Raw genomic sequence first — 129081 nt, forward strand, 5'->3', positions numbered from 1 at the left:
TGGTCCCAGACGTGCCACATGCTTTTCAGCAGCCAAGCCTTGACAAGCGCAGCGCTGCTTCTTTTATCTAAAATGTTCTTGCCCACTCCTCTCTATTTTTTCCTGAGCGCAAAGTCCTAGTCACCCTTCAAGTCCTCATTCCCAAACTGCCCCTTTTGAGAGGTCCCCTCTTTGATCTTTCCTTCTTCTGTCCTTCCACAGCTTGTTGTTGCCCACATGGCACTACCGACTGCACAGACTTCTGTCGCAGTTGATTGTACATCTGCTTTCCCGAGACTGTATTTCAAGGGCAGAGACCTATCTGCTCTCTGGGCCTTAGTTTCTTAATTTGTAAACCAAAGTACTTTGTACCTACCGCATAGGGTTCTTGTGAAGCGTAATGAGTTAATGCATGCAATTGGAACAAGGACTGGAACATAGTAAACACCATATAAATAAACACCATATAAATATAATATAAATATAAATATAAATATTACTTTCTGCACTCTTAGTACTGGCCTAAAGCAGACGTCAACGTGTATTGCTAAATTTGGTTGGAGTAGGGCAGGAAACTTTCAAAAGACTGAGCTTTAGAACTTAGAACCAGGTTGGGAATATTGGTTTTTTTTTTTTTTTTTCCCAGTGTCTTTTCAAGTTATCTGTTGTACTAGTCTGTTCTCACACTGCTAAAAAGACATACCAGAGAATGGGTAATTCATAAAGAAGTTTAAATGACTCACAGTTCCGTATGGCTGAGGAGGTCTCAGGAAACTTACAATCATGGTGGAAGGTGAAAAAGAAGCAGGCATCTTCTTTACAAGGCAGCCGAAAGGAGAATGAAGGCAGGAGGAACTACCCAACACTTACAAAACCATCAGATCTCGCGAGAACTCACGATCACGAGAACAGCATGGGCTGGCACGATTCAATTACCTCCACCTGGTCTCTCCCTTGAAACGATTCAATTACCTTCACCTGGTCTCTCCCTTGAAACGATTCAATTACCTTCACCTGGTCTCTCCCTTGAAACGTGGAGATTCCCCGGGGGCGGTGGCTCAAGCCTGTAATCCCAGCACTTTGGGAGGCTGAGGCGGGCAGATCACGAGGTCAGGAGATCGAGACCATCCTGGCTAACACGGTGACACCCCATCTCTACAAAAAAATACAAAAAACTAGCCGGGCGAGGTGGCGGGCGCCTATAGTCCCAGCTACTTGGGAGGCTGAGGCAGGAGAATGGCGTAAACCCGGGAGGCGGAGCTTGCAGTGAGCTGAGATCAGGCCACTGTACTCCAGCCTGGGCGACCGAGCGAGACTTCCGTCTCAAAAAAAAAAAAAAAGTAAAGATTATGGGGATTACAATTCAAGATGAGATTCTGGGTAGGGACACAGCCAAACTGTATCGTTTATGTAACCTCCAGCCCTACCTCCATCCCAAGCATTGGAGACAGGAGTCAGGGATTAAGAGAAATTAGTCCTAAGCCTTTACCTTACCTGCGGAAGAAGGGTTGATCTGACATGAAGACACCTGCTTCAGAATGTTATTTATTTTATTTTATCTACTTATTTTTGAGATCGAGTCTTGCTGTGTCGCCCAGGCTGGAGTGCAGTGGCACGATCTTGGCTCACTGCAGCCTCCATCTCCCAGGTTCAAGCAATTCTCCTGCCTCAGCTTCCTGAGTAGCTGGGCTTACAGGTGCGCACCACCACGCCCGGCTAATTTTTGTATTTTTAGTAGAGACAGGGTTTCACCATGTTGGTCAGGCTAGTCTCAAACTCCTGACCTCGTGATCCACCCACTTTGGCCTCCCAAAGTGCTGGGATTATAGCTGTGAGCCACCGTGCCCAGCCCAGAATATTATTTTTAAAAAGCTCCCGTGAGTGCCTTGTTCAAATAACTCTTACCCTCAAAGGAGTAACAGATTTAGCCATTACCTCAGAATGCATTCCTCAGAATGGGCCACATCTTTCTCCCATCATATCAGGGGAGGGATGAAATATAACACCCTCAAATTATAGTAGAGGGGGCAGCTGGAGTGGCGAAAGAAGTCTGGATCATGAGGTGCTGTTCCTAGAGCTCCTAAAGGATTATTAGAGGTGGGGGAGCTAGAGGGCGCTGCATACAAGAGAGCAAGAAAGACTTAGCAGACGTTTCCTAAAATGAGGTTGGTTTGATGGAGAAGCAGGAAAGCGCAGTGGGGCATCAATGGACTATAGGTCTCATTCTGCCACTTTCTAGCTGGGATGCCAGGGCAAATTGCTGAACCTCTTTGGCTTCTTCTTGCTGTGTTTAATGAAGAGATTGAACTAAATGAAGTTTGAGCTCCTTCTGGTATTAACAGGAGGGTGTAGGCATATATACCGTGGGATGATTCTAAGTCTAAATGCATGCTTTAACGTATCCTGGGCAGCTCCTTAGTCTGCATGTTTCCTTGGCTCCCTCTGGAGCCTACCAGGCTTCTCCAGGACTTGTCTGACCCCACCTACTGTGAAAGCTGCCTCCTGGGTGAACAGCCGGGGTTGTAACTCTCCAGGGAGGTGGATGATTCCTGGAGGCTGAGTGAGACTGGGTCGACCTCCAGTGGCCAAAGGCCAAAAGGCACAATAGGGTGAAGTCGAGGCTGTGGCCAGATCATTCCTGGTAAGCAGGTGGTGTTCTCTGAGATACTTACAGAGCTTGCTCCTCAATCCACTCTGTGAATCCAAGCTACCTGACACATTAAATATACTTGGTGATGTCTGTATGTCAGTTACAAGTAATTTCAGATACTCAATTTGTCTATAACAACTGTGAAGTTACTTAGCTATTTTTCATCATTTTCATTTCATAAATGAGGAAGCTCAGAAAAAAAGAGTGATTTGTCTCAAAGTTTAGAAATTTATATAGACTTTGTTACAGAACAAAATTCGGTGCAAGCCTGTATTGGCTTTAACCAAGGAGAGAGGATTAGAGACAGAGAATGGATTTCAGAATAAGAGAATTTCTATTACTAGATGTCCTATGGCACAAGGTGTAGTGAAGTCAGCTTTAGAGTCAGAATTAAGACTCAACAGTGCTGTCAGATGCTAGAGGAGGAAATTTGGGCAAGTTAATTCTCATTCTCATTTTCCTCATCTAAGAGATAATACGTCAGAGGATTAAATAATATAAAATAGTGCAGAGCTGCCTGACATGTTACATTATTCCCTTTCATACAATCCTAAATATGTAGATAGAAATACAGAATCTCTCAGTAACTGGTTCATATTTCCCTCTATGTGATTTTCAACAATTTGGTTTCTACCTCCAACCTGACTAAAAATGGGCTAGTCAGGGTTCTTCTCTTGAAGTCAAAAGCTTAATTGTGGGAGGTGGGGGGGGGGGGGGGGTCAATTAAGCCATGTAAAAGGAAATCTTTCTTATCTGCAGTCTAGCTGTTAGGACTACATATTCAGAGGGCAAAGGCCGGGCGCAGTGGCTCAAGCCTGTAATCCCAGCACTTTGGGAGGCCGAGTCGTGCGGATCACGAGGTCAGGAGATCGAGACCATCCTGGCTAACACGGTGAAACCCCATCTCTATTAAAAATACAAAAAACTAGCCGGGCGAGGTGGCTGGCGCCTGTAGTCCCAGCTACTCGGGAGGCTGAGGCAGGAGAATGGCGTAAACCCAGGAGGCGGAGCTTGCAGTGAGCTGAGATCCAGCCACTGCACTCCAGTCTGAGCAACAGAGCAAGACTTTGCCTAAAAAAAAAAAAAAAAGAAAAAGAAAAAAAAAAAAAAAAGGGCAAAGCATTGGCCTGGTGATATAGGGGCAATCTACATTTTCTAGGCTGAAAGGCCCTGGGAGTTTTGCCCAGTGTGAGTGGCCTGGTATCATGGAGATGTACTCAGCACACTTGACTGAGCCTGGCCCTGCTGGGAGGATTATGTTTCATCCAATGCTGAAGTCACTTGAAATTCCCCTCATTCATCCAAAGATACAGAAAAGAAGTAACTCATGGTATTGCTGAGAAAAGAACTTTATTGTTAGCTATTCTTGCATCTTTTGTTTTCTATGTGTTCAAACCAGATTCATCCAAACCATCTTTTATGTTAAGAATCATAAGCACATAGATTTTATCACACCCCGACATTTCATCAAACTATCAAATTATCTTACTCTGCCTTTATCTGTAGTTCTCAGAGTGCTATAGAAGCCAAGAAATGAAGTTTTTATCATTTTTCGCTTTTTGAATGTACCCACATTCAGAGAGCTCATTTTTGGATGGGTCTGATGCTTGCAGTGGAGGTGGGATGAGGCAGGAGGCCAAACCATTCTTTTTAAGAAATGTCCTGACCTAAACACTACATTAGTCACACACACACATACACACACACACACACACACACACAGAGAGAGAGAGAATCAACTGAAGTGAAATCCAAATTCTACTCCCTCCCCATCCCCTTCCTCTTTACCAATCCCCTTTCCATCCCGGAGAAGGTCTCTCTGCTTTTTGTGTCTCTATTTCACCCCTTAACAGAGATGCTCAGGTACCACATGAGGAGCTGAGGATTCACAAACAAAATTCAATCTAAATAACTTTTCAGATATGTCTTCCTGAAATATTTACTAGTCCTCACCCTGTCTGACAAGTGATCACAACAATGAGTCATCCTTTGGGCATTAATCCATAGCAGCCTAAAATAACAGCAATACCAGAGCTATGACTTTACATTTTCCATTTTTATTAAAACTCTCACTTCACTTAAACCTGATTATCTTAAGGCTAATTTTATTCCATGCTTGGCCTTCAAATTTGTGCTAATTTGCAAGCCTTTTCCAAATCACCTCTTACACGAATGCAAGAAAAATTCTCATCCATGAAATTCCTTGACTCAGGAAAACGTATCTCTTTACCCACAGAGAGGACTTTTCAGAAGGTATTCTCTGAAAAGGAGGCAGAAGAAATTGTTTTTACAAAATGAGTTAGGGCTAGAAACTAAATCTATGTACCTTAAACTATAATTCAATCTATATAGTTACACCATGTATGATTTCCCAGAGATCTTGTCCGTATCAGATCAAGATAATAAAACCTAGTGAACAAAATCTTTTTGGGGTTCTATATCCCTAAAAAAACATAATTTCATAGTGTCACTATTATCCTCTTCTTTACTACAAGACACATACCTAGAACACTAATCCATTGTCAGTCCCTTTTTCTATTTATTCATTTCAAATAAACATGATGCAATGTCTACACATTCAGATCTCATACATGTTGCTTTTTGTGGCATGGTCTACTGATCATTTCCCCTGTACCGTTTTCTAAGATTAGCTTTCCCCACACTTCTTTTGGGTGTGTATTTTATGCTTCTTTAAAGACAATTACACAGCGTTTTGCAAAGTGCTGAGAATGCACTTGGTAAAGACTTGGTGATTCTGTGCCTTAATTGTGACTTACACATTTTTCTATCTCCTCCCATTCAATGGTTAGTACTTGTACCTTTTGTGGACCCTCTGCCACTTCAAGTCCACCTCTTATACATGCATATTCCTTTATACGCAACTCATGAGAGCTTAAGCCAAGCTCCACTGAGTTCTGAAACTTCTACAGATGTCTGCTGCTATACCTGTTGAACATAAAAACACTTGGAGAGGGGACATTCATTTTTTAAAAACTTTTTTTTGGTGGAGGGAGTATGGGGACAACATCTTATATTAATAAGCAGAAACTTCATTATTTGAGAATGCTGCTGTTGAGCAGAAGAAATGATTAAGACAAAGTTTGAATGGAATAAGACTACACATTCAGTGCCAAAATTACAAATGACCACCTCTTCCCTTCTCTCATGACTTCTATTTTGCACTCAATCAGTACAGAGTATTTTGTAGTTTTGTATTGAGACACAACTCCTACCTCCTCCAGGAAACTACTTTGGGGCCCTGTTGATCTCCTTCCTTTAGCTTCCTAACAAACCTAGGACTTGTAATTTCGACTGTGTATGTGTGTGTGTGTGTTTACAGAATCTCTGGTATCTCCAGTGAGAACAGAGTGAGCCTCACCCTTTCCTCATGACTAAGTCCAGAGAATGTCAGGTGAAGGAGTTCTGTGACTTTTTAACTTGAGTAGTATTCCACTCACTGTCCACAGAGGCTTGGGTTACACAGTCTGCGTCACTGATACAGTGTATACACACACACAACCATATTGCCACAAATGCATACTAGAAAGCAGGCCTTACTTTCCCTGAACTGTTACAATGCCTAGCCCAGATTACTCTGGTAAGAGTGACTTCATGGAGTTGTGTACACATACCCATGTGAGACAGGATACAAGCTAAGCTACTCACCCACACTTCATGAAACCTATGGGAGCTAGCCCTGACTCATGGTTCATTTATGAATACAGAAGCCCCAATTAATTAAATTAACTTGGTCTCCCAATCCATGATCTTGAGTTTTAATTGATAAGTATAAAACAGACACACTTGAAAATTTTTGGATTCACATCACACCACCAGTACATGGCCTTTTCCATTAATGTCCACATTGACCAACCTTTCATACTATGTGTGCTTCTTACAACAAATTAAAAGCAGAGCCTGCCCCTTTGTTGCGCAGCACAGAAGCTTTACTGTATAGTTCCAGAGTCTCTAGTATCTCCAATAGGAACAGAGTGGGCCTCAGCCTCTCCTCATGACTAAGTCCAGATAATGAGGTGAAAGTTTGATGACTTTTTAACTTTAGTATTCCACTCATTGTTCACAAATGCTTGGGTTACACTCCCTGCCTTACTAATTAAAAGTGAGGTAACCTGGTATAAGCTGTGCCCAACCCAATATTCGAGAACATTTAGTGAGCACTTTAAAACCAGGCTATATTACTAAACATCCCCAGCTTCCAAAGCTCCGAAGTGTGGTGGGCCTAATTATTTTCCAAAATGGACTCTTAAGATCTCCAGCTGCCCTCTTCACTGCCAAGTATGAAAAACAAATCCCAACTTTAACGCTAAAATTCGCAACTGACTTCTGAGGACATCTAATGGCAGCTGTTTTCCAGCGATGGGTACAGATTACATGGATGCATCTTCCAACACCCTGTGACAAAGAGGTGCAGTGATTCATCATCAAGCCTCTAAAGTGCAAGGCACACAGGCTTTACAAGAACGATCTGTGTTCAAACTCAGTGTGCCACTTGTTAGCTGTATGAGCTTAACCAAATCTCTGTGAGCCTGTTTTCTCATCTGCCGAATGGGAGCAACACCACCTTGTTCACAAGGTTGTAAAAGCTGTACATAATATACATAAAGACCTTTGGCATATTGCCTCAATATAGTAGATAATAAAAGTTAGCCATTATTATTTTTATTCTCTTAAGAGTTTAAATCGGCTAAAGAGTCTGATTTTAAATTGAATCTTCTCAGACCGAGTCATCCAGAACTAGAATTAACATATGTATAATCTGTCTGTAAGGCTGTTAAATGCCTATAGAGGTTACTTAGTGGGTTAGAAAGATTAGAACCCTGAAGTGGAAGGACGTTGTCCCTGCTCCCACTCTTAGACCTGCAGCACATGCACGCGCGCACTCAATCACACCCCCCAGGCTAAACTTGTATGCCCATTTGTGTATGTCTCCAATGTTACTTGATGAAAATGCCTGTAGTCCTTCAACAGGCTGCAGGTGGTCAGAGAAAAAAGAAAGAAAATGCCTGTAGTCTTAATCGTTTTCAGAAATTTAAGATGCGAAAGCGAGGCCCCAGGTAACTAGATTCCATTAGAAGAGAAAGCAAGGGAGAAGGGACTAAAACTGCTACATTTTCTTGTTGTTAGCAATATAATGGCTCCCACGTGCTGGGATCCCAGTCTGATGAGAAGAAATGACACGAAGGTCATGGATGGACCTCACTGTCCACTGTGAAAGTTCCTGCAGCACCTTTAGGCCCCACAGCTTCTTCTCAAAGAGACCACCATCTCCAAAACTAAGAGGCATCCGATCAGCCTCACTGTGGGGAATCTTGTATTCCAGGAGTATCATTAACTCCTCTATCTGGTATGCAAAGGCAGCAACCTGGAGAAGAAGGGTATGTATAGCTTGATGGAAGTCACCTTTGGTTGGGGTGAAATGCACCTGCTGGTCTTCTAAAAGCCTGGCCAACAAAACATGGAAGGTACGATAAGCTTGAAGGTTCTCTTGGAGTCCCTCTGCCTCAGTCAGCTCACTCCACTGATCAGTGCTTGCCACTGGCACCCCATCCACAGAATCCAGGTTGATGTTCTTGTTCAGGCCCTGATGCTTCACCTGGCCGAGGATACAGGAAAACACCACATCTTCTGTAATCACCCCAATGTCCTTAAATCACTCCTAAATTTCATACAAAATCTCACCCACCTCTCTGGCCAAGGATCCAAGTTGTAAAGTAAATAATAGGTCTACAGTGGGAACTCTTAATTTGAGCTCCATGACTGGGCTTTAGAAAGACCCAGTACTCCCTGAAATTGAGTACCTATGGATTTTTCTTAGAAGAATGTTCAGATTTCATTGAGTTCTAAAGTTTGAAAACTGATTTAGAAGAATTTTCCCTTCTCACTTCAAACTCTCTAACTGGAATATTTTAATCATATTAAAGTTTAAGTATTTTTAAACATACTTGTAGACACTGGTCACAAGTAGGAAGCCCTGGAATATAGCCATTGTAGGATTTCTCTAACTTCCCTCTCCCCATTGAGCACCCCCAAAGAGTGTGAATTCTGTCTGGTGAGGCTGTACAAAGATAAATCAGTTCTCAGAGAGCCTAAATTCAAAACTCTCCACAGGGGTTGGAGTATTTCCACAGCATATCTTAGGTGGAAATTGATGGGGATCCCCCTACTATTAGAAGACAAATCTGGAACTCCACAGTTAGCTCAAGAATTCAACACTTCCACAAGTCTCCAATGAATCTTCTAGGAGATCCTTTTGATAGCTTACCTTTCTCTTTAGACGCACTCTACTTTTGATGCAGAATACTAAAAGGTGGGTGGCCAATGCTATATAGGAGAAATTGGTAGGATTTACAAATTCCTCCCATGTTCATAGTACTCTATCCCATAAACCTTTCATTTACATAGCTGAAAAATTCACAACAATGGCTATGAAGAACCCAGAGGGCCCATGGCTAATCTATTGTAGTAGTATTCAGGATATATGCAAACCAATTTGGTGTAGCCTCCAAGACACATAAGCCAATCCTATCTAGAACCCTGTATGTATTTTCTCATTCAAGTAACGTATCTCCTAAACAGCCTGGAGGAAGAAAATAAGGTCACATGGGTTTCTTCAAGGGAAGGGTCCATGTCAAATAACCTATATGAATGACTAGATGATTAGAGCTTTCACAATTGGTAATGGAGCTGATGCATGATGGTAAGTTGCTGGATCAGAAAAGATGAAGGGAAAACAGGGAACAGCAAAACAGGCAACTTACATACGATTCCATAAGAGCAGTCAGGTCTGAACGAATCTTCCTTGCTAGCCAGATAGAGCGGCTACAGAGGTCCCGACGGTGAGGGGTCAGCGGTGAATGCTCTGCGAAAGCCATCCCTTAACTGTCCCAGGAAACAAGTGAACTGGGCTTACTCCTGTCTACACTGGTCCAAATAAGAAATGTGACTCTCACAGACTAAACCCACTGCACATTCTCTACTAATGGGATTGTGCACCCCACCCCCACCCCCTGCCTGACTCAGAGGTGGTAGCAAATTCCTGGCTGTGGATTTTTGTGCCTGTGGAATGAAAGGGCCCTTTTTAATCACTTTTTTTTTCCCTTGCAGCGTCTGCCTCCATCTCTCTCCTCCACTCAGTACTTAGCACACTTGTTTCTATGTCATTGTTTTGCTTTTGCACTTAGCAACAAGGTCACTATCATACTAATCCTCATGGCACCCCTGCCTAATGTAATCTATCTCATAAATACTTAGAATCAGTTCATTTTATTATCATTCTCCCTTATGCTTCCCATGTCTTTTTTCTCGTAGGCTGGCGAAATGTTCATTCAATGAAATTGTTATTATTGATACAGCTGCCATTTATTAAGCAACTACCATGGGTCAGAGAGTGAGCTAAATACTTTAAAGCAATTCCATTTGATCTTCAGAATAATTCTGAGGTAAATGTTATTTCTCCCATATAATAAACTGAAACCTCAAGACATAACATTCACAAAATCAAGTAATGAGGCTTGAATTTAAATAGAAGTCTGATTCTACAGTTGTTTCTCCCACTGACTTTCCAATTTCATTTTCTGTTTATGTAGTTCACATTTTGTTCAAGAAACAAAGGTTGCGTCAAGTAAGTCCTTTAAAAACATAGCATTTTTTCACTCCCATCCTTAAGTACTTTTAAAGACAATTTAATTTAAACGTAAAAATCAAGCAAGGGAGCATCTCTTATTTCAATCATGGTGCCTTCCTGGTAGCTACAGAGGAGGAGGAAGGTACTGTTTAGGCCTGTTCTCTTCCAAAGAACAGGAAACACCCAATGCTAACCTGGTAACATTTCTAAAGCAGTCTCACTCAAGTGACAACATGCTTTCCTTTTTTTCTCCCCTACCCAGTCATACCACATGCTTCTTAAAATAAGAGAATGAGCTGGACTTTGAAATGACGGTATAAGAGTTAAAAGGTACTTTGAGAGTTGTCATTCTATTGCATTTAACTTAAGAGAATGATGCTTATTGGGTAAGGGCTAAAGGTTTCATCCCTAAATGAAAGAACTAGCTTTCATTATTTATGTCACAGATACTGCCAATAAGCTGAAACACATACTATCTTAGAAGCAAATGTCATCCCTAAATGAAAGAACTAGCTTTCATTATTTATGTCACAGATACTGCCAATAAGCTGAAACACATACTATCTTAGAAGCAAATTTATAAAAGTAAACAATAAATGGGAGATGTAAGAGAGCAGCCCGGGGCAGCTATGACAGTATAGCTTTTAAGAAGGCAGAAGGATTGTAGTTTTCTCTTTTTCAAAACAAAAACCAGTACTTGATACAAATACTCAATTTTGAGAAGAAGTATTGATATTAAATGCTATCAAGGTTTTGTCATTATCAGGGTAAAATTAACCTCACATAATCCTTAATGTTCCATCTACTAGGTTAATAAGGCCAGTTTTCCTAGGAAGAAGTTGTCAAAACATCAAGATTTCCAAGTTTGCTGAATAACAGAATCATGTCATTTCAGCATTAGAAATTAAGAACTAAAGAGTCAAAAATCAACCACCTGATTCTCAACAAAAGCAAACAACAGTACACCCCACACAACACCTGTTCTGAGGGCATCTGATTTGCTTAGCAGCATCACATGTTTCACCCCTAGGATAACTGTAACTTAGTACAATCAAGGAAGACAAGTTGCTTCCATGAAGACAACTTTTATTTTTCTTCTTTACATATTTATTTTTAATATGCCTTACCTAGATTAAGAGAAAACAAAGATTTGAAAAGCAAAGTATCCCTTTTATTATAATTTCTTTTTACATAACCTTTTCAACCTATATTCAGGTAACTACCTGTCTCTCCCATGAAAGGAGAAGGGTCCTGCACATTACAACAGGCAAAAAAGGCTTTTAGGAAATAAAATATTTTTAAATTGATCCATTACATTTGTTCAATTTTCGAGTACACTGGAAAGTGGGAAAAACACAAAAGGAGAAAAAAATGGCATTTCAAACAACCAGACTATAATAATCTTAATTAGATTGGTAGTACACTCTTTATACTTTTTCCCCAAACAGGTACAAAGGAGGTTCAAGTGCTCTATGTGGATGCTAGTCTATACCTTAATATTTTTATTTTACTCCCAGTACTCCCACGGCCATGGCCAGTGTTTGCCTAAACTCTTTGAAGCATATCAAGGAGTCTCAATAATGCAAAATAACCTTGGGCAACCACAAAGAAGAGGGATGCACATCTCCCAGAAATATTAAATAGTTGTATCTCAACTACAGTTTCAGAATTTAGAACCACCAATTCAAGATGGAAATATGCAGTGGGAAGAGTTATTAAAAAGGTAACAGAATTTGACTAAGAGTATGAAGTGTAGAACTTTAAGATTAAAAGAGCTCCCTGGAAGGACGATGAGGCATATGGAGCAGAAAGGAAAGCAGGGAAGGGGCTGAGATAGTTTAATTACACCAACTCTTTACTATGCAGCATCCCTTTATCAAAAGGAAAAATATAAAGTCCATAAAAAATATTTTAGTATTGCAAACTGCTGCAATAATTTATTGTAGGCAAATGGTAGCTATGAAGAGGGCCATTGACCCCTAAAAGAAAAAGTACAGCAAGTTTCTAATTAGTAAAACTAACTGGTTGTTTTTTTGTGGGTAGAGTGGTATCAGGAGAATACACTCTCTCCCATCTCAGAAAGATTTTTAAAAATGCAGTTTGCTCTTGTGTAGGTGGCTAAAATATCTGATGACTAATCACTGCAAATGAATTTATGGAGACAAAGGATAAGTGTGAGAAAAAAGCTAAGTGTGGAATATAGATGATAGCTAGTCAGAAAGTATAAAAGGGACCTGAGAGTAGGACAACTTTTCTGTAGACTCATCCAATCAATCTTGTATTTTTAAATCTACTCAATACACCAAAGTCAACTCCAAACTATGTTGGCAGGAAAGCATATTCTACATCCCTTCTATATTTATTCCATTTTCTATCCCCATATTATGGAGAAATGGCAAATCTGCAACACTCTGAAAAGAAACAATAGCACATTTGAGACTGGTGACTGTAGGTGTCTCACTCCCTATTTTCTGGCATCTCAAATGCTAACACTAGTGGGTATAAAGTAAGCCTCTTTCAGAAATGACATTTTGTTACTCCTCTTTTTGGGAAAAAAGAATTTTTTAAAAAAATTGATAAACCATGTTTGCGAAAAACAAACTTTTTTCCCCCCCAGCAAAACGTCATTCGTTGCAATAGCCACCATGCATTTCTGACAATAAACAATGAATAGCGTAAGCTTTCGATTCTAGCTTTTGAGGCACACAGGATAGGAATTACTCTTTACCTGAAGATGAGCCAAAACAGGATTTGGGGCTTTTGGCGATATGACCTTTTACAAAAACACTACCTTTTTCTCTCCAGTGAACAGCAATAAGCAGTCCATGCCCCAACACAATCTCTATCCCTAGGAAACTGTGATTCCCAGAATTTTAGGTGAAAGTCAAAGCAATTATTATATAGGATTATTAACTTTGGCTATTGAAGTTTTTCCTCTTCTGAAGTGTTACTAAAGGGGAAAGAGTTTGACTTAAAATTTTAGGACTCATAGATTTTGTTCCTTCACCAACAGCAGTGTCCTTCACTAACAGGGAGCTGGAATGAACTGATGATAAAAAGCAAAGCAAAAAACAAAAAGCGAGGAGCCAGAGATGGGCCCCAAGGGAAATGTAAGGAAATGGTAGGGACAAGAAAGAGAAAAGAAATAAATTCACAAGAAACAATCTTCTATCTGTAATTTAGATTCTGAACAACCCTCCTCATCCTCTCAAAATTCCTAAGTCTCGACGCTCTAAAAGTCTCAAAGAGCATACTAGTTACCACGAACCTAACATTCTTCCCTAAAAAGGCTTCCAAAAAAGCACTGGGCTATTGTAGTGATTTTGTTAGTGCTGAGGACCAGCTTTCTTTAAAGGCCACTGGAGAGCTATGATTTCAGAGGCTGGCTGTGCTTCTTCAACCCTATGTCTTGCCTTCAAAGTACCTGTTATGGAAGGGATCCCATGTCAAAATAATCTAATCTCTCTCTCCCAGCCCCACAAAATATAGCAACAAAGACTCCAAAAAGAAAAAAAAAAAAAAAAAATCAGACTTTGTTAATAAATAAGGAATCTCAGGTTCCACAACACAAAAACACACATGTTCAAAGTGCAAATTTCTGCCATTAGCCTGGGACTTTTCTCGTCGTCTCACTGATACAGAGCCCTGTCTTACAGTCAAAGAAACTGTGTAGAGGGCAGCCCCCTCCCTATTGGGAGCCTGCTTCCAAGCAAGTGAGCACCATTGAGAGCCATATGGAGGTTGGGGAGGGGGACTGAGATGCTGGGATCAAAGAGGAGGGAGGTGGTCCCCATATATCCTTCCTTTCTGAAACCCAGTGGGGAATAAAGGAAGAGGGGATGAGAGATGTGTGCTGTTTTAACAGCTCACCCTGCTAAGGGGCCCTAAAGTGCCAAGTCAAGCTGCCAGCCTCCAGGGATTAGAATTTTACGGTATTTGAAGATAAGTGTGCCGCAGGGGGTAGGAGCCAGAACCACAGGGCAGCAGTAGAGGAGGAGAAGGGATTTAGAAGACAGTAATATACTATTAAAAGTTAAAAGCTGATCCAGAGCACATCAGAGTTACAGGTTGGAAAGGGGGATCTGCCGATGAGCAGGAAGTCTGCTGATGGCTGGAACCGAGTATGAGAATAACCCTCACTTTAAGAGCTGCTGCTGCTTCTTTTTTGTCTACCTTTCTGGTAAAGACAACATCAATTTTATAAGGGGAGCAACAGAGGGAGAACAGGGGATGGGGATTGGAAGGGGGTGTGTGTATGTATGTGTGTGCTGTGATCCACAATGGAAAGAGCAGGCCCTTCAGTTATTTCACTAGATTTTAAATGCTTTAGATTTTTTTTTTGTCCTTTTCAACTTTTAAATACAAAGTCTGAGCTGTCCCATGCCCCAAGTCTTCCTGTCCACTAAGGTCCGGTAGAGTCTGAATCTTCAATCAGAACCTCTGTGGTAGCACCGAGTATATCTGAGTTCATAACCAGCCCTTCAGTGCCTCCACTGCTGCCGCTTCCCACAAAGATCTTCCCATCAGCCATCAGGCTCACCCGTTCTGTCCCACTGCAGTATGACTTTGACATCCCTTCAGCTTCTAGCAGTAGGCACTCTCCAGAGGTTGAGTTTCCCAAAGGCTCAGGAAGAAGAGGAAGACCCTGACCATCTGAAGGCTGCGTCAGGGACTCTGGGTTAGTGCCCAAGATATCTGTGCTGGTGATGAGGGCGCCTGCATTAGCAGCCAGAGCTTCTGCAATCAGCACCTCAGGGTGGCTTTTTGCCTTGTGTGCCACTACGCTGTCCTTCTTCTCAAATTTTTTGCCACAGATATTGCAAGAAAACTGGTAGAAGGAGTCTGCATCATGTTTCTTCATGTGCCAATTAAGAGATGCCTTTTGTCGACAAGTAAATCCACAGATCTCACATCTAAGGAGAGGAGAAAAGGAAATGGCTGATCCAACAGAGAAATAAAGAGTGCTCTTATTCAGGGTCAGGGTTAGAATTCAGAGCTCATATATATACATACATACACAATCATCAGTAACACATTTCTTTTGAAGGATTGGGAAATGTTACTAGATGGAAAACTTATCTGATTTTCTTCTGTTTGCTTGAAAAACAGAGGGAAACTAAGAAAAAGGCCACTAACTGATGCTCCCAAACAATATCCACTCATTTAAGCGGCAAACCTTCAAATAGGGCATATATCCTTCTCACCCAGATGTTCACCAGTAAATAATACTCACTGTAATGGCTTCTCGCCAGTGTGAATCATCCGGTGTACTGCCAGATTGTGGGAACTCTTGAAGGCCCGAGCGCAATATTCACAGATATAATCCCTTTGATCTATGAAGAAAAATACTGTGGTTAGTGTTCTATTTAGACACCCTGTAAGTATTTTCCCTCCCTTACAGTAAGTAAGCAGATGATGGGGCAGGTAATTTAGAGTAAAAGCAATGCTATTTTCAATATATAAACATTTTCAGTAAACAAAATTTAAAAAGGAAAAATGTCGCTTTAAAAAAAAATCCAAACACACAGTAGCATAAGGACCTGTTTAAAAAACAACAACAACAACAAAAAAAAAACACAAACAAACAGAAAAACTACATAAAAATATAAGAACTGGAATCCTCATCTCAATTTTACCACTAATCCAGGTCTTGGATACCAAGTGTTTAGCAAGTAAACAACTATATTTTCCATATATTTTATTCCTTAAAACAATTTTTTTTCACAGATAATGAAAACTGAATGCTTACACAGAAAGAATTGGCATTCAAACAAAACAAAAACAAAAAACAAGAACTTGGCACTGTATAAAAGAAAACGGATCCAGAGGTAATCATATCCTGTTTCAGGTTTAAAAAATGTTACCCAAGATAAACAAACTTTTCTCAAGACTGGAGTTGCTGCTATGAAATATATGTAAACGATACCTGTACTACTTTACCTTATTCTCCTACCCATCTTTTGCACCTTTCAACTACCTCCCTTTGTCACTCACAACACCCTCCACCCCATTACGCAGGATTTCTGATGAATGTAGTAACATGGTGTTCAATCTATGAGGTAAAGGAACATTGTACTTATTCATTTCTTTATGACGTGTTCGGGAAGACTGCGCCCAAAGAGGTGCTCAATATATATATTTGTTGAATTAATGACCACTACATTTTCTACTCCTTTTGCTTCAAATTACCAGAATTAATCAGAATGAAAACATGAATTTAAGTTAAAAGGTGAACAACATTCGGCCGGGCGCGGTGGCTCACGCCTATAATCCCAGCACTTTGGGAGGCCGAGGCGGGTGGATCACGAGGTCGGGAGATCGAGACCATCCTGGCTAACATGGTGAAACCCCGTCTCTACTAAAATGCAAAAAATCAGCCGGGCATGGTGGCGGGTGCCTGTAGTCCCAGCTACTCAGGAGGCTGAGGCAGGAGAACAGCGTGAACCTGGGAGGCGAAGCTTGCAGTGAGCCGAGATCGCGCCACTGTACTCCAGCCTGGGTGACAAAGCGAGACTCCGTCTCAAAAAAAAAAGAAAAGAAAGAAAAAAAAAGGTGAACAACATTCAATGTAATCCTATACTCCTTTCCAAACAGCTTACAGATCACCTGGATAGCTTATTAAATGTATATGCTGATTCAGCAGGTCTGAAGCAGGGCCTGAGATTCTGTATCTCTAATAAGAACCCAAGTGATATCAATGCTGGTTGGTCTGTGTTCCATACTTTATATAGCAAGGTCTAAAAAATGCACAGTTCTAACATATGAAACTCTTAGCATCTCCCAGGTCATGTCCACATTTCCAGTTCCATAGCAGGACAAACCTGTGTGGGGCATCTATTTATTAAATAAATCACATTTGCAAAAAAATGTCTGTATACACTAATTTGCAAAGGAAAACTAACACCATAAATTGTATTAACCAAATACAAATATTTGAAATGGACTGAATTTATAAAAGTTCTTCATAGGCTTGTGATATTTAACTAAAACAATCTAAAGTGCTTGTCAGAAATAACTTTTCTATGGCAAAAAACAGTATTAACAGGGAGCAGAAGAAGACAGAAATTGCAGTACCTATCAAGAAACAGAAATAACTGTTACTTGTGGAAATAACCCTGAAGAAACATGGTAAAAGAAAACTGTAGACTTTGGAGTGGTCAAGTTCAATCCTGGTATTGTGAAAAAGTCTACCATGTGCCAGGCTCTGTGTAGTCAATACCATTTTATGTTATCTCATTTCATCCTTACAATAACTGATATTGGTATCCTTAATACACAGAGAAGGAAAAGTGAAAAGAAAAGTTAAGTAACTTGCCTACAGTAAATGAAGGAAATAATACATCTATCAGTATGACCTTGGGCAGGAGACATAATTCTACAACTAGAATTCCTAGACTTACTCTCCAAGATTGTTGAGAAGGTAATGTGTAATTATCAAGTGTCTGGCACATACTCAGTGGTATGCACCTAATTTGTTCCTATTAGGTACACTGCACTGAGATGGTCAGTGGTTACTAATAAATTGAATTTGAGTCTATTCTATAATACATATTGCAGACCCTCAGCATCTCTTTTTGACAGTTCCTATGGGAGATTACATGCAAATTCAACAGCTAGCCTTCACAGTTTCAATAGCAGCAGAGTATTATGCTTCTAAAAGCTAGCTATGTGACCATGGGCAGGTTACTTAATCCTGCAAAGCTTCTAGTTCCTTAGCTGTAAAATAAGATCAATAGAAACAAATTTAGTGGTGTTGAACAGACTGATTAGCAATAATATACATAAAGTATTTAGTCCACAGTTGAAACAGAATGCTCAATAAAAGATCATTATCCTGGTCATAGAAGTTCAAGAAGTCAGAGGATAAAAATTCAAAAGTCCTAGTTTGTCCACCCGTTGGAAAATTTATCTTACTACATTTTATTTTCACACCTTTTCCCCACACACTTGACTATAGAATTTTTTAAGATTTATGTTAGAAAAACGTTATCATTACCAACATGCAAAAAAAAAAACCACAGTGCAATTACCTACTTGATAGACACATTTTAAAAGTACCTGTATGATGTTTGGCATGTCGCAGAAGTTGCTTCTGGAGCCTGAAGAGTCGTCCACAAGAGGGATGGGGACATACGTATTTCTTTTTCAGCAAATGCTGGTATTTAATGTGGTGCTAAAACAGGACAAAGTGAAAGGGGCGAAAAAAAAAAAAAAAAATCAAGGTTTCTTGAAAGTATTTGTCTTTGCTAAGTCAAAAGTACTGAAAGAAAACCAAATACTTAGATTTTGCACATGGATAGTGAGGGAATATAATAAAATGGCTAAGAACGCAGGCTATGGAAATACACAGACCTGGTTTCCAATCTGGGTCTGTCATTCACCAGCCTTTGTAATCTTAGGAGATAAATATTTCAAGCTCCAGTTCCCATTTATAAAATGGAGGTAACAACAACCATCTCAAAGTGTTGTTATGGGGTAAGAGATTTATATATTATACTGTGCTTTAGAGCAGCAAAAGGCACACAGCAGAGGAGGAGCAGCTATTGTTATAACTGAACCACAATCCGTAAGTAAGGCCTTAGTGTCAAGTTATACTTGTTGCTAAATATCAAACAGGTATTTCCTAAGCAGTATTTCACTTTCATGTTTCCTGCCGGACTCAAATGTTAAGTGGTAACTTTACTCATCAAAAATAATAATAATCTACTCAAAAAAAAATAAAAACAAAACCTGAATTAAAAGTATTTTATTCATTCTACACAGTATCCAAGAAATCATAGGTTTGAGTTCTAATTTTACTTTTTTTCTAAATCGCTGTAAAATAAAATCTGTTACTCTGTGTCTTGGAATGTTGTTACAATCATCTCATATCAGAAGTATTTACACCACATTGGGAATTACTGTAATATTGAAAGATTCCAAGGAAAGTCCTCTATTTGGGTTCAGATTCTTAGTCACCATTTTTTTTTTTTTTTTTTTAACAGAAGATGCTATGAGTTTGGATGTGTTCTCCACAGTTCATGTGTTGGAAACTTAATCCCCAATGTGATAGTGTTGGAAGGCAGGACCTAATGGGAGGTGCTTAGGTCTTAAGGACTCTACCCTTATATAAATGGGTTGATACTATCATTGGAGTGGATTTGTTATAAAAGCAAGTTCAACCCATTCTTGCCCTTCCACCATGGGCTGACACAGTTAAAAGGCCCTTGTGAGATGTGGGAACCATGCTCTTGGACTTTCCAGTCTCCAGAACCACGAGATAATAAATAAATGTATGTTCTCTGTAGATTACCTAGTCTCAGGTATTCTATTATAGCAGCACAAATGGACTAATAATGATTAACCCATTTATCAAGAGGCTGCAAATGTTTTTTGTGAAAAATCAGACCTTGGTGATGACCTTGAGCAGTAGGATTTAAATAACTTGGCCAAGCTTAGCATTCTAATAATGGAACACTATGCATAAATGGGTTAAAGTCATTTAATGTTTAAAGAAAGACTTTTCTTGACATTATATGTCAATGAGAAATCCTACACAAGCCAATAAAGTCTCGTGGTGCAAGAACAACTAATGGAACACAACCTGAAAGGCTCTTATATAACAACTTCACTGACCTGCAAATAGCGAGGGTGGGCAAGGACAGTTCCACATCCTTCCATCTCACAACGGACATACTGGATTGGAGGCTTTTTTCTATTATCAAAATGCAGAAGAAAAGTTAGCAAAAGAAAAGTGGCACTCTGCACAGTAACCTTTGACTCAAACTGTGCTATAGGGAATAGCTATTTTATAGTAGGAAGAAGTAAAATCTCTTTACTGCTATATAGATTACACAGAATTTGTATTAGAAGTAACCGAGAATTAGCAAATATTTGACAGAATTAAAAAGTAACACAAATAAACTAATAACACCCCAAAAGGTAAAGCATTAAGACTGTTGGAAATTTCAAGATCTTACAATGAAAATAAGATAATACCTGTGCATCTAGGATATTAGTGAAGTTGCTTTTGTGAAATTTTTTAATGGTCATTCCTGCAGGATTATCATGAAGTCTAAATATGTAAGGAAAGTGCCTGGTACTGGAATAAGGTGCAAAATAGTAGGAGTAAAAATTCCTCACCTCCTTTTGGGTAAACGTGGACTTTTGTCATCTTTTCGTCTTCTTCCTCTCCTATAATTGAAGACAGGGTAACAGTAGACATATTCTGAATCAAAACTTAGAGTGAAGGCTGGCTGAAGACACACACACACACACACACACACACACACACACGGTCAAAGAACAAGTGGCAAAGGATAACCAAGAATACATAAAGTCAAAGACATATCTGGCAAATCAAGCAAGATTTTACTCTGATGTAATTTCACTTTCAAATCAGTCTGTAAGACAGATTAAATATATACCTTCATAAACTATGCAATACTATGAAAGACTTAGATAAATCTCAATGCGTTACTTTTAGAGTTGCTACCATGTATCATCTAAAAGCCCTAAGAATAAAACATACTTTCTCCTTGCAATAGAACTAAAAAATCTAAACATTTTTTACTAAGAGGCTCTCCAGTGAAATTCAGCTGCTTGAGGCCAAATTTTTTTAAGTTAAAAAATACATATTTTGAAGCATGTGTATGTCAACATCCTTCCTCACACTCCCACTCTATTTTCCACTAGTGGTTTCAAAATCTGTTAGATTTCCATTTTTAATAATAATTGTCTACTCACTTCCTCGGAGGTTCCTCATCCTCTCTAATTTCATTCTCCTCTTCTTTCACCTCCACCTCTACTTCCACTTTAATTTCCTTTTTCTCCTTCTCTTCTTTTACCTTCCCTGATTTTCTCCGTGGCTTTGGGGTTTCCCTGAAAACACAAATGCATTTCAACACTAGGCAAAAGATCTTTTCAAGGAAGACTATGACAACAAATTAAAGCTTAGAGTTATCACTGATTTGTTATAAAACTACTCTCCTCAGTTTATGAAATGTGATTTCTTACCAATCATCCTCACATGCGTAGTAATGATCTAAATATATGTATACGATGTTCATGGAATGAACCCTTCCCAGACTAAAGATGACTATAAATCAAATCTCACTATAATTGTAAAGAGAAACGAGACAATAAGTTAAAAAAAATTCTAAGTATTCAGGCTATTCATGATACCTTGTTGAGATAAAACATGCAGACTCATAAAAACTTATATATAATCAAAATAAAGTTCTACAAATGGGAGAGAGGATTATATCAGCGTATGGTAAGATGCTAGACTTACAACAGAAATGCATAATTACTCATTTAAAATTAATTCTACACTCATTAGTTTGGCAATAGACAAAATAAAAGCATTCAACAATGCTTTCCTACTTATATTTCATTGACATGTCTGGAGTAAAATCTGAGACATGCCTTTCTAAGTGGGGTTTGTAGGTCTCATCTCTTGGGTCATCTTTGAATGGTATCTCCTCTTCACTGATTAACATCTCTTCTTCCTCCTCCTCTTCCTCTTCACTACTAAAAATAAGTAAATAGAAATGAGACATTCTGGTTGTAAGGATCATGTCTGAGGAGATTTTATTTGGTAATTTATTAAGAGGTAGCCCAAAATTGATAAAGTTATCTAGCATTTTCATCCTAATGACCTAATTGGACTGAAATCTAGCGGCTTTATCACAAAGAATAATAATTGAAACTAAAAAGACATAAATCGTAGATAAAGACAGGGTGATGACAACTCAATGGCATTAAAAGTTAAGAAACAACTGACTTTGTAATACTGTCTGGTGATCCGCTGTATCGAAAGACCTATTAACAGATAAATCACAACACAAAAGATTCCACTGAAATATCAAATCCTTGGCCAAAACACCCATATTTCACATTAGTTCCTACCATGGAATAAGTCCAAACACATAAGGTACTCAAGACATGATTTCTAAGCTATGTAAGCAGATTACATGGTTTAAGTTCTAATTAAGCTCAACTTGGAATCTAAATGCAGTATCAAAACTGACGTTAATTTCTCTTACAGTTCAAAATTGTTTCAAATGGAAGCAACTTCTGAATCATTTAATGTGACTATGTTATTTCCCCAAAGGTTTAAAAATGAAATATTAATATTTTTTTTACCTAATGCCACCTGGAGACTGATGCTCTTCTCCAACATCTAGAAAAACAAAGACAAAACAAAATTTTATTAGTGTAGATACGATATTTTCTCTCTGCAGTCAAGAAATGAAAATCAAATTACTGCATGGCATAATTACACAAAAGCAGAATATCTGCAAATTGTTCAAAGAAATACTACCTAAACCATCACACCTGCCCCTGACAGTTAAGCTGTTAAGGCAAATGTTCAACATTACATTTAAAATATAACAGCAACTAGTTAGTAAACACCATATTCTAGTTGCAATGTACCATAATCAAGTTGGTCTGTATTTGGTTCTGACTTGCAAATGAGTTGCAATGAACCAGTCTTGGAACGAGAGCTTCGGGTGTTCTCTGTATCACGATGGCGAGAAACAGATGTCCTACTACTACGCCAGCCCCGGCTAGGTCTAGATGTAGCAATGGAAACTTCCTGAGGGAGGGCAGAATCGTCTTCTTCCTCTTTTTCTTCCTTGGGATCTAAATTAAAAGACATACCATTCTCTTTAAGTTTACGGTTAACCAATAAGTATCCCTGTATGTCTACTAATTGTAAATACTGTTACTTGAGGATAAATTAAGTATTTTCAAAGGAAAAAGAACCTAAGACTTTTACTGAAACAATAAAAAAGAAGAAAATTAGGTAACTTATCCTTAATGTCATTATGCTAAATAAATTACTTCATGTTGCAAAGTAATAATTTTATACTGCCTTATCTTCTAAAAAATGCAATGTTAACTATGCAAAATACACTTAAGTAACTGGATTCATGAAATTCTACCTTTTAGATCTAAGTTAAAAGAAATAAACTAATTAGTCCCAAAAAGATGACCAGAACTACAGAGGCACCAGAAAGAACAAACCATAGATCTAGATGTTATTTACAATCAAACAAGTCTATAACAAATTACTGAAGAGGAATTCCTAACAAGAGTACTTTTCACTCTAATCAAGAGTTTTTCTTAAAATCACACTGTAAATTTGAACTAATCTATAGAGCAATTGAATGGTAAAGTCCAGCTCTGGTGCTATTCTGTTTCAGTTGTCCCATAAGACACTGTGTACAGGAGAACACACAAAATCTGTTATTGTTATCCTATATTTTGTCATGCTTTAAGGGTGAATGACGTATGGTAGGTCATCCTCTCTTGAGCCGTAAGTAATAAAAAGTTAACCTCAGAAACTGGCTTTCATACCTGGAGTAGCTAATTACTTAGACCTATATAAAAAAAAGTACATTAGAAGTGAGCCCATTTTAACAATACAAGATTCTTTAATAAACTTAGAATGGGAAAGGCCCAATAATAAAACATAATTTCAAGTCATAAGATACACATAAAAACAATTTTCCACATGGCAAAATACACCACACACAAAGTCTAACAACCCAATAGAAAAATAGGAACTAACAGGCTGGGCACAGTGGCTCATGCCTGTAATCCCCGCACTTTGGGTGGCCGAGGTGGGCAGATCACAAGGTTAGGAGTTCATGACCAGCCTGGCCAACATGGTGAAACCCCGTCTCTACTAAAGATAGAAAAATTAGCCAGGCGTGGTGGTGCACACCTGTAATCCCAGCTTCTGGGGAGGCTGAGGCAGGAGAATTGCTTGAACCCGGGAGGCACAGGTTGCAGTGAGCTGAGATTACGCCACTGCACTCCAGCCTCGGCAAAACAGCAAGACTCAGTCAAAAAAAAAAAAAAAAAAAAAAAAAGAAAAGAAAAATAGGAATGAAAAACAAAAACAAAAGCTCAATCCACTCAGAACAAGAGAAACTCAAATGAAAACAATAGCAAGACACCATTTTTCATGTATTATACTGGGGATGATCATATATGACAATATACTGTATTTGACAACATACTCTAACACACAGATTATAATGTATTAGTAAAACCTCCATGCAGTACAATTTGACAATATACATCAAAATTATAAATGTATACACCTTTCCACATGACGTTCAACTATTAGAAATTTATCCTACAAAATTACAATCATACTTATAAATGACTAATGTATAGCACTGTTTTAAAGTAGTAGAAGAGTAGAAAACTAAACGTTCAAAGAGGGATTGATTTCACAAATAATTGTGTACATATGTAAGATATATATATATATGTAAGATATATACAAATATATAACTTATGAAACCAATCCCCCTTTGAACGTTTAGTTTTCTACTCTTCTACTACTTAAAAACAGTGCTATACATTAGTTATTACAGTATGTGTGAGTGTGTGTGTGTGTGTGTATATATATATATATCTTACATACTATAACATTTCTGGAAAGAGATACAAGAAATTCATAAGTACTGGTTACTTCCAGAGAAGGTCCAAAAATATGTGTAGCAATTTCACCTTTAAGTATAAGTCCTAGAAATATAAACTACCACATGGAAGTTAACTGTAGCATGTTTATAATAGCAAAGAACAGAAACAACCTAACCCTCTGTCAAAGATAAAGTGCTTAAATAAACCATGATACCTTACTATGATGGAATACTAAATAGAGGTAGGTTTCTGTTAAAAATGACATGGAATTATCAGCAAATATATTGTTAAATGTATAAAAAAGACACAAAACTACATATACAGTATGGCAACATTTTTGCTTAACATTAAAAAAGTTTACTATGGAGCAATGTGGTGACTATAGGCTATTTTAGCTTTAACTACACTGAAAGTTTTATGAGAATATACTGAAGTAATGAAATTAGTTTGAAACACAGAGATAAACAGCAGTGTGCACAGTTCTAAACAACCATCAAAATCAGTTGTGCACTTCCTTTCAGCTGCCTTTTCCATTCATTATTGTATCACCCTCCTATCTGAGCTATTTTAATAGAAAAAATAAAAAAATAAAACATTAATAGAGGTGAAAATACCTCAAACGCCGTTCAGTCTAAGCACAATCCATTAAGTTTTACCCATAAAGTATCTAGAAGACCAAAGAAGAAGCTTATTCAAAATCACAAGTTTAGCTAAGGACACCTAGATTTAGAAATCATATTTTGAGATTAATAATGAAGGACTTTTACATGTAGGTCATGACTACTTTTAAAATAATTTCATCAAAGAGAACAATTCAACACCATCTATGAAGTATTACAACATTTAATAATAGTAACATCTTTTTTTTCCTTAACCCAACTGTACCAAGTTGGACTTTGAACCCACTCCATAACCTCCTGTCCTCAACAAAGCTCTTTTCTTCTTCATGATGAAAGGATGGTATGCCCACAACTTCCTATACTGTGGATTTTATACTCATTGGACAAACGATGCCAATTTGATAACAATAGCTTACCATTATAAATAAAGCATAATAGCCTATCTTATTCTTATTGAATACTACCGCCCCCATCACCTAAAAATCTAGTCTTAAAAAGAAAAAAAAAATCACTCTGTCAGAGATGACAGCAAAAATGTCCCTCCACAGAAATAAACACATACCATGAACAAAAACTGTCAGAATCAACTTTGTGGAAACTATGGACAATAGTTAAAGGTTATAAAAGTCCAAGGAGCACTGAATCAAGAAAAATGTGAGTAAAGACGTTTAAGGAAATCTGTCAAATCGCTCGATGAATATAAGCTAAAGGACCAGAGCCTTCAAAGACCACAGAGACCGAAGTAGGAGCTAAACTTTAGGTACTCATGGACATAAAGATGGCAACAATAGAAACTGGAGATTACTGAGGGGGAGGTTGAAAAACTATTGGGTACCATGCTCAGTACCTGTGTGATGGGATCATTTGTACCCTAAATCTCGTATCATACAATATGCCCCAGTAACAAACCTGCACATGTACCCCCGAATCTAAAATAAAAGTTGTAAAAAAAAAAAAAAAAAAAAAAACAAACGAGTTTAAAGAACTAAAGAAAATCAGAGCTAAAGAAAAGCATTAACAGTACTAAAGGAAATCAAAAGAATTATGTCTCAATGAAAACAGAATATCAATAAAAAGATAACTATAAAAAGAAACCAAGAGAGGCCAGGTACAGTGGCTCACACCTGTAATTTCAGCACTCTGGGAGGCCAAGACACGCACATCACCTAAGGTCAGGGGTTCGAGATCAACCTGGACAACATGGTGAAACCCTGCCTCTACTAAAAATACAAAAATTAGCTGGGTATAGCAGCGTGTCCGTGCAATCCCAGCTACTTGGGAGGCTGAGGTAGGAGAATCACTTGAACCCAGGAGGTGGAGGTTGCAGTGAGCTAAGATAACACCATTGTAATCCAGCATCGACAACAAGAGCGAAACTCCATCTCAAAAAAAAAAAAGGAAAGGAACTGAGGGAAAAAAATTCTGGAGCTGAGAAGTGTAATAACTGAAATCAAAAATTCACTGCAGACTTGAAAAAGAAGAATCAGTGAACTTTAAGCTAGGCCAGAGATGATCCAGTATGAATATAAAGAAAAAAAGAATCAAGAAAAATACAGCCCAGCAGATCATTTAGACAACCATTAAGCATGTCAAGAGATGCATAATAAGATCTGCAGAAGGAGAGGAGAAAATGAACAGAAAGAATATTTGAAAAACTACTGGGGAAAAAAAGCCTATACAAACAAGGACTTTACCTAACTCCTAGGAGGAGAAATGAAAGAGATCCATCCCCAGAGACATTATTATCAATTGGTAGAAAGACAAACACAAAGAACCATAAAAACAGCAAGAAGTGACTCATCAGCAACAAGGAATGCTCAACAAGATTAACAGCCTATTTCTCATCAGAAACCATGGAAGTCAGAGGGCAGTGTGATAACAAAGTGACGAAAGGAAAAAAGAAATCGTCAGGCAAGAATTCTATAGCTGCCGGAACTATTCTTTAAAAATGAAGTTCATGAAATTAAGACATTACCAGAAAATCAAAAACAGCTTATCACTAGTAGATCTGCCCTATAAAAAATGCCACCAGGGGCCGGGCGCGGTGGCTCAAGCCTGTAATCCCAGCACTTTGGGAGGCCGAGACGGGCGGATCACGAGGTCAGGAGATCGAGACCATCCTGGCTAACACGGTGAAACCCCGTCTCTACTAAAAAATACAAAAAAAAAAAAAAACTAGCCAGGCGAGGTGGCGGGCGCCTGTAGTCCCAGCTACTCGGGAGGCTGAGGCAGGAGGAGGCTGAGGCAGGAGAATGGCGTAAGCCCGGGAGGCGGAGCTTGCAGTGAGCTGAGATCTGGCCACTGCACTCCAGGCTGGTCGACAGAGCGAGACTCCGTCTCAAAAAAAAAAAAAAAAAAATGCCACCAGGAATCCTCTAAGATGAAATTAAAGGACACTAGAGAACACTGAAAGCCATAAATTAAAACACTGGCAAAGATAATTACGGAGGCAAAAATACGATATTATACTTTCGATTTGTAACTCCTTTTTCTCCCTACATGATTTGAAAGACAAATGTATAAAATAACAATTATAAATTTATGTTAATGGGCATTTGACATCAAAACATACACTTTGCAACAATAACATAAATGGTGAGGCACAGAATGGTACAGAGCAGAGATATGTTCACTACTGAAGCTAAATTGGCATTAAACTAGATAAAGTTTGAAGTACTAAATGCAATCCCCAGGTAACCACTAAGAAAATAAAAATACACAGAAAATGAAAAGAGACAATGGAACACTGCTATGTATCCGCAACACAAAGAAGGAAATACAAAGAAAATAAAGATCAAAATAAAAGATATTAAGACAGGTAGAAAACACAAAGCAAAATGGTAGGCCATTCTTATCAGTAATTTAAATATATATAAACTGTAGAATTAAAAGGTACATATTAGCAGAATGGATAAAGAAAAAATACAACCAATCTACAGTCTGTCTACAAGAAACTCCGGTTAGACCTGGGTGTCCAATCTTTTGGCTTCTCTGGGCCACATTGGAAGAAGATGACATGTCGTGGGCCACACATAAAATACACTAATGATAGCTGATAAGACAAAAAAATTTTAAAAAGATCTCATACTGTGTAAGAAAGTTTACGATTTTGTGTTGGGACACATTCAAAGTCCTCCTGAGCCACATTCAGACTGCGGGATACAGATTAGATAAATTTGCTTTAGATCCAAAGACACAAACAGGTTCAAAGTAAAAGAACGGATTAAGATATTACATGCGAAAAGAAAGAAAGAGAGAGCTGAAATAATGTATTAGTCTACCAGGGCTGCTCTACCAAATCACAACTGGGATGTCTTAACAGAAATCTATTCTCCCATACCTCTGGAGGATAAAAGTCCAAAATCCACACAGTAACAGACCACATTCCCTCTGAGACTCTGGGAAGAATCATTCCTTGCCTCTTCCTAGCTTTTGGTGGTGGTCAAAAACTTGGCTTATAGCTGCTAACTTCAATTCTATCTCCATCATCACATGGTGCTTCCTCCTGTCCCATGTGTCTTGCTTATTCTTATAAGGACATCAGTCATAGTGGATTAGGGCCCATCCTAATACAGAATAACTCCATCATAACTTGATTACATCTGCATAGATTCTATTTCCAAATAAGTTCATATTCACAGGTACTAAGGGCTAGGACCTCAACACATTTTTGGGGGGATAAAATTCAACCCATAGTGGTCTGCACCTTCTGGTTCCCTAAAATTTATGTCCTTCCAATGTGCAAAAGACATTCACCTAATCCCAACCTCCCAGAGTCTTAATCCATTCCAGTATCAACTCTAAATCCAAAACAATCCCTAAAAATCATCAACTCAAAAGGGATCAAATATCATCATCCAGATCAGCTATAAATGAGACTCGGGGTATGGTCCACTCTAGAGCAAAATTCTTCTCCATCTATGGAGCTGATTCCAAAAAACACTGGTGGGACAGTTATAGATTAGGTATCTCCATATCAAAAGGAAGAAAAGAGAAGGGGGGAAAAAAGGGTCAGGGGTCCCAGGTTAGTCCAAAACCTAGCAAACAGCATTAGACTTTTAGGCCTAAGAATAAGCCTTTGTGGATAATGATTTGTACTCTGAGCCCACTGGGGAAATAGCCCCACCATCGTGGCTCCAGGAAGTCTAATACATCCAGGACCCAGCATTTGCGGCTCTACCCTCAGCATCATTCTTCTTTAATTCCGTTTTGTCTCTGTCCCATTCAGTCCAGCCTGGTAGTGTTTCTGCTGTTACAACATTCTCAAAAACTTTGTCAGTCTTTCAAGAAATTCAGGGGGTCAAAGCCATCAAATGAGGGTCCTCCACAGATCTTTCCTGAAAAATTGCATGTCTATTTTGGGAACTGCTGAGATGGCTGATTCGATCCACAAGTTATATACCAAGTCTCTTTAGAGAATAGCTGTCCAGTCACAGCCTTGGTCCTGTACCACAATACATTATCTGGACGACTAAAAAGTTTCCAAATGATCAAGTGCTGACTCCTTTTTGCTAAACAATTCATTCCTCAATTTGTATCTTTCCTCTCACATACTAGTATACAAACAAGAAAAAACAAAGTTTTATCTTCTACATATTGCCTGTAAATCTACTCAGCTAAATATCCAAGTTCATTGCTTAACCAATGATAGAACACAATTCAGTCAAGTTCTCTGCAACTTTATAACAAGGATCACCTTTTCTCCACTGTACAACATGTTAATCATTTCCTTCTAAGGCCTCATCAGACTGTCTTTAATGCTCATATTTCTGTTGACCATCTCTTCAAGGCAATCTAGACTCTCCTCTTTTCTTTTCTTTTCTTTTTGAGATAGAGTTTCACTCTCGCTGCCCAGGTTGGAGTGCAACAGCGCAATCTTGGCTCACGGCAACCATTGCCTCCCAGGTTCAAGCAATTCTCCCGCCTCAGCCTTCCCAGTATAGCTGGGATTAGAGGCATGCGCCACACCTCAAAATACTCCAAGACAATATCCATTACCCAATCCCAAAGCTATGCCAACATTTTTAGGTACTTTTTAATAGCCCACTTCCAATACCAAAATGTGTTAGTTTCCTAGGACTGCCATAACAAATTACCACAAAAGCCTATTTACTACAGAGACCCTATTACTCAATGTTCCATTCACAGGTACCTGAGTTAAGACTTCAACATTTTTTGAGGAAAGCAATTTAACTCATAAGGGTGGCCCTACTAATATCAGGCAAAATGCACTTCAACAACTGTTACAAAACACAAAGAACATTATACATTAATGAGAGGGTCAATCAATCTAGAAAATAAATATAAGCCTATACATAGCTAACATAGGCCCCCTCTCCCTCTCAAGATATATCAACACATAACATATGTAGCAAAGATGTACAGAATTGAAGAGAAACAGGTAATACCACAATCACAAAAATGGAGACATCAGTACCCCACTTTCAATAACAGAACCAAACACCAGTCAGAAGTTTGATAAGGAAATACAGAACTCAAGCAATATTAAAAAATCAGACATATTAGAACTAGACATAATATTAAAAAACAAACATTGGACTAGGCGCAGTGGCTCACACCTGTAATCCCAACACTTTGGGAGGCTGAGGCAGGCAGATCACCTGAGGTTGGGAGTTCGAGACCAGCCTGGCCAACATGGCGAAACCCTGTCTCTACTAAGAATACAAAAATTAGCCGGGCATGGTGGCGTGTGGCTGTAGTCCCGGCTACTCGAGGAGGCTGAGGCAGGAGAATTGCTTGAACCCAGGAGGTGGAGGTTGCAGTGAGCCAAGATCACATGGCTGCACTCCAGCCTGGGTGATAAGAGTGAGACTTCATCTTGGGGGCGGGGCAGGGGGAATCAGACATATTGAAAAGTCTCAATAAATTTCAAAAATGGCTGCAGTCATATAAAGTACGTTCTCTGACCACAATGCAATGAAACTAGAAATCAATATCAGAAGGAAAACTAGAAAACTCATACTTAGAGATGACTGAAAATGAAAACAAAATATCCCAACCTAGGGGATGCAGTGAAAGCAGTTCTCAGAGGAAAATTTCTAGATATAAATGCCTACATTAAAATAGAAAAAGAAAATCGCATGCCTGAGTCAATAACCTAACATCATCCCCATAAGAGCTAGGAAAAAAGGAGCAGAGTAAACCCAAAGCTAGCAGAATAAAGTAAATAAGTTCGTTATTTGACAAGATAACAAAATCAACAAACTTTTGGGTAATAAGAGAAGACCCAAATTACTAAAACCAGAAATGAAAATGGGACACTACCACTGAAATAAACAAGAAAACACAATGAACAATTGTATGCCAACAAATGACACAGATAAAAGCAACAACTTCTTAGGCACACACAAGTTACCAATAACAATTCAACAAGAAATGGAAAAGACGAACATATCTTTAACAAGTAGACAACTGAGTCAGTAAACAAAAAGCTCCCAAGAAAAAGGCCAGAAGCCTCTAGATGGTTTCACTGTTGGATTCTACCACACATTTAAAGAATTAACTCCAGTCTTTCTCAAACTCTTTTAAAAAATAGAAGACGGAACACTTCCCAACTCATCCTATAAACACAGCCATTATTCTGACACCAAAGCCAGACAAAGACACCACAAAAAACCGTAAGCCAATATCCCCTGCAAACCAAATATAGCATCATATTAAGAAGATTAAACACTATGATCAATTGAGACAGGTCCCAGGATTATGACGGTGGCTCGACATACAAAAATATATGTAATGTGCCACATTAATAGAATAAAGGGAGGAAAAAACACACCATCATCTCAATTGATGAAGAAAAAAAATCCGACAAAATTAAACTTTCCTGATAAGAACACAAAAAAAACTAGGAATAGAATTGAACTTCCTCAACTGGACAAAGAACACCTACAAAAACTCCAGAGCTCACATCATTCGCAGTGGCAAGAGACAAAGCTCTCCTGCTAAGGTCAGGAACAAGACAAAGATGCCCTCATTCTTCACTTCCATTCAACATTGTACTGGAAGTTTCAGCCAAGCAATTAGTCAAGGGGGGGGGAAAAAAAAAAGCAACAAAAGTGAAAAGGAAGAAGTAAAACTGTATCTCTATTTGCAGATGAAAAGACCTTACATATAGAAAATTCTAAAGAATTTTCACAAAAGAAAACTGTTAAAGGTAATACACAAATTCAAAGTGCCAGAATATAAGACCAATACATAACATTCATTGTTTTAAGTATATGAGCAAGGAACAAAAAGGAAATTAAGAAAATGATTACCTTTACACAACAGAATAAAAAGGAATAGAATATTGAAATATTGTTAAGATGACAATACTCTGAAAATAAACCCACAGATTAAATGTAATTCTTATCAAAACCCCAGCTTCCTTTTCAGTAGATATTGATAACCCAATCCTAAAGTTCACAGGCAAATGCAAGGGATCTACACTAGTCAGAGCCATCTTGAAAACAAACTGAGTTAAAGATGCACTTTGTTCTTCTCAATTTCAAAACTTACTATAAAGCTTCAGTAATCAATACAATGTATTACTGGCATAAGACTAGTAAGTAAATGAACTAACTGAATTAAAGGTCCAGATATAAATCTACACATCTATGGTCAACTGATTTTTAAGAAGGTGGCTAAGACCATTCAGTAGGGGAAAGCACAGTCTCTTCAAGAAATGGTGCTAAGATAAATGGATATCCACATGCAAAAAATGAAGTTGTACTCCTACCTTACACCATCTATAAAAATTAATTCAAAATGGATCAAAGACCTAAACATATGAGATAGCACTAAAAAATGCTTACAAGTGAAAACAACCTACAGAAATGGGAGAATATATTTGCAAGTCATATATCTGGTAAAAGAATAATATCCAAAATATATAAAGTCTTTGGATTTAACAACAAAAAGAGAACCCAATTAAAACATGGACAAAGAACTTGAACAGATTATTTCTCCAGAGATATACGAATGGCCAAAAAGTACTTGAAAAGATATGGAACATCAGTCACTAATGAAATGCAAATCAAAAGCACATGAGATTACCATTTCCCACATACTACAATGGCTACCAAAAATAATAAAAAAAAGAAAATAAGAAGTGTTGGTGAGAATGCAGAGAAATTGGAACCAGTTTATTGCTGGTGGACATGTAAAATGAGGCAGCTAATGAGGAAAACAGTGTTATGGAAAACCTAAGAAAACATTGTTAAGAAAAATGTTACAAAAACTTAGACACAGAATAACCATATGATCCAGCAATTCCTCTTCTAGGTACATACACCAAAAATTGAAAACAGCTTCTCAAAGAAATACTTATTACATATGAATATTCATAGAACCACAATTCTCAATACCCAAATTGTGGAAATAACCCAAATATCTGCTAACCAGTGAATGGATAAACAAAATGTCATATATACACACAAAGAAAATTTTTATCCAGCCTTAAAAAGGAATGAAGTCTTAATATGTTACAATATGAATGAACCTTAAAAATACACTATATGATAGATGCTAGAAACAAAAGTTCCGTATTGTATGATTCCAATTATATATAACATCCACAATAGGTAAAACCATAGAGACAGAAAGCGGATTAATGTTTGCTGCAGCTAAATGGGGGAAGGGGAATAACTGCTTTTAATGGGTTCAGGGGACTCCTTTGTTGGTGGTGATGAAAATGTCTGGAACTAGAGAGAAGTGATAGTTGTACAACACTGTAAATGTACTAAATGTCACTGAATGGTATGCTTTCAATTATTTTTTACTACTATTTTATGTAAATTTCACCTCAAAACACACATACACACACACACACACACACACGTGCACAAAAGTACTGCCAGGTTTCTGGAATAGAAGGGCAATCCATACATCAGCATGAACAATCATAAACAGATAGGAAACAAGCCAAGTTTCTTCTGTGTGGTACTTCAAAGACAATTTCCAGTTGTTTCTTATAATAGCAGCTAACCTTGAGGAGGTTCCTTGATACATAAATAATAAGAGAAAAAAGCCATACTAGCTTGGGTAAAGGAAGACATCATGCTAGTCACTGCATGAGCAACATGCAGGCACAGTGAATATAACTACAGTTAATTAACCCTTGAACAACATAGCTTTGAACTGCATGGATCCACTCATACGTAGGTTTTCTTAAACATACAAGAAAAATTTTTGGAGATTTGTGACAATTTGAAAAAACTTGCAGACAAACTGTGTAGCCTAGAAATATTGAAAAAATTAAGGTATCTCATGAATGCATAAACTATATATAAACTATAGATACTACTCTATTTGATGACATTACTATAAAATATACACAAATACAATACAAAAAGTTAAAATTCAACAAAACCTGTACTCACAAAGTCTTAGACTATACATGGCATCATCCAAAGTCCAGAGAAATGTAAAGAAACGTAAAGATGTTGTATTGAATAACTGCATAAAATTAACTCAGTACATAATGATTTCATAGTTATCTCCTGTTGCTATTGCAGCAAGCTCAGCTGTTTCACGTATCTGCTTAAAATGTCGTAAGGATAATCATCACCACCTGAGTGAATTTACTGTCACAGTAAAAGGGATCTCTGTCAGTTAACTCATTTTTCACTATGTTTAGAGCAATACCTGAAACCTTGAATAACACTATGGGATCCAGAAGAGTTGCCACTAGTGATACTGGAAGTGCTTCCAAGAAGCAGAGAAAAATCATGGTATTACAAGAAAAAGTTGAATTGCTTGATAAGCATAGAAGGTTGAGGTGTGTAGCTGCAGCTGCTCACCACTTTAAGATAAATGAATCCAACATAAAAAGTACTGAAGAAAAGGAAATTTGTGAAGCCATCGCTGCACCTGCAGTAGCACGTGCAAAAATCTTGCAGTTTTTGCAAAACTTCTATCTCACATTCAAGATGCAGCTTTTATGTGGGTACAGAATTGCTATAAGAAAGGCATACCTACAGACTCTAAGTAAAGTCATTATATGACAACTTAAAGCAAAAGAAAGGTGAAGAATTTAATGCCAGCGAAGAATGGTTTGATAATTTCAGAAAGAGATTTGGCTTTAAAAATGTCAAGATATGGGCGCCTGTAGTCCCAGCTACTCGGGAGAGGCTGAGGCAGGAGAATGGCATGAACCCAGGAGGTGGAGCTTGCAGAGAGCCAAGATCACTCCACTGCACTCCAGTCTGGGCAACAGAGCGAGACTCCGTCTCAAAAAAAAAAAAAAAAGTCAAGATAACAGGAGCAACAGCTTCTACTGACCAACAGGCAGCAAACAAGTTCCCAGGCACTGTTAAGAAAACAGTTGAGGAACGGTATCTGCCTAAGTTTTTAATGCAAACTACCCCAGTGTGGGAAAAAATGCCACAAAGGACATTTACTAATAAGGAGGAGAAGCAAGCAACAGGATTTAAAGCAGGAAAGGATAGGCTAACTCCACTGTTTTATGTAAAAGCAGTTAGGTTTATGATCAGGGCTGCCCTCATCTATAAAGCTACTAACTCCTGAGCCTTGAAGAGAGAAACCAACAATCTTTTGGTTATACAACAAAAAGGCCAGGAAAACAAGAACTAATTTTCTTGATTGGTTCCATTGATGCACTGCCCCTGAAGTGAGGAAGTGCCTTGTCAGTTAGGGACTGTCTTTTACGGTTCTTTTGATATTGGACAATGCCCCTGGCTGCCTCATGAGTTTAACATCAAAGGTGTGGTCTACTTGACCCCCAAATACAATGTGTCTAATTCACCTTCCCAATCAGGGGGTCATAAGAATCTTTAAGTCTCATTATACGATATTCTATGGAAAAGGACTGTTAACTCTATGTAAGAAAGTCCCAATAGAGAGAACATCATGAAAGTCAGGAAGGATTACACCACTGAAGATGCCATCGTTATAGAAAATCCCTGCTGGAGAAAATTGTGTCCAGATGTTGTGCATGACTTCACAGGATTTACGGCAGAGCCAATCAAGCAAATCATGAAAGAGATTGTGAATATGGCCAAAAAAAAAAAGGGGGTGGTGGGCTGGTGATGGTGAAGAGTTTAAAAATAAGCATCTTGGATAAATTCAAGTGCAAACAGACACCACACAAGAGGAATTAACAAGATGACATGATGAAGATGAGTGCTTCTGATCAGGTGCCAGACGATGAAAAAGACAACATATAAGAAGCAATGCCGGAAAACAAACTAACATTAAAAACTTAGAAATCCTGGCAGAAAGGTTCCAATTATTCAAGACTGCTTCTGACTTCCTTTTATGACAGGAACCCTTCTATGATACCTGCCCTGAAACTAAAGCAAATGGTTAAAGTGTAGAAACATTTGTAGAGAAACGAAAAAGCAAAAAACAAGTCAGGCAGAAATTGTATTTCTGTAAATGTTCCTGCCACTCCTTCTACTTCTGTCAACCCCTGAGGTAAGAGTAATGACTCTTCTTCTTCCTCCTTCTTAGCTTACTCAATGTCAAGAAGAGGATGAAGACCTTATAATGATCACTTACACTTAATGAATAGTAAATATATTCTCTTCCATATGGTTTTTTAAATAACATTTTATCTAGATTATTTTACTGTAAGAATACAGGATATAATACACATAAAAAATATGAATTAGTTGATTTTATGTTATTGATAAAGCTTCTGGTCAATAGCAGCCTATTAGTAAAGTTTCTGGGAAGTTAAATGCAGGTTTTTGTTTGTGAGGGGGAGTTGGTGCCCCTAACCCTATCATGTTGTTCAAGGGCCAACTGTACATTCTTGAAAGAAGAAGGTATGAAGTAAGAGTGGTTTATACTATGACTTGAGACAATAAGAGATTAATGCTAGGCCAGGTGTGCTAGCCCAAGCCTATACCCGGCACTTTGGGAGGCGGAGGTGGGTTAGGTCACTTGAGGTCAGAAGTTTCAGACCAGCCTCACCAACATTGTGAAACCCTGTCTCTACTAAAAATACAAACATTAGCCAGACCCTTGGTGGTGCACACCAGTCCCAGCTACTTAGGAGGCCAAGAAAAGAGAACTGCTTGAACCCAGGAGGTAGAGGTTGCAGTGAGTTGAGATCGCACCACTGCATTCCAGCCTGTGCAACAGAGTACAACACCGTCTCAAAACCAAAAAAAGAGAAAAAAAGAGACTGATACTACTGGCAGGAATGTTTTCTTCTAATTCTTCTAGATAGCAAACAATGAAATATGATTTATCTCAATCTTACAGCCAGAGATAACTAATATAACAAGTCAAACCATTAAATTCCAAAAGATGAGAGCCACTTTGTCATGATAGAATACTTTAAGTTAGAAGGGCCATTCTAACGTAATCAATGCTATTATTTTATTGTAGGGTGAAACAGGGTGTGGTTAGTTGATAAGCTGGGAAGATACTAAACGTAAAGGTCTTCAAATCTCTAAGTATTTAAATTTCTTCTGGGCAACTAACAAATCTTAAGTATTAACTGCCAGGTAATATATTTATTTTTTCATTTCTCAAAAATCAGTTATAACCCTGTCAAGTATTTATTATTCTTATCTTCACAGATGAAGAAACCAAGTAACTGACTTTCCCACATATTAGAAGTTGTGGAGGGAACTGAACACAGGTATATCTAAGTCCAAAGTCTATATTCTTTCTACTATACCACACCTACCCACATAAACGAGAAAAAGGAAAGCGCCAGTGCAAGGGCTCAATCCAGATTTGGCTCATTTCCACCCAGCCTTGGATTCAAGTGCCAAAAGAGGGCCCCATTTATATAATATACTAACCTGAAACACCTATAAGAATTATTCCATGAGTGAATTTTTAACCTAAAGCCACATGCTGTATTTCCTTATGTTTCAAAACAGAACTAGAGAAATTTTATTGTGATTAAAAACCAGAAAACAAATGAGATTTTAAAATTGTATTTAAGAAATTAAGAATGTTTACATTCCAAAACGGTTTACTCATTTTTAAATCAACACTGTGTATTAATACCTAGATTTTTCTTTCTTATTCTAGTTATCTGTTTACTCCATCTACATATAATTTTTCCTGGCTTACCGATTTCAAAGCCAGACATCAGTCACCGGTGCACTGATAGAAAGGATAAAAAATACTAGGCTTTCACAGAATTTCTGCAGATATTAAATTTGGAGCAAAAAAAAAAAAAAAAAAAAAAGAATCACAAAGTAATGTCATCAACGTTCAAAGTATAGACATTAGGTGAGTTAGTTCTTCCTAAAATCATTAAGATTTTGCTCAGACGTAAGTTTGAGAAGGTGAAAGGATGGTTTCTCTGAAAACACAGCTCTTAAAACTAGTGCTCATTAACTTAATGATCTCTATAGCTAAGAATTAGCTCAATATTTAAGTTTAAATAAATATGGTGAACTCTGAAGACTAAGTAAGTGGTACCTAGCTGATAAACAAGGGGGAGGAGAAACAGGAGTACATGTATATGTCTTGAGAACTGAAAAAAAGATAAATATGACTGGAGCAGAGAAAACATAACAAAACCCATCATTTATCATGCTGAGGAGGCATGAAAAAGTTTAACAAGGGTCTTCCAGGAATATGGATCTTATCCTAATAGCCACAGACAGTTTAAACAGAAAGGTGACATGATCAGATTTTCATTTTTAATGTTCATGTTGGTTGCATATTAGACAATGAGCTAGGTAGGGGCAAGAGTAGATGCTAGGTGACCAGCTAAAAACCTACTGCAATAGGCCAGGCAACAGATAATTATGGCTTTAAAGAGGGTAATACCATTGAATATGGAAAGAATTAGAGATATAAGAAATACTTAGGAAACAGACGAGATAGGACTAGAGAATGACTTAACAGGGATAGAGGGAGATGCCAAGGATTTGGGATTCTAGATTTCTGACTTGAACAACTGGACTGATGATGAAAACAAAGAAAAAAATCAGGGTTTTTTGTTTCTTGAAGAGACACTAGAGAGAATATACGTTCTGCTTTGACCAAGTCTTGGATTATTGCTGAGTAAAACATCAACGGGCCTTAAGTTCAAAGGACAGAGTGGGCTACAAACATAAAACTGGGAATTGTCAGCACATAAAAACAAACTATTATCATCTGGATTTAGCTTGGTTCATATAAAATGGATCATTTTCAATATTCATGAAATGTGTTGTTTTTGGCCATCCCCAACATCTGGCTTATTCATTGATTTCTCTCTTCCAGCAGCAGTTCTGCATATATTAAAAACAACCACAGTACAACCTTGTTCTGTTCATATTGCTTTCTGTGGGGTATGAAAGACATATACAAATGTAGCACTAAGGTTGACAACATGTTTAAGAAAAGGAAAGAGCAGAGAAAAATATTTGTGTATAAATTTATTGTAGCCTAAGTATACAGTGTTGATAAAGGGACCCATGCAGTTGCATCACCTGCTGGTGCTCTGAGTATCTGGTAGCTGCTGGGGACAGATGGAAAAACTTAGTAAGAGTTTCATTCAAAACAATAGAACGTATCAACTTACCAACTTAGCAACTGTGAAATATGTAATACATTATTAACTGTGGTCATCATGCAGTGTGATATAGTTTGGATGTTTGTCCTCTCCAAATCTCATGTTGAAATGTGATCCCCAATATTGGATGTGGGAGGTGTTTGTGTAATGGGGGTGGATCCCTCATGAATGGCTTGGTGCCATCCCTGTGGTAATAGGTGAGTTCTCTACGGCTTCATGTGAGACCTGGTTGTTTAAAAGAGCCTAGCCCCTCCTCCCCTCTCTCTCGCTCTGGCTCTGTGACACACCTGCCCCACCTCCACCTTCCACCATGAACGAAAGCTTCCAGAGGCCTCACCAGAAGTCTAGATGATGCTGGAACAATGCCTGGACAGCCTGCAGAACCATGAGTCAGATAAAACTCTTTTCTTTACAATCATTCGGTCTCACATACTCCTTTCTAGCAACTCAAAAGGGACTAATACACAATGCAATAGATCATTAAAACCTACTCTCCCAATTTAACTGAACGTCTGTATGTACCTTTTCATCTCCATCTCCCCTTTTCTCATTCCACCTCCTAACCCCCTAGCCTCCAGTAACTACATTTCTATGATCTACTTATTTAGATGACACATGTAAGCGAGATCATACAGTGTTACCTTTCTGTGCTTGGCTCATTTGACTTAGCATAATGTCCTCTGGTTCCACCCATGTTGTCACGAATGACAGAAATTCCTTCTTTTTAAAGATCATGTGTTTCATACCTTAGAACATTCTGGTCAAAGTAATGATATAATGAAATTAGCTGGCTGCTCCTAATTAGAAAACACAAAGTGGATAAAGAAAAGGATGTGCAGACTGGACACAACATGGCGAAACTCCGTCTCTACTTAAAAAATACAAAAAATTAGGCAGGTGTGGTGGTGGCACACACCTGTAATCCCAGCTAATCAGGAGGCTGAGGCAGGAGAATCACTTGAACTCAGGAGGTGGAGGCTGCAGTGAGCTGAGATCACATCACTGCACTCCAGCCTGGGCAAGAGTGAAATTCTGTCTCAAAAAAAAAAAAAAAAAAAAAAGAAAAGCTGTGCTCAGGGGTTCAAATTCCCAGCTCAAGCACCACAAAAATGACCTCAAAGTTTCTGTGTCTTTCCTGAAAACAATACTTACCTACAGCTGCAAAACTGAGATTGCTGAAAACCAAACCCAGAGTGAGTTGTACCAAGGCTGACCTGACTATAGCCACTGCTAATTGCCCAATATACCAGCAGCGGAGACCAATACCGAGTCCCTGATATGGGATCAATGGGGTGATCAGCCAGCTCATCTGGTGCAAGGTTCGCTACACTGGACCACTTCCATCATGGAAGTGGCAGCACTTTGTTCTTACTGGAATAGACTCTAGATACAAATTTGTCTTGCCTGCATGCAATGCTTCCTATATACAAACACAAATTGTATGTCTGAGTCCATTTACACAAAATGTCCAAAAAAAAAAAAAAAAATCTATACAGACAGAAAGTAGATTAATGGTTGCCTAGGGTTGGGGGTGAGAAAATGGATTAACTATAAACAGGCATGAAGGATATTATTAGGGTGAAGAAAAAGTTCTAAAACTGTATTGTGATGATAGGTGTGCAATTCACAAAATGTACCAAGATCCCTAAATTGTATATTTGAAATGGGTGAATTTTATGATATGTAAATTATAATCCCAATAACACTGTATTTCAAAAATACACATCATAGTACTAGTCATAAAAACTAGAAAACTGCCCAAACATCCATCAACAGTAAAAGAGTTAAACTGTGGTTATATTCCCACAATGGGACACTATACAGCAACTAAAATAAACCATCTATGACAAACACAGCACTTGTCACAAACGAAGAGCAAAATAAGTCAGATACAAATACAGTGCCTACTGTATTATTCCACTTACGTAAAATTCAAAAATTGGCAAAACCAATTTCTGCTATTTAAAGTCAAAATGGTAGTCACACTTGAGGACGGTTGACTTGAAGGAGCATAAAGGAGTTTCCAAAACACCGATTATGTTTTATTCAGTTGTGTAATGGTTACATGATTGGGCTCACCCTGGGAATATTCAAAAGTCTGCCCACTTAGAAAATAATATAATATAAAATGAAGAAGGGGGAGGAGAAACAAGAGTACATGTATGTGTCTTAAAATATGTGCATTTCTATATACGTATGGTACATTTTACTAGAATTTCTCTAAAAATCACCTGTAATCTCAGGGAAAAAAAACTCAGAAATATCAAATGCCCTTCAGTTAGGTAACGGTTAAATAATAGAATATAAATGTATAGTAGCCATGGCTGGATATCCACAAACCATCTAGGCACCTCTTCTTTCTTAAAGAATCAATCCCACTCTTAAAACACAGTGGGAATCCCGATTAAGTTAACAGCATAAAAAAATGTGAAATACTGGGGGATAAATGGGATAAAAAATGTGAAAGTCCTATACACTGAAAAGCGCAAAACATTGCTGAGTAAAATTAAAGACCTAAGTAAATGGAGCAGTATATCTTGTTTATAGAGTTGTAAATACTAATATAAATTTTATTTTTTGATTTTATGACTTCAATTTTCTATTTTTTGTTGCTAATATACAGAAATACAATTGATTGATTATACTGTGGGGGTGGTTTCAAGACACCTTGCAGTTACTGTCTTCAGGATTTTGGAACACTGCGCAGCAACCACCATAATGTAAAACAAGTCTGAACTGAATGACCAATGACGGGGGGAATGGTCCAACCAGTAAGTAATAAATTGCTGTGTTTTAAGCCACTAAATTTTTAGATAGTTTTGTTATGAAGCTAAAGAAGTCTTTGCTTAGATAGCATTAGATTATTCTGGCTGGTTTTAATTCAGAGGAGCTTCTTCCTTCCTGAACTTAAGAGTCAGGGGGCAATTCCTTTTTGTCAGAGATTATTATCCACTAAGGCTCAACTCAAAATGAGGATAAGTTATGCCCTCATGTACAGACAAGTCTCTCTTAAAGGTTTTGGATTTGTACAGACTGAATATGGGTTTCCCCACTAAGGATTTTAAGTTTCCTCTGCTTCAATTTTCTCCTATCAGGGCATTCTGCTTTAACTCTCAAGCGGTCTTGGCAGGAAAAGGGATCTCAATGTAAAATAATATATATAACAGAATAAACTTATAACTGTGTCGAAGATGGCAATAAACTGAACTGTAATAGGCAAATTATTATAAAGTTAAGACTCATTTACCTGATAGGTAATCCTGTAACTGAAATAAGCTGATGATCAAGGCTTTTTCAGCCTACATCACAATTCACATATATGGTAAATGACATATATCTTTATTTGTAGGAAATTAATAATAGAAAAGAAGAACCAAAGGAGGTCTGGATGTCTGAACTGGAAATACGGATTAAAGGATCTGGGCCATACCCAACATGGAACAAGATGTTTGAGTAAATTATTCTCATACTAAGAAAAATAATACAGTTACTGCTACCTTAAGATAAAAGATTAGGAAGGAAGGACAAACAAAAATGCCTATTTAATGTATTTAGCCTTTGAGGCTTCAACATTATAATATTGTCAGAAACTTGAGTTTCTGAAACCTAACTGAAATACTCTGTGTATTTTTATCATTAGGTGCACTTTGTTTTCCACAAATAATTAAAGTTTGCTTTGAAATATTAGCCAATCTCAGTAGTATTAAGAGAAGCCAGGGAAAGAGGCTTTTGTTGTTATTGTTGCTGTTTTTAACTTACATTTAAATTTAGAACAGTATCATTTAATTAGTAAAGGAGAATATTTCAGTTAAAACTAACAGGCTGGGTGTAGTGGCTCACGCCTATAAATTCCAGCACTTTGGGAGGCCAAGGCAAGAGGACTGCTTGAGCCCAGGAGTTCCAGACCAACCTAGGCAACACAGTGAGACCCTGTCTCTACAAAAAAATCAACAGCAATTAGCTGGAAATGGCGGCACACTTCTGTGGTCCCAGCTACTTGGGAGGCTGAGGCAGGAGGATGGCTTGAGCCCAGGAGATTAACACTGCAGTGAACCATGATCACACCATTGCACTCCAGCCTGTGCAATAAAGTGAGACCCTGTCTCAAAAACAAACAAACAAAAACCTTAAAAGCCTATCTGAGTGTTAAGGCTGGGCTTATACACGCCCTTTCTCACCTACAGATTTTCCTTTCAGAACTCTTTTCTATTCAAAACCTACAAGATTTTATTTTGACTAGGAAAACTAGGTCATTAGCAAGGAGATTAAAAATCTTTCAAGAAAGAATTGTGAAAACAATGTTCTCAGTATCTTCTTGATTCTTCCTTTTGTATGCAAACTCAAACAGTAAGAATTACAAAAGTTAGATTTTCTCACTGGAATGGGAAAAAAAGCATGAAAATGTGTCTTCTGCATTTTTAGAAATAAAAATATTCTTTAAATATACTAGAAAGGAAGAAAAACCAACAAAAAAGTATACTATAAAAGAGATGCATCTGTAAAGGAAGTAGAAACAGTCAATGTTACATTGAGGTTACAAGTTGACAAGAGGCCAAGATGAATGGGATACAAGAGACTGATTTGAGAGGATAAGATAATCAAAGATATTTCAATACAGGAAAAATAAAACTCTGTTGAAATCTATGAAAACTGTTAATAACAAATTAATTCTAATTTAACAAAATGCAGCTATAAATTAGACTATCAACATAAGAAAAAAGCTGAGGATGTCATCCAGACAGGAGAAAAATAATGAAAATAAACTAATACTTTAGTAATAATTACAGATAGTATGCTAATTATGATAAACTAGATAATGCAAATACTTAACAGTTAAGCTCCAAATAATCTAAGTAAATGCTGAAATCTGTTATGAATTTGATGACTTTTTTTTCCTGACTACACAAGTCAGAGACACACAGTAATCACTGTCAAACATCACCATTTCATAACAGCACTGAAGAGAGTAAAATGCTTTTGAATAAAAGGTTGAGATCCAGAGTTTTACATAATCAAATTTTCAAGCATGTAGTATTTTCAAATACGTTTTCTGTAAACTCCAGTTTTACAAAATGTTGTTTAAAAAGGGGGTCTTATAAGTCAAATAGGTTAGGTAATCGCTGCAAAATTTTCGCATTTACACTGCACATTACTAAAAAACCGAAGTTTCTGAAAAGTGCTGCAATAAATAACCTATCATTAATAACTCAAGCACTGCCCACATCTACTTGATTCTATAGTATTTATTATCATTCCATTAAACACTTAAAACATACTTTAATAAACATTAAGGTATTCCGGTCTTCATTTTTATATTTTATCTTGATAGGTGGTTTTAACTATTATTTATCACTAAGGACCTAACAGATAGGAGAAAAAACAATTAGCCTTCATAACATATCTAGTCAAAGGTTAGAAAGTGAAATAAATTAAAATGCACACCGGGATAACTAAAAATTACATGTAGGTAGACCATTCTTTTACTTTATAATCATAACTACAACACTGGTTCAAAACAGAGAAACAATGAAAACATAAAGCCAAGTTAAAAAGGAACTAGGTCTCCATCCCTTAAGATTTCTAACACTCTTGGAAACTCCACAATGATGAAGATAATCCTAGCAGTAAACTAAGCTTTCAAGTTTGAAGCATTTTATCCTTTTTAACTTCTGTGTGGAATGTTCCTTGTCCAAATTAAGTACCTGCATAAATTCAGGTGTAATCTCAAATGTCACCTCCACCAAAAGGTCTTCCCTTATCATTTCATCTAAACTCAGCTTTCCCAACTCCAACTTCATCAAACATTATTATACTGTTTTGACTTCTTGATTTATTTGATTACCAATACAATCCAGTGCCTAGAATAGTGTCAGACACATAGTGGATGCTCAACAATTACTTGTTGAATGAATTAACACTAGTTTAGCATAGTAGCTTTCCATTTGTTTTATATACCAATCACAGTTTAAAAAGGGTAGCAAAAACAGGTTTATTATTTCAGTTCGAAAAAAATGAAAGTAACACTTTGCAACTTAATTTGAAAAACATGGAAAGTTGCCTACTCTGTGTGTGCAATATTGTTTATGTGTATGTCAAAGGTTCTTCTCTTCAACTCAAGAAAGGCATACAGTTTCTAGATGGTTTGAGTAAACAAGAGTAAAAACAATCTTGAAGACATCTTTTCAGCATTAATACAACAGAGGACCAGTCTTACCTCTAAAAAGTAAAACCTGTTTAAAGTTTTGAAAAACCTTTAACTTCTGAAATCAACATGAGTTATTTCAGTTAAAATTTAGCAGACTGAACATGAAGACTATTCCAGAGTAACAGAATAACTGAGAAGTTAAATGACCAGAAGAAAAGTAATTAAGGTGAATTCTAAACATGAAACACAACAGGAAAAAGTGACTACCCGAGCCTCCATTTCTTTATTCATTCATCTTGTATGAATGTTATAGCTCTTATATACCTATCTACTGTTCATACAGTTGAACAGCTACCTTAATAGGTAAACTAATAGACCTGAAGATTGACATTTGAGAATATCTAGATCCAGGGCCTTTAAACAGTAGATTAAAGTGGGATTGATCTTTGGATCAAATTATCCAGAATGTAGTTTTAATCTCTCCACAGCTGCACAACCACAAAACATGCCAATATGTCAACTTCCAGTTTAAGACATCTACACACGAGGCAGGTGGATCACTTGAGGCCAGGAGTTCGAAACCAGCCTGGCTAAACCCTGTAGCTACTTAACAAACAAACAAAAAAAAAACATCTACCCAAAGGTCATCTACTTTTCTCTCCAAAAGGGGCTCCAAATTTCCACCTTTCTTCAAGTTCGCCTCAAGGCAACCCATAGTGATTTCTTTGGACATGTAAGGTAATTTCAGCTCTGACAAAGGCAGGTTGCTTTTTGTTTTAATCAGAATGCTCTAGACTTGTTACCTGTCTACATTTTCTCCACATCATAAAATCTCCAAATTGATGTCTGAATAAGAAATGTGAGACCTTCCATTTTTGGCAGACATAACTTATTTTCTAAGTAACAACAACAGGAACAAAAAACTTGTTAGACAAAATAATCATGCAAAGGTTTCCACGTTAAAAAAAAAAACAATGCCAGCTATGAAAAACTTCTGCCTGGTATACTATGAAATATTAGCCTCAGCTTCCAAAATTCAGAGAAACAAGAAACCTCAGCATTGAAACCTAATTATTTACAAAGCAGCCATCACCAACTCAAGTTATTGGTTCTTAATTACACTGTCATTCTTCCATATGGCACAAAATCCAGGCTTTAAACTTGCTTTGTATGTTCTCGAAGAATTCTTTATCAAGAACAGAAAAACCTTAAGATTCTCATGTACATGTAATACATACACTGATATATAAAATGCATATATTCCTTTATAGAAATAGAAGCAGGCTATAAGTAGACCTTAAAAACTAATCAACTCTCACATACTAGGTGGATTCCAGGAGTTTGGAAAATCGCTGTGTCAAGACTGGGTCAAGGTCACACACAATAAATTAAATGTGCCTAAAAGTATATTTGTTCCAGTTTTAAGGAGGATGCTGTGTGTGTGAATTTAACATCAAGGAACACAGCCAAAAACTAGAAAAAAAAAATGAAACGAATAAGCAACTGGTCCAACATGTTAGGGCAATTTTAATAACTAATCTGTAAAGCCAGAATAAAGTATTTTAAAAGGTACTGAAAAAGTGAACATTAGCTTCCTGTCATAATCCAGGAAACAGAAAACTGTATTTAATACATACATCTGGTGTGCGAACACTCAAATTTAAAGGAAAATGACCTAATATTGACCTAATTTAATTATTCACCAGGCTGAATTCTTATAACACTCAGCATTCTTCACCCTTTAATTTTAATCTGTATCTCCACTAGCATAAAGATTTTTGCCTTCACTTCATTCTGTATACTGTGTATCATTCCAGTCTGTTACTTCATTTAAAAATAAAAGGCTTTAAAAAATTACTATAAATTACCATCAAACAATTTGATTTGCCATTATTACGTTTCTAAATAATGCTGATATACTCTATTATCCAAACCTGCTGTCATCTAAATAGATTCTATCCTAACAACTCCAGTAATTTTTTACCAAATAAAAATTACTTTTAAATGGGAACCAATTTGAATGAGGCTTTCTAACAGATTATAAGATAATCAATGTAATGTACACTAGAGGTAAGGATGACCAAGTCTTACCTTTATCAGTTGTTACTTTTTCTACGCATCTGAAAGAAATAAGAATCAAACATTAATGAACAATCTAGCGCATTTTCTGAAAATATAAATATTTATCTCTTTCAGGTTCATCTGCAGAGTGATAAAGAAAGCATCTAGACCAGTGTTACCCAACAGAATTTTCAGCAGTGATGGAAACATATATGCACTGTCCAATATGGCAGTAGCATGTGGCTACTGAGCACTTGAAACATTCAGTAATTGTGAAACTGAATTTTTAATTTTGATTAATGTAAATTTAAATAGCCACATGTGGCTACCATAACTGACAGCACAGAGCTAGAGTATCATTCAAAACAGCTATTTTTAACTAAGATATTGATACAAAGAAAATATTACTAATTTTATTATATTGTGATTATATAAGAAAATGTTCTCATTTTATATAAATGTAATAACTAGAGATGAAATGACAATGTTTTGGATGTGTTCTAAAGTACTTCTGCCAAAACAGGGAGGACAGACATAGCAAGTATAGCAAAATCTCAGCAAGGTGATCAATACTGCGGTTTCATTATACTATTTTCCCTATTTTGCGTATATTTAATAATTTTCATAATAAAAACTTAACTGTTAAAAAGACCCAAAATTGTTTGTTAAAACCAAATCAAAATGTACTTGTAAAAAGGCACTAACAGATGGACCTCACAAGTAAATGTAACTTGCTCTTCACAAATTAAAAAGCAACAGTAAAGAACTTAAAAATTGTTATAGCCTGAAGACTTTTTAAAAACCCCAAAAAACGACAAAAATCAGATATATTCCCAGGTTTTTAATTCAGAAAAATTTCTCTCATATATAACTGGTGAGGACAGTATAATGAACTTCCTATGGTTACTACTAAAATTCAAAAGTCAACAGGCCCTGAACGTTTATCATATAGATACCACAGAGTATCTCTGAACAGTACAAAGTTTTTTTGTTGTTGCTCCTCCCAAAATATAGTGAAGACTCCCTATATATATATATAGTAAAAACTCTATTATGTTACAACATTATAAATAAATAATAATACAAAAATCTATTCTACTTAGAAATAGTTATCATTGTTTATTCCATACTTTTTTAAAAAGACTGGTACCATAATTTTATTTTAAATCACATTACTAATGTCCCAATTAACACACCATAACTGCTAATCATCCTATCTTTAAATAAAAACTGTAAAAATAATTGCTAAATTTTTGCGAAATTATATAACAAATTTCCCCCAAAACCTTTAAAGTTGGTTCAATGTTTCTATCATCATATTAAGATCCTCATCACTCAAGATTTCAGTCTTGTACAACTGAAGGCTTCTCCAAAGAACTGCAAGTTTTTTCAATTCAGAATATTACCACCTCTTCATCCTCACTATCCATGACCTTTAAAAGGGAAACAGCAAGAGAGGTCACCTAAAGGCTTATTACTATTTTAATTTTACCAAGAAAATACACCAAAAATGGAATTTCATATACCAGAAAATACTTTCCTTAATCGGAATCCGAAGGAAGATATCTAAAAATACTCAGTATTAATTAATATGGTTACTCCACAGTGAAGTTAGAATTTTTAAAAAGTATTTGTCCCTAAAGTTTTGAGTTCTGAAATGTACAGTATAAACCAAGGGCTACTATATGTAAGAATGAAAAGAAGCCTTATACATTTTAACCTAGTCTCAATTTGACAATTTCATTCCCTATTAGCAGAAAGTATGGATGAATCAGAAAAAAATCATGGGCAAAAACTACTATACTAATGCTACCAGATTTCTTGTGTATTTATTTCAAAAATTAAAGAGAGTATACAAACGTGCACTTGAAATAACTGTAATTTACTGGCTAACATACAGCAAATGATCAGTCTTACTCTTAGTATGGATACATAAAGTTTCTTCAAATTTGGTTTATTTTTCCTACTAGCTTTCTATGCTTCAATTTATCATGATTCTAGCATTTAACTCTGTGCCTTTCTCTCGAGCACATACAATGAAAAATTTTTATTTCCCCTTCATCCACAAATATTTCCTCTTCCCAATAACTCGTAAATATTTCATTGTGAAAAGAAGTTGTTAAAAACATCAGATTATAAAAACTGTAAGCTAAATATGGAACTATAAAGCTTATCTCACAAACCTATAAAATATCAATTATAAATGAAGCAGATCTAAAGAGGTTAAGTGACTTGCTCAAGGCCACTTACTGCATAATACAAAGCTGGAACATAAAACTTTCTGACTAAAGTCCAATGCTTTATCCACTCTATTATTTTGTCTTCCAATGGGAACAGAGGTTTCAACTAATCCAAATCTATTTCTTGACCTTTTAAACTATGGTATACTTTACTATCACTTCAATTAAGAGAATCGAATTAGGTTCAACAGCTGATTACTAAGATTGTATAGACGGAAATGCTGGGATATGGAAAAAGGACTAGAGCAAACAAGTAATACAGAATAAACCTTTCTTTTTAAAATTGTCAAAAAGTCATTTGGAAAATAGAAATGATTCAAAGTCAAAAGATACCAGATCAGGGTTTGAACTCAAAACCTCTTGAAATATCTTAAAGGATTAAATTATGTAGAAAAAACTAAGTCTTAAAATGTATTTTATGACTGAAAATCTGTATACCATACACACATTTGACATATCTCCACTAATCAACGCATCTTTCCCTTACACCCCAAGGTCCTTGAAGATGAGGGCCATGTCTCATTTTTCTTTCTACCACCTGGTTCAGCATAGTACCAGGCCCAGTTACTGATCAAACAAGTTTGCCAAGCTAAAATGCTTTAGCATTCCTTTGATTTCCAGATTATGGAATAAGGTAAAAATGTGTAACAAAAACTCTATTGTGATGAAAATTTGTTTAACCTGATCAAAAACACAGTCAAAAGATAATTTGGGGGCTGAAAGAAGAATACCATTGTCACCACTATCTTCTATGATATTGGATGGCCGGGGGTGGGAGGGTGGCGCTAAGAATTCAGACTTATTTCTTCTTCCCCACAAGGAACATTGTGCAGAAAAAAGGAAGGAATTTAATTAAGTCATCTTCATCCATATACAACAGTAACATTTATATGGAATTAAAGCACCACTAGTACTTTGTTGCCAAGAGTTAGGGCAAAAATAAATCATAACAGCAGGTAAAATTACTATTTTAGATAAAAATTATTTATTTTCCTTCAAAAATTAAACAGCAGGCCGGGCGCAGTGGCTCACGCCTATAATCCTAGCACTTTGGGAGGCTGAGGCGGGTGGATCACCTGAGGTCAAGAGTTGGAGACCAACCTGGCCAACATGGTGAAACCTTGTCTCTACTAAAATTACAAAAATTAGCCGGGATTGGTGGCAGAAGCCTGTAATGCCAGCTACTCGGGATGCTGAGGCAGAAGAATCGCTTGAAGCCTGGAGGCGGAGGTTGCAGTGAGCAGAGATCATCGTGCCACCGCTCCACCCTGGACAACAGAGCAAAAACTCCGTCTCAAAAAAAAAAAAAAAAAAAAATCAAACAGCAGGTACCATTTTAGACATAGTTATCTTAAGAGATAGAGGTATATTTAACTTTAACTTTCAAGTGGTAGGTGAGAATAAAAGGAAATTTTAAAAATATTTTAAGTATTACCTTCCCTACGTATTAAAAAGTGAAAAAATCATATTTTGCATAATTTACATGAAAAACATCACTACAGACCACTCATGGCTCTACCATCCCACCATTACTGAAAACGGCAACTTGCACTTAGTATTTATTATATAACAGGCATTCTGTCTAGCGCTTCACATGCTGTATTTAATTCTCACAAACTCAGGTGGTAGAGATTACCGTCTACAGATAAGGAAACGAACGCATGGGTAGGTTAAGGAATTTGCTCAAGGAATTCAGATCCAAATGATGTCAATGATATACATGTATCTTTTCAAATGTATGAGATTAAACAATATACAACTATAAAATTTTTATATGAAATGCATCTACAGCAATTAGAATTCTAATTGTAGCTCAATCTGTAAGTACAGATTTTTGCTGTCGACAGAACTGCAGTTCTTACAATACTCTAAATTATGTTAACTTAGCTGACATTCAAAAATTTGAAAGCATATCTACTACCACAATATGATTATCTCTGTATTTTATTCCTCTGAGAGGCTTCTAAGGCAAGCATGCCAAGACACAGGCTAAACTTAATTTTGGACAAAGTCTGTTTCAAGTTTTAAATCTATTAGGTCTGCTGTAAGTCAAACCTTGCCACTATCTCTACTGGAGGAAAGGGAACACTTAAAACTGACTCCCCCTCACTTCAATTTTCTCTGTTTTTACTAATTTGTTTTCATTCAGAAGTCAAAGGTCACTAACGATGTTTTCAGTCATGAATTGACTAATGTGATTAATTTCTAGAATTTACAAACTTATGTGCTTCAGTGTTAACACATGAGTATTTTGACGAACAATTTAAAACAATGCTCCTGACCACCTGCTCATGTTTCCTCTACTACTTCTAGGTAATAAAGGAATTCCTCTCAAATGATTCTAATTTTAAGGATGAAGTTCCTACATTTAAAAATATAAAACACACAGATAAAACATGTGCTACTTGGTAAAAACAAACATTAAAGAATGCTCATGTAATTTTATATGAAAGACTCCATATTAAAAATCGTAGCAGTGAGTTTTTACCCTGACCATAGTAACTGGCAGATTTCTCAAAAGAATGAGAAGTGGTGTGAAAATTTAGAAAAGTGAAAAAAAAAAAAAGCTACATAAACATACTAGCACAGCTGGCTCTTGAGCTAACGTGAAGAGGGGGGCGAACACATTTTTGAAGGCTACAATCGGGCTGTGGATTCCCTAAAGGGCATGTGATGTAATACTGGAGAGTCGCCTAAAGGAAAGGGATAGGTTGACAAAGGGGGTGCGGATGCCAGAGAGAGGGATGAGCCTGCGGGTGGCAGGGAGGAGGTGGATCACTAGCTAGTGCAGGGGTGTGTCAAAAGATAATTTCGGGGAGTGGGAAAGCGGCCCGACAGGCGAGGGTACGAGAGAGAAGGGAGGGTGGCGCAGAGAGGAGGCATGGAGGCTCCCGGGGAAACGGTGTGACATCTGGCGTGCGGAGCCGGCAGGGGGCAGAGCAAGCAGGATGTCACGTGGAGCAGGCGCTACGGGAGCCGAGAGGGTTGCGTACGGACAGAGGGGGGTCTTTCCCACCGCCTGAAAGACTGTTACTCACAGGAGTCGCGGACTCTTCTTGCCCTGTACTGGAGACGGGGACTTCGCGGCCTGGGGCTGCTGCCCGGGGACGTCGGGAGGCCTGACGCTGGGGCTGCTCCTCCGCCGGCGGGGATACTCGGCCTTCCTCCGGCGGGACACAGCTGCAGCGGCGGCGGCGGCGGCGGCCGCAGCGGCCCGGCCACGATCCCGACCTCCCCTCAGCACGCGGCTGCTAGTGGTCCCTGCAGGCGCCGCCGCGGCCGCCTCAGGGGGCCGTTGTTGGGGCTCCTCCGGAGCCGCCTTGGCCGCCTCTCCCCCTTCCTGGTCCTGCTGCTCCGGGGGTCTCGGCTCTTCCGTCTCCCCCGGCATCGGGGCTTGTCCGTCCCCCACCCCCTAGTCCCAGGCGGCGGAGGCGGAGGCGGCGGCCTCGGCGCTGCTCCCCCCGCCCCCTCGCCCCCAGCGCCCCCCCCCCCCCCCCCCCCCGGCGCCCCTCTCCCCCCCCCCCCCCCCCCCCGGCCCCGGGGGCCCCCCCCCCACCGCCTGCCACTCAAGGTTTGCTACCGCTGGCGGCGCGCGCGCGCGCCCGCCACAGACGCTCAGCGGGCCAATCGGAGAGGAGGACAGTCTTCCTCACCCCGCCCCTCGCGGTCTTACACGCAGCGACGTTCCAGGTTCCCTCCCCCACCCCTTTCTTCAACCAATCAGGAAACGGCTAAAAGGGAGCGCGCGAGGTTTCCTTCCCCGCGCACCCGTTCTCACCGTTAAACGGCTGTCTCGCGACAATCCCAAAGTGACCTTTTCCCCCCCTCCAGAGTTCAATGCGCGCTAGGGGCAGTACGAAGGGGCAGGTCTCGCGAGGGAGGCGGATGAGAAGAAATCGCACCTCTTTCCCCGCCTCACGCGCACCCTAGACTGGCTGCGCGCGCACCTGCCTCCCTAAGGAGCCACTGATGCCGCAAGGGCTCTTTCTATTCTTCTTTAGGCCGCAGAGGTAGCCTGGGCGTTCTTCCGCCTCCACCCTACCCCACTTTCCTGTCTTTGGCCTTTCTGTCCCCGGCGCCGCCAGATCTTGCGCGGAGAGGGGGGTAGTATTTTGAGCTGTCGCTTCTCCTTTAAGAAAAAAAGCCCCGTCGGTTGCCGGATGAAAGTCTCTGAAAAAATGGCGGCGGCAAAACGGAGGCGGGGTTGTGGGGGCAACGAGGGCCCGCCTCCTGGCGCATGCGCACCGTTAACTTAACCAAGGGCATTCTGGGAGATGAAGTCTTATTTCGCCTAGGCTTTAGAAAAAAATAGATGGGAAACCAGAGACAGAGAGGATGCTGGGAGGTTCTGACTGATTCACGACGGGAAAGGTAGTTTACTTTCCGCAGCCTAGAGTTTACTGTTTTTTCGGGAGGCAGTGTTTCCGGGTTAGGTCGGGAAACGCGTGCCGTACATCCGGGCTGAAACGTTGAGCCAATTGCTGGTCTGGTGGGAGGGTTTTTCCTATTTTTTCTTACTTTTTATCTGGGCGTTGGCGTACCTTTCTCGGGGTGTCTGCGTAATTGCCCCGACTTACCTTGGTTTGGTCAGATGACACCTCCTCTGGAACTGGCTAGCCAGCGTTCGTGTCTACATTATTGATCTCGTCGTCCCCTATGTGAGTCACTCACCTGTGAGCTCCTAGAGGTCAGGGAATGAATGTGGTTCCGTGGGGTCATCTGGCCCTCGGAGCCCTAGTACAAGGCCCACTACTCAGTTGGCTCTTAATAAAATCTGTGAAACGAATTATGAAACGAATTATAAAGTTGCTTTTCTACTAGACCTTGTTGGGACACCAAGAAGCCTTCGTCGGTTGCTTAACTTGGCTGCGGTGCCCGACCTGGAGGAAGGCGAAAGGGTTGTTAGCGTGACCTGACTCTGGTGACCCACACTGAGAAGCTGAAGGGTCTCTTAAGCTCTGCGCCGGAAGCCATGTGCTTCTGCGGTTTATACAATAGCAACTTTATCAGAAGTTACTCTTCTGCACACTAGAGTGTGACGTTAATTTGTCTTCCTGATTCATCAAAGGGAGTTTCCGTTGCAGTTGGTGATGCAGTGGGCCTCTCGCATTTCTTTTTTCCTTTCATCCATAACAATCAAGGAACGATTTGCAAGAACACCCTTTACCCCTGGAAAAGAAAGCATCCAGGGCTAAAAGCCCCAGAAGAAAGAAGCTGGAAACAAGATCTGGGGATCCAATTTTAAATTTCACATTAATCAGTCAGTTAAACTGTAGACAAGTGCTAAAGTACATTTTTCCTTCTAGTACTTTGACTCAGATACCACTTCATATTAGACAAATGTTTTATGTTCTCTACTGAGTATTTTACATTTTCATAGGGCTAATGTCATTTTCAGTTGTAACAATCGATTGGCATAGTGTCAATGGAAATTTTTTCAGATTGAGTTTGCAGTGAGCAGACTTTTGGAAGGAACAGTGCTGACATCCAATGGATGCTCAAAGTAATACAGAGGAGAAATCTTTCAAAAAAAAATTTACAGACCATGGAATGAAGAATGAATTGTTCCTTAAAAAAAAAAAAAAAGCCACTGTGGGCTGGATGTGGTAGTCCACCCCCGGAATCCCGGCGCTTTTGGATGCCAAAGTGGGAGGATCCCTTGAGCCTACAACTTCCAGACCAGCCTGGGCAACATAGGGAGACCACCCTCTACATAAAAAATAAAAAACAAAAATAAATAAAAATAAAGTTTTTAAGCTAACTTAGTGGCGTGATGGCATGCACCTCTGGTCCTAGCTACTCCAGAAACTGAGAAGGGCAGATCGCCTGAGTCCAGGAGTTCCCGTTGGAGGTTACACTGAGCTATGCTGGTACCATTGCATGCCAGCCTGGGTGACAGAGAGCTTGTCTCTTAAAAAATTTTAAAAACTACTGTGTTGTGGAGGAAAGATCGCAGACTTTGAAGTCTTATAGTAAGTAGCAAAGCTACCAATTAATTATAGCAAGTTGCTATTCCATGAACCTATTTCACCATTGGTAAAAAGCGGGGGGGGGGGGGGGGGGGGAATCTACTTCATAGGGCCGTATTGCCTTTTTATTAGTAGTAGGCCTTTTGTAAATGTTTCATTCAAGGTGAATAAATTGCAGTGGTAAAAAAAAGTGAATAGTTAACTCAGTGTCACTTTCCAGAGAAATTGCTATAAGGCAGTGTATCTAGACAGGGATTATGCTTAACTGAGATGCACACAGTTTAACATCTGGTGTCAAACCGCGCTTCCTTCTCTGTGACCCCCCTATAGATGTTTGCTTTTTGGACCACTGAGTAAGCCAGGCCCTGAGAATCCAAGCATGAATCCACTTCTGCCCTGCTTTTAAGGATTTATAATCCATGCAGCAAAGCAGATAAGCATAATTTCTGAATAAATAAAGACAACAAAATGAAATGGATGCTGGTCAACTCTGATGGAAATTTTAAGATGGAAACTATGCCTCTGTGGTTCCCCAGCTTCACAGAAAGAAAAAAAAAAAAAAAAAAGGCAGATGCTCAGTTAGAGTGGGGTACCTACACTTGGAAAAAATGCAAGTGTAAGTCTGCCATTCCCATGAATCCAAGATGAATCCTGGGACAGAGTAGGTCCTCAATTTTTGCAAAATTAATTTTGAATCTTTATCACCCTGGCCAATGCACTACCATAACTCAAATCTCACTATCTACCTTTCTATGTCAATCCCATTTTTAAAACTGTATAACCTATGAAAAAAAAAAAAAGCTCACCAAATCAAAAGAGAGGAAGTGCTAAGCAAATACAGGAACCAAAAAGGGTTATAGAGGCTGCCTTATGCTGTCTCATCCAGTTCCTTTGCGGTCCTCTTCTTCAGCACATGCCAAAGCTGTTGCTCACGGCCTGTGAGACGAGCATCTTGGATGTAGGACAATGGAAGAATTAGGTGAGTGAGGAGCTTCCTGGAGGAGAAACTCTGAGGGAGTGAAGACTTGGCTGCCATCTTCGTGTGTGGTGGGGTATACTTCTGCTTAGACTGAGGGTAGTAATGGAAGATTTTATTTTCACTTCTCTCCTGTCCTCAGCCCTGCCAAGAGTGAAGCATGAGGAACTGTGGGCTCACTGTTTGCAGTGGCAAAATAGATGGAGAGTTTGGTGCTAACCGCAGAGTAAACTCTTGGCAAATACTTTTGGACTGGATTGTGATTGAAATTGCTGTTTTATTATGGGCATTTTTCCCTTTGGAGTTCACCGGAGATCATAGGATGGCCACACAGCAAGACAATGCAGAGATGTGATTTGAGGAAGAAAAGAAAGAGCAAAAAAGAAGTTGGGGTGTTATGAGGAAGAAAAAATGGACTAGAAGTATAGGAATGAGGGATCTGTAGAGGTTGGAAAAAGGACAGAGTGGTTTCATTTGTTCCATGTTTTAGTCTTAAGAAGGCATAGCACTCTAACTCTAGTGATGTTGTTGTTAAGCTTTTTATTCAGAAGAATTCTGAAGGAAGAGATTACTATGGCCTGAAAATATGACACCTCCTTCCACTCCAAGGCAATTAAAACCAGCAGTGGAACTATTAGCCACATTATCCAGAGAGATCCTGGATTTCAGACCTTTGGAGTAATGTAAGATTTGTCATTCTTGGGACTCATTCCATAGCCTTTGCCAACATCTGTTGGCAGCATCTAACTAACATTGAGTCACTCAACTTTACCCAATTTCCAAGCTGTATTAATTCCACAGTGTCCTGGTTTGGGGTGTGGTTGGGGATGGGATATGTCAAAAGTGCAAAAAACAACAACAAAAAATATCTTGCACATTGTTACATTGTCTTAAACAAAATGGCATGTGATTTCAAAGCTGGAGAAACAGGAAAAGTAAGGGCAGATTACCAGGAGGCAAGAGATGTCAATGAAGAGAAAAAGGTAGTGTTTAATAAATATCAAACTGCTTTGGCAGTAAAGTCTATTTTGATACTGGGCCAGACTCTTTTTTGGACTTGCGGTAGAATCCAAATTCTTATCCTACGTGAGTGCTGGAAGAACGTGAATTTCTGCTTGAGTTCCGCTAGGGCTAGGGTCTTTTTTCTTTTTTCCATTTTTTCTTTTTTATGGCGGGGAGGACACCGAATGGCTTTCATGGCAAATAATTCAAAAGGAAACTAATACTTATTTAGTGAGTCAAGCAAAAACTGACATTTTTACATATGTTAATGATTTTAGTGTCTGCAGCAACCCTCTGAAATAGGTATTATCCACTTCTTTTTCAGATGAGAAAACTAAGAAAAAGAAAATAACTTTTTCAGTATCATTGTCGGGAACACCTGACACCAAAACTAAGCAACAAGGTGCTCTCCTATTTTAGAAGTTTGTTGGTTCTGGTGTTCTGGCCAATGAAGTAACCCAGATTTAACAGAAATGTATGTTGTTTTGCATTTCCTGAGCAGGCTAAATGTTAGGTAAATCTTGTCCTGAAATACAGAAAGTACCAAGTAGCCTGGAAGCTAGCATTTGTGCAGATTATCCAGTTGGCTACATCTCCACAGGCTGTTGATGGCTACACTTCAACAGTTTCTTCAAATTGTCATCAGCCCAGTAACTACCCTTGAGACTTGGTGTGGATCTTTCTTCCTGCTGGCAGAGAAATTGCATTGAGGACAGGTTGGCTCAAGTGAGCAAATATTTCCTGTCTGCAGTAGTGCCTCGGAGGCTAGCAGCTTGTATCCACCCAAAAGGTTTTACCTAAACCCTCATTACATAGGCATTAGGCATGATAGATAAAGAGGAACCAGGAGCAGATTCTGCCTCCGAATGAAATCCATGCAACCCATAGAGACTCCCAAGAGACCTCACTTTATTCCTTTCATGTTAATATTGATATTATTTCATCTCCACAGTAAAAGACTACAGAGAAGAATTATAGAGTCTTCAATACGCGTTTCCCCCGCCCCCACCCTCCAGGAATCCCATATTTGTCATACTGAAATTAGTCATCTTCAAATTACAAAATCTGGCAAAAGGCATAATAACCTCAGAGTGTTGGTGATATGCAGACTCATGAAACAGGAAGAGAAAAGCCTATAACTCATGACCCAGAAAGAAGGGTTTTGATAACTTTGGTTAGCTGGTGCTTCTGAGGGCAACTTCCTGCTCTTAGTGGTATGTTTTCCTCTCTCTTATCATCTTTATTGTAAATGGCTTTTAATTTTGAGCTCAGGAGGATCTTTAGCTTCTAGTTAGAGCAAAGCTTAGAAAATTGAAAAGAAAGGGGGTCTAGCTTAATTGAAAGATGTAGAATAAAAATTCAAAATTCTCAAATTTGGTGTGGGGTCTGGCTAATAAAAATCTGAGGCAAAAAGTTTTCTTTCTCTTTCTACCTTAGTTATCCTTTCTTCTGTCTCCCCCCTTTTTTTTTTTGAGATGGAGTTTTGCTCTTGTTGCCCAGGCTGGAGTACAATGGCGCGGTCTCGGCTCACCGCAACCTCCGCTTCCCAGGTTCAAAATATTCGCCTGCCTCAGCCTTCCTGAGTAGCTGGGATTACAGGCATGTGCCACCTTGCCTGGCTAATTTTGTGTTTTTAGTAGAGACCAGGTTTCTCCATGTTGGTCAGGCTGGTCTCGAACTCCTGACCTTAGGCGATCCGCCCGCCTTGGCCTCCCAAAGTGCTGGAATTGCAGGCATGAGCCACTGCTCCTGGCCTATTTGTACTTCTTTTTAAAAACCTTGTATTATAAAGAAATTTAAATATGCAAAGGTAGAGAAAATAGTTTAATGAATTCTGATATACCCATCAACCAGTTTAAACAATCAATTTTTCATCAATCTTATTTCATATATATGACCACCCATTCCTTTCACCACTGTAATTATGTTAAAACAATTTCAGGTGTCATTTTATCTGTAAATATTTTAGCACTAACCTCTAAAATAAATAAATATGTTTATACCTATAACTGTAATGCCATTGCCATAACCATAACAGCTTTAATAGTAATTCCTTAATATTGTGAAATACCATTATCACACCTAAAAACTTAACAGAATTACTTAATATTATCACATATAATTATTTCACTTAAACAGTACTTACTTGATATTGTTTAATATCCAGTCAGTGTGCAATAGTCTTGATTGTTTCATTTTTAAGTAGATTTAACTATCCAAATAAAGTTCATACACTGAAATTAATTATAAGTCTCTCGACTTTTTAATGCTATAGGTTCCCCCTCATCTCTTTTTTCCCATTACAGTTATTCATTTGCCCTAAAGTTTAGTTCAGTTTGCTTATCTCTAAAATGGTACATAAAAGTCAACATTTTTGAGAAATGAATGATTATGAAAGCTCTGTAGATTTCATTTGTTAAAAAAAAAAAAGGATTAGATCTCTTCTAATGCCATTAAGAACTATTCATTCCTCCAAAATCTAAAATAAATGAAAAATCTGGGTTTTTCTTACATGACCTGTGAAGTTTATTTTCCTTATGTGAGAACTTCAGATGTAGACAGGTCCTTAGATATAATACAATTCTGTGTTTAAAGTTCGAAAACTATAACCTGTGGTAAGAAATCCGCTAGAGATCCACTAATGGGTATTGAGCCATAATTTAAAAAATACTGTTCTAATCCAATTGCCTTGTTATGTAGATGAGGAAACTGCATCAGAGAAGGACATGACATGCTCAAGATAACCCAGAGAATATGTCTAAGACAGGAGACTGGAACTTCTAACTTTCAGTTAGTGCGGGGGCTAGGGATCAGATAGCCCAGATTCAAGTCCTGGTTCTGCACTCATGAGCTTAAGCAAATTATTTTTGTCTCTTTCTTGTGATCTACCAAATAAGGACAATAATATCATCTGCCTCAAAGTGTTAGGATGATTAAATGAAATGTGTACACTCCTGAGCACAGTGCCTGGCATGTGTTACCTTTTATTATTATTTATTTCATTATAACAGATAGGTACTAGTAAGATACTTTTCCAAAAAAAAAAAAACTATGAGAGTAACAAATCCCAACTATTTAAATTGCAACATCTTACTTGATTTTGTCATATCTCAGTTTTCTCCCCATTTTTTCTCTCCACACCCTAAAAGACAGAATACTTATACCTTGCTTTGAGAATTTTATTATGTGCTCAGGATAATTATTAAGATTTAAGAAAAAATATTAGGATTAAGAATAAGTGTTATTTCCCTCGTGTGTTTTGAAAAATGGTGATATAATTGCTTATATTTTTCTGATATGAAAAAGCATTTAGGATTTTTTTTTTCTTTCTTTCTTTTTTCTTTTTTTGTCTGTTTTTTTTTCTTCTTCTTCTTCTTCTTTGGAGACAGTGTATCACTCCTTTGGCCCAGGCTGCTGAAGTGTGGTGGTGTGATCTCGACTCACTGCAGGCTCACCTAGGCTCAGGTGATCCTCCCACCTCAGCCTCCCGAGTAACTGGGACCACAGGTGCGTGCCACCGTGCTGGGCTGACTTTTTCGTATTTTAATACAGACTGGATTTTGCTATGTTTTGGAACTCCTGGACTCAAGGGATTCTCCACCTCAGCCTTCCAAAGTGCTGAGATTACGGGCATGAGCCACTATACCCAGCCCAGTTTTATTTTTTCTAATTAGGGATGTTTGTGGGCAGTCTACCCTAAATGAATGATGAAAATTAATACCTGTAGTATAAAAAGTCAAATTATAGCATGAGACTATGAAATTGAATGCAACCATAGAAAATAAGAAACAAACCACAATTTATGGAGGCATTAAACATTTCTTGATAGAATTCACCACATTCTTGAAGTGAAATAAGGAATAAGGGAAAGTATTTGAAAATAGCCATAACTGAAGAAAAGAAGGAGATGAATGTGGGCACAGTGAAGATACTTAAGGAGAAAATGACTTTAGAGACTTAAATATTCTCTGTCATGATTCTCTTACTTCTTATGGTGTAGATGCCTTATTGGAGGAACTGGAACGCTCCACCCTTCAGGACAGTGATGAATATTCCAACCCAGCTCCTCTTGCCCTGGATCAACATTCCAGAAAGGAGAGTAACCTTGATGAGACTTCAGAGATCCTTTCTGTTCAGGATAACACAAGTCCCTTGCTGGTAACTTTTCATTTATTATAGTCCTTAAACATGGATGTTTGAGTGCATTTCTGAAAATTAATTGTATCCCACATAAAATGGTATGAAAGAAGAATAATATATCCAAGAAAGAGAAAAAATAATGCCTCAATGTTAATCTAAAGATGTTTTTGGAAAGAGGAGGAGAATTGAGAAAATCGTCACAGAGGAATGAGTTTGAGTTTTTGAGAACTAATTTTTTTTTTTTTTTTTTTGAGACAGTCACACTCTGTCTCGAAGGCTGGGGTGCAGTGGCATGATCTTGGCTCACTGCAACCTTCACCTCCCAGGTTCAAGTGATTCTCCTGCCTCAGCCTCCCAAGTAGCTAGGATTACAGGCACGCACCATCACGCCTGGCTAATTTTTGTGTTTTTAGTAGAGATGGGTTTCGTTGTGTTCGCCAGTCTGGTCTCGAACTCCTGACCTGAGGTGATCTGCCTGCTTCGGCCTCCCAAAGTGCTGGGATTACAGGCATGAGCCATCGTGCCCGGCCAAGAACTAAATTTTTTCTAATGAGTGCAAGGTCACAGGCAGAGTATTGTCTGATTCACTAGGAATATTCTGTTACTGTGGGGGCATCAGAGATGCATGTTGCTGTTTGACTGGAATGGTGCTCAGGCCAGAGATCACCTGAGGAAGGCCAGGTGGCAGCTTAGACAAGTCTTCTCAGGGTGACTTTTTAGGGTCACCACTTCCCAGGTCTTATTTTCTGCTGAATAGATTAGGAAATTCAATTATTAGTTTACACAGAGATGATGAAGCTCTAGGGAACCAACTGAAGCTAACCAAACTGACAAGTGATTATATATATATTTTAAAAACATAGGGCAGGTGCAGTGGCTCAGGCCTCTTAATTTCAGCACCTTGGAAGGCTGAGGCGGGAGGATCACTTGAGGCCAGGAATTTGAGACCAGCCTGGGCCACATGGTGAGACCCCGTCTCTGTGAAAAATTTAAAAATGACAGGGTGTGGTGACACGTGCCTGTGGTCCCCGCCACTCAGGTGGCTGAAACAGGAGAATCACTTAAGCCCAGGTGGTCAAGGCTGCAGTGAGCTATGACTGCACCACTCCGTCCCAGCCTGGGCGACAGAATGAGAGCTTGTCTCAAAAAACAAACAAAAAACAAAAACACAGAACTTAGAAATCAAATTTCTTAATTTATGGTTACAGTTAAAGCAATCAAGCAAAGCAGCTGTATTTACTCATATATGCATTCTCTTCCTATGGATAAGTCTATATAGACGTACGTTAGAATTAAAAGGTTGCTTGATGAGAATGGAATTAGTGTAAGATGAATTAAATAGATGCTCTTCATAGCTGGTAATTTTGTACTATGATGTTTTGATTCGTCATTGTTCCCTATATGAAGTAACCAGAAGCACAGACCTGAAATTTGAGCTCAGGGGTGGTTTACCCCCTAACTGTTCTTTTCTCCAAACACATACACAGTTTTAAGGATATGAATTTGTCTCTCTACTAGGGAACCATTGTCTTTGTTCTCAATGTTAGATTATAGCTGTAGGCTCCTAAGTGGTCTCCTGCCCTTTCCCCCGCTACAGTCTGTTCTCAAGCAGCCAGGGGCACCTTTAAAAACTAAAGTCAGACCCTGTCATTCTTCTACTCAAAACCCCACAATGACTCCCTATCTCATTTGGAGTAAAAGCCATAGTCTTACGTTGATCTTTCTGGGGTGACCATATATCCTGGTTTACCTGAGACAATCCTGGGTTTATGCTTGTTTTTGTCACATCCTATTAACTTTACTTTTTACCCCAGATTTTCAATTTTATTTAAAGTTTTCTTATCAGTATTTGCATTAAGTAAGCCAGTATGGCTAAACAGACCTACTTCCAGCTTCTTCCATGGTCTCATCTAGCAGTGTATAGAACACATATTCAGTGAACAGTGTTCTTTTTTTTTTTTCCCCCGAGATGGAGTCTGTTTCTGTCACCCAGGCTGGAGTGCAGTGGTGCAATCTTGGCTCACTGCTATCGCTGCCTCCCAGGTTCAAGTGATTCTCCTGCCTCAGCCTCCTGAGTATCTGGGACTACAGGCGTGCACCACCATGCCCAGCTAATTTTTGTATTTTTATTAGAGACAGTGTTTCACCATGTTGACTAGGCTGGTCTTAAACTCCTGACCCCAGGTGATTTGCCTGCCTCAGCTTCCCAAAGTGCTGGGATTATAAGCATGAACCATTGTGCCCAGCCAAATTCCGACTTAATTATGGTTGAATGCAAAAGATGGCTAGTGATAACTTGTCTTTTTTCTTGATTCCTTTCAGATGAAACCTAGCTAGCAGCAACCTTTCAAGAATTATATCCAGGGTGCTGGCTGTTAAAGCTAAGAGCTCAAGCACAAGTAGTCAGATAGCTAACTCTTCTGATCTTCAGTGGTAGCAGAAACATTTCTGAGGCTTTTCCCCCTGCTGGCCACTTGGCAAACCACCACTCATGCCCTCCCATGGTCGTGTGGTGGGTGGCCTGTGAGATGCATGGAACCTCCTCAGAGTCAGTAGAAAATGGGAGAAATTGTGGCTTAATGTCATACAAATTTTAGGAAATAGAGGCTAAGTAATTTTGCCATAGAGTATAGTGTAACCTAATTGTTTTATTAAAGCAGTTTTGTTATTATTTGTATATGTGAAGCTCTATTTCTTTTATTATATGGTAATGCCTTTTTAATTTTACAATTTTACAATAAACCCTTTCAGCAGTTAGCTCAAAACAAAACCAAAACAAAACGCACATGTTTAATTGTCTCAAGAAAGCTGATAACGAATATGCAACATTTGGAAAATATTTGTCAATATTTACCATGAACCATACAGGCTCACTATCCCTTTGAAAACCAGAAGGTACGAATATGGTGAAGAAGCTTTGGCATCTATTTCCAAAGTTAATAATTTAAGAAGAACATGCCTTAAAATGACTTCAACATGGCAGCTGCTGGAGGCCTGTGTATATATCATTGTGACGCACACCTTCGCATTAGTATCAAATAACTCACAAATTAATTTTGCTCATTTTCAATTCCACGTTTTCTTGTCCTTGTAAGTAAGCTGGTAATAATTAATGAGTGATTTTCCTTTGCAAACCTTCAAATAATGTTTTTTATAATAGTGTCATTAAAGGTCTCCGTTCAAAAATGTATTAATTCCGAAATGTTTCAATTTTGTTTTTTATCTAATTCAAATAATCAAAATAAAATATGTGAGAATTTATTTCCTAGTCAAAAAGTGAAACACCTGACATTGTTAATGCCACTGTAAATTTACTTGAAAAGCTCAACATTGAAGATAAACTGTTGTTTTGTTGTAAGAATAGGAATACAAATGTTAATAGAGCACGCATTGCGATAAAATATTCTTACCAAGTTAACAAGCTATGGAGCAGAAATGTACTTGGAATTGGTTGTAATATGCACAAAATTTGTGACTGCATTCAAACAAGCTGCAGTATTCTGTCGGTCAAAATAGAAACTAAAATTGTCAGAATTTATAAATATAAATAAATACACACACACACACACACAGAGATTATATAACTGATCTACAAAACTTTTCTGACAGAAGCTGATATCAAATACTACCATGCAAGGAAACATTTCAGAATTACTATATGTATATTCCTGTCTGTGTTGTGTGTCATCAATTGGATTTTGGGAATGCCTGAGCCTTTGAAAAACCACTTTGTAAAGCAACCCAAATTTAGATTGCATTATGTTCAAGACCAATTGAAAATTTTTGATCGATTACTCAATGAATGTAGCATGAAAATTCAGCCTTTGAAGCTTTTAGCAAGTTACAATTATGTAAAATAAGGCTTGCAAAGGAAGAAGCTCAAATTTCTCCCTACAGAAGCCAAGAAGGAATTGAACAAATCAAAAGATGAAAGCAGATATGGTTTAATTATCTAATTTGACAGTTGTGCTTCAGAAAAATCTTTGATGTATTTTGAGTTCTAATTTTATTTGCATAAATTTTTATTCTCCACCAAAATGGAGAAAAATTGTGCAAGTCTGTGATTTTGCAATATCTAGATTTGGCAAAATGTTAAAACAATCACAGATATAGACAACTTGAAAGTTTTATCTTGTAAGAAAATTATTGAACAAAAGTGCTTTGAATGAAGGTAGAAAGACAGCACCTATGACGATATTGGCCTGAAATATTTACATATTTTAATATAAAAAATGAAAAGATTCTTCATTTAGCAGAACTTACAGGTTCACCAGTATCTAGAGAAGAAATGTGTTCTCTGTTAAAAACATTACAGTCTACAGTGAAGCGTCAATTAAAGTTGTCCACAATTTCAAATATATTAACCATAAAATGAAATTTTGAAAAAAGATTGCAGTTTTGTAAAAATAATAACTGTTTTTTTTTAAAAAATGGAAAAAAACGCATGTTCCTGAAAAATGTCCACATCACAATGCTAGGGACAATAATATCTAAATAACCAATTAAGGTATGTGAATACATATCAAGAATAATTATCTGTACCATTTAAAAATGTTCAGATAATCAATTTTTTTTTTTTTTTTTTTTTTTTGAGACAGAGTGTCACTCTGTTGCCCAGGTTGGGGTGCTGTGGTGCGATCTCGGCTCACTGCAACCTCCGCCTCCTGGGTTCAAGCAGTTCTCCTGTCTCAGCCTCCCGAGTAGCTGGGACTATAGGCAACCATCACCATACCTGGCAAATTTTTTGTATTTTTAGTAGACACGGGGTTTCACTGTGTCTGATCACTTAAGACCAGGCTGGTCTCAAACTCTCCTGACCTCTAATGATGTGCCTGCCTCGGCCTCCCAAAGTACTGGGATGATAGGTGTTAGCCACCATGCCTGGCCAATATTTTTTTAAAGTTGCTTGAATGTTCACAAGTTTGTATCACTTTAAGATATTTCAGGAAATTTTTATTTTGAAAATAAATTTTGGATAGAATTATCTTATAGCTTCACTAATATAATAAGACCAAATTCAGGTCAATAAACATACTTTTTTTTTTTTTTTGAGATGAATTCTCACCCTGTCACCCAGGCTGGAGTGCAGTGGTGCGATCTCGGCTCACTGCAACCTCTGCCTCCCGGGTTCAAGTGATTCTCCAAGCCTCAGCCTTCTGAGTAGCTGTGATAATAGGTGCGCACCACCACTCCCAGCTAAATTTTTGTATTTTTAGTAGAGACGGGGTTTCACCGTGTTAGCCGGGATGGTCTTGATCTCCCGATCTCGTGATCCGCCTGCCTTGGGTGCCCAAAGTACTGGGATTACAGGCATGAGTCACCGTGCCCAGCCAATAAACACATATTTTAAAAATGATATAATATGACGACTTTTGGAATCCCTTTTCTTTCTAAAAAATATCCCAGTCTGAGCATTTGGTGATGTGGCCACCCCATCTGCATGATTTGGCCCCTTTACTTGCTGCCCCTGTGTCCCTGGTTCACTCTGCTCAGGCCACACTGTCCTTCTCATGGTTCCACAGAAGCTCCAGGTGCTTTTCCTGATGGCCTTTCCACCTGGATCATGTGACCCCAGATATTTGCTTTCCTTCCTCACCTCCTATATAAGTCCTTGCTCAAGCATCCTCTCCTCAGTGAGTCCTTCCCTGATCAGTATATTTATAATTGCCGTCTCCCCCCACTTCCCATCTTCTATCCAAAAGATTAATTTTGCATATTAATTTCTTTATTATCTGTTTTGCACCACTGGAATGTAAACTGCAGGGCTTACAGTTTTGATTTGATTGTTTTGCTTTTTGACTGCTACATCCTCAGTCCTGGCACATAACAGGCCCTCAATACATATTTGTTCAATAAATAAATGAATTGCCGGCCAACCACCTTTTAGATTCACATGTTATTTCTTTTCATATGTCAAGTTTAATAACATTATAGTGTCCCCCTAGGCACCATCCTGTTTAGTTAAAGGAGCTTAGCTCTGACCCATTTTATTTGTTTTATGGTTCTAATCTAAGGAGGATCAACTACTCTATTTCGGTGGTTTTTAGGCAAGAAGGGGCTGCCAGTGTTTGTTCACATGCCAACTACTCTGTTTAGAATTTGGCTTTTCTTTGTGGGATGGCTGGTAATTCCCCTGTCTTGTGAAAGAAGAGCTCATAGATATGCCACTTGTCAGTCCCCTTTAAAAGCTACAAATATCTATTAACCATGGGTATCATTAAGCTTCAACATTCTGATAACAAAAATTTATTTTTTGGTCTTCTCTTGTCACTTACATATTTTAGGCGCAGCTTGTGTATACCACCAATATCCAGGAGCTCAATGTCTACAGGTATTTTTTTTCTATTAAATGCTTTTAAAAATTAAAGTTAGTAGATAATTGTTATCAATCTTTGTTTGGGTGATAATTTGTTTTGCAAGTGTTTATTATTAGAACTCCCATATCATCCTCCTCTTTCCGTAGTCTTTGAACATTGGTAGAATTCTGCAAAGCTGACTTGACAACTTCTCAAGATGCCTGGCTTCTGGAGGGGTTGTCTAGGCTAGTGAGCCCTGCTATGTCCATTACCACCTAAAAAAGTGTAAATACTCACAGAGTTACCACAGATGTTTTGTCCACACTATTCCAGATGTTACGCTTCAGTTTCCTGAAAGATAAAACACACCTGAAGAAACGTCAGCAAGATTCTAGCAATGTCAAAGCTAGGATGAGGGTTAAACTAAGACAGTGGGTCTCCATGGCCAACTGATGAGTATTTACTTTTTCTTTCCATATTTGCTCAAAGTTTATATAATGGGTAGAGGGATTTCCTTTTATGAGAAGTTCCATATTGAAACAGATACGCTTACTAAATCATTTCTCCTGGCTAAAGCAGAATTGGCAGTCTGAAAAAATAAAAAGGTTAATTTATTTATTCTCTCCTTAGTTATAGCTTGCAATTTTTAACATCAGACAACTTTCTGGAAAACAAATTAAAGGGCATAAAATATAGATAGTAAAGATTCATGCTTGGAAAAGAGTGCTAGACTACACCTTATTTGGTTTCAGGATTGCAGTCAGTAGTGCACACATGCAAGGCAAAAATAAGGCAAGAACTGTGCTACAAGAAGTTTTCTTAAAACTTCCCTCTTAAGGATGCTTTTTACTTTGGTGAAGGTGAGTTCAATTTGTTGATACATATTGCCAGTTTGTTCTAGTTCCAAGGATGTTGCCAGGTGAGAATTCCTCCTAGTCCCTCCCCAGTCCCTGAAACCCCTATGAAAAATAAAAACGAAGGAAAACAATAACAAAAAGTGGCTGGCACACAATAGGTTCTCAGTAAATACTTGGTTTCTTAAATCTAGGAAACCAAGACTCCAATAGAAATGCGAGTGAATGCATGAACATATAACATGAAAACTAGCCCAACCAACAGCCTGTATATCTGGCACTGATTAATTGATGGTCTACCAATACTAACTTATTGACACTCTCTTCCTCATAGTATAGGCCTCTCTGGCCTATTTCCCATGATTTCCTCCTTCTATTGCTCCAGGGGAGCTGACCCCTTGGGTCTTCCAGGCTCCAGGATCAGTTGGTCCTCACTGTCTTCAACCAATGGGAGGCACTGTGGAAAGACTGCAGGGTAAAAAGCAATGAAATCCAGGGCGTTTCCCCCTCAAGTCGCTCTATTTCCACAGGATCTCTGTCAGCAGCTTTATCTTCTTTATGACTTCAGCTGGAGCACAACAGGTCTGCTGTGGTTTCAGCTTCTGCCTGTTGACTTGGGCCCCTATTTCTGGTAACTTTTCCTCTTTTCTTTGTCCCTTTGGCTTAGGGGTAGTAGTGGCTTCTGGGTTACTCAGTGTCTTCTGTTTTGCTTCTTAGCTCTCCCCTCACCTGTGTAATCAAGTTTCTGGACTAAATTCTTTCTGTGTACTCATGTAGTTTGTGTTTTCCTGACTGGCCTTTGAGGTACTCCCCATTACTGAATGATACTTGCTGTGTAGGCAGGCCTCTGTGGGAGAGTGACATAAAATCCAGGTGACCTAGTAAATATATAATAGATGGATGCACATCCCTGAGACTGGTGTCACTCTGAGCTGGCAAGAATAGCATATAAATGGGATATTAGACACACAAACTATATTCCTGCATTCTGTTTCTGCTATGTACTCTGGCTTGCTTAAATGAACTAAACATTGCTTTTAACATACCTTGAAAGTATTTTCAATACTAGATCTGCATATAACGATGGAATAACATTTCTAGTATAGTAACATATCAATAGCAACATGAGCAATAATTTAGAAATGTATCTTTTCCATAAACAAAAATAATTCTGCTAATAATCGAGAGGAACAAGTCATAAAAATATAACAGAGAAATAAGTAGGGGAAAAAATACTCAGCACAATGAAGCCCCTTGCTTAAGTCTGGATTCTTTTAGATGCATCTTTTGTGATTTGTGTTACTGAAATCTCTGAGCAATGAAGTAAGTTGCTGCTGATGACATAGCCAAGCATCTTTACTATCTTCAAAAGGTCAGGGAACGAATCAAAGGCTCTTCTCTTTTCAGGAATATTTCCTGCAGCAGGCACTTTAATTTGTAATCGTTAACTCTTCAAAGTCTCTCATTTCTTATATAGAATGTTATACTATTTACTCAATAACTGTTGGAGTATTATAACAATGATCTGTTTCCCTTTCTACACTGCACTAGGACTCTAGTTAAAAACCAATAGGAATTCTTTGAATAAGCACAAATTTGCCCCAACTGTGAGATGGGACGGTTTTTAGGAATATACGAGCCCTGCTAAGAAACTGCATTTATTCTACATTTGGGCATAGGGCAGCAGAATGTGTTCACAGTCCTGCTGCCTTTGGTATTCCCAAGCCATTTGCCTGTGGCAGCACCTACCAAGGGATTATGACTGACCGAGCTGTGAGAAAAAGCTCCACTGTACCTTCTTGGAAACATCCAAGATGGATTGAATCAATTACTTGCATACTTGACCATTTTTGCTCTCAGATTAAAATAAAAAATCTTGCATCTAGTAGAGGGCCATGTCGTACCTAAAAGATAAATCTTTTATCTTAAGAGATATCCATTTTCCTCTTATATTTTCCTTGTTGTTAAATGATCAAAAATAAGAGAACATGAGACATGTCGTATCCAAAAGATAGTCTTTTCTTCTTAAGAGAGAAAAGTATCCACTTTTCTTCTACTTTTTTCCTGGCTGGTAAATACATAAAGATAAGTAGTAAGTGTGTGTTTTCATTTTTGAAAATATATTTAGTGAAAGACAGAATATTTACTTTTATTTGTGGCTTTGCATCTTTGTGCAGATGAGAGAGAAAAGGCTTGAGGGGTCGTGAGACAGAGGGTTTTGGTTTGGTGCGTTGTTAGCTAAGCTTTGTTGATTAATGTTGATTACAAACATGATTCCACAGTCAGTTACCTTTTTATACCTTTTGACCCAGTGATTTCACTTCTTAAAATTTACTCTATATAAATGATCAAACATGGGTGCAAATATTTGTTTAGCAGTATTGACTATAATAATGACAGAAAACAATCTAGGTGTCCAGCAATAAATTATTGGTTTAATAAATTGTATAATACATTATATATTTGAAAACCATATAGCCTTTAAACATTATTTTGGCAGACAATTCAGGACAGACAGCACAAACTTTGCAGTTTGCAGGCCCAAGCTCTTTGTTACTTGCCAAATTAGAGTAAATTTTAAGAAGTGAAATCACTGGGTCAAAAGGTATAAAAAGGTAACTGACTGTGGAATCATGTTTGTATTATGTACAAAAAAGTTTTTAACTTCTCTAAGCCCCAGTTTTTTCATTTGGAGGAGACAATACCAGCTCTTAAGGTTGTCATTATAAAAGATTTAAAGAGAACCTGTGTAAAGCTCTGTATAGAGTGTCAGGCATAGTGTAGACAGACAGTCAATAAATGCTATCTATTATGGTTGCAGAAGATAGAAAAATGTTTGCATAAGAGTAGGAAAAACATATAATTTGAGTTTTCTAAAATTACACACAATCATAGTTAAGTGTAATGGTATCAACCGAAACGTCCAGAGTAATTGCCTCCTGAAAAGGGGATTAGGTGTGTTTAAAATTTTTTCTTTATATTTCTCTGTAGTTTTCAAATATTCTACACTTAACATGTATTAATTTCATATTTTAAAACAATTTAAAATAGAAACCTTTACACCCTGACTGTGTTTATGTACTTTACTGAAGGTTGTTTGTAGAATCATTGTGTGTGTGTGTATGTGTATAACTGAGATATACAGGTGAATTGCACTACTGTCTCATCTGTCACCTCCACTACTTCATCTATTGACCATGTGTGTTAGCTATTTTCCTAGTATAGATGACCTGTGTTTTGTTTTATTTTAAAAATATAACTTAAGATACAAAACTGTTTCATAAACTCATGTGCATAAACAGTCGCAGATTTTGGAAATGTATACATAGGGTGAAAAGTGAGACCACTCCAGTTAGAGTCTTTCCTCTCACCAACTCATTACCAACTCCATGGGTTACTGCTGTCAGGTTCTTCTCCTTACAGACTTATGTGTGTGCATATTCACACTTATGTACATGGGCTTATACATTTATATAAATGGAAGTATATTTTTTCTTTCTGTTTTTCTTTGAGACAGGATCTCTCTCTATTGCCCAGGATGGAGTGCAGTGGTGTTATCTCGACTCACTGCAGCCTTGACCTCCTGGGCTCAAGTTATCTTCTCATCTCAGCCTCCCAAGTAGCTGGGACCACAGGCATGTGCTACCACACCCAGCTAATTTTGAAATTTTTCATAGAGATGGAATCTCCCTATGTTTCCCAGGCTGGTCTTGAACTCCTGGGTTCAAGCAGTCCTCCTACCTCAGCCTCCTGAAGTGCTAGGATTACAGGCATGAGTGACTGCACCAGACTGGAAGTATAATTTTCATATTGTTCTGGCTTTTCTTTTTTTATGTTAACAATGTATGTTGGAAGTCTTTCTTAGTTCACATAAATCTATGTCTGCTTAGCAGTTGCATGTTATTCTATAGCATGGATGAACCATAGTTTATTTTACTTTAGCTCTGTTGGTTTATTTCCAACTTGCTCATAGAAACTGTACCCTAATAAACGTCCTTGCACATATATTTATATATATATGTCCAATTTTTCTGTAGGATAGATTCTTAGTAGCAAAATTGCTGAATCAAGTGGTATATGCATCTGAAATGTTGATAGACACTGCCTTGCAAAGTGTTTATAAGTTTACTTAACTATCTATGGTATATATAAATGTGTATGTATATATATATAATTCATATTTTGCCAACACTGCATATTATCCCTCTTTTAAAATTTCAGCTAATAGGTAAATATTGGTATCTCATTGCTTTAAATTGCCAATTTAAAGATTAATGAGATTGAGGGTATTTTTATATGGTAATAAACATTGGGTTTCTTTTTCTGAAGCCTGCTTTTTAAAAGAATCCTTAGCTCAGGTTTCTATTTTTCTAAATTATTTACAGGTTTCTTTAAACTCTTGAATATTATGTTTTAAATATTTGTTTATATTTAAGTTTTGTGAACTTAGCTGTATCAATTTTATTTTCATTTTTGACATCACTTCAGAATTTTGTGTCCATCTTAGGAAGACCTTCATTACCCCAAATTGTAAAATATATTCTTCATTTTTTTATTATCATTACATTTAAAAATATTTATATCTATCTTTAATTTGTCTCAAATTTATTCATGTATATGGTGTGTTGGGGATTCATATTTATTTTGTCCCAAATACGTTGTTATTCATTGAGTCGAGTAGTCTGTTTTGGGTGATTTGAAATGCCACATTGATCATATAGGAAGTTCTTTTAGGTGCAAGAGCCTGTTTCTGGGTTTTCTAATCTACTCCTTTGACCTATTTGTTTTTTATCTTTATCTTTTTCTTTTTCTTCTTCCTTTCCTTTCCTTTCTTTTCTTTCTTCTCTCTCTCTTTTTTTTTTTTTTTTTGTTTGTTTGTTTTTGTTTTTTTGACAGGGTCTCATTCTGCTTCTGTTGTCCAGGCTGGCATGCAGTAGTATGATCACAACTCACTGCAGCCTTGGCCTCCTGGGCCAAAGTGATCCTCCTGCTCCAGCGTCCTGAGTAGCTGAGACGACAGGTGTGTGCCGCCATATCTGGCTGATTTTTAAATTTTTGTAGTGACAGGGTCTCCCTATGTTGCCCAGGCTGGTCTTAAACTCCTGGGCTCAAGCAGTCCTCCTGCCTCAGCTTCCCAGAGTGATCACAGGTATAAACGATCACACCCAGCCGTATCTATTTTTTTTTTTACCAACATCATACAAATTTAATTATTGTTACTCTATAAGACACCCCATCTATCAAGACAAATCTTCCCTCCTGGTTTTTTTTTTTTTTCTTTAAAACTTTTAATTTTTATAGAGACCAGGTCTCTCTCATGTTTCCTAGGTTGTTCTCAAACTCCAGGTCCCAAGTGATTCTCTTACCTGGACCTCCAAAGTGCTGGGACCACAGGTGTGAGACACCACACACCCCTCCTATTTTTTTTGCAAAATTGTCTTGAGTGTTCTATCCCATAAATGTTAACATCACCTTACTAATTAGCTTGAATAATTATGTCAGAATTTTTATGTGAATTACATTGAATTTACAATTTAATTAGGGGAAACTGACATAATATTTATCTTCATTTATGCAGGACTTCTTTTCAAAAAATACATTTCATTGTGCATATTTAAGGTGTACAATATTATGTTATGGGATATGAATAGTTAGTAAAATGGTTACTATAGTGAGGCAAATTAACATATTTATTATCTCACACAGTCACACATTTTTGTTTGTTTTTGTGGCAAGAACAGCCAAAATCTACTCATTCAGCAGGAATCCTAAATACAACACAATTTCATTACCGATAGTTCTTATGTTGTACATTAGATCTCTAGGCTTGTTCGTCTTACATATCTGCTACTTCATATTCTCTAACCTACATGTCCCCATTTTCACTCCCTTTCCTGCCCCTCATCACCGATATATCTACATGTTTGACCTTTTTAAGTAACAAAAAAAAATTCCACCTATAAGTGAAATCATGCAATATTTTTCTTTCTTATTTAACTTAGTATAATGTCCTTCCAGTTCATCAATGCTATGACAAATAGCAGAATCTCCTTTTTTTTAAGGCTGAATAATATTCTGCTATGTATGTGTGCATATTTCACAATGTCTTTATTCCATTGGTGTCCATTCATTGATGGACACTTAAGTTGTTTCCATCTCTTGGCTATTGTGAATAATGCTGCAATGAATGTAAGAGTGCAGATATCTTTACGAAGTGGTAATTTCATTTATTTTGTGTATGCCCAGAGGAAGGATTTCTGTGTCATGTGGTATTTCTATTTTTAATTTCTTTAGAAACCTCCATATTATTTTCTATAATGGCTGTATCAATCTACATTCCCACCAACAGTGTATAAGTGTTCTTTTTTCTCCATACCCTGGCCAACATTTGCCATCTTTTGACTTTTTGAGAATAGCCATCTGTTTTTGAGTGGTATCTCACAATAGTTTGATTTGCATTTCCCTGATGATTAATGGTGTTGAATACCCTTTCATATACCTTTTGGCCATTTTTATTTCTTCTTTGGAGAAACATCTATTCAGGTCCTTTGCTCATTGTTTAATTGGATATGTGGATCTTCCTTTATGTCTGCCAATGGTTTTTCTTCATAGAATTCTTGCACATTTTTTGTTAAATATATTATTGATATTTTATAACTTTTGTTAGAATTGTGAACAGGTTCTTTTTTTCTCATTGGATTTTCAAACTGCTTATTGATGGTCAATAGGAAAGAGGCTGCTTCATTTTATTCTTGTATCTAATTGCCACCCTGATCTTTTTTATTCATTCCAATGGTTGTTCAGTCACTTATCTTACATTTTCCTGGGAAATTATTATAGCATCTATTTTAAAATAAAGAATGAAGATGTGCTGCCTTTTTTCAACTATATAGTTCTCTTATTTTACTTTTAAATGTGTTTGATAATGTATTCTAGAATAGTGTTGAAGATTGCCAATGATAATAGGATCTATGTCCAACTTATCTCTTAATTAGAAATCTGCTTAATATTTGACTATTAATTATGAGATTTGCTATAGATTTCTTATGGAAACATTTTATCAGTTTATAGACTTTTTCTTATTTTTCTTGATATTAAACAACAGGAAGGGTTGTTAAATTTGTCTTCCACTGCTTTTTCAGCACAACTTTTATCATTGTGTTTATAAAGTTTTTCTCCTATTTGTTAATGAATTATATTAATCTTTTTCCTAATTTTGAACTAGTTTTGGATGAACAGTATAAACACCACCTTGCCATGACTTTTTAAAATTTTTTATGTCTTTTTAAAAAAACACATTTCAACTAATTTTATTTAACCTTCTCTCTCTCATGCATGCACATCGTTTTTTCTTTGATTTTAAAAAGTTTCTGGGCTACATATAGAATGAAGTAATGTTCTATATTTTTCTATGTATTTGGAAATTTTATACAACAATACCCCCAAAACTGTCAGTTTTTGGTTTATTTCTTGTTTTCTATTTCATTAATTTATGCATTTATTCCTTCTGTTCAATTATTTTAGATTTGAGACTCTTGACTTGAAAGTTTTGTTTATTTGTGATCTTCCTCATTTTTTAATATCACACTTAAGGCTATCTATATATGTTCTTCTCAGTAACATTTAGCTTTCAACTCCCAAAGACATGTGTGTGTGTGTGTGCATGTGTGTGTGTGTTTTCATTGCTATTTCTATCTGATTTGAAATTCAGTTTAATCTTTTTTATCCCAAGAATTATTTAGAAGTGCTTTGTTTTTTCTTAAGTGGATAGTTTTTATGATTAATTTGTACTTCTATTCACTCCAATCTAAGAATATGGTCTATATGATGTACTTTAAAAAATTTGTTGAGCCTTACTTTGTATCCTCATACATGGTTAATTTTACTAATGATTATGCAGATACTTGAATAGAATCCATATTCTGTTTATTGGGTCCAAAGTTTTATTTATTTATAATTTACTTACAATTATATGAATAGGAAATCATCATCACATATATTATCTAAACTTTCTGCACCAGAGATTTGCAAACTTGTTCTATAAAGAGGCAGATAGGAAGTTTGTTAGGCTTCATGGACTGTAAAGTCTTTGTAGCAACTACCCAACTATGCAGAAAAGCAACTATAGACAGTAAGTAAATGAATGGACGTGGCCAGATTTGATCCAAGGACCTTATTTGTTGATGCCTGCTCTATATTCTAGTTTATTTTTATTTTTTGACAATAACTGACAGGAGATATAATACTTTTTATAACTTAGATGGCCAGGGAGAAATAGAGACAAAAGGCAGAGAGAACTTGTTTAGATTTTCAGTCTAGTACATATTAATATGTATTTTTAAATACCCCATCTCTGATTTTAGCTTTATATCCAAGGGATTCATTATTACAATTGCATTTCCAGTACTTTATGTGTGGTTTAACATTATTTGAGTTTTGATTTGTTCGTATGACTTTTTTTGTTTTCCCTCTGTAGTGAAGCCCAAGAGCCAAAGGTATCACCACCACCTTCTAAAACGTCAGCAGCTGCTCAGTTGGATGAGCTCATGGCTCACCTGACTGAGATGCAGGCCAAGGTGAGTGCAGTCCAGATGATAAACAGGGCCCATGGGGTCACCAGTTTTTCTTTGTGGAACTCAGCTCTGCATTCTCCCACTTAGGAATTTTCCTAAGTTGTCATTGCTTTTTCCAGACTAAATTTAATTCCATGAATTAACCCATCTTTGTACTATGTGTCATTTAGACACAAAAATTAATATATAATATAGACTTTGATCTCAAGGAGCTGGAGTGTGCTTGGCAAAATGAGGCATCAGTTTTTTAACATTTATAGAATAAAAGCCAGGTGGTTTGCAAACATATGTGGAGCAAACATTACGGATATAGAGAGATTTTGGAGATTTAATCAGATAGTTGAAACCTGGGATGGACTCTGAAGAACTGGCAGAGTTTGGACATAAAGAGATGGGAAGAAAGGTGGTGTTCGTTGCAACGAGTCCTGATGGCAGAGGTATCTAAGGCTTGATAATGTGGAAGGATTTTCTTTTTTTTTTGAGACAGAATCTTGCTCTGTGACCCAGGCTAGAGTGAGGTGGCGCAATCTTGGCTCACTGCAACCTCCACCTCCTGGGTTCAAGCTATCCTCCTGCCTCAGCCTCCTGAGTAGCTGAGATTACAGGTCCCCGCCACTGCGCACAGCTAATTTTTGTTGTAGTTTTAGTAGAGACAGGGTGTCACCATCTTGGCCAGGCTGGTCTCAAACTCCTGACTTCGTGATCCACCTGCCTAGGCCTCCCAAAGTGCTCGGATTACAGGCGTGAGCCACTGTGCCTGGCCGAAAGGACTGTTAAAGAGACCTGACTAAGCAGGACAGAGGATACCAGTGAGCAAGCTGAGACACAGCAGGGGAGATCAAAGTGTAGTTCTGACAGTAGGAAGGGTGAGAAGTCCCAAGCCCATATTGAGATAAAATCTGCCTCTTTGTTCTAGTCTCTAGAACACCTCTAAAGTGGTGAGCTCACATGGTCTGGCGTGGAATGAAAATCTCAGATAAATAGGCTTAAAGATTTATTAAGGAAATATAATCCAGAATCCTTAAGGCAGAGAATCCAACCATTTTAAATCTGGTTGGAGGATTTGACATATACTCATGAGGTGACTGTGAAATAATTTCAAAGCAGTATGTAAGAACGTGTGTGATTGGAGGGGGCAGGGACCTTATCTTTAGAGCTCACCTTGGGACTCCCAGTGCTCAACACAGGGCCTGATACATTGTGAGCAACACATATTTATTAGCGAGATGAATAAATAAACATTACAAACAAGTTTTCCTTAATGGCTTACATCCTTTGATGGGCCAGTCTCTATAATAAAGCTGGGTAGATTGGCTCATTATGCTATATATCTGAAAATACTAGAAAAAAATGTACATTAGATTTAATTGTGTTGTGTTTCTAATTGATTTAACATGTATCTTGGTTTATTTAAATTTTTAATTTACAACGCCATCTTTTTTTTTGAGACGAATTCTTACTCCGTTACCCAGGCTGGAGTGCAGTGGCGTGATCTCGGCTCACTGCAACCTCTACCTTCTGGGTTCAAGCGATTCTAGTGCCTCAGCCTCCTGAGTAGCTAGGATTACAGGCATGCGCCACCATGCCCAGCTAATTTTTGTATTTTTAGTAGACGAGGTTTTGCTATGTTGCCCAGGCTGGCCTCAAACTTCTAAGCTCAGGTGACCTGTCTGCCTCAGCCTCTCAAAGTACTAGGATTACAGGCATGAGCCACTGTTCCTGGCCCCATTTATCTTTTGAATAAGCTTCACCTTCACGTTGTACAAAAATCAAAAGTACAAAAAGCTTGCACTTAAAACTGTTTCCTTCTCAGCTCTGTAGCCTAGCCATCCAGTTCTGCCCCACTGGAGATAGGCAGAATTTCCTGTCTCTTCTATATCTGTTCAGAAGTATTCTGGAAGGTACCAGTGAAGAGATAGAGATGTAGGTGTAGATGTAGTTATATTGTATTTTTACTTATTTTTCATAATTAATGTCAGTCACCCCTTCAGACCTTTCAGACACTAACCTTCTGAACACTAACCTCTTGAATATTAACTAACATATATTAGAGGAGGAAGGATGTCTGTCAGATGATCAAAATGTCTTGAAGGAAAATGAGCATTTTGATTGTTGACAATGTGATGTTTAACAGGCAGTAAAAGTAGGATAAGTAGAGGTCTTAAGGCAGACAGTAACAGATCACATTCAGGAGACTGAAGAGCCCAGCTGGCCTAAACAATGGAGGCCTTTTACAACATAGTATTAATAAAAGATGAGATTGGGAAAGATAAAAAGGGAGGACAGTGGATGGGAGGCTTTGAATGTCTGTCTGATGAGTGCAGACTTGATGTGGAGGCAATGGAGAGCCATTGTAGTTTTCTGATGAGTGAAGTATTCCGTAGATAGATGGTAGCAGTCGCTCAGCTGGAAAGGAGTAGAGAGAGCCAGAAGCAGAATATGAGGTTATGAAGGGTCAATTAGCCCCACCACCCCCTGGCTTTTTTTTAAAGTAAGGATCTTTCTTTGAATGGTTTATAATAATTTTGGACTTTGCTTAAATAATTCCAATCAATCAACAAGTCTTATCTGACGACTTCTCACCACCTTCTCCTATAACACTGATCTAAGTCATTATCTGATTAATCTCCCTATGTTCATTCTTGCTTGTCAACACTTAATTCTCCACTCAGCTACCACAGGGATCCTCCAGATTCCTTCACTCCTGTGCTTGAAATCCTGCAATGGCTCCCATCACCTTGGAATAAAACCCAAGTGTTTACCATGAGGTTCCTATGTGATCTTTGCCTCTCTCTCTCGATCACCTTCTCCTGCTGTGTTGAATCTCACTCCCTCTGCTTTAGCCCCACTGATTTCTTTGACTTTCCTTCTAATGTGCCAAGTTGTTTTCTTCCTCAGGGCCTTCCCTCCCCTAGAATGCTTTTCCCATAAATGCCAATATTTCTGAGTCCCAAGTATCTACTCAAATATTACTTTCTTAGAGGGGCCTTCTTTGATTATTACCTCCATCTAAATCAATTATTCTCACCATCTTCGTGTGTCATTTCTATCTCTCTATATAACATCTCTATCTGACATTATAACATATATTTGTTTGTTTAATTGTTTATTGTCTATCACCCACAGAATTCTATTCCATGAGACCAGACAGTTGGTCTGTCTTATCCTTGCTTTAATCCAAGTGCTTAGAGCAATGATTGGCACAAACCAGGTATTCAACAAATACTGCCAAATAAGTGAGTAAAATGGAGATGTGACTAGTTTTTGAACTGGGGTCATCCTAAGATCTTCAAAGGGTATCATTTTCATGTACTAAAATTCCTATGTTAAGAAAAGATTTACAAACAGAAGATTAGTCAGATTTCATTTGGCCTGAGGAGTTTAGGATGAAAGGGAGATGACAATATTTTTATTGGTGTTGAAATTTTAGATTCTTCCAATGCCTTGGAGGAAGGCTGGGGAGAGGCTAAGAGATCAGTCAGTAAAGGTGAATTTATAGAGTCATTAGAAGATGCCAGTGAGAATAGAAATACATGAGACTGATTCTGTTCTTGGTTCTTCCCTTGGGCCAGGTTGCAGTGAGAGCAGATGCTGGCAAGAAACACTTACCAGACAAGCAGGATCACAAGGCCTCCCTGGACTCAATGCTCGGGGGTCTGGAGCAGGAATTGCAGGACCTTGGCATTGCCACAGTGCCCAAGGGCCATTGTGCATCCTGCCGGAAACCGATTGCTGGGAAGGTGAGATGGGCTGAAATTTTGGTCCTACAGCCTTCTGTGTCTTTCTCTGTCCCAAGGATTGCTCGTTCTCCTTATAATTTGAGATGTTTTACTTGTCATGGATAATTACTAATCACAGTGCTCTGGCCACTGAGCTAAGTGCTTTACAAGTATTTCCTCATTTAATGGTCACATCAGCCCTTCAAGAAGCATGGTTGCTCCCTTTGTGAAGATAAGGAAGCTAAGGGCTCAAAGACATTAATGGACATATCCAAGGCCTAGTAAGAAGTAGAGATAAGATCTGAAACCAGTAGACTCTCTCCCGAGTGAGTTCTTAACCATTTTTCTGTACTGCCTTTACTGAGATGACCTTTCTCACTGCTCCCTTTGTTCAGACATTCCCAGTCTAAATTGATTACAATTTTCAGCTGAACTCAGCTCCAAGTCACAGCTGCAGACCCCTGTTCTGCATCATCCTTCACCAAAGCTATGATAAAAGGCTTTGAGACCTGACTGCATAGGGCATGGAATAAAGTGTTCAAAGTAGAGGAATTAAAACTGTCATTTGGCCTTTTCCTCTTCCAGGGGTCCCTTCCATGCCAAGGCTACAGTTACAACTTGTCTGTCATTAATGTGCTCTATGTTGTTTCGGCCACACCCTGTGGCAGTGGAGTGGTTGTGAACATTTACAGGCTTTCATCACAGTGATCAGTCAGGGAAGTGGGCATCCTTTTATTATCAATCCATAAAGCACAGATAACAGATGGCCTTAGGTGGAACCTAGGTCTAGGCCTCAGTGTTGTGTAATTCCACAGGGTGTTGTCTACAAGGGGTACAGTGTGAAGAGTGCTCCCTAGAGTTGTGCAACCTATAGGCTATAGAGCACTCAACTGGGCTCCTGTGTCAGGCTTCATTTCACTCCACAGGTGATCCATGCTCTAGGGCAATCATGGCATCCTGAACATTTTGTCTGTACTCATTGCAAAGAAGAGATTGGCTCCAGTCCCTTCTTTGAGCGGAATGGCTTGGCCTACTGCCCCAACGACTACCACCAACTTTTTTCTCCACGCTGCGCTTACTGCGCTGCTCCCATCCTGGATGTAAGTAAATCCCCACTCCTCTCCAGCTTTCAATCACTCATTCAGAGCCAGAGTCATGCTTTACAACTCTGCATCATTGTAATATCTGTGTGTTCCCTTTTCAGAAAGTGCTGACAGCAATGAACCAGACCTGGCACCCAGAACACTTCTTCTGCTCTCACTGTGGAGAGGTGTTTGGTGCAGAAGGTATGACCCAACTTGAGAGGTTGTATCCCACACCCCAGTGGGTAGTTATAAGACCAGCAACACCCTTCCTGGTAGTCGTGGGAGTCCTGGTTCCTATCACTACTATCGAAGCGCCCATTGCAGTACTAGACACCATCCCTCTCTACCTTTCTCCAACATTTATAAGTTCCCTTTAAATTGATTTTTTAAATCACAGAAATACAAATGCATAGTTTAAAACCTCAAATATTACTTCAAGGGTAACATTGAAAAAGACTTTTCTTGTTGAATATTGAAAATGTCTCGTTCTCATCCCCAAATCCAGTTCTCCTCTCCAAATTTTCTTAGCTGTTTCTTCTGTTATTTACTCATTTGTTGTTGTTGTTGTTGTTGTTGTGTGTTTTTTGGATGGAGTCTTGCTCTGTTGCCCAGGCCTGGAGTGCAGTGGTGCGATCTCTGGTGCGATCTCGGCCCACTGCGACCTCCACCTCCCGGGTTCAAGCGATTCTTCTGCCTCAGCCTCCCGAGTAGCTAGGACTACAGGCACTTGCCACCACGGCCAGCTAATTTTTGTATTTTTAGTAGAGACGGGGTTTCACCATATTGGCCAGGCTGGTCTTGGACTTCTCATCTCATGATCTGCCTGCCTCGGCCTCCCAAAGTGCTGGGATTAGGCATGAACTACCGTGCCTGGCCTGCTTATGTGTTTTAAATAATAACTTATCTTGTTATAGGTTGTTTTATTTTTCCAGTTTCAACCATTATGTATTGACTGTCTAGGAGGGAAGATGAGATTTAGAAATGTTATTATTACCTCACTCAGTCCCAACATATTTCCCCTCCCCTGTTTTTTCAATGTATAATTATGTCATAATTACAGATTAGATCAGTATTCAGTGTGTATATGTTGACAATGATAAAATACTGCTCACAAGCAAGCCATGTAGCAAACTGACTACACTAGAGTCTGGATTTTAGAGTCAGACTTCCCGGTTCAAATCTGGGTTGTGGTATTTATTCACTGTATGATGTTGTTCAAGTCATTTAACATCTCTGTACCTCACTTTCCTCATCAGTAAAATAGTCCTAATGAAATTGCCTACCTTATAGGGTTGTTATAAGGATTTAGAGACAATACAAGCATAGAATTTAGAACAGTGCCAAGCACACGGAGGTATAGTAATGTTAATATTATTATCACAGTGTCCTTTTTGTATAAATTCATTTTTTTCTTAAGTTAACATTTGAATCCTTTATGAAATTAGCTTTGTTTTCATTGTACTTATCACTAAGTTAGGTAACAGAACTGTGAAATTCTTTTCAAAATGGTCAACTATATCTGGCAATAAGTCAGTTTCTTTTCCTTTCTTTCCTTCTTATTTTTTTGCTGGAGATACCCCTCTAGGAGACTTTCTTCCTCCTGATTCAACATGAAATGATTTCTTCCTGCTGAGTAACAGTCATTCTGGTTCAGTAACTTAGAATTATATCTAGTAATTACTCTTAGAAATTCCTTTTATTACTTTCCTCTTTGGATGCTCTGTTTCCTGGGTCCCATGTCTATGTTTTATACATGTTACCACCTTTATTTTGGTGGGGAAAATCCCCTAGTAGCTTTCTGAGAAAGAATTTTTGAGAACTTGAATATCTGAAAATATTTTTATTCTGTCATTTCCCTTAAGTTGCCTGGGGATAGAATTCTAAGTGGAAACTCTTTTCCTTCATAATTCTGAAGACATTGCTTCACCGTCTTCTATCTTCCATAGTTGGCAAGTTTTTATTAAAATTTTTTTTATCCTTGATCCTTTCTACATGACCCATTCTTCCCCCTTTGTATGTTTGTTTCATGTGTTTTCTGAATCGTCGTTTTTTATAAATTTTCTTCTTTTTATGTTTGTTTTGAGCAACGTGGAATCAGAAAGCTGCTTTACTTTGTTTTTTTTTTCCTGTCCTTTTAGAATGAACTCAGTGGGGAAGGATTTCTCCTCTCTTACAAGTAAAAGCTGGTGCAGTCTTCTGTCTTTTCTGATTACTCTTAAAAAACCGTTCTAAATATAAAATCAATTTAAGAAACAAAACACAAAAACTAAGCCCATAGGTAATTCGGTCTGTGTAATAGTTAAGGCTTACAGCACTTTAAAAGTAACAGCCACTCCCTCTCTTTTTTAGGACCTTCAAGCTGCAGGAGGTGAGGACAGGGGTATGGCCTTTCATTTCTCCTGACCCCACTTTGTTATCTACCACCCTCACCCTTATTGCCAGCATTGACACCTGCCTGCTGTAGGCTTGAAACACTAGGGAGGATGGAGATGAGAATGGAAGGCAGGAAGGTCTAACTTGTCTGGAATTGTTATTAAATTGGCTGTATGCTCTCCAGGCCTGGCCAGTGTTTAGCTCTGACTTTTTTCCCTGAATTCTTTTTGGGATTAACACAGGTCCAACAGTGAACTCTTGATTGCCCTTTACGTGTCTTGACTGGCTGTTCTGTCCTTGTCATGTTTCTTTGAGGATTTGTTTTGTAAAGATTCTTTTTTTCAAGGGGCTTTCATTGTTCCCCCCTAGTGAACCCTTAGAAATTATTAACATGGTTCCAGATCATCTATTCCACTCAAATTTTCACAGAAGGACCGTGGATAACTTACTGTTTTCTCTGACAGCCAGTGGAGTTACAATTAATTTTTAGCTGCATGTTTCTATTCAGCTGCCATAGGCTCTTTCAGCCAGACTCACCTGTGGACTTTTTCCAGGGATAACTCTGATACCACTAACTGCATCTCACTAATGCCAAGGCACACATATCCAGCTCTCTGAGTGGTCCCACTGAAGTCTCTCTTTTAACCTGAGTGATAACCTCAGGTTATCTTGATAACAGGATTATACATCATCTTTCTTGGTGGTGATGAGGCACTCATAGCACAGTTTTCTTCAAAGAAATCTTTCTCTCAGTTTTCCTTTCTCTTTACCTGTTTTCTCCTGAACATGAGTGAGGAATTCCAGAATTGTACAAATAGTCTTTGGCTACCTGTTTGGAGGGATGTTTTGCATTTCAATTTGGAATTTGATATATATTACGTTTTGGTGCCTTACATTTGTTTACACTGGTCTTTGCCAATACTGCTGATCCATGGTTGTCTGTTACTATTTAAGAATGAGACACTAAAATGCTAATTTCAAACTCCATGGATATAGACAGAAATTGTTGACTGGTGGACTTGACTGTACGGTACTCAGGTAAGTTGCTCTGGCCATTTTGTTGAGTGACTCCTGAATATGACAATCTTAGGTCTTTTCTGTTGAGCCAATTACGCTAAAGAGATGTTCTCTTTGCCAGCATTCTGAGATTGAAAAAGGGGATGGGGGAATGGACTTTTCACCATTCAGCATGTCAACTTTTACTTAATTCCCATTTTTCAGTAGAGAGCTTGACTCATTTCCTCATGGTGTCCAACATCCCTGATCATTGAAACTCTCTTGTTCAATATTTACAGAAATAATCACTGCATCTTACCATAAGATAAGGGATCTAACCTTCTAATCGTTCTTTAGACTTTCAACCAGTCCTGTTTCTAGCCTTGAAGAATACCTCATGCATTCAATTCCTGAGCCCCTCTGATATTATTGTATTCAAGATGGCTTGATTTTTATTGGCCTCTCCCATCTGTGGAGACATAAGTTCCAGTTTTCTTATTTATGTTAAGTCAGTTGCCACTCTTATAACCTACTTTAAATTCTTGAAAATTTAGCTAATATCTCACCTGGTGGCATATCCTTTACTTTTTTATCTTTCTTTATGGCTCTTTATAATTTACATAATTCCTTAACTGTCATGTTAATGATGTTTCAGGAGGGAGTAAAGAAAATCCCATGTGTTTAGGCCCTTTGCTAATATGGAGACTTTCCCAAATATCAGGCATATTATTATGTATATGGTTAAAAATAATTTATTTGATGCCACCACAGTCTTGTGAGAGCAAGTTTATTCCACATTTTACCTAGTTATAGATAAAAATTGTGAGTCTCAGGTAGGTAAAAGATTTTCTTAAAGTCACACAGTTAGAAAGTTGAAGAGGCAAGATTTCAACTTGGGTATCATTTCTGCAAGTTCCATGTTTTTCAGAAAACATCACAACTGCCTTTTGACTGAAACTCAATTCCTCTTCTGCTGTTGCATCTCTTTACTTTTGTGGTACCAACACAATATGCTTTATTTGACAATAGACCCAGATACAGTGGCGCTGACAGATTCCACAAGCAAAGTGTCCTGTAGTAATTTGCTTGTTCACTGGAGCTTGCTCAATGCTTTTTCACAAATCATTAGGTATTTCATTTCTAGATGGTATTTTACCTAAGCAGCATTTTTCATTGTCACTTAATCCAAATCATATTAAAATGTGTTACAGTAATTTATATTGTACTGGTAGCCATAAAAGTCTGAGAATTAGTTGAGTAGAACAGTCAGCAAGTGAATACTGCCCCATGGATCATTATGATGGAGAAGTTGCCTGAAAGCAGAACAACAGGACATAGGCACATTTCAAGTAGAGACATAAGTTAGATACACATACACAAAAATATCCAATCCATAGGATGACCAGAAAGCACCATGAAGGTAGTTAGTTCTCATTTTCTTGACTCAGGCCCCTTCTAGACAGCCAGGGCTGATGGTGTCATTTATGGCTTTATATAAACAGGAAACAACACTTAAAACATATTTGTACATAAAGTTGCATGACAAAAAGTGACATTTATTAATCAGAAGCTCTACTTGGGTTGTATTTTCCTTTTTATGCCTGGCTTTCTGTAAAAAGGTCTCCTGCCATATGGTCAGTCCATTAATTAGGTGACATCCTGCCTCACCCCAAGTTACATAGTCACAAAGAGTTTCTATAATGACAGTTTAACCACTGAGCCTCCTGGGAAATTAAATTCATCTATATTTTTTCATCAGTTCAGAGAATTCCTCTTTAAGGCTCAAGCCATTGGGCCTTAGCTTCCTCCCACAGGGATGAGCTCTTCAGTGTCTACCTGTGTTTCTTTTTAATTGTTCATTATCCAGGCCATGTGGGTGCTCCCTAATTTCCCCTGCGGCTAAGAGCCTCACCAGAGTATAAACACTGTCCCTCTTTTTGTGGCACTTTTAATTGTCAGTATTTCTCATTCTTCCTCATGAGGTAATTGGTCCCAGAGAGATCCTCCAAGAAAGCAAGAGCTGAAACTTTCTTAATTTATTAGATTATGAAATGCAGGGTTATCACAGCAAGTTTGGCTGATTGCTTTTGATTCCCTTCCTGAGATCTACCTGAGTTGAAACAGAGGCTGTTACTCCCCTGTTGTCCCACTCTCAAAACCAGCTGTCCAGCAGATGCCTAGATGAGGGTCATTTTTCAGATAGTTGGCATGTCTTAAGTAATACCTACCTATAGACAAGCTCAGTTTTGTGTCATTTGCTTTATGCAGCACCAGCATCACCTGGGGACTTGTTAGAAATGTGAAATCTTGGGCCCCATCCCAGACCTATTGAATTGAAAACTCAGGGTGGAAGACCCAGCAATCTGCATTTTATCAAGTTCCCAGATGAGTAATGCACACTAAAGTTTGAGAAACACTATTACGCTACACAAAATAGACAGGTGGTTGCAGGTATTTGTTTTTCTTACATAGTAGGACTTACGGTATTCAGTTTCCCTTGAATAGACTCTACACATCATTTGACAGAGTAAGTAAAAAGTAAAGTGAGCTCTCCTGTGTCTCAGGCGTTTAGAAGAAGAACACAGGACAGCATATAAAATCAGTAGTTTAGATTCAGATCTGTAGGCCTCAGAATTCTGCTAAACTGTCTGCTTTTTAAAGAAAGCAAAGCTGAACAAAGCAAGGCATGTGAAAAAGTGCTGAGGTAGTGGAAAAACTGCAGCTATATGGTTTGGGTCCCAACACCTAGCTGTTTCTATTGCCATGTTGTGATCTGGCTGCCGTTATCAAAGCTGATTTCTAGAAATAGTATTTTCTAGGTAGTCTGCTTTACAGAACACTGTGCATGCTTTGCTTACATGCTGTTTTAGTGGAGAAGAGGTAGAACTCTTATATTTACAAAATTATTTGTGCTCAGCTGATACTGTCAGTTCCCACAGAGAGGTCAAAGTCAGGATGCATTTAAGTTAGAGGTATGACATTGAAGTTAGGCTTTGAAGTTAGGCCTAGATTTGAATCTCAGCTCCTCTACTGACTAGTCAGGTGTAAATTTTCTAAGCTGTCTTTTCTCATTTGTTAAATGGGGCTAAAGCCTGCTTCAGAAGGTTGCTCTGAAAAAATCTCATTTTAATTTAATACTATAGACAGAGCCTTCAATGGAACCAGTACAATGCAGATGCTCCATAAATGGGATTGCTGATAATATAGTCTTCATTTTAGGTGTCTAAGTAAATACTAAGGAGGGTTTCTTACATAAAAGTTAATCCATTTATACATATTCTAGTCAATGCTGAAGTGAGACTCTAAACTGCCATATACTCTGGAGCAGATGATCTCAAGTATGCTATTGTAATATTGTTCTTATGTCTGCTCATTCAATATGTATTTATTGAGCAACTACTATATAATGTGTCAGGCATTATTCTAAGTACTAGGGATATAGTGACAAAAAGGAAAGTTCTTGCCCTCATGATTAATGTATTCTGGTGGAGGAGACAAACAGTAATCAAACCAGTCAACTAACTACTACCTATTCTGCATGGTTAGGGAGAGAGTGATTAGATACTATTTGAGACACAGTGGTTGAGTCACTTTTTCTCTTAGGCAGACCCCTGAGGTAATCAAAGGATTAAGCCATTTGGGAATCTCAGGGAAGTGAGTTTCAAAACAAAGCAAATATATCACTGGAATAAGTGCTTAAGGATCAATTAGTTAATTTTTTTTTTAAGTGTAAAGACAATAAAAACACCTTGCAGAAACTTTTGTTTTTAACTTATTACCCTGTTAACCTCAAGCAATACAAAAACCTTTTTCCTTCCAGTGTTTTTCTACGTTTTTCATACATGGGCACACATAAGTTATTGTGTGCCTAAAATTGTTTTTTTATACTTAAGCGTTTCTCCATGTTGTTTCATCATAACTTCATAATATTTTTATAATAATTTTAACATTATCAATTATTCCATTAGGGATTTATATAAATAAACAAAAAATAAAATACTGTATGCCTAAAGATTTTCACTGAAGCATTGTTATAGTTCCAAACATTGGAAACAACTAAATGTATTAACAATAGTATCATATTTAGATTACTTCTGGTGTTTAGTAGTACTGTAATGAATATCATTAAACATAATGTTTTCTTCTTTTGAATTATTTGTATTAATTAATTCCCAGGACTTAGAGGTCTACACCTTTTTTAAGAAAACCTTGATATAGATTATCAAGTGACTCTCCAAAAGAATAATACAGTTAATATTATTACCAGGAATATATGAATATATGGATCATTCCATATATCTTCTAGCATTGAGTATATTTATTTAACACTGTTTTTACTACTTAGCTAAAATTAGAAAATCAACTACTGATTAGCAAAAATTATGAATTCATTGTTTTCTTTTGAGTTTCCTGACTTACTCATAATATCCAACATATTATTATTAAAAGTATCTATTTTGGGGCTATTTGTTGATTTGTGAGGTGCACTTGTTTTAAAAGGTTTTAAAAAACATTCACTATGAGTTTCTCATTCTCAGTGTAGCTCCATTACCTGGACATGGGATCAGGAAGACTCAAGCCAAGAATTTTCTAATATGTGTCTAACAGTGAAAATTTCATGTATTAAAGAGAAAGTTCTTATACCTCAACAAATTGCTTTTTAAATGTTTTTATTATAGTACAGTCTAAACCTTAAAGTGCTTCCTTACCTAGCTTCAATAAGTATAAGTGTTTTGCCAAATGGATTCCTCTATTAACTTTCACCCATCCATCCGCATTTTTTCTTGCTGGAATATTAAGAAGCAAGTTTAGAAGTCATGTAATCTCATCAAGAATAGGTTTCAGGTGGTGGGTGCAGTATACTTCTTGTTGAATCACATCAGGAGGTATATAATGACTGGTTGACCACTTTTATTGATAACTAACATTGACCACTAGATTTAAGCAGTGTCATCCTGATCCATTTTAAAGTTCCCTGTTGATGACTATTGCCTAAATCCAATGGAATAGGCGGTAAAATGCTGAATTTTCTATTATTCCTTCTATAGTTATTAGCTGAGTTCTACAAAAACTTTCTATCATAAATTATTGGATTATCTTGAAATATATCTCACACAGGAAAGGTGAGATAAGTGTTTGACACTTTCTGTTATTAAGAGTAATTATAAGGATAATAAATGGGTTCATTAACAATATCCAATGGAAACCAATAAATTTTTAATTTTTAAAAATCATTATGCACTCATGGAGTTACATGTACTTGGTATAATTTGATTTATTGAAGTAGTGTTTTTTAATGCTCACGTTTTTTTCTCATCTGAGGTCAGAGGCAGCCCCTTCAATATGGTTACTGTATCTTTCTGATATGATCCCAGTAATCTTCCTATTTCCTTGGCACAGCAAGGTACATCAGGCCTATCTTGTCAACTCTGCCACATACTTGGAATCATCCATTTCTCCAAAAAGACTGCTGCAGTGAGGGTATTTAAAAATTAAGAGTGTTCATTATTTCTGGGATGTGATTTCTTCTACATTTTTCAGTGGACAGAGCTTCAGATCTACTTTCTAAGGTTTTTAAATTTTGTAGAGACAGGGTCTCACGCTGTCTCCCAGGCTGGAGTGCAGAGGTGCTGTCATAGCTTGCTGCAGCCTTGGACTCCTGGGCTCAAGCAATTCTCCCACATCAGCCTTCTGAGTAGCTGGGACTACAGATGTGTACCACCAGGTCGGGCTAATTTTTAAAATTTTTTTGTAGAGAGTGGGTCCGACTATGTTGCCCAGGGCTCATCTCAAACTCCAGGCTTCAACCAATCTTCCTGCCTCAGCCTCTCAAAGTTCTGGGAGTACAGCCAGGAGCCACTGCACCTGGATAGAATCTGTTCTTTTTTTTTTTCTTTTAAAGAAAAGTAAGTCATGGGTTCATACTAATATATCTGATATAGTGTAAGAATACAGTTTTGTTTGATTTGTTTGATTACTTGTGTCTTTTTTAATGCTGGAAATCTTGCTTTCCAAAGCCATTAATATAATTATTTGCTTTATTATACAATCTACCTATAATAATTTCAAAAAATACATAAATATTATAAATGAACCAATTATTTTTATTGTGTGTATATATATGCATGTATATATAGTATTGTATTATTTTATTGTATATTTTTAAGGTACACAACATGATATTTTGATATACACAGTGAAATATTTACTACAGTGAGGCAAATTAACATACCCATCCTCACTCATAGTAACCCTTTTCATGTGTATGTGGTAAGAGCATCAGAATCTACTCTCAGCACATTTCTAGTAGACATAAAAACAGTTTAAGATTTCTTTTTAGCTCATTTTGTCTTTAGAATGCATCATTAGGACTGTACACTCTCAACACTATCATTTAAAGTTACTTGAATGAACTATTTCTTTTTTATTATTATACTTTAAGTTCTGGGGCACATGTGCAGAATGTGCAGGTTTGTTACATAGGTATACACATGCCATGGTGGTTTGCTGCACCCATCAATCCATCATCTACATTAGGTATTTCTCCTATATTATCCCTCCCCTAGCCCCTGGCTCCCCATTAGGCCCCAGTGGGTGATATTCCCCTCCCTGTGTCCATGTGTTCTCATTGTTCAACTCCCACTTATGAGTGAGAACATGTGGTGTTTGGTTTTCTGTTTTTGTGTTAGTTTGCAGAGAATGATGGTTTCCAGCTTCATCCATGTCCCTGCAAAGGACATGAACTCATCTTTTTTTATGGCTGCATAGTATTCCATGGTGTATATGTGCCACATTTTCTTTATCCAAACTATCATTGATGGGCATTTGGGTTGATTACAAGTCTTTGCTTTTGTGAATAGTGCCGCAGTAAACATACGTGTGCATGTGTCTTTATGATAGAATGATTTATAATCCTTTGGGTATATACCCAGTAATGGGATTGCTGGGTCAAATGCTATTTCTGGATCTAGATCCTTGAGGAATTGCCACACAGTCTTCTACAATGGTTGAACTAATTTACACTCCCACCAACAGTGTAAAAGCATTCCTATTTCTCCATATTCTCTCCAGCATCTGTTGTTTTCTGACTTTTTAATGATCACCATTCTAACTGGCATGAGATGGTATCTCATTGTGGTTTTGATTTGCATTTCTTTAATGACCAGTGATGATGAGCTTTTTTTTTTTCATATGTTTGTTGGCTACATAAATGTCTTCTTTTGAGAAGTGTTTGTTCATGTCCTTTACTCACTTTTTGATGGGGTTTTTTTTTCTTGTAAATTTGTTTAAGTTCATTGTAGATTCTGGATATTAGTCCTTTGTCAGATGGATAGATTCCAAAAATTTTCTCCCATTTTGTAGGTTGCCTGTTCACTCTGATGATACTTTCTTTTGCTGTGCAGAAGCTCTTTAGTTTAATTGGATCCCATTTGTCAATTTTGGCTTTTGTTGCCATTGCTTTTGGTGTTTTAGTCATGAAGTCTTTGCCTATGCCTATGTCCTGAATGGTATTGCCTAGGTTTTCTTCTAGGAATTTTATGGTTTTAGGTCTTACGTTTAAGTCTTTAATCCATCTTGAGTTAATTTTTGTATAAGGTGTAAGGAAGGGGTACAGTTTCAGTTGTCTGCATATGGCTAGCCAATTTTCCCAACACCATTTATTAAATAAGGAATCCTTTCCCTGTTGCTTGTTTTTGTCATGTTTGTCAAAGATCGGATGGTTGTAGATGTGTGGTGTTATTTCTGAGGCCTTTGTTCTGTTCCATTGATCTATATATCTGTTTTGGTACCAGTACCTTGCTGTTTTTGTTACTGTAGCCTTGTAGTGTAGTATGAAGTCAGATAGCATGATGCTTCCAGCTTTGTTCTTTTTGCTTAGGATTGTCTTGGCTATGCGGGCTAATTTTTGGTTCCATATGAAATTTAAAGTAGTTTTTTCTAATTCTATGAAGAAAATCAATAGTAGCTTGATGGGGATAGCATTGAATGTATAAATTACTTTGGTCAGTATGGCCATTTTCACGATAGTGAGTCTTCCTATCCATAAGCATGGAATATTTTTCCATTTGATTGTGTCCTGTGTTATTTCCTTGAACAGTGGTTTGTAGTTCTCCTTGAAGAGGTCATTCATATCCCTTGTAGATTGTATTCCAAGGTATTTAATTCTCTTTATAGCAATTGTGAATGAGTTTCACTCATGATTTTTCTATTATTGGTGTATAGGAATGCTTGTGATTTTTGCACATTGGTTTTGTATCCTGAGACTTTGCTGAAGTTGCTTATCATCTTTAGGAGATTTTAGGCTAAGATGATGGGGTTTTCTAAATATACAATCATGTCATCTGCAAACAGAGATAATTTGATTTCCTCTTTTCCTGTGTGAATACTCTTTATTTCTTTCTCTTGCCTGATTGCCCTGGCCAGAACTTCCAACACTGTGTTGAATAGGAGTGGTGAGAGACAGCATCCTTGTCTTGTGCCGATTTTCACAGGGAATGGTTCCAGTTTTTGCCCATTCGCTATGATATTGGCTGTGAGTTTGTCATAAATAGCTCTTATTATTTTGAGATACATTCCATCAATACCTAGTTAATGAGAGATTTTATCATGAAGAGGTGTTAAATTTTGCCAAAGGCCGTTTCTGCATCTATTGAGATAATCATGGTTTTTGTCATTGGCTCTGTTTATGTGATGGATTACATTTATTGATTTATGTATGTTGAACCAGCTTTGCATCCCAGGTATGAAGCCAGCTTGATCGTGGTGGATAAACTTTTTGATGTGCTGCTGGATTCAGTTTGCCAATATTTTATTGAGGATTTTCACATTGATGTTCATCAGGGATATTGGCCTGAAGTTTTCTTTTTTTGTTGTGTCTCTGCCATGTTTTGGTATTAAGATGATGCTGGCCTCATAAAATGAGTTAGGGAGGATCCCCCTCTTTCTGTTGTTTGGTATAGTTTCAGCAATGCTATCAACTCCTTTTTGTACCTGTGGTAGAATTCTGTGTGAATCCACCTGGTCCCGGACTTTCTTTGGTTGGTAGGCTATTAATTACTGCCTCAATTTCAGAACTTGTTATTGGTCTATCCAGGCATCCGACTTCTTCCTGGTTTAGACTTGGGAGGGTGTATGTGTCCAGGAATTTATCCATTTCTCCTAGATTTTCTAGTTTATTTGCATAGAGGTGTTTACAGTATTCTCTGACGGTAGTTTGTATTTCTGTGGGATCAGTGGTGATATCCCCTTTATCATTTTTTTGTGTCTATTTGATTCTTATCTCTTTTCTTCTTTATTAGTCTGACTAGCAGTCTATTTATTTTGTTGATCTTTTCAAAAAACCGGCTCCTGGATTCACTGATTGTTTGAAGGGTTTTTCATGTCTCTATCTCCTTCAGTTCTGCTCTGATCTTAGTTATTTCTTGTCTCCTGCTAGCTTTTGAATTTGTTTGCTCTTGCTTCTCTAGTTCTTTTAATGTAATTTTAGGGTGTTGATTTTAGATCTTTCCTGCTTTCTCTTGTGGGCATTTAGTGCTATAAATTTCCCTCTACATACTGCTTTAAATGTGCCCCAGATTGTGGTACATTGTGTCTTTGTTTTCATTGGTTTCAAATAACTTCTTTATTTCTGCCTTAATTTTGTTATTTACCCAGTAGTCATTCAGGAGCAGGTTTTCAGTTTCCATGTAGTTGTACGGTTTTGAGTGAGTTTCTTAATCCTAAGTTCTAATTTGATTGCACTGTGGTCTGAGAGACTGTTTGTTATGATTTCCATTCTTTTGCATTTGCTGAGGAGTGTTTTACTTACAATTATGTAGTTGATTTTAGAATAAATGCGATGTGGTGCTAACAAGAATGTATATTCTGTTGATTTCGGGTGGAGAGTTGTATAGATGTCTATTAGGTCCGCTTGGTCCAGAGCTGAGTTCAAGTCCTGAATATCCTTGTTAATTTTCTGTTTCATTAATCTGTCTAATATTGACAGGGGGGCGTTAAAGTCTCTCACTGTTATTGTGTGGGAGTCTAAGAGTCTGGGTCTTTGTAGGTCTCTAAGAACTTGCTTTATGAATCTGGGTGTTCCTGTATTGGGTGCATATATAATTAGGATAGTTAGTTCTTGTTGCATTAATCCCTTTACCATTATGTAATGCCCATCTTTGTCTCTTTTGATCTTTGTTGCTTTACAGTCTTTTTTTATCAGAGACTAGGATTGCAACCCCTGCTTTTTTTTTTCTTTCCATTTGCTTGGTAAATATTCCTCCATCCCTTTTGTTTTGAGCCTATGTGTGTCTTTGCATGTGAGACGGGGCTCCTGAATACAGCACACTAATGGGTCTTGACTCTTTATCCAATTTGCCAGTCTGTGTCTCTTAATTGGGGCATTTAGCCCATTTTACATTTAAAGTTAATCTTGTTATGTGTGAATTTGATCCAGTCATTATGATGCTAGTTGGTTATTTTGCCTGTTAGTTGATGCAGTTTCTTCATAGCATCTGTGGTCTTTACAATTTTGTATACCAGTTATACCTTTCTGTGTTTAGTGCTTCCTTTAGGAGCTCTTGTAAGGCAGGCCTGGTGGTGACAAAATCTCTCAGCATTTGCTTGTCTGTAAAGAATTTTCTCTTTTGTTTATGAAGCTTAGTTTGGCTGGATATGAAATTCTGGGTTGAAAATTCTTTTCTTTAAGAATGTTGAATATTGGCCCCCACTCTCTTCTGACTTGTAGGGTTTCTACCAAGAGATCCACTGTTAGTCTGATGGGCTTCCCTTTGTGGGTTACCCGGCCTTTCTCTCTGGCTGCACTTAATATTTTTTCCTTCATTTCAACCTTGGTGAATCTGATGATTGTGTGTCTTGGGGATGCTCTTCTCAAGGAGTATCTGTGTTGTTCTCTGTATTTCCTGAATTTGAATGTTGCTAGGTTGGGGAAGTTCTCCTGGATAATATCCTGAAGAGTACTTTTAAACTTGGTTCCATTCTCCCCATCACTTTCAGGTATACACCAGTCAAACATAGATTTGGTTTTTTCACATAGTCCCATATTTCTTGGAGTCCCATTTCTTTTCATTATTTTTTCCCTAATCTTGTCCGCTTGCTTTATTTCATTAAGTTGACCTGCAATCTCTGATATCCCTTCTTCTGCTTGATCGTTTCGGCTATTGATACGTGTGTTTGCTTCACAAAGTTCTTGTGCTGTGTTTTTCAACTCCATCAGGTCATGTATGTTCTTCTCTAAACTGGTTATTCTAGTTAGCAATTCATCTAACCTTTTTTCAAGGTTCTTAGCTTCCTTGCATTGGGTTAGAACATGCTCCTTTGGCTCGGAGGAGTTTGTTATTACCCACCTTCTGAAGCCTGCTTCTGTCAGTTCATCAAACTCATTCTCCATCCAGTTTTGTTCCCTTGCTGGTGAGGAGTTGTGATCCTTTGGAGAAGAGGCATTCTGGTTTTTGGCATTTTCAGCCTTTTTGCGTTGGTTTCTCCCCATCTTCTTGGATGTTTCTACCTTTGGTCTTTGAACTTGGTGACCTTCAGTTGGAGTGTCTGAGTGGATGTCCTTTTTGTTGATGTTGATGCTATTCCTTTCTGTTTGTTAGTCTTCCTTCTAGCAGTCAGGCTTCTCTGCTACAGATCTGCTGGAGTTTGCTGGAGGTAGACTCCAGACCCTGTTTGCCTGTGTATCACCAGCAGAGGCTACAGAACAGGGAAGATTGCTGCCTGTTCCTTCCTTTGGAAGCTTCATCCCTGAGTGGTGCCTACCAGATGCCAGCCAGAGCTCTCCTGTATGAGGTGTCAGTCAGCCCCTACTGGGAGGTGTCACCCAATCATGAGACATGGGGGCCATGGACCTACTCAAGGAGGCAGTCTGACCCTTAGTAGAGCTCAAACCCTGTGCTGGGAGATCCACTGCTCTCTTCAGAGCTGTCAGGCAGGGATGTTTAAGTCTGCTGAAGCTGAGCCCACAGCCACCCCTTCCCCCAGGTGCTCTGTCCCAGGGATTTAGGGGTTTTATCTATAAACCCCTTACTGGGGCTGCTGCCTTTTTTTTCAGAGATGCTCTGCCCAGAAAGGAGGAATCTAGAGAGGCAGTCTAGCCACAGCAGCCTTGCTGAGCTGCAGTTGGCTCCACCCAGTTTGATCTTCTGAGTGGCTTTGTTTACACTGTGAAGGTAAAACCACCTACTCAAGCCTCAGTAATAGTGGACGCTCCTCCCCTCACCAAGCTCTGGCATCCCAGGTCGAACTCAGACTGCTGTGCTTGCAGCAAGAATTTCAAACTAGTGGATCTTAGCTTGCTGGACCCCATGGGGGTGGGACCTGCCAAGCCAGACCACTTGGCTCCCTGGCTTAAGCCGCCTTTCCAGGGAAGTGAACAGTTCTGTCTTGCTGGCATTCCAGGCGCCCCTGGGATATGAAAAACAAACAAATAAACAAAAAACTCCTGCAGCTAGCTCAGTGTCTGCCCAAACAACCACACAGTTTTGTGCTTGAAACCCAGGGTCCTGGTGGCGTAGGCACAAGAGGGAATCTCCTGGTCTGCGGTTGTGAAGACTGTGGGAAAAGTACAGTATCTGGGCCAGAGTGCACTGTTCCTCACAGCATAGTTTCTAATGGCTTCCCTTTGCTAGGAGAGGGAGTTCCCTGACCCCTTGCACTTCCCAGGTGAGGCGACGCCCCACCCTGCTTCAGTTTGCCCTCCATGGGCTGCATCCACTATCCGGTCAGTCTCAATGAGATGAACTGGTTACCTCAGTTGGAAATGCAGAAAGCACCTGCCTTGTGCATCAATCTCGCTGGGAACTGCAGACCAGAGCTGTTCCTATTTGGCCATCCTGCCAGCAATCTCCAAATTATTTCTTTTATTGCTCGTGTCATCGGTTTGATGTACAGTTAATTTGCTTCAATTTGATTGAATTTTTTAGGGATTTGTGTTTTTCTATTTTAATTTTTTCACTTTTTAATTTTATACAACAATAATTGAAACCATACATATACTTCGGAGCTCTTTGTATTAGCTATGTTTTTCTGGAATATAATCAGCAAATATTTTCTTCAGATTGTTCTTTGTCTTTGTTTATGGTGCTTTTTTGACATGTGTAAGTCATTCAGATTTTTTTTTATGTAGCTAAATTTATTAATATTTAACTAGCTTTTGGAATTTGGGCCCTATTTATGACAGTTTTTCTATTTCCAGATTAAAGAGGAATACATCATTAATGACAAGCTATGAAATGCAAATGCACACATTAAAAAAACCCTGGCCAGGCGCGGTGGCTCACGCCTGTAATCCCAGCACTTTGGGAGGCCGAGGTGAGCGAATCACGAGGTCAGGAGATCGAGACCATCCTGGCTATCATGGTGAAACTCCGTCTCTACTAAAAATACAAAAAAATGAGCCAGCCGTGGTGGCGGGCACCTGTAGTCCCAGCTCCTCAGGAGGCTGAGGCAGGAGAATGGCATGAACCTGGGAGGCAGAGCTTGCAGTGAGCCGAGGTCTTGCCACTGCACTCCAGCCTGGGTGACAGAGCAAGACTCTGTCTAAAAAACAAAACAAAACAAAACAACAACAACAACAACAACAAAACCCTAAGTATCATTAGCCTTTTGGGAAATACAAATCAAAACTACCATGAGATAACATTGTACAGATAGATAACATCCATTTGATTGATTAAACAGGAAATATCTGGATATATCAAGTGATATAAAGACTGAGGAAGAAGTGGGATTTTCATACACTGCTGGTAAACAATCAAAATATACCCACACACACACACAAAAAAGAGGAATACATCTATTTTTAATTTAAATATATGGTATGAGTCATTGTGTCTAGATCTTGCATCCATTTAGAAATTATTATTTACTAGTATTTTATTTTAAAATATTAGACACTTTTTTTTTCTTCCCAGATGCTGTTTTAGATACTGGAGATATAATGGTGACAAGATCAACAATATCTAGTTTCTCTCAGAGCTAATGTTCCATAAGGAGAGACAGATCACAAAGATGATTTTAGATAATGGTAAATGCTATAAAGACAGTGAAAGAAGATGATGTGACAAGGAGGGACTGAAGAGATGCCTCTCCGATAAGATGATATTTGAGTGATTCCTGCATCACATGAAGAGGGCAACTATATCAGGCTCTGGGACAGAACTCTCCAAGCCAAGGGAATACTTAGTACAAAGGCACTGAGGAGCAGTAGCCCCTAACACTTATTAAAAGTTTACTATGAACCAGACACACTGCCAAAACACTTCACCTGCATTATCTCATTTATTTCTTACAACTACCCTTTGAATTAGGTAACAGTAATCATCCTGTTTTGAATACAAGGACCCTGAGATTGCCAAATACTTCACCTGCATTATCTCATTTATTTCTTACAACTACCCTTTGAATTAGGTAACAATAATCATCCTATTTTGAATACAAGGACTCTGAGATTGAAAGGGCCTCCTCTCAGTCTCCAGTGTAGCTTTCAGGGCTCAACCTGCAACAGTGAATTCCTGATTTTATCTCTCCAGGCTTTCATGAGAAGGACAAGAAGCCATATTGCCGGAAGGATTTCTTAGCCATGTTCTCACCCAAGTGTGGTGGCTGCAATCGTCCAGTGTTGGAAAACTACCTTTCAGCCATGGACACTGTCTGGCACCCAGAGTGCTTTGTTTGTGGGGTCTGTATAATCACTTTTCTTCTGGACTTAGGGAAAGTCAAGGGTTCTCCTCTCTGAGAGGAAGAGCTGCAGTTAGTGAAATGATTCGCAGTCCTGAATGAGGAATGGATGTGGGCATCCTAAAGGAGAAACGAGATACAAATCCATTGTGGGCATTTGCTTGTCTGTTTTGCAAGCAGGCAATCTAGCCTCCATTTGTCAAGAATCTGAGGGAAATTCCTGTAGCTGGCAGGTAACTGGCAGGAATTTCAAGGCTGAAAATTTTACTTTGCTGACATTTTACCCCTTGACATTTGCATTCCTTTTCTCTCTCTTCTCTCTACCCCTAGGACTGCTTCACCAGTTTTTCTACTGGTTCCTTCTTTGAACTGGATGGACGTCCATTCTGTGAGCTCCATTACCATCACCGCCGGGGAACGCTCTGCCATGGATGTGGACAGCCCATCACTGGCCGTTGTATCAGTGCCATGGGGCACAAGTTCCATCCTGAGCACTTTGTGTGTGCTTTTTGCCTGACACAGTTGTCGAAGGGCATTTTCAGGGAGCAGAATGACAAGACCTATTGTCAACCTTGCTTCAATAAGCTCTTCCCACTGTAATGCCAACTAATCCACAGCCTCTTCAGGTTCCTTATACAATTTAAACCAAGAGAGGAGAGGAAAGGGTAAATTTGCTGTTCTGACCTTCTGCTTAATAGGCTTATAGAAAAAGGTGATGAGCAAATAAATGAACTTCTAGACTTTACATGACTAGACTGATAATCTTATTTTTGAGGCTTCTATACAGTTAATTCTATACATTCTCTTTCTCTCTTCTCCAATCAAGTGCTTGGAGTTAGATTTAGGTTCTTCTATCTAGTCCCCCTACAGATGTATTTTCCACTTGCATAATTCATACCAACACTGGTTTCCTTAGGTTTCTCCTTTTTCACCTCTGCTGATGGCCCTACTCAGATTTTCTCTAATTTGGTCCCGATACTTGTCTCTTTTCAAGTTTTCCCATGTCCCTGTGGCTCACTGTCTTACAATCACTGCTGTGAAATCATGATACCACTCCTACCTCTTTGCATCTTCCTTCAGTGTATTTTTGTTTTTCAAGAGGAAGTAGATTTTAACTGGACAACTTTAAGTACTGACATCATTGATAAATAAACCAGCTTGTGGTTTCAATAACTCATTGTCATATTTGTTTGGGAGATAAACTTTGTGCTTCCTGTGTTATATACTAGGCACTATGTACAGTTATGATTATATCAACCCTCTTGTTTCCTTCCATCCAATGCACACTTTAAAAATTTTAATTGGAAGAAATTAAAAGGAGGGTCTCCTTTTCACTAATTTTTGTTTTTAGTTTGGTCCCATAACCATTTTATTTTCTGGACTTAGATGATTGAATCATTTTTAAAAATGACAAAACTTGTTAAGATTGTTTTTATTACTGTGTTTACAGAAGGAGAAACTCTGGCTCTCCATTAGATACATTACAAATTCATTTCTTTTTTTTTTTTTCTGAGATGGAGTTTCACTCTTGTTGCCCAGGCCAGAGTGCAATGGTGTGATCTCAGCTGACCACAACCTCCACCTCCTGGGTTCAAGCAATTTTCCTGCCTCAGCCTCCCAAGTAGCTGGAATTACAGGCGTGTGCCACCATGCCCAGCTAATTTTTGTATTTTTAGTAGAGACGGGGTTTCTCCATGTTGGTCAGGCTGGTCTTGAACCCCTGACTTCAGGTGATCTGCCTGCCTCAGCCTCCCAAAGTGTTGGGATTACAGGTGTGAGCCACCATGCCTGGCCACAAATTCATTTCTAAAGTAAAAAATGAAACACACAATTTTACATTTGCCTCCTGAAGACAAATGAGATGGCTGTTCTTAGAGCATCTCTGAAGAAAAATGCTATAAAATCTCAAATGATTATTATCTAGAATTAGGAAAGCCAAGCCTCAAAGAAAAATTCCTCTTAATCATTTGTTCATCTCAAAATATTATAAGTAAAAGTGTGGAAAAGCTTGCCAGGTTATCAGAGAATCTGACTTTCTTATGTCCTATCAGTTTACTGTCCTACAGTTTACTTTTTATAAAAGTAAGCTTCACAAGGACTCATCTTTCTGCAAAAGAGATATTGAGAAGATCAGTACAATATATTTCTTACCATGGTCTTAAAAATAATTGTGTGATTATTTGTTATAACAAAAACCAGACTCTTAGAATCCTTGATTCTGAAATAAGTTACTGGCAAAAACGCCTTCACTGGAGGTATTTTTAAAAATAGGACAAAATTTGGTGTCTTTAGTGTCTTTAGATTGATAGAGGAATAGTACTACTTGGGAGAACTGAAATGGATTAAATGTTTCTTGCCAAACTTTATTATATCTATGTCCTTTGTTGGAATGGATAATAAGGGGGTTTTGAGAGTTACAAGGAATTGGCAACAGTTAATTCTATAAAATAGGAACTCCAAATGCATGTAAGATATGTGGGAGGCCACACAGATATGGAACCATCTGGCCTCTATCCTGTTTGGCTGTCTGAGAGCGCCAGACTATGCAGAATACACATTCAACTTTTAAACATCCTCTTTGCAATGTCTTCAGTCAACGATGTCACACGCAGGTGTTAATATGGCGCTGTTCTTGGTTGCCCTGGCAATTTGACAAAGTAAACTTGGAGTTTTAGCCCTTAAAAAGAAATGTACAGGTGCTAAAACTTTTTTTTTTAAGGATTAGCTATTTTGAGACTTCAATAGAATTTAACTATTTTTAAATGTCAAAGAAAATCCAAAGTTCACTAAGATGCAATAAAGAAGTGAAAACATTTTCTTCCCACATTTAACGGAAGTGGTTTTACATGCTCAAAAAAGAGATACTGACTTCAGGACCAGTGTTTTAGCTTTTTAAAAATCCTGGAAATGTCATTACTAAAATTGATCACGTACCTAATTACTTTTGGTTTTGAGTAACTTCTAGGGTGTTTAAAAAATAAAACCCACCCTCACAGGACAGGGGTTTTCCACCAGCGAATATAAACATATAGAAAGGAATATGCTCGAGAGTTGGCACTCTGTTCTCAAAGGGGAGTCCCTCAATTAGTTTGGTCAGTTTTTCTTTGAAGTAAATCTAGTCTCTTCCAAGGTGATACTTTGATAAAGACAATTATTTTTCCATCGGAGTTCTATCATGCACTCTTCTTGGAGTTGTAGTATGGCTGCCAGCGCATGCTTCTTTTTTCACAACCAGTAGGGGGAGCAAGAGTGCTTTTTTGGAGCATTTGCGAGCAAAAGTTCCGGGATTCATCCTGACTGGTCTTGCTAAGGTCACATACCAGTAATTTTTGCTGGGGGAATGGATTCTGCAGCTTGGCTTAAACCAGACTGAATTACTTCCAAAGTTAGAAGCAGGACTCAGTTTCCCGAAAGCTTTGTGGAGGAGATGTGAAGAATTCGTATGTTCAAAAGTGAAAATATTGGAGTTTCTGAGTTTCAAGGTAATGTAGAAGGTAAGCAAGTAGGCATTGTCAGTATCCTGAGGGATCATGTCTAAGAACTTTACAGAACCCAAAGGCAGAGGAGAGCCCGGAAATGCTGGTGTCCTGAGGAACATGCGGCAGAGGCACTGCTCTTCCTGGGCCCCTAGGGGCGCACCACTGAGAAACTTCAAAAGCCGCTTCAGTTTGGCAGTCTGGAAAAGGAGATCTTCCAGCTGAAATCAAGGTGAGAAAGAGTAGCAACTTCCTTTAGAGGGGAGTGTCTTAGGCATAAGCAGGTCCTCAATAAGGCAGTGGTGGCAGCCACTGAAATATGACACTGAAATAGAGACTGCCTGTCCCCAAAATATTGAGGTTGTGTTACCAGGTAAAACTTACCATCAGTGCAGCACGTTAGTGCTGGGAACACAGAGCTCAGTGGGGAAATGGAAATCTACTGGGATCCACAGGATAAAAAGAAAGAAATCTCAGGTAAAAGCTGGTGCTTGGGTTGTACTTGTTGCAAATTTATAACTTTACCACAAGGCAGTGGTGTCTCAAATTTATAAGAGACAGTTTATGTAGGACATTCTCCTACCCTAGGTATAGTCAGTGTATAGTGCCTGAATTGATTTTCCATGGGGGGGAGGTCTCCTCACTCTGTTTAGGTTCATAGACCACGGATTCTGGACAGTTGCACAGACTTCCTGGCATCCTGTTGAGAGCCATCCATCTTCCCTTCCTATTTTGGACATCATTAAATCACAATAAATACTGTATTATGGGAATAATATTTTTCCTGGGATAAGTACCTCAATTCTAGTGAGAGATATCTCAGATCACAGGTGTTACTGGAAAAACTCCTAAAGCTGAAAATGAACAGACCAATAAATCAAAAAGACTTTACTTTCTCTAAACTTTAACTTAGAGAATTTTATTTTGGATTTTAATGTTTTTAGACTTGGATATGCTGTGTTGAATAATATTGGATATAATTGAGGATGGGACGTGATATGAAAGGGGAATAAATTTCTCAGCTGTTTTTCCCTATAGTCTAGTTTCTCCACAAAGAACTGCATCTCCTATTCTTGGTCCACGTGTTTAGGGAGAATGACTTTAACCTCAGCCTCAGAAATGGGTACAGTCCCAAGTCTGACCAATAAAATTCTTTCGCTCTTCTGAAGGAAGGTGATTGGATCAGAGATAGACATGTGACACCCAGCAAAGCCAATGACCTTTACTAGATTTATTCAGAAAGAACATTCCCATTCTTTGGAATTCCAGTTGTGTGATAATAAAAACCCATTGTTGCTGATAAATATTTTTATCATCACTTAGGGGGAGGCTGTCTGAGAAAGAGGCCAGCACAGAGGAACATAGAACCAAGTAATGGAGAGGCTGTGTTTTTTTTTTTTTTTTTGAGCCACTCAGTTCTACCATAGCAGCATCTTAACCATAGACTAGGAAAGTATGTGAGCAATAAATTCTCTTTTTTTCCTGGGATAAGTACCTCAATTCTAGTGAGAGATCTCTCAGATCACAGGTGTTACTGGAAAAACTCCTAAAGCTGAAAATGAGGAACATGCGGCAGAGGCACTGCTCTTCCTGGGCCCCTAGGGGCGCACCACTGAGAAACTTCAAAAGCCGCTTCAGTTTGGCAGTCTGGAAAAGGAGATCTTCCAGCTGAAATCAAGGTGAGAAAGAGTAGCAACTTCCTTTAGAGGGGAGTGTCTTAGGCATAAGCAGGTCCTCAATAAGGCAGTGGTGGCAGTCACTGAAATATGACACTGAAATAGAGACTGCCTGTCCCCAAAATATTGAGGTTGTGTTACCAGGTAAAACTTACCATCAGTGCAGCACGTTAGTGCTGGGAACACAAATAAACTCAGTGTTGGTACAGAACGTATATTGTGTGTCGTCATGGAAAACTAATACACAAAAATAGTATTTGATCAATTCTTGATGCTTTTTACACCAGAGCACAGTGAAACTCTATAGTTTAAAGTGAAGTCATCCTGTGGATAGCTTGTATATTTAAAGTACAAACTTCTTGCTCCTGTCCAATTTTGCAGTATCTGTCACTATTACAAAGGTGAAGAAAAAGGTTGGGAGGGTGTTGTCATCCTCTAAGATTTAAAATTGTTTTGGAAATCATGGTATTCATGCTACTTTGTTTAATTATCACCTAGAGAGAACTATTACATATTTGATATTACTGCAATACTCTTTATAGTGAAAAATAGTTTTAAAACATCCTGATATCCCACTTGCAAACAAAAAAGAAAGAAAAATTAGACACTTATAAGATAAATAAATTTACATTTATCTTGTGTCTTAGTCTGCACAGCTGCCATAACAAAATACCATAAATTGGGTGTCTTAAACTGCAGAAATTTATTTTCTCACAGGTCTGGAGATGAGAAGTCTCAGATTAAGGTCTGCAAGTTTGGACTCTATTGAGGGCCCTTTTCTTGGCTTGCAGATAGCTGCCTTCTTGCTTTGTCCTCACAGGGTGAAAAGAGGGGACAAAGAGAGGGAGAGAGACAGAGAGACCACAAGAGATCTGGTGTCTCTTCTTGTAAGAACACCAATCTTAACGGATCAGGGCCCCAACGCTTATGATTTCATTTAATCTTAATTACTTCTTCACTTCCACTTTGGGGTTAGGCCTTCAACATATTTTGGAATGACACATACATTCAGCCCGTTACATCCTGAAAGGTGCTACTTAAAGAAAGTTGGGTTTATATGAAGTTAAGGAGGAAAAAGAAGATATTTATAGTGATTCTGAGAGGGGGACCTTAAGGACACTTTTCAGTGCTTTGGAGGTTGGAAGTGGTTATTTTCATTATGTTCAATAATACTTAGAACTTATGACTTTCTGTCTCTAGGTGCTCTTGCATTTTCAGACATGAGTTAGAAAATACTGGAGTCTCAAAAATAAAATGAAGAATTTGGAGATTTTCCTAAGACAATCTGAAAATTTTGAAAGGGAGGAAAAGTAGGACTTAAGAAAGTTACAGGATATATAAGAGAATTTGTGAGTTGGGCAAGGTGAAATTTTCAGAGCTTTCAGTAAAGGAGGCAAGATGGGCCATATAACACACTCTCTGTGAGGAAAAGAAAGACAGGGTGGGGGGAATTGTCACTCAGTCCCTTACACAAACTACCTAGTGAAGCTACTACTTATCCTGGATTGTCTCACAGTTTGGGATTTTTCTAGAAGTGGACGCTGAGACTAGGACATATGTAGTCTATCTAGGAGGCGATCTCTAGATGTACAGGTAGGAGAGACAGAAGTGAGAAAGAAAAGGCAAGGAGGGGCCAGGCGCGGTGGCTCAAGCCTGTAATCCCAGCACTTTGGGAGGCCGAGGCGGGCGGATCACCGGGTCAGGAGATTGAGACCATCTTGACCAACACAGTGAAACCCCATCTCTACTAAAATACAAAAAATTAGCCAGGCGTGGTGGCACGTGGCCTGCAGTCCCAGCTACTCGGGAGGCTGAGGCAGAGGGATCACTTGAACCCAGGAGGCTGAGGTTGCAGTGAGCCGAGCTAGCACCACTGCACTTCAGCCTGGGCAACAGAGTGAGACTCCGCCTGAAAAAAAAAAAAAAAAACCCAAAACCAAACAAACAAAAAACAAAAGGCAAGGAGGCCAAATCAGTTTGCATTAATGAACAGGTTACTGTCTTGGGAAGTTGGAACTGAATACTTAGAGAACCTCTGGGATTCATTGTAGAGTACAAAGGGTGGTCCACCAACCCTTACACCCACTGTGTCTTTCTTGTACTCAAGCTGCATGTACTCTGAGGCCAAAGAAAGCCCTTCCTCTAAGTCACAGGCACTTTGAGTAGGAAGCAGCAGTGCGCACTTAGCAGTAAGTGCCAACAGATGGAGGGGGAACTGATGCCATTTGTTGGGTAAAGTTATCGATGGTTAAGGTCAAAAGGAAGAAAATCGGCTGGGCGCGGTGGCTCACGCCTGTAATCCCAGCACTTTGGGAGGCCGAGACGAGTGGATCACGAGGTCAGGAGATCGAGACCATCCTGGCTAACACGGTGAAACCCCGTCTCTACTAAAAATACAAAAACTTAGCCGGGCTTGGTGGCAGGCGTCTGTAGTCCCAGCTACTGGGGAGGCTGAGGCCGGAGAATGGCGCGAACCCGGGAGGTGGGTGGAGCTTGCAGTGAGCTGAGATTGTGCCACTGCACTCCAGCCTGGGCGCCAGAGCGAGACTCCGTTTCAAAAAAAAAGAAAGGAAAAAAAAAGAAGAAAATCATAACAAAGGTCTTCACATTACCGGTAATCACAAGGCTGAATTTGTGGTCAGCCATGCATTTGCAAAGTTTTCTAATATTCTCAGCTCTATGAAGCTTAATGTGTTTCATCTAAGGTAGTATTAGTAGAGCGGATAACAGAAGGGAGAGAGTGGGCAAGGATTATTATTTCCATTTACCTGTGGAAGAAGCTGTCGATTACATGAATAGGTCAAGGTGACTTGATTTAGAAATAGAACTAAAGTTTGTAATTCCTTGTCGGGGATGCTTTCTTTTAGGCTGTATATCAACAATGTAAAGTACCCATGAGGTGAATTTTCAAGGGACAAGCAAGAGCACTAGGGCATCAAAGTGATCTACTCTAGGCTACACAGTTTTGGTTATAGTGGAAAGAATAGCAGCCATGGCATCAGACAAACCAAAATTTAAATGTTGAACTTACCACTTGCAAACTGTAAGTGAATTTACCACTTGTAAACTTTGGTTAAAGCACTTATCTTCTCTAAATTTAGGTTTCATAATATGTTAAACATGGGTAATAATACTTCCCACGTGGGTTTGTTGTGGGGATTAACTGAGATAATAAGTGAGAAAGGGCTTTGTAAACTGCCAAGTACCATACATAAAAGGCATTAACAAAATAGTCCAAGAGATGTGTGAAGAAGTCAACACAGCATCCATTCCTAGCATTTCCATGGAGACCGAGAAACCATAGCAGGCTTTTAGTTGTTTTTGTATGATTTTAGAAATCTTTTTTAAGGCTCAGGATGAAAGCTGATGGAATTGAAAATGCTGGGTGATTAGAAGAGCTTGAGTTTGAGCTCATAATCTTCCTTTGCAGCAGCATATTGACAAAGTAATACTCAAGAGTGAACGATTTCCATGGCACAGGAAATCTATCCAGTTAGCCACTTCCCATAGATAGAAAACAGCTCACCCAGGTCAAGGAAGCATAGCCATGAGAAAAGACCTCAGGAGTCTTCCAGGGCCAAGATTTTCCACTGCCTGCCATAGGTCTAACTATAATCCAAGGGAAATTTCTAGGAAAATCTTTGTTATCACTATTACGTAAAACAGTTCAACTTGGCAAAGATATAACTCCGTATGCCTTCTGATCAACAGCTAGGTGATGGATGGTACTCTGTTAGCCAATACAAAACCCACTGACAGGAATATTGTGGTCTTTTGGTACATGAATCATTAGAGACTGATGTAGTTGAGTTGCAGTTAAAAGGTGCGGAAGACTTTATGTTGTGAGTCTTGACTTCAAGTTTGAGTTTCCATCCCAGCTCTACCACTTACTAGTTCTGTTCCTTCATGAATATGCTTTGGTTTTTGAGCATTTATTCATTCACTCAGGGAAAAGAAAGTTGAGTTAGAAGTTTAGATCCAAAGATGATCAAAGTTGAGACGTGATTTTTGGATGTAACTGGACAGAGACCACAGAGATGCAGATATTGGTGATGTAAGAGATGTAAGGTGACATAACTAAACCAGATTCTAAAGGATACAGATGATATTGAGGCAGGAGCCCAGATGAGAGTTATCCTTAGGAACAAGAGTGATCCATCTTCCATGTGTTTACATATGCAAGTGTTTTGTAACATAGCAGACAGATATGGTTTCCTTTTCAAAAGTGGGAGCAAGATATATTTCAAGACACCAGTTTAAACTGTTTTCATTAGCAAATAGCCCCAGGGTTTATCAGTTTACAAATTTTCCATGTTTGTTCATAATGACAAGCATACAGTGCTACTTTAAACTATCACATCTAGTGATCTGAAAGTTAGCTTGTTTAGGACTAATACATTCCCTGAGGTGGGCTCCTAAATTGATACACCTGTGCCTTCTCCAATTTATTAAATAGAGAATTAGATGGGATTTGCATAATTCAGTAGGTCCTGCTGTCAACAGGCACTGTTCTAGGTTCCAGAAGAAACCTAAGATGGGTAAGACATAGTCTGCCTTCAGAAAATGTACAGCCCAGGAGGGACCCCCACATTCCGTCCCTAATATGAGTTTGTCCATACAAGATGGTTTCTGGACAGGATTGTGTAATAGGTAGGAACATAGGAGTGGGAGAAGCTAAAGTATTGTGTTCTGGGAAAAGAAACAAAAGGAGACATAATATACAGGAGAAAATAACACAAGGCATTTTGAAAAAAAAGTTATAAATAGGACACACATAATTGTTTAAAACATCAGAGAAAAACTTCACTTTGGAGATGGCATTAATTTGAACCTACAAGTAAAAGTGATTAAAAAAATAAATAAAACTAGGGCATTCCAAACTGAGGGAACAGCATGAAATACATCAAAGGGGGACAGCATACATGGTGTGGTGAGTGAAGGACGGACCCCGTTCATTGAGCATCCATGGTGTGCCAAACACTGAGGCATGGTCACTTTGGGGTCTATGTGGATAGAGAGTAGGATGCTTGGTGGCTATCAAGAGAAATAAAAACTGGAAAAACTATTCAGGGTTAGAGTGCTTTGAATGTCAGGCTTGGGAAGCGGGACATCATCTTGTAGGCAACAGTCATCAACGGTGTTGAATGCAGTGGATTGAGGGGAGAATGGGAGGCAGCAGAATGTGTGACCACGCACGAGCTGGAGTTCCAAGTTTTCTGTGTTTGCTCCATTGTCCCATTGGACTTTACCTACAAAATGCAAATTCAAAGATAACATTTTAAATAATTTGAACATGACAATCACAAGATATTAGTCTCCAAGGGTGGGACTTTTCTGAGCACAGAGTCTTGTGCAACTGCACTGTTTTGCACATCTGTGAAGCTAGTCTTGGAACAACCTTTAAGAATATTGTTTCAGCTAGACAAGAGAAGTAAGTGTTGAGATTTATGGCACATCAGGGTGACTATAGTCAATAATAACATGTCAAAATAACTTACAGAGTAAATTTCAAATGTACCACCACAAAATAATGTCAAGGCTGGCATGGTGGCTCAGGCCTGTAATCCCAGCACTTTGAGAGGACGAGGTGGGCGGATCATGAGGTCAGGTATTGAGACCATCCCAGCTAACACAGTGAAACCCTGTCTCTACTAAAAATACAAAAAATTGGCTGGGCGTGGTGGCGGGCGCCTGTAGTCCCAGCTACTAGGGAGGCTAAGGCCAGAGAGTGGCGTGAATCTAGGAGGCGGAGCTTGCAGTGAGCTGAGATCGCGACACTGCACTCCAGCCTGGGCGACAGAGTGAGACTCCATCTCAAAAAATTAAAAAATAAAAAACAAAAAAAGTCAAGAGGTGATGACTGTATTAGCTTGATTTAATTACTCCACATTGTATATCCATATCAAAACATCACATCATACTCCATAAATGTAATACAACTATGATTTGTCAATTAAAAATAATATAAATAAACCAAAGAAAAAATATTATTTCAACATAATGGAGTAGAAACAGTTGAAGCTACAATGCAGTGGATTAGGAGAGAATGGAAGATGCTGTGGACCACTTTTGATCATTTCAATGGTAGAAGGAAGGACGCTCATATAGCACAAGAGTATATTAGGATGTAGGAAAGATTCTTGAGCATTTTGGGGGAAGGGATGGGTAACTTTAGAATGTCTGTGGACAAATGGGGTAGGAATGAGTAAGGGAGGAACAGGAGTAATTGCCACAGTACAGTCTCACCAAAGTAAGTAGAGATGGATCAATGGCATAGATGAAGGGGGCAGCCTGCTACAGAAGAGGGGGAAATTCTGAGGTAGGAAGGCAGAGCAGGATAGGATGGATTTAGATGGAGAGATTGTGGTAAAGTTAATATTAGATGGCCTTGATCTGGTAAAGGAGATGAAGGAAAACACATCCACAGAGAGTGCATTTACCTGAGTGGGGCTGCGGAGTCTGCAAACACTCAGAAAATTCTGAGAAACTGATGGATAGAAATAGGTCTGAAAGTCATGAAGCATTGAAATTAGGCCAATTAATAAGCCTAACATGGAGTCGAAATGTTCAATAGAAAGGAAGACTTGCATATCTCTCACTTTAAATCAAAAGCTAGAAATGATTAAACTCAGTGAAGAAGGCATGTCAAAAGCTGAGACAGGGCAAAAACTAGGCTTCTTGTGTCAAACAGTTGTCCCAGTTGAGAAAGCAAATAAAAAGTTGTTGAAGGAAATTAAAAGTGCTACTCCAGCGAAGACCTGAATGATAATAAAGTGAAATATCCTTATTGCTGATTCAGAGAAAATATTAGATAGAAGATCAAACCAGCCACAAAATTTCCTTAAGTCAAAGCCTAATAGAGCAAGGCCCTAACTGTCTTCAATGATGTGAAGGCTGATAAAGTTGAGGAAGCTGCAGAAGAAAAATTGGAAACTAGCAGAGGTTGGTTCATGAAGTTTAAGAAAAGAAGTCATCTCTAGAACCTAAAAGTGCAAAGTGAAGCAGCAAGTGCTAATGTAGAAGCTACACCAAGTTATCCAGAAGATTTAGCTAAGATAACTGACGGAAGTCGCTACACTTAACTATATATATATATTTTTTGAGATAGAGTCTTCCTCTGTCACCCAGGCTGGAGTGCCATGGTGAGATCTTGGCTCACTGAAGCCTTCGCCTCCTGGATTCAAGTGATTCTCATGCCTCAGCCTCCTGAGTAGCTGGGATTACAGATGTAAGCTGTCACACCCAGCTAATTTTTCTTCTCCTTTTGCTTTTTTTTTGGAAAGGGACAGGATTTCATCATGTTGCCCAGGCTGGTCTCAAACTCCTAACCTCAGGTGACCCACCCACCTCAGCATCCCAAAATACTGGGATTACAGGCATGAGCCACCATGCCCAGCCTCACAATAAATTGTTAATGCAGAGAAAACACCATTATATTGAAAGAAATGCCATCTAGGACTTTCATAGCTAGAAAGGAGAAATTGATGCCTGACTTCAAAGCTTCCACAAACAGGCTGACTCTGTTGTTGGGGGCTAATGAAACTGGTGAGTTTAAATTGAAGCCAATGTTCATTTATCATTTTGCAAATTCTAAGACCCTTAAGAATTATGCTAAATATACTCTGCATGTGCTCTATAAATGGAAAAGACTAGATTATAGCATGGTTTATTGAATATTTTAAACTCACTATTGAGACCTACTACTTAGAAAAAAAATTTTTTTTTTCAAAATATTAGTGCTCATTGACAATGTCTGGTCACCCAAAGCTTTTATGGAGATGGACAAAGAGATTAATGTGGTTTTCATGCCTGGTAATACAACATCCATTTTGCAGCCCATGGTTCAAGGAGTAATTTTGACTTTCAAGTCTTATTGTTTGGAAAATACATTTTGTAAGGCTATAACTGCAATAGATTGTGATTCCTCTGATGGATCTTGGTGAAGTCAATTGAAAACCTCTGGAAGGATTCACCATTCTAGATACCACTAAGAACATTTGTGACTCATGAGTTCATGTTATTAACATTAACAAGAGTTTGGAAGAAATTGATTTCAACTCTCATGGATGACTTTGAAGGGTTCAAGACCTCAGTGGAGGGAGTAACTACGGATGTGGTGGAAATAGCAAGAGAACTAGAGTTAGAAGTAAAGCCTGAAGATGTAACTGAATTGCTGCAATCTCATGACAAAACTTGAACAGATGAGGAATTGTTTCTTATGAATGAGAAAATAAAGTGGTTTCTTAAGATAGAATCTACTCTAGGGGAAGAGGCTGTAAACGTTGTTGAAATGACAACAAAGGATTTCAAATATTCCATAAAGTTAGTTGATAAAGCACTGACAAGGTTTGAGAGGACTTAATACAATTTTGAAAGAAGTTCTACTGTAGATCAAATGCTATCAACAACAGTTCATGCTACAGAGGAATTTTTCATGAAAGAAAGTAAATCAACCAGGCACGATGGCTCACGCTTGTAATCCCAGCACTTTGGGAGGCCGAAGTGGGTGGATCACTTGAGGTCAGGAGTTCCAGACCAGCCTGGCAAACATGGTGAAACCCCGTCTCTACTAAAAATACAAAAACTAGCCAGGCCTGGTGGCGTGTGTCAGTAATCCCAGCTACTCAGGGAGCTAAGGTATGAGAATCACTTGAACCTGGGAGGTGGAGGTTGCAGTGAGTCAAGATCACACCACTGCCCTCCAGTCTGGGCTACAGAGAGAGACTCTGTCTCAAAAAAAAAAAAAAAAAAAAAAGAAAGAAAGAAAAGAAAAGAAAAAAAGAGAAAAAAGAAAAAAAAGAGAGAAAAGAAAGTCAGTTAATCGATGCAGCAATCTTCACTGTTGTTTTATTTTAGGAGATTGCCACAGCAACCCCAACCTTCAGCAAGCATCATCCTGATCAGTCAGCAGCCATCAAGGCTGCCCACCAGCAAAAGAAAAAATTACAAGTTACTGAAGGCTCAGGTGATCATCATCATTTTTTAGCAATAAAGTATTTTAAATTATGTACTTTTTTGGACATAATGCTAGTAGACCCAGTATAGTGTAAACATAGCTTTTTATATACACTAGGAAGCAAAAAATTTGTGTGACTTGCTCTATTGGGATATTCATTTTATTGGAGTAGTCTGAAACCAAGCCCCCAAGTATCTCCAAAATTTATTTGTACCTTATGTTGATTAACTTTAATTCTCAACAGTCCCGTAATGAGAAAGAGAGGAATGGAGAGACTAAGTGACTTGCAAGAGCCCCTCCAGGAACTAGAAGGGAGAGCTGGGATTTGAACCCATACATTTGGCTCTAGGACTGTAATTGTCACCTGTGGGCTGTGGTGCCTGGTGTACCTTAACACCTAGGTGATCTCCAAGGTCCTAAGAGGTGCTAACATTCTATGTGGCCATGAAATTAACCTTTTAGGCAAATGGGTAGTTTCTTGATTCTTCCTGTAATTCCAAAGCATTTTTCCTGTATAAACTTACTGATCATTGCGGCAAGGAAGACAAGTCTTCATTTTCCCAGCCCCACCACTGGAAACGGCTCATCAGGTGAAAAGCTTCAGAAGGCCTCAAGGTGGCAGCATTAACTCAAATATGGATGGACAGAGCCTGGTCTCTGGCCTTGAAGTAATCAAAAATTCAGAATTGGCCCTTTTCTGCCTTTTAGTTTTTCTAAAACCCCAGGGTGTAACTATTTGGAGGTGAAGAGTCAAACTGACCTTGTGAGGAGACCAAACAGTGAAGACACTGGAGGCATCAAAGTGGAAAAGCATAAGTATTTCCCAGGAATTAAGAGTCTTTGGAGGGAAAAGAAAGAGGATATATTTGGTGCCATGAAAAAATGATGAGGTTCAAAAAGATTAATGATTCATCTGTTATCCATTCATAAGTGGCTGATTCTAGGCCTCTTACTTGCCAAAACCAAGAACCACCTCACTTTACCATGTTAATAGTCTTCATTTTTATCTGTTTAATTTTTTAGAATATTAAACACTGATAAAGGAGAGTACCAAATTATTTTATAAAGCCAGATATATAGGCTAGCTTGTCTCAGTTGTTAGAGTCTTGATCCTACAGGTGAAGCTTTCTCTTCATTCCTCATCTTCTTCCTCTCCCTTTCTTCCTCTTCTCTCCCCTCTCCTTCCCTCCTTCTTTTCTTTGCTTTCTCTCTTTATCTGTCTTCAGCCATTTTTCCCTCTTTCTTTCTCTAGTTTTTTCCTTGGTTGTTATATTGGTCAAATAAATAATGAGGAAGAAACCTAAGTCTTCAGAGTTGGACATGTGGGTCAGGTGATTAGATGCTACACAATTCCAACAGTGTGCAAAAATATCCTTGGACTCCTATCACCTAGCTTCCCACTTGCTTGGCCACTTTATATGTCTTCTTTTGTTAAATATAATTATTCTAACAGGGGGCTTTTTCTTGGAAATGTTTTCATGAGAGCAAAGAAAAAAGTGAGTAAATAAGCTCTACTTTTGTAACTGACTGTAGTGGAACATGCGTTTGTGAGAACTTAAGAGAAATATTGTTTTCTAGATTCCGAGAGCATCTCTGTTTTTCCACATTTATTCCCAAGAGAAGCAGTAAAGTACACTGTAAAAATATACAGAATTTGGGTCAGACAGACTTGAGCATTTCCTCGCTTTCTGGAACTACAAGATGCTCCAGGCTTCTCTGGTATATTCCCTGCTCCAGTGCTAGAACCAGCCATTTCTCGAAGGAGCCCTGGTTTCTTTTATTAGAGAATAATATTAGAAAAAGATCTAAGTGCTAGGTATGTACAGAAGTTTTCACATCTGTAAAATTGAAAAGATAATATATTTCTCATAGAGTTATAGGAACATTAAGTGAAATAACACATACAAATATATACTGAACCAAGGGCTTGAAACATAGGAAGCTATATTATATATCATATAAATATATTTTATACATATAAATTTATCAGAAGCCGAAATAGAGAAATCTTTCGCTTCTTGTAGGCTCCATGTTAAAATTCATTTAAAACCAGGTTGATTGGGAAAAAAATTCCTGGAAGTGTTTTGATTCACAGAGCTCTCTGAAACTTTGAGTTCTGTAGACAGAGCTGGGTTTGGGAAAATGGAGATTCTGATAAAATTTATCATTTATAATCTGACATTTTGAAAATTTCTCCCCATTTAGTCTTAGACAAAGGGCCAACTTGCAATAATCACAGGAAATCTGTGGGCTGAATGTGCAGTGGCTGGATCCTCAAGCTCCTTTGAAAGCATTTCTTGACAGAATTTGCTCATCAATCATCTTAGCCTGTGACTAGAAGAATCAGGACTGCCCTGTGTCCCCTAAGGGATCTTCGAGGTGCCTCCATATCATAATAATGTTTCAGTTCCCTCAGGAAAGTGGTGTTTTGATTGCTTGTTTGTATGTTGCTGAGCCTTGGATTGGAATTGAGACCTTAGGGACCCCCCCTTCAGAGGCTCCCAGATCTACATAGGCACTAGTTTCTAGCTGATCTCAGACTTTTCGCACAGTTTGGTATGGCTCACTTACAGTCTCAAGCAAACTGCAGCGGCAGCTGAACTGCCTTTACACTTTTATCACATAGCCTCAGGAAATCTTTTACTATTTGAAATCCAAGGTCCTCAGAGACCAACAGCTCTTCTTTTCTTTTCTTTTTCAGACTTCAAAAAGTCCAGTGTTGAAGCAGTTCTGAATTGAGATCTCATAATTCCCAAGGACATAGGTATGTTTTCCCCGACCTTTTTAAAAAGCAGTATTCTTCACACTGTAAGTAGAAATAATGGGTTCGTCTAAAAAAAAAGAGGCTCGGAAGTAGGTATATAAAAAGACTCTTCATTCAATTTCCCCCAACCTCCTCTGCTACATTTCACAAGAATAGAGACAGAAGTTTCCTGTAAGTAATTCTGGGTTACCTTTAATTAGACAGCCATTGCCATAGTCATTGCTAGATGGGGTGTTGCTACCAACTGGTGTTAACAAAACCTGGGAAATAACTTCACACGATTGGCCTACAGTTTAATAAAAAGATTGATTAATTAGCTTCTATGGAGCACCTGCTAGAGGTCACACACTGGCTGAATTTTCTTATATTTTATCTTACTTTATCTTCTGTCTATAAAGGAAGATTGACTTGCCTACAGTCCCACAGCAAGTAAGCATTAAAGCTCTTATTCTAACTAAACTGCTAAGATTGTAATTCACTCATCCACTTAACAAATAGTTGAGTCTACTCTGTGGCTGCCTCGAGTCTAGGTAGTAGATAATAATGCACAAAACAGTGACAAACAATATAGGCCTTGTCTCTTCCCTTATGGAATTTATTCCATTGAGAATCTTCTTTAGAACTCCCCAAACAGGGCTGTTATGACTGGGGGTGATGCTTCAAACCCCTTTAGAAGCAATTTTGATGCAACTTTTTATTTCCAAGCTATCTTAATGGCCTAGACTTCTCCTTATCTCTTTATAACAATAATAATTTCTTAAATTTTAATGCTTTTTCAGTTTTTGACTTAATATTTCAACCTTAGGTATTTCAGTATTCAACCTTAGATATTTTAAAAATATCTTTTCTCTTTCAAGACTCCTTCCAATATTTATTTTAGGCCCATGCAGAAAAGCCTGGGTTTTGCAGGACTTGAGTGGGAGGAGATACAGCAGCTGCAGTGGCAGGATTTGGATTCAGGCCTTGCAGCCTCCCAGGGTTGGTGCTGGGTAAATGAGGCCTTTTCTGTCGGCACTGACTCCAGATTTCTCCTTGCTGCTCTGGATCTCAACACATTTATTAACAGAGACTGCAATGCATAATGGAAAAGGTTGCCCATCAAGGGAACACAGAAAGTACCTTGAAGATTAATTGCTGATAGATGAAGATGGCAGTCAGCGGCAGTTCAATATGGTGTGTGTGGGGGGGTGTGTAATGGATTTTAAAAACTGAACCTACAGCTTAAGTGAATAGACTCCTGTGGTCAATATTAACCAAGGACATTGATCTAATAAGCATTCAAGAAGATATTTTGGAAAGATATTCAGAATCCACCCTAAGTCAGCTGCATTTTATTCTTGGAGTTTTTCCAGGTTTTCATCCTACCTTGTGTCTAGGAAAAGGTTGGTTTACGATATGGGAGGGCTAATATCTCTTTAGTCAAAGGACCATAGTACTTAGCAAGCAGTTATCCCTTCCTGGGATCCCTCTGCCAATAAGCAGCAATATTTGGCCAGAGTTCTAGACTTTAAACCAGTCACTTCACCTCACTGAGCCTCAGTTTCTTCATGTCTATATCTGCTGTCTCTCTCTATCTATCTAGTCATGCAATAATTAAGAAGTGAGTGCAAAAAGAGTTTTATAAACTTTAGAACCACTGTTTTTTATAAACTCGAGAACAGCGGTTCTCAATCAGGGGAATGTTAACCCTTCAGGGGACATTTAGCAACATCTGGAGACATTTTTGACTGTTACAAATGGGAGGTAGTGGTGTTACTGGAACCTAGTGAGTACAAAGAGGCCAGGGAAACTGCTAAATATCTTACAATGCACAGGACAGCACGACCTCTTCCCCACCACACCCTGAACCAAAGAACTGTCTAGTTCATAATGTCAGTAGTGCTGAGGCTGAAAAATCAGGCTCTGGAATTGTACAGATTTTACAGTTAAGTAGTTATGTGACCTTGAGGGGCACCACATCCTTCTGTTTCCAAATATGTAAGATCAGAACACTGCCTGTCATAGATTATAGGATATTGTGTCTGCTAAAATTAGAGAGTATACACACATGTCAGAAGTCAAAAGAAAAGTCAAAAAGACTGGATAAATATAATAGAAAGTGCTACTGGTCAGAAAGTCAATTGGTATATTACTGGATAGTAATATACCAAGCTGACTGAGCCAGCTCTTATGAAACTAGCCACATCGTGTGTGTGTAATGGTCATCCAGAAACAACAAGCTACCTTATCCCCTTCTTTTTGTGTCACCAATCGAATGGCTGCTGTTACTCTTCAAGGTAAGCTAAAGTCCAGCAGAGCTGAAGCATCTTTCTCCTTTAATTCCTGTTTTCTCCTTTTTCCTCCTCTCTTCTAACATTTTCTCCCTCATTTCTTCTGAGACTGCTCCCACTCACTCTGCTACTAGGAGTGGGGAAAGCCTGTGAACACCTGAGGCTGAGGAACAAAAATAGGAGAGAAAGAGTGCTCTCAAATGAGGACACAAGCCTGTCTCCAGGCCTGACCATCTGCAAACTCACTGTTACTCCTGAATATTTTTCATACGACAAGTCTAAGCTAATATTTTGGCCCAAAGCACAAGCCTGGTAGACAAGAGGACAATAGGCGGTTTGTTGTGGAATTGAAGAGCACGAAAAATGTTTCTATACTTTCCTATTGATGTTCCATTTGATTCACCAAATATTTATATATGTATGTGAGGGGCCATGGTAAGGTGGGTAGACCAGAGACGATGAAGACAGTTACTGTCCCAAGGGGCTTAGAGCTAGGCGAAGAGTGAGTGGTTGCCCAGCTAATTGTGCAATAATCAGCTAAGACTCAAGTGCTTTGAGGAGGCAGAGAAAGGAGGACTTAACTGTAATTAGGGTCTACAACAGACTTCTGATAAGGGGTGAAAAAAGACATATGCATATACACAGATACACAAGAACATTCGTATATATCAAATTTATAGTTCCATATTAAATATATATATAAATACATCCTCATATTTAAATATACCATACTCCCTTTCAGTTAAACTACTGTTGAGGGATTAATTTATAAAGGCTTCAAAAGTTGTGGTTAAGATCTTTGGATTTAGTGTCAAACAGACCTTGAGAGCACCACCACCTTGTCCTGCCAACACCTTGATTTTGGCCCAGTGAAACTGATTTGAGACTTCTGGCCTCCAGAACTTTGAGATAATAAACTTGTGTTGTTTTAAGGAAAAATAAATTTAGAAAATCTTTAGTGAGGCTATATTATTGGAAGTAGAATGTGGAAGACATTGGGTGATGGATGTTTTTATTTTTAATAATTAAATGCATACAACCTTATATCCACATCATAATTTGTATTTCTATGATGTAAATATGTTAAAGAATTCAAGATGAATGTATGGACTCTGGATTCAGAAATATAAAGGGGTGAACTTTGATTGTGACTGTTAAATAGACTATCTTGCTCAATATTCAGCTCCCTGAACCTTAACTTTCTTATCTGTAAGACGGGCATAATAGCACCTATCTCATATGAATTAAAAGCTATACTATAACAGAGGGTTCTAGCATGAGTCTTACACACAGCACATTCTCTCTATATATTAGTTTTCTCCTTTTTTTTTTTTATCATCCCATCATCCCTTCTCATACTTTCATTTGAATTTTGTTGATGCCTCTTTTTTAATCACCAGGCTAATTCAAGTTGACCACAATGGAGAATAGAACAGAAGTGACAGAGTTTATCCTCTTGGGATTAACAGATGACCCCAATCTTCAGATACCCCTCCTCCTGGCATTTTTATTCATCTACCTCATCACCCTGCTTGGGAATGGAGGAATGATGGTGATCATCCACTCAGACTCCCATCTCCACACTCCAATGTACTTTTTCCTCAGTAACCTCTCCTTTGTGGACTTGGGTTACTCATCAGCTGTAGCCCCCAAAACGGTGGCTGCATTGCAGTCAGGGGACAAGGCCATCTCCTACAATGGATGTGCAGCTCAGTTCTTCTTCTTTGTGGGGTTTGCCACTGTTGAGTGCTACCTCCTGGCCTCCATGGCCTATGACCGCCATGCAGCGGTATGTAGGCCTCTTCATTACACCACCACCATGACAGCAGGTGTGTGTGCCCTCCTTGCTACTGGTTCCTATGTCTCTGGCTTCCTTAATGCCTCTATCCATGCAGCAGGCACCTTCAGACTCTCATTCTGTAGTTCTAATGAGATTAATCATTTCTTCTGTGACATTTCCCCACTCCTGGCTCTCTCATGCTCTGACACGTGCATCAGCAAGTTGGTGGTCTTCTTTGTGGTGGGTTTCAACGTCTTTTTCACCCTCCTGGTCATCCTCATTTCTTACTTCTTCATATGCATCACCATTCAAAGGATGCGTTCTGCTGAAGGGCGGAAGAAAGTCTTCTCCACCTGTGCTTCCCATCTCACTGCTGTGTCCATCTTCTATGGCACAATCGTCTTCATGTACTTACAGCCCAACTCCAGCCAGTCCATGGACACAGACAAAATAGCCTCTGTGTTTTACACAGTGGTGATTCCCATGCTGAATCCCTTGATCTACAGCCTTAGGAACAAAGAAGTGAAAAGTGCTCTCTGGAAAATACTCAACAAACTTCACCCCCAATATTAAATGTGAATGGGAGGTAGGCAAGCAATTAAGGGATAAACTTTCTCTCACACCTAAATGCCATCATGACTTTTAATGTTTGGCTGGTTTCAGTTCTTTCTTCCCCAAGAACAGCGGTTACTTCTGCTATTAGAAGATGTAAAAAGCAGCACATTGAAAAGTCTTACTTAGAAAGACAATCTTATATTTAGTGAACAGCAGCATGGGACAGTTGAGCTTTTCTTGCTTTAGTTTCTTGATGTGTTTTAAAGCAGAAGATTGAAGGATGTAACTGAATGTACTGAATTTTCCTCATCCTATTTTTAATTGTAAGGATTTTTCATTCACTATTAAACTTGGTATAAAGATTTCGCCTTCATTTATAATATTTATCAACTGAATATGCAGTATTGTTTTTTATTCCTTTGTTCTGTGAGTTTGAAAGTTGGACTTCCTAATGTAGACAAAGGATGGTTCAATATTTTAAATGATATTTCAGAGAAAGTTATAATTTAAAGGACAAGGCACTAGATCGAGTCAGGTGACTAAAAGAAAATTAAATCTTTCCAACCCCCTACTCTCCCTTCTCTACCCATATTCCTACCCTACTTGTTAGTCATGTGCCTTTGCAATTTCCATTCCCTTTTGCTAAAGCATTGGGGAAACAATACATCTTGTTGTATACATAAGTATGGAAATGCTTTAATAGATGAATTACTTAAATTTTAACGTGACTAAATATAACTTCCTTCGGAGAGCCTACACTATCTTCTATGTTTCTTGTCTCTGTCTAACATAATTACCAAAATTTCCAGAAGGCTTAGAGAAAAAAACAATTTTCCCTAGAGCTCTAAAAAAATATATTTGTTTTCTGAATCAAATGCTTGCATTTCTTAGCAGCCTTAAGTTTGGCGAATCTATTATGAAGATGTGTAATAGCTTTCTGGACTGTGTTTTTATTTTTTCAGTAATTCAGCTCACCTCTGGTCTCCATTGCATTCCAGTGTTCTGTAATTAGATGCTACAAGAATAAAAAAGCCTGCCTGGAAATTTACTTCTTAGGAACAGCACGATGACGCACAGTGCTAGTCCACCTTCAGGACTTGTTTCATGTGCCAAATGGTGTGAGCGAATGTGTGTGCGTGGGAGGGGAGTGGTGATTACTTTCACTTCTCACGTATCAACTGCTTGATGGTGTTTATAACTGCAATTAATCTAAGTCACCACAATAGGTCATGATTTCAAAATCTCCCCCAAAAAACGCACAAATTAATTTTAACTTTATAGATGAAAACCAGAAATCTTGGTTGGCTAACTCAGTTGGCTTAAAATGTCAATTTAGTTTTGAGATTATCGGGCTCCATTATGTACAGGGCAGCCTCTGTCTGAGGAGGATAAATCATAAGCCTTCCAGGGAAAATTGCAAAGAAGGAGTTATGGAACATGAGAAACACGAGAATATCTTTCTCTAGCACATGGTTGCCATCACCTGAAAAGATCAGGAGCTTCTGAGCCTAAGGCCTGGACAACCTATACTTCCCCCATTCAGCCCCCTCCCTCCCCTCTTCTTTAGCAATGAGGCCCATCCAGCAACATGCGAGGAAGAACAGCCTTTACAGGCCAGGATCCACTGTATATGGGAATCTTTCTCATTGAAAGCTACAGAGCTCAAGAGTATCTGCATTTGGAGAAGAGCCTGGGAAGCAGCTATCCAAGCACAGAGTGCATTCCAATCTCACCTACACATTTTCCCTACTTGATATAATTGACTTTTTTCCCTCCTCTTCCTTCTCCTCTTTCTTTACTTCCTTTTATCCTTCTTCTCCTCTTTTTCCTTCCCAACTTCTTTGTATGCCCAGCCCAAGCAGGAACTTTCCTCACCACTAGGCCATTTAGATCTCTAAAAAAAAAAAAAAAATTAAAATCTAGAGTCTATATATCATAACTATTGCAGTATATATTAACATGTGTATCTGGGCATGTTTCTTTCTTTTATAATTTTAATTTTTATTTCATTAGTTTTAGGGGGTACAAGCTGCTTTTGGTTACAGGCATAAATCATTTAGTGGTGGTTTCTGAGATTTTAGCATGCCCATCACCCGAGCAGTGTGCCCAATGTATAGTCTTTTATTCCTCACCTCCCTCCCAACCTTCCCCCATCAAGACCCCAAAGTCCATTTTATCATTCTCATGTACACATTTCTTTATGCCTCTATACCTCAGTTTAGCAGGAAAATGTGGGTCTCCTAAGAGTTAAGGGCCCAATGTCTACATATTTATATTTTATGTTGAAATCACCTCAAACAAGCATTCCATCTGACTGTAAATAGGTATAAAAGAGCACTATCAAAAGCTGGATGAAAATTCTAACTGTTCTTATCAGTTGTATGACCTCAAGAAAGTCATTTAGTCTCACCGAACCCAATGTACAGGATAAAGTGTGAGGGTAATATGAAATTAAGTATGTGAATGTGCCCATCATAATGAACGTGTATTTCATACCGTTGAGATTCCTATACTAGCTCTTTCTTCACTTAGCTGTCCCTGGACTTCTCATGTTGGCTCTTGAGCTGCCTGAGCAAAAATGGGAAGTCCAAGGACAGCCAGGTGAAGCTCGTCCCATCCAAGTCCAAGCTTTTATTTTCATTCCCTGTTTAACTTTCTGCCCTCCAAGTTCCCAGCTCTACATTTCAAACTGACATTACATGGGTATTCATTTATAGAAGCTACTCAGAAGGAGATGTCTTGTCGCCAGCAAGACATCAATTCACAGAGTATACATTACTGTGAGGAGCTCTTCCCTTCCACATAGGAAATCTGTCAAATGGAGAGTAAATGCCCATTTGGTTAATAACAACACCCACTCTCTCCCTGCAGGAATTGTCTGATGAATGAGAGACCCTGTGTGTGGGGCCTGCAGCCCAATACAGTGCGATAAAGGCACAAGGACTTCCCACCTGAAATGTTCAAAAGAGAATGTGAAAACTCATAAATCAGGCCAGTTATTTATATCAGGATAGGTTATTCTTTTAAAAATGGATTATGATTGAATTATTCTAAATAGGATGTTCCCTTTGTGCATTAGAGCATTTGTTGAGGTTTATGTATTGGGAATGGAAAATTAAAATATTAGATTCCTTGGCAACTGAAGCTGGAATTGCAGAGTCATAGACTCTTTAGCCAAAGAAAGAATTTAAAAATAATCTAAACCAGTCCTCTCATTTTGCAATTAAAAACCCCTATTTTTACAGTTTAACTTGCTTAAACTCACAAAGAACCAAATCTTGTTTGACACTTTTTCATATTTTATAAAGTACTAGTTGTATAAAAAGACATTTTATACTTTTACCTTCATTTGTTCACCATGATATAGTCATTTGTGCTTCAGTTTTGCAGTGGAGGAAACCAAAGCTTTGAGAAGTTAACTTACCTGTCTACTGTTAAAAAGAGGAACCGAGGTATGAAACTGAGTTTTTTGCCTTCCCTGACCAAGCCTCTGAAAAAATAAGTCACCGTGTATGTTAGTAAATTTCAATGGAGGTCTTACTTAATGTGTGACTCGCTTACACTCTTTCATGATGAGTCCTTGCCATGTGGAAGGCACTCTGAAGAATACAAATAAGTAAGACTGTAAGATGTAATTCCTACTTCCACAAAGTAAAGCCCTCTGCATATATGTTTACTGATGTAATGCACCTTGAGGTTAATGACTCAATGCTCAATAACTTTACCAACAGGAATTTTCCCAATATTCCACAGAGCATGAATGGATCAGGGCATATTTATTTTCAGTCTGATAGAGTTGGCTCTTTGAGTGCCACAGCCGACAGTGATAGCCAAGCCTCAACCAATGTTAACTGGACACAAGCTGCAGAAAAGGCATGGTGTGAAGTTGATGAAGAAACCAGTTGATATTCAATATTGTTCCTGCTTCAGGAGCAACTTAAAAATAGCGTGGTGGAACAGACGACATACCTCTAGGTAGATGATAGTTCAAAGGCATTTGTGGCCATTATGAGGTGAGTAGTCTAGAAAATAATAATTAGAACTCATTAGGGGCAAAAAAAGAATCCTATGGGCAGAGGAAGATCCTCAGAGGATGTGGGACGTGAGCCAAACTCTGAAAGAATAGTGTAGATGGAACCCAGAATTCCAAGATTCCAATCTTACTTTCTAGTCACAACTCTGCCAATTGCCAGTGATGAAGCTGGTATAAGCCACGTATCTCTGAGACAATTTTCTTACCTTCAAAGTGAATAGCACCAGCCATACCTTCCTTAGGGTGTTTTGCAGGCTAAATGAGATAATGGGTGAGAAAGCATCTTCAAAATTGCTACCTTCTTTTGAACTATAGTGTTGCTGTTGGTAATAATATTATAAGCAGAGCTGAATGGGGAGTTCCTAAGCAACCATCTGAACTCAGGTATGGAGGTGGGATTGCAGATGGCATGTTGGCAGGAGCTTGTAGGAAAGTTGGCCATTCAGATTAGAAGAGAGTGAACCATTAATGCCTCAGTCGGTTACTTCTACAGGCAATTGGAACTTCTTGTCATCAAACAAGGTGAAGAGACTGGGCCTTTGAGAGTAATTGCATCCCTATAGAGAAATCATACTTTCACAGAAAAATTTCTGTAGGATCTCACCAATCGGGTATCTAGATTCAAGCCCAAGAATTCTGCCTCCTGTTCATAACATGGAATTTCTCAGTTGTTAGTCTGTGATTATTTCACAAAGTGTGTAGGGGGATGGATAGAATATTTGTAGCATATTTAATTAGGAGAAAAAGTTACTGTATATACATATGCATATACACATGTGTGTGCATATTTATGTGTCTATATATACACACATGTGTGTGTATGTGTGTGTATTTTAAACTTTCTAGAAAACAGTAAGAAAAAAACAGATAACCCAGTAGAAAATACAAAATTTAGTTGTCCAGTCTATTTTTTCATGTTCGTTCATATGGCCTATCTACAGTTTGGGGTAGTGATGAATTATGCTGATGTGAACATTTTGGTCATGTATCTTGGTGCACAAATGCATTAATTTTTCTGGGCTAAATATACCTGGAAGTAGAATTGTTGAACTGTAGGGTTTATCTATTTTCAACTTTTGTAAATAATGTGATGCTATTTTCCAAAGTAGTTATACCAATTTTTACTCCTATGAACAGTATGTGAGAGTTCTTACTGCCAGTTCTTGGTATTACTGGAGTTATAAATTTTGCCAGTTTGGTTAGAGAATAGTGTCTTTTATTGTTGTCTTAATTTGTACTATATTGATTACTGCTGAAGTTCAGCACAATTTTGGTTTCGTTTTTTTTTTTTTCCAAATCTTTCACCTATTTTTATTTGTGTAAGAATGAACTACAACTAAATACAAGCAGAATAAATGGAAATGAATATATGGAGAGTTAATTTGTTCTGTTCCTAACTGAGTGATAGAAATTGGTGTTTGTGTGGTAACTGTTGTCAAACTGAATCTAGAATTTTTTTGATATTTGAAAGAGCTTTTATTTTTAAAATATGCTCATAATAATAAGAATTTAGTGATAATTTTACAATGTGCAAGCTATGAGGTCTAGTAAAAGAACACTGTGGTCTTTTAAATTGAAAAAGAACTAGGTTTATGTGTTGCTATCATTCTACTCTCTGGACCCCTACAAGCTTCACTTTCCAACTTGATAAAAGGCAACAATAAATTCCCAGAAAGCTATTGGGAGTAATGAATTGGTTAAGGTATATAAAGTTTCTAGCAAAACACATTGACTAAATAAATATCAGTTTCCTTTCCTCTTCTTCCAAGCCTCGCTTATTTAAACAATATCCATTGAGTGCCCACAGTGGACTATTTCTTTAACATAGGTCACCTATGAATCAAGCAAATATAATAAACACATACTTCAGATCCTAGGTCAAAAATATGTGCTGGCTTTGGAGTGGGGATATACAGTGGAGTGAAATAGAGAGCTTAGAAGCAACTATGTATATATACGTATATTTGTATATATGTATATGTGTATATACGTATATATACACATATACGTATAAATAGATATATATACACATATATTTGTATATATGTATGTATATATATATATATGCTGAGGCTGGGCACAGTTGCTCATGCCTGTAATCCCAGCACTTTGTGAAGTGAGGCCAGCAGATCATCTGAGGTCAGGAATTTGAGACCAGCCTGGCAACATGGTGAATCCACATCTCTACTAAAAATACAAAAATTAGTGGGGCATGGTGGCAGGTGCCTGTAATCCCAGCTACTTGGAAGGCTGAGATAGGAGAATTGCTTGAACTCAGGAGGTGGAGGTTGCAGTAGCTGAGATGTCACCACCACGCTCCAGCCTGGGTGACAGAGCTAGGCTCCATCTCAAAAAAAAAAATATGTGTGTGTGTGTGTGTGTGTGTGTATATATAGTGTGTGTGTACGTGTGTGTGTGTGTGTATATATATATATGCTGTATCCTTGGGCCAACATTAGTGATATATATGTATATATGTGTGTGTATATATACATGTATGTATATATGTGTATATATACATGTATGTATATGTGTGTGTATATACATGTGTATGTATATATGTGTGTATATACATGTGTATGTATATACGTGTGTATATATACATGTATGTGTGTATATACGTGTGTATATATACATGTATGTGTGTATAT

General features: G+C 38.4%; 4 protein-coding genes across 6 annotated transcripts; 2 read left to right on the forward strand and 2 right to left on the reverse strand.

Moving 5' to 3' along the window:
• Nucleotides 1–6554: 6554 nt before the first annotated feature.
• CNTF (ciliary neurotrophic factor) lies at nt 6555–11214 on the reverse strand. The gene is made up of 2 exons (XM_023215543.2): nt 9409–11214; nt 6555–8243 (listed from the first exon to the last, which is right to left on the reverse strand). The coding sequence occupies exons 1-2, from the start codon at nt 9520–9522 to the stop codon at nt 7755–7757; spliced, it is 603 nt and encodes a 200-aa protein (XP_023071311.2). The 5' UTR covers nt 9523–11214; the 3' UTR covers nt 6555–7754.
• A 129-nt stretch (nt 11215–11343) lies between these two features.
• On the reverse strand, nt 11344–53862 carry ZFP91 (ZFP91 zinc finger protein). 2 transcript variants are annotated; one of them, XM_023215539.3, is made up of 11 exons: nt 53297–53862; nt 48049–48077; nt 22692–22901; nt 22401–22437; nt 21681–21782; nt 21000–21134; nt 20397–20447; nt 19890–19968; nt 18333–18447; nt 15508–15607; nt 11344–15187 (listed from the first exon to the last, which is right to left on the reverse strand). In XM_023215539.3, the coding sequence occupies exons 1-11, from the start codon at nt 53644–53646 to the stop codon at nt 14677–14679; spliced, it is 1719 nt and encodes a 572-aa protein (XP_023071307.2). In that variant the 5' UTR covers nt 53647–53862; the 3' UTR covers nt 11344–14676. The 2 variants fall into 2 exon arrangements, with proteins under 2 accessions (XP_023071307.2, XP_023071306.2); XM_023215538.3 differs by having other exon boundaries at nt 21681–21785.
• A 3163-nt stretch (nt 53863–57025) lies between these two features.
• LPXN (leupaxin) lies at nt 57026–102093 on the forward strand. 2 transcript variants are annotated; one of them, XM_023215540.2, is made up of 9 exons: nt 57026–57206; nt 62206–62363; nt 68630–68676; nt 77972–78071; nt 81641–81808; nt 82714–82887; nt 82992–83073; nt 100773–100921; nt 101251–102093. In XM_023215540.2, exons 1-9 carry the CDS (start codon nt 57194–57196, stop codon nt 101518–101520), a joined length of 1161 nt encoding a protein of 386 aa, XP_023071308.2. In that variant the 5' UTR covers nt 57026–57193; the 3' UTR covers nt 101521–102093. The 2 variants fall into 2 exon arrangements, with proteins under 2 accessions (XP_023071308.2, XP_023071310.2); XM_023215542.2 differs by lacking the exons at nt 57026–57206; nt 68630–68676.
• Nucleotides 102094–121287: 19194 nt separating this feature from the next.
• On the forward strand, nt 121288–122786 carry LOC111544854 (olfactory receptor 5B21). The gene has a single exon (XM_023215544.3). It carries the CDS (start codon nt 121483–121485, stop codon nt 122413–122415), a length of 933 nt encoding a protein of 310 aa, XP_023071312.2. The 5' UTR covers nt 121288–121482; the 3' UTR covers nt 122416–122786.
• Nucleotides 122787–129081: the final 6295 nt, after the last annotated feature.

The sequence above is a fragment of the Piliocolobus tephrosceles genome, chromosome 13 (genome assembly GCF_002776525.5).
Source record: "Piliocolobus tephrosceles isolate RC106 chromosome 13, ASM277652v3, whole genome shotgun sequence".
Classification (NCBI taxonomy): Eukaryota; Metazoa; Chordata; class Mammalia; order Primates; family Cercopithecidae; genus Piliocolobus; species Piliocolobus tephrosceles.

Excerpts from the sequence above, each read along its gene's own strand:
- LPXN (XM_023215540.2), top strand. Across the intron at positions 62,364-68,629 it reads ATAACACAAGTCCCTTGCTG|GCGCAGCTTGTGTATACCAC; the intron begins GTAACTTTTCAT and ends TACATATTTTAG. Across the intron at positions 68,677-77,971 it reads CAGGAGCTCAATGTCTACAG|TGAAGCCCAAGAGCCAAAGG; the intron begins GTATTTTTTTTC and ends TTCCCTCTGTAG.
- CNTF (XM_023215543.2), bottom strand. The coding sequence starts at position 9,522 with ATGGCTTTCGCAGAGCATTCACCGCTGACCCCTCACCGTCGGGACCTC. Across the intron at positions 8,244-9,408 it reads CTGCTCTTATGGAATCGTAT|GTGAAGCATCAGGGCCTGAA; the intron begins GTAAGTTGCCTG and ends ATCCTCGGCCAG.
- ZFP91 (XM_023215538.3), bottom strand. The coding sequence starts at position 53,646 with ATGCCGGGGGAGACGGAAGAGCCGAGACCCCCGGAGCAGCAGGACCAG. Across the intron at positions 22,438-22,691 it reads TACAGACCAACTTGATTATG|ATGTTGGAGAAGAGCATCAG; the intron begins GTACATTGCAAC and ends TTGTTTTTCTAG. Across the intron at positions 21,135-21,680 it reads TACAAACCCCACTTAGAAAG|GGAAACCCCAAAGCCACGGA; the intron begins GCATGTCTCAGA and ends TTGTGTTTTCAG.
- LOC111544854 (XM_023215544.3), top strand. The coding sequence starts at position 121,483 with ATGGAGAATAGAACAGAAGTGACAGAGTTTATCCTCTTGGGATTAACA.